The sequence below is a fragment of the Atractosteus spatula genome, chromosome 10, assembly GCF_055471065.1.
Source record: "Atractosteus spatula isolate fAtrSpa1 chromosome 10, fAtrSpa1.hap1, whole genome shotgun sequence".
Lineage (NCBI taxonomy): Eukaryota > Metazoa > Chordata > Actinopteri > Semionotiformes > Lepisosteidae > Atractosteus > Atractosteus spatula.
The window spans coordinates 30,373,611-30,479,697 of NC_142715.1; the positions used below are offsets into that span (position 1 = coordinate 30,373,611).

The 106,087-nt window shown below is 46.3% G+C and overlaps 6 protein-coding genes, 2 long non-coding RNA genes and 2 pseudogenes across 9 annotated transcripts; 8 read left to right on the top strand and 2 right to left on the bottom strand.

Moving 5' to 3' along the window:
• The first annotated feature begins 4,822 nt into the window (after positions 1–4,822).
• LOC148827884 (uncharacterized) lies at positions 4,823–17,429 on the top strand. The gene is made up of 5 exons (XM_088926397.1): positions 4,823–4,862; positions 6,076–7,038; positions 10,972–12,993; positions 13,367–14,137; positions 16,822–17,429. Exons 1-5 carry the CDS (start codon positions 4,832–4,834, stop codon positions 16,854–16,856), a joined length of 3,822 nt encoding a protein of 1,273 aa, XP_088782523.1. The 5' UTR covers positions 4,823–4,831; the 3' UTR covers positions 16,857–17,429.
• Positions 17,430–20,173: 2,744 nt separating this feature from the next.
• On the top strand, positions 20,174–22,751 carry LOC148827885 (uncharacterized). Its single transcript, XR_016091817.1, has 2 exons — positions 20,174–21,261; positions 21,556–22,751. It is a non-coding gene; the product is annotated as an uncharacterized LOC148827885 (long non-coding RNA).
• Positions 22,752–31,390: 8,639 nt separating this feature from the next.
• Positions 31,391–33,051, top strand: LOC148827886 (uncharacterized). The gene is made up of 6 exons (XM_088926392.1): positions 31,391–31,429; positions 31,560–31,628; positions 31,733–31,742; positions 32,197–32,463; positions 32,554–32,839; positions 33,039–33,051. The coding sequence occupies exons 1-6, from the start codon at positions 31,391–31,393 to the stop codon at positions 33,049–33,051; spliced, it is 684 nt and encodes a 227-aa protein (XP_088782518.1).
• Positions 33,052–34,228: 1,177 nt separating this feature from the next.
• LOC148827887 (interferon-induced very large GTPase 1-like) lies at positions 34,229–36,201 on the top strand (annotated as a pseudogene).
• An 804-nt stretch (positions 36,202–37,005) lies between these two features.
• Positions 37,006–38,928, top strand: LOC148827888 (interferon-induced very large GTPase 1-like). Its single transcript, XM_088926393.1, has 2 exons — positions 37,006–38,449; positions 38,897–38,928. Exons 1-2 carry the CDS (start codon positions 37,021–37,023, stop codon positions 38,926–38,928), a joined length of 1,461 nt encoding a protein of 486 aa, XP_088782519.1. The 5' UTR covers positions 37,006–37,020.
• Positions 38,929–41,396: 2,468 nt separating this feature from the next.
• On the bottom strand, positions 41,397–49,283 carry LOC148827889 (uncharacterized). The gene is made up of 4 exons (XM_088926398.1): positions 49,246–49,283; positions 47,106–47,828; positions 44,996–46,144; positions 41,397–43,839 (listed from the first exon to the last, which is right to left on the bottom strand). Exons 1-4 carry the CDS (start codon positions 49,274–49,276, stop codon positions 42,605–42,607), a joined length of 3,138 nt encoding a protein of 1,045 aa, XP_088782524.1. The 5' UTR covers positions 49,277–49,283; the 3' UTR covers positions 41,397–42,604.
• Positions 49,284–49,466: 183 nt separating this feature from the next.
• LOC148827890 (GTPase IMAP family member 9-like) lies at positions 49,467–57,144 on the top strand (annotated as a pseudogene). The gene is made up of 3 exons (XR_016091814.1): positions 49,467–49,503; positions 55,160–56,053; positions 56,627–57,144. The product of XR_016091814.1 is annotated as a GTPase IMAP family member 9-like (transcript).
• A 6,475-nt stretch (positions 57,145–63,619) lies between these two features.
• On the bottom strand, positions 63,620–65,888 carry LOC148827891 (uncharacterized; the record flags this gene model as incomplete). Its single annotated transcript, XR_016091815.1, has 3 exons — positions 63,620–63,693; positions 65,219–65,340; positions 65,786–65,888. It is a non-coding gene; the product is annotated as an uncharacterized LOC148827891 (long non-coding RNA).
• A 10,834-nt stretch (positions 65,889–76,722) lies between these two features.
• On the top strand, positions 76,723–87,048 carry LOC148827892 (major histocompatibility complex class I-related protein 1-like). Its single transcript, XM_088926400.1, has 8 exons — positions 76,723–76,875; positions 78,585–78,692; positions 81,353–81,419; positions 82,247–82,516; positions 84,268–84,546; positions 85,136–85,542; positions 85,983–86,038; positions 86,784–87,048. The coding sequence occupies exons 3-6, from the start codon at positions 81,365–81,367 to the stop codon at positions 85,276–85,278; spliced, it is 747 nt and encodes a 248-aa protein (XP_088782526.1). The 5' UTR covers positions 76,723–76,875; positions 78,585–78,692; positions 81,353–81,364; the 3' UTR covers positions 85,279–85,542; positions 85,983–86,038; positions 86,784–87,048.
• Positions 87,049–97,230: 10,182 nt separating this feature from the next.
• On the top strand, positions 97,231–100,796 carry LOC148827893 (uncharacterized). The gene is made up of 5 exons (XM_088926401.1): positions 97,231–97,273; positions 98,063–98,410; positions 99,154–99,315; positions 99,867–99,922; positions 100,725–100,796. The coding sequence occupies exons 1-5, from the start codon at positions 97,231–97,233 to the stop codon at positions 100,794–100,796; spliced, it is 681 nt and encodes a 226-aa protein (XP_088782527.1).
• Positions 100,797–106,087: the final 5,291 nt, after the last annotated feature.

The following is a 106,087-nucleotide window of genomic DNA, read 5'->3' on the forward strand; positions in this document are numbered from 1 at the left end:
TAGGCCTCGAAGAAGCAGTCAGGAGATGTGATGTAACGGTGCCCCCTCTTGACCACAGGGTGTCACAACAAGTGATGGTCAGAAAGCAGAAGCAGCTTTTTTTATTGCAACAAGAAACAAAACTAGAAAATAACATACGATACAAACAAGGACACATATAACATCACCAGGGCTCCATAATACAGGAGAATCACACAAAAAAAGATTATGTTCACTCAGCATTCAAGTTCCTACATGTAGAAAAAATCTGGAGAAACAGCCTTATGCCTGTTTAAAATCCTGTGTCAGCAGGCTGCACAGGAGCAAGTAAAGGTTTATTCCAGCTGAAAGGACAAGACTAGAGACACAACGTTTCAGCTGTGAATCTTCAGTACAAATACAGTACAGTAGAGATACAGGTTCAGAACAGAGAAATTTGGTTCAGTTTCTTGTCATCTGAACAAGTGCAATGAGATGCTTATTTGCATGTGTGCTCCTATACAAGACATCAAGGAAAAACCAAAAACACAGAATAGCAGCACCAACAAGAACAGATTAAATAACATACATCTTAGAGAAAACACATCAGTATGAACCAGTGGTGGGGGCAGAGTTCAGTAATCTGAAACCTTTAGGGAAGAAGCTGTCTCTGAGTCTAGACGTTCGTGCCTTTATGCTCCTATAACTCTCACCAGAGGGAAGAGAGGAGAACAGCGAAAACCAGGATGACTGTTGTCCTTAGCGATACTTCTTTAGCGAGTGGTAAAAATGTCTGAAATAGAGGGGAGCTGTACTCCAGTGATGGACTGGGCTGACCTGATCACCCCCTGTAACGCGCTGCTGCCAAACCACACTGTAATCCCACACCTGTGCCACTCTCAATAGTCCACCTGTAACATGTGGTAAGGACAGCTGAAGACAGTCCAAATGTTTTTAACTGTCTGAGGAAGTAAAGGCGCTGTTGTGCATGTAGCTCCAGTTACATGCTGGGACCATGTTAAATCATTAGCGATGAAGGTACCCAGGAACTTGAAGCTGCTACCCATCTCAACAGCCACCCCATTGATGTGAACAGGGGTGTGATCCCCACCATGCTTTCTAAAATCAATGACCAGCTCTTTGGTTTTGCTGACATTGAGAGAGGTTATTGTCAGTGCACCACTCCACCAGGTTCCTGACCTCATCCCTGCAGGCTGTCTCATCATTAGCGGTAATAATAATAATAATAATTGCTTACACTTATATTGCACTTTTCTGGACACTCCACTCAAAGCGCTTTACAGGTAATGGGGACTCCCCTCCACCACCACCAATGTGCAGCCCCACCTGGATGATGTAACGGCAGCCATAGTGCGCCAGAGCGCTCACCACACATCAGCTATCAGTGGGGAGGAGAGCAGAATGATGAAGCCAGTTCAGAGACGGGGATTATTAGGAGGCCATGATTGGTAAGGGCCAATGGGAAATTTGGTCAGGACACCGGGGTTACACCCCTGGTCTTTTTCAAGAAACGGCTTGGGATTTTTAATGACCACAGAGAGTCAGGACCTCAGTTTTACGTCTCATCCGAAGGATGGCGCCTGTTTACAGTATAGTGTCCCCGTCACTGTACTGGGGCATTAGGACCCACATGAACAGCAGGGTGAGCGCCCCCTACTCTTCCACTCTAACACCTCTTCCAGCAGCAACCTTAGTTTTTCCCAAGAGGTCTCCCATCCAGGTACTGACCAGGCTCACACCTGCTTAGCTTCAGTGGGTTGAAGCCAATGATGGGGGTGTCATCAGCATATTTGTAGATGGAATTCAGCTGTCTCGTCACACAAATGTGGGTAAAAAAGAAGAACAGCAAGGGGCCAAGCACACAGCCCTGAGGGGCACCTGTATTAATGGTCAGCATGGAAGAAAGTTTTCCATCTACCCTCACAGTCTGTGGTCTGCCACTCAGGAAATCCACAATCCACAGAGCACAGAGAAGCTTCCTGACCTGTCTGGATGGAACTATTGTGTTAAATGTGGAGCTGTAATCAATGAATAGCTTTCTGACGTGTCTTTATCAGCCAAGTGAGCCAGGGCAGTGTGAATTTCCAGGGAAATAGCATTGTCAGTTGACCTGTTACACCGGTATGCAAACTGCAGGGGGTCTAAGCACTCAGGTACAAGTGTGTTAATGTGCCTCATGAGCAGCCTTTCAAAGCATTTCATCATGGTGGATGTGAGCGCTACCGGCCTGTAATCATTAAAACAGGTCACAGAATTTTTCTTTGGCACTGGAATAATGGTAGCTTTCTTAAAACACTATAACATATAATACACTGAGTCTGTCCTGCTTCACATGTATCTGTACTGTATCTAAGAGCTGGGAGACCCCAGCAGTGTGTCTGTCCTGCAGGACAGTCCCAGCTCTGTCTTACTGTGTGCATTGAGCTCTATACAGCCTGAATCTGCACTGACTGTCTCCTGTATCACATGTATCTGTACTGTATATAAGAGGTGGGAGACCTCAACACTGTGTCTGTACTGCAGGACAGTCCCACCTCTGTGTCACTGTGTGTATTGAGCTCGATATGAAACTGCCCAAGACCATCTCCTGCTCAGTGTACACAGGACACCAGGTGCACATCTGTAAGCAACACTAAACATTTTAAGAAAAGAAAAGTTGTCACACACCTCTCCTCTTTCACTTTCATTCTCAGAGTAAGTGAAGCACATTGTGCAGCACAACGCTCTGTGGTTTCTGCGGGCTATTTCTTCTGTACTGTGACCTGCAGACCTGTGTTCCTGCACGTCTCCACACCTCTCACAGCATTGTCATTTCTCAGAATCATGAGTGTGTTTGTTCTTCAAAAGAACCTCTGTAGCTGCCATTTTGTTTGTCATTTTGTGCTATTTTATAACAGCTGGTGGCTTTCTCAGTTACAAACACACACAACTGGACAGGAGACACAGTGAGAGAGAGAGGAGATCACAGAGAATCCCTCAGTAAAAAACACACACAACAGGACGGGAGACACAGTGAGAGAGAGAGGAGATCACAGAGAATCCCTCAGTAAAAACACACACAAGAGGACAGGAGACACATTGAGAGAGAGACAAGATCAGAGAATCCCTCAGTAATAAACACACACAACAGGACAGGAGACAGTGAGAAAGGAGATCACAGATATCACAGTGAATCCCTCAGAAATTAGCACTCTAACTAACAGGACAGGAGACAGAGAATCCCTCAGCAATACTGTGCCTATAGAAAGTCTGCACCCCCTTGGACTTTTTCACATTTCATTAAGTTGCAGCATGGAACCATGATGGATTTAACTGAGAATTGTTGCCACTCATCAACACAAAGTCCTCTATAATATCAAAGCAAAAAAAAATCCAGACTTTTTACTAAATTAATTAAAAATAAAAACAGAAAATAACTGAATGTATAAGTATTCACCCCCGTGCATTGACACACGGTGTAACACAGCTCGCACCATGAACACGAAGATCATCGCAGTTATCGAAGCATTTCACGAAAAGGATTCGGAAAAACTCGAGCGGTTGTTAAAGTAAAAACTCTCACGAAAAGATCGCTTCTGAAATCCCTACTCACCAGAATAATCACGGACACGTCATCGGCAGACAATTTCCCTGCAAAGACAGAGCAGCGTGAAGCAGCGACATTAAGCGACTCTAACTTGGCGGCACCTTTCAAACTAGAAGTCCCCCAAAACCTGCCGCATGAAATAAAATCCTGGACCAGGTAAAATCTCATTTATAGCACAGCAACACTTGGTACATCCTCAGAACTGGGTGGAATGTGATAAAGAGACCCACAGCTAATAGAAAATTCACTCATTTTTTGCTTTCTTGTAATCTTTATGGTGTTTTAATATCACTTCCTAAAAATTGACGCGGAACTCTCATTCCTGGCCAAATAAAAAATTGTGCCTCTCCCAAAGTGGCTCCAGGTTTTTTCTACGTGTAGGAACTTGAATGCAGAGTGTACATAATCTTTTTTCAGGAAATGCTCCTGTATTATGGAGCCCTGGTGATGTTATACTTATATATGTAGCCAACTCTATGAATTGGCTACATTACTCTGCTGTCCTCCCCACTGATAGCTGATGTGTGGTGAGTGTTCTGTCGCACTATGGCTGCCGTCGCATCATCCAGGTGGGGCTGCACATTGGTGGTGGTGGAGGGGAGTCCCCATTACCTGTAAAGCGCTTTGAGTGGAGTGTCCAGAAAAGCTCTATATAAGTGTAAGCAATATTATTATTATTATTATTATTATTATTATTATTATTATTATTATTATTATTATTATTATTATATAGCGCTCTTCTGGACACTCCACTCAAAGCTCTTTACAGGTAATGGTTATTTGGATGAAGAGCTGATTTTGGGGATTAATAGTGTCTTTCTACAGCCCACCTCTCAGCCAAAATAAATAACCTTAAAGAGACTCCACCATCCATGGGGTGTGGACCCTAGTGTCCTGACTGCTGGTCAGTAAAGATCCTGGGACACTGTGTGTGAGAGTAGGGGTGTGGACCCCAGTGTCCCGCTTGCTGGTCAGTACAGATCCCAGGACACTGTGTGTGAGAGTAGGGGTGTGACCCCAGTGTCTTGACTGCTGGTCAATACAGATCCCAGGACACTGTGTGTAGGAGTAGGGGTGTGGACCCCAGTGTCCAAGGATGCTGGGAAGAGTTGACCTGGGTATTCTGGTGATTTCTTTTGGTCTTACTGATGAACCTGTTCAGTTGGTAATTAACTTTATAAATCCACCAGGTGATGCAAGAGCGGTGTCACAGCGAGGACAGGAAACTACCACCCCACATCAACAGGAAGAGAAGGAGAGAGAGAGATGGCGTCTGAGAGCTCAGCGCTCAGCCCTGGTGAGTTTTCTCTTGTTCTAACTGTCAGAGTGTCGGTAAGGGAGTCACTGAGGGTCTCTTCTCTGTCACACAGCACAGCAGCAGCTGGAGAAGGTTCTTCCTGTCTGCTGAGAGTTTGTTCTGTCTGTCAAACAGACAGGGTCTGAACTAGGAGAGAGACAGGAGCTGATTTACTGTCACTTTCTCTTGTCGGGGATCAGAGATCGGTGTTGTAAAATCCAAGCTGTTCAGAAATCACTAAATATTTTAATAAGGTGTTTATTTAAGGTAAAATTATTGATGTAAAACCTGACTGTTTGCTGATGGTATTGGATTCACACCATTCGTATTCATGATGCTCAGACATGTTCAGATAAGATCATTTCCTGTCTGTTGCTCAGAGGCCGTTTTTATTGTACAGTTGATAATACCAGAGAGGAATAAGTACAGATAAAAAACAGAGGAATTTATTTGGTCCATAATTAGTAGCAATTCCAGGTTCTCATGCAGCTGTTTCTCCTGTACTGACTGGAGGAGCTCATCCAGCTGTGTCTGGAGAAGCCAGGGTATCGGCTTCAACACCATGGCTGGGCAGTTTGTTCCCCCCCCCACCACCCCTCTCTATGTACAGTAGAGCCTCCTGTCCTAACCACTGAGGATTTTAAACATGTTGTATGTATCTGGCTCAGTATCTTCAGCTTTCCTCCAGCCTGTCAGTGTGGGACACTCCCTTCAGACTAAAGAGACTCAGTTCCTCCATCCTGACAGTGTGGGAAGCTCCCTTTAGACTAAAAAGACTCATTTCCTTTAGTCTGTTAGTGTGGGACACTTCCTTGAGACTAAGGAGACTCAGTTCCTCCAGCCTGTCAGTGTGGGACCCTCCTTTCATACTGGGAGGTGTAGAAGTTCAATAAATACAGGAGTCACAGATGGACTCTCAGTGTTAGTAGGACTGTTCTGTATGACAAACAGGTCTTTTCATATTCAACAATTTAGTTTTGTACCAAAATGAAATGAAATCCCATGAAACAACAGTGAAGTTAAGAAAATTCTAGTATCTAATGACAAAAGAAATATGTACTATAGAGAGAACTGATAAATGTAAAACACTACCTGTAATAGAAATGAGAATAAAAATGAAAAATTGTGATTAAATTTCTGATATTTACAAGAGATGTATGAAAAGAATTTGTGATACATAATCTAAATAATCTTTGAACTTTTTCTCTGACAGGGGAGGGACAGGCTGATTCCTATGAGTTACCACAGCGTCTCTCAGAGATCAGGATCATCCTGCTGGGGGAGAGTGGGTCTGGGAAGAGCTCAGCAGGAAACACCATCCTGGGCAGAGATGAGTTTGACACTAAGAGAGTAACTGAGGAGTGTGAGAAGAGACAGGGTGAAGTAGCTGGGAGGCAGGTCACTGTGGTCGACACTCCAGACTGGGATGAGTGGCTGATAGGGAATGATCCACAGCAGATCAGACAGGAAATTGTGCCTCTGTGTCCCCCAGGACCCCACACTCTCCTTCTGGTGATTGATCTGGACTCAAACACAGACTGGAGATCAGTGAAGGAACATCTGGATCTTCTCAGTAAAAGAGTCTGGAGACACACAATAGTGCTGTTCACCTGGGGGGACACACTGAGAGACACAGACATTGAGCAGCACATTGAGAGAAGAGGGAAGAATCTCCAGGGGCTGGTGGAGAAATGTGGGAACAGGTATCATGTTCTCAACAACAAGAACAGGGGTGACCGCACTCAGGTCACAGAGCTGCTGGAGAAGATAGAGGACATGGTGGCAGGAAACTATGGGCAGTACTTCACTACTGACATTGAACATCTACACACTGAACTGGACAAATATATCAGACAAAGGGAGGAGGAGAGACAGAGAGAGATAGAGGAGCTGAGACAGAGGTTGGAGGAGAGACAGAGAGAGACAGAGGACCTGAGACAGAGGGAGGAGGAGAGACAGAGAGAGACAGAGGAGCTGAGACAGAAGTATGAAAGAAGGGAGAGAGAGAGAGAAGAGGAGCTCAGACAGAGGTTTGAGGAGGAGTGGAGCAGAAGAGAAGAGGAGCTGAAGGAGAAGATGAGAAAGACACTGAAGGAAGAGGAGCTGGAGAAAGAGACAGAGGAGCACAGACTGCCTGTCAAGAGGAGGAATAGTAAAGATCTTGAACCTCCCGAGAGTGAGTATAATTGATGCTGTATTACTGAATCACTGATCTTACTGGTCTGCAAACTGAAAGATTTAATCATCTTGTGTCCTATTAGGAATTAAAATCATACTGTGCTCCTCTCTGTACTATATTACTAACACAGTGGCACACTGATATGTACCAGCTTAAATTAGTTCAGTTTCTCTAAATGATAAGGTTTATATCAGTAGAATGAGATCTAAACACACAACAACCTCTGTAATCTGTTCCTCAAGACCTTCTGACCAGTAGAGTCAAAGGCAGCTCTGAAGTCCAGCAGGACAGGAATGGATGAAAGAGCCCATCAGCAGATCATTAAAAACCCAGACAAGAGCTGTTTCTGTACATCAGTCCGAAAGACTCGTCACAGCTTGTCTGCAGATCAGTGAGTCTGTGACTGAACAGCAGCAGCCTGTTGTAGGATCTGTGTCAAAAGGGTGAGATGGAGAATTACTGAACAGCCTGGAGTCTGAATTCTGTTTTTTTAACAAAACGTAACAAAAAGTAAAATTACAATCTGACCCGTTTCAGAGTGAAATACCCAAAAGAATGATTGCACTTGGCACTAGACTCTTCTAAAGTGTTTGTTATGACCCCAGGGGTAAAGGGGTATAACATTTAGAATGGGTTTTAGATGCAGGCGGGTTTCTGGTGAGGAACTTAGGAAGCGTGACAACAAACGTTTGGTGCAAAAGTGATTTATTTTTAAAAAGTGAATAAGTGACTGGTACGTTTACAGAACACAATAACACACAGGGAAAAGGAACTTGAGCGGTGCCAAAGGAAAGAAAATAACAAAGAAAATAACAAAACCAAACGGATCTAGTACAGTGAGGACTAACCTAACTAACCCAAACAAACAAAAATTAAAGGGTTTTCGGCGTCTTCACACGTCCTAACTTCCCTACACTGAACTAACCAGAACCAAAATACAGGAGTGGCCCCTAACCTAGTGTGACAGAAAACAAACCTATAACCAGACTACCTTACCTTTTCCCCTGGTGTTCAAGTTCACAATTATCAATAACACGACACAAGTGAACCGATTGCACGATTAAGGGAAAAGGGGTACCAAAGAAAATACAAAGAAGAGGGTAACAAATAAAGTAACAAGTGTGTAATAACAAAACAGGTAATCAAAACAAAACAAACGAAGCCGAAGCTAACAAACACGAACACTAGCGAACTTGAGCTGAAGCTGAGCCGAAAGCTAATAGAGTTGAACTTCTACAGGTATTTAAACTTTGAGGTCTGGTTTCTGATTGGCCGGGAGTAGAATAATGACATCACAACTGCAATGATGGTGTAGTGATGCACCAATGGCGGGGGGGGTACCAGGTTAAATACAGGAAAACAACAAAACAAAAACACGGCACGCACTTTCAATTTGACATAATTGCTCTAAATTGGATTTAAGAGATTATTTTTCCATACACAAATTCACATCCAAAAACACTGTAACAGTACAGAATCATATCTGTTGCTTGAAATCCAACAACTGAACACACCGAGTTCAGGGAGTGAAGCTGGCTGCTGTTTTCTGTTGAGTGTCAATGATTCCTCTCTATGTTTTGATCTGGAGCTTAAGAGTCTAAAATAATACGAGTGTATCTGACTGAGGTCACTGACAGAAGAGTTCAGAACAGGAGCAGCAGTCTGAATGAACAGACCTGATGTTATTGGAGCTCCTCAGTGTATCTGACTGAGGATCACTGACAGAAGAGCTCAGAACAGGAGCAGCAGTCTGAATGAACAGACCTGATGTTATTGGAGCTCCTCAGTGTATCTGACTGAGGATCACTGACAGAAGAGCTCAGAACAGGAGCAGCAGTCTGAATGAACAGACCTGATGTTATTGAAGATCCTCAGTATATCTGACTGAGGATCACTGACAGAAGAGCTCAGAACAGGAGCAGCAGTCTGAATGAACAGACCTGATGTTGTTGGAGCTCCTCGGTATATCTGACTGAGGGTCACTGACAGAAGAGTTCAGAACAGGAGCAGCAGTCTGAATGAACAGACCTGATGTTATTGGAGCTCCTCAGTGTATCTGACTGAGGATCACTGACAGAAGAGCTCAGAACAGGAGCAGCAGTCTGAATGAACAGACCTGATGTTGTTGGAGCTCCTCAGTGTATCTGACTGAGGGTCACTGACAGAAGAGTTCAGAACAGGAGCAGCAGTCTGAATGAACAGACCTGATGTTATTGGAGCTCCTCAGTGTATCTGACTGAGGATCACTGACAGAAGAGCTCAGAACAGGAGCAGGAGTCTGAATGAACAGACCTGATGTTGGAGCTCCTCAGTGTATCTGACTGAGGTCACTGACAGAAGAGCTCAGAACGGGAGCAGCAGTCTGAATGAACAGACCTGATGTTGTTGGAGCTCCTCAGTGTATCTGACTGAGGTCACTGACAGAAGAGCTCAGAACGGGAGCAGCAGTCTGAATGAACAGACCTGATGTTGTTGGAGCTCCTCAGTGTATCTGACTGAGGGTCACTGACAGAAGAGCTCAGAACAGGAGCAGGAGTCTGAATGAACAGACCTGATGTTATTGAAGATCCTCAGTATATCTGACTGAGGATCACTGACAGAAGAGCTCAGAACAGGAGCAGCAGTCTGAATGAACAGACCTGATGTTATTGGAGCTCCTCAGTGTATCTGACTGAGGGTCACTGACAGAAGAGCTCAGAACAGGAGCAGGAGTCTGAATGAACAGACCTGATGTTATTGAAGATCCTCAGTATATCTGACTGAGGATCACTGACAGAAGAGCTCAGAACAGGAGCAGCAGTCTGAATGAACAGACCTGATGTTGTTGGAGCTCCTCAGTGTATCTGACTGAGGATCACTGACAGAAGAGTTCAGAACAGGAGCAGCAGTCTGAATGAACAGACCTGATGTTGTTGGAGCTCCTCAGTGTATCTGACTGAGGGTCACTGACAGAAGAGCTCAGAACAGGAGCAGCAGTCTGAATGAACAGACCTGATGTTGTTGGAGCTCCTCAGTGTATCTGACTGAGGGTCACTGACAGAAGAGCTCAGAACAGGAGCAGCAGTCTGAATGAACAGACTTGTTGTTGTGAAACTCAAGAGCTCATGTAGGTTTGTCAGTAGTTACAGAAACACCACATCAAAACAAATACCAAAATCATCCAAAATGCCCAGTTCCAGGATAGACAGGGAGACCACAGGTGACAACAAGGTCCAATATTTATGCTTTTGAAGATGAAATTGAAAACCAAGTTGACAAAACCTTTTGTGTTATTCACAGAAAATCACTGACAAATATTTGCTTGAACATCTCTGATACTTAGAAAGTCACTGATGGATATTTGCTTGGTATAAAATTCTGGCTTGATAATATAGGTTTGACTTGGATTTTGATCTCTTTTTCTGTTCATATTGTTGTTGTTTTTTGGCCATTTCTTAGATTAAAAACTTCACTGGCACTTTAACAAATAAAGGAACAAGTAATAGGTTTATTCCATGCTGAAAAAAAGAAGAAAGAGAACACAACGTTTCGGCCGTGGAGCCTTCTTCAGGTGTGGGCTCCACGGCCGAAACGTTGTGTTCTCTTTCTTCTTTTTTTCAGCATGGAATAAACCTATTACTTGTTCCTTTGCAGCCTACGCATGCTGACGCAGCTACCCACCTGAACTTTAACAAATAAAACCTAGTTTTTCCCTCAAGAAATAGATGTGCTGCTGGAAAATGATCAGCGAGTTCCTCTCTTCTCAGTTTCTCTCATCTCCGTTCTTCCTGATGTTTTTTGGGCTATAAACTTATATGGAACTTTAATGTAGAAACAGGTGTGATTTGAAAACAATTTAGAACTTGTATAGTGGGATCCTGAGACAACTAACTTTGCTCATCTAATTCATGTGTAACCTCCCTGATGCTCCTGTCTCTTCTCCTGTTGCAGTGAGTGAAGGAGACCCTGTAGTTGAACCCAGACTCCAGCCCCGCCCCTCTGAGCTGAGACTGGTGCTGCTGGGCAGGACTGGTGCTGGGAAGAGCGCAGCAGGAAACACCCTCCTGGGCAGCACACAGTTCCCCTCCCGGCCCAGCCTGTCGGCGGTCACCCAGACCTGCGAGAGACGCAGGGGGGAGGCTGCTGGGAGGCAGCTCTCCGTCATCGACACGCCAGGCCTCCTGGACAGCAGGGGGCGCCAGAGGGACGTGTGTCTGGAGGTCCGGAGGTGCCTGCTGCTGTCCTCTCCAGGACCCCACGCTTTCCTGCTGGTGCTGCGGGCCAGACGCTTCACGGACGAGGAGAAGGGAGCCCTGCTGACCGTGACCGAGGTGTTTGGGGAGGCTGTCCTGAATTGCACTGTCGTCCTCTTCACCCACGGGGACAGTCTGGGACAGGAGACAGTGGAGCAGTACATTGACACACAGGGGAGAGACCTGCAGCAGCTCTTAGAGAGCTGTGGGAACAGGTATCATGTTCTCAACAATATGGACACGGGCGACCGCACTCAGGTCACACAGCTGCTGGAGAAGATCGAGGACATGGTGGCCAGAAACAATAGGGGCTTCTTTGTGGACCAGGATGCAGAGGAGAGGCTGAGAGAAAGAGAGAACAGATACAGAGAGGTGGAGGAGGAGGACAGGAAGGAGAGGGAGGAGTTTCTGAAGAAAGCGCAGGAGCTGAGAGAGGAGTACGAGGCAGAACTGCGTCAGAAGACGGAGGAGGTGAGACGCAGGAGTGAGGAAGAGCAGAGGAGGAGAGCGGAGCAGCTGAAGGAGGAGCACGAGGAGCAGCAGAGGCACCAGCTGGAGGAGCTGAGACGCAGGCAGGGAGAGGAGCAGCGCAGGCAGCTGGAGGCTCTCAGGAGAGAGCAGGAGGAGACACTGCGCAGGAAGGAGCAGGAGCTGCAGCTGCACTACCAGGAGCAGAGGCAGATGCTGGAGCAGGAGCAGCGCGAGAAGATGGAGGAGATTAAGCTCCGCTACAGGACGCAGCACCAGGAGCTCCTGCGCAGGTACGAGGAGGAGCAGCGCAGCAGAGCTGAGCAGATGGAGCTCAGATACCAGGAGCAGCACAGGAGGGTGCAGGAGACCATCCTGAAACTCACTGAGGAGCAGCTGAGGAAGGTGGAGGAGACCAGGACCCAGTGTGCAGAGAGACTGAGGGAGAGGATGGAGGCCGTGAAGAGGGAGCTTGAAGAAGAGCAGGAGAGGAAGATAGAGGAGCTGAGGCAGCAGCACAGAGGCCAAGACCGCGGGGAGGCCCAGCAGAGGTCTGAAGCAGAGCTGTGGAGGAAGGTGGACGAGATCAAGCAGCTGTATGAAGAGAGACTGCAGGGGAGAGTTCAGGAGCTGGAGCAGCAGCAGCAGAGGGAGATGGAGGAGAAGAGGAAGGAGCAGGAGGAGGAGCAGAGGAAGAGAGAGGAGGGGCTGAGGAGGCAGCTGGAGGAGGATCACAGGCAGAGGGAGCAGGAGCTGGAGCTGAGGAAGGCTGAGGAGCTCAGGAGAGTGGAGGAGCTGGAGCAGAGATACGCACTGGAGGAGCAGAGCAGACAGGCAGAGCTCAGACTCCACTACGAGGAGAGGATGAGAGAGCAGGGCAGGCAGGAGCTGCAGAGGCAGACGGAGGAGCTGAAACTGAGGCAGCAGCAGAGGGAGGCAGAGCTGAGGCAGGAACTGGAAGATGAGCAGAGGAAGAGGGCGGAGGAGCTGAGGCAGCAGTTGGAGAGGGAGCACCGTCAGAGAGAGCAGGAGCTGGAGGAGAGATACAGGGAGCAGCACCGAGAGGCGCAGGAGGAGAGGAGCAGGACGGAGGAGCTGAGGAGGCAGTGGGAGGAAGGGCTGAGAGAGGAGTACGACAGGAGGCTGCAGAGAAAGGAGGCGGAGATCCAGGAGAGGTGGGAAGGGGAGCTGCAGAGGAGAGTGAAGGAGCTGCAGGAGTCCTCCCAGCCTCAGAGCCTGGAGCCAGGTCAGAGTAAGTACCCCAGCAGTGGTAGATGCCCAGTTGGAGTGGGGTAAATTTTGCGGGGCAAATTCCAGAGAGACAGATCTGCTCACAAGACTTCCCAATATTTATGCTTTTCACTTTAATTAGATCATTACAATTCGTCTTATTTCAACTGAAGATTTAGATTCTCAGAGTCATCCAATCTTATCCCATCACAGCTGACTTGAACCACAAGCTTTTGAACTTGTGATGTCTGATCTCTGATCAGGGTCCTCACCAGAGTACGTTTCATTCCTTTCACAAGCCAGAGTGGCAGATATCAGCTGCAGAATGATGTACTTGTTGCAAAACATGAGAAGCTCTAACAGTGTAATGTTGTCTTGTTTGGTTGTTGATCCAGGGAGAAGCCCAGGAGAAACTCCCAGTCCAGAGATCCCAGCAGCTCCTCGTCTGTTAAAGCTGAGCATTGTGCTTCTGGGGTGTGAAAAGGCTGGGAAGAGCTCAGCAGGAAACACCATCCTGGGCAGAGAGGAGTTTGACACTGAGGGAGTAACTGAGGAATGTGAGAGGAGACAGGGTGAAGTAGCTGGGAGGCAGATCACTGTGGTCGACACTCCAGGCTGGCACTTGAATAATATAAAGTCCACCTCAGAGTGGGTCAAACAAGAGACTGTGTACAGTGTGTCTCTGTGCCCCCCAGGACCCCACGCTCTCCTCCTGGTGATTCCTCTCATCACACTCACAGAGAAACAGAGGAGAGTAGAGAAGGAACATCTGCAGCTCCTCAGTAAGACAGTGTGGAGACACACAATAGTGCTGTTCTCCTGTGGGGACACACTGACACACACAACCATTGAGCAGCACATTGAGAGAGGAGGGAAGAAGCTCCAGTGTCTGATGGAGAAATGTGGGAACAGGTATCATGTTCTCAACAACAAGAACAGGGGCGACCGCACTCAGGTCACAGAGCTGCTGGAGAAGATAGAGGACATGGTGACAGGAATGAGTGTCTTTCCATACATGAAGAACAGAAAACTTCTGCAGAAGATACAGAAGAGAAAGATGGCCAAGAAAGAAAGGAGGAAAGAGGAGGATGTAGAAGATGAAGAGAGAGGAGCTGGAAGAGTGCCTGTCAGTAGGAGACACAGTAAAGAGTCAGAGCCCCCAAACTGTAAGTCCTGATCACACCGAAACTCTCTCTCCTACATCACTGACCCTCTGTCTGTACGGCACACTGACACACAGCTCTCTCCTACATCACTGATCCTCTCTCTGTACGACACACTGACACACAGCTCTCTCTCTCCTACATCACTGACCCTCTGTCTGTACGGCACACTGACACACAGCTCTCTCCTACATCACTGATCCTCTCTCTGTACGACACACTGACACACAGCTCTCTCTCTCCTACATCACTGACCCTCTGTCTGTACGGCACACTGACACACAGCTCTCTCTCTCCTACATCACCGACCCTGTCTGTACGACACACTGACACAAAGCTCTCTCTCCTACATCACTGACCCTCTGTCTGTACGACACACTGACACAGCTCTCTCCTACATCACTGATTCTCTCTCTGTACGACACACTGACACACGGCTCTCTTCTACATCACTGACCCTCTGTCTGTACGGCACACTGACACACAGCTCTCTCTCTCCTACATTACTGACCCTCTGTCTGTACGACACACTGACACACAGCTCTCTCTCCTACATCACTGACCCTCTGTCTGTACGACACACTGACACACAGCTCTCTCTCCTACATCACTGACCCTCTGTCTGTACGACACACTGACACACGGCTCTCTCTCTCCTACATCACTGACCCTCTGTCTGTATGACACACTGACACACAGCTCTCTCCTACATCACTGACCCTCTGTCTGTACGACACACTGACACACAGCTCTCTCTCCTACATCACTGACCCTCTGTCTGTACGGCACACTGACACACAGCTCTCTCTCCTACATCACTGACCCTCTGTCTGTACGACACACTGACACACAGCTCTCTCTCTCCTACATCACTGACCCTCTGTCTGTACGGTACACTGACACACAGCTCTCTCTCCTACATCACTGATCCTCTGTCTGTACGACACACTGACACACAGCTCTCTCTCCTACATCACTGATCCTCTGTCTGCACGACACACTGACACACAGCTCTCTCTCTCCTACATCACTGACCCTCTGTCTGTACGGCACACTGACACACAGCTCTCTCCTACATCACTGATCCTCTCTCTGTACGACACACTGACACACAGCTCTCTCTCTCCTACATCACTGATCCTCTCTCTGTACGACACACTGACACACAGCTCTCTCTCTCCTACATCACTGACCCTCTGTCTGTACGGCACACTGACACACAGCTCTCTCTCCTACATCACTGACCCTCTCTCTGTATGACACACTGACACACAGCTCTCTCTCCTACATCACTGACCCTCTGTCTGTACGGCACACTGACACACAGCTCTCTCTCTCCTACATCACTGACCCTCTGTCTGTACGACACACTGACACAGCTCTCTCCTACATCACTGATTCTCTCTCTGTACGACACACTGACACACGGCTCTCTTCTACATCACTGACCCTCTGTCTGTACGGCACACTGACACACAGCTCTCTCTCTCCTACATTACTGACCCTCTGTCTGTACGACACACTGACACACAGCTCTCTCTCCTACATCACTGACCCTCTGTCTGTACGACACACTGACACACAGCTCTCTCTCTCCTACATCACTGACCCTCTGTCTGTACGACACACTGACACACAGCTCTCTCTCCTACATCACTGACCCTCTGTCTGTACGGCACACTGACACACAGCTCTCTCTCCTACATCACTGATCCTCTGTCTGTACGACACACTGACACACAGCTCTCTCTCCTACATCACTGATCCTCTATCTGCACGACACACTGACACACAGCTCTCTCTCTCCTACATCACTGACCCTCTGTCTGTATGACACACTGACACACAGCTCTCACTCCTACATCACTGACCCTCTGTCTGTACGACACACTGACACACAGCTCTCTCCTACATCACTGACCCTCTGTCTGTACGACACACTGACACACAGCTCTCTCTCCTACATCACTGACCCTCTGTCTGTACGACACACTGACACACAGCTCTCTCTCCTACATCACTGACCCTCTGTCTGTACGACACACTGACACACGGCTCTCTCTCTCCTACATCACTGACCCTCTGTCTGTACGACACACTGACACACAGCTCTCTCTCCTACATCACTGACCCTCTGTATGGCACACTGACACACAGCTCTCTCTCCTACATCACTGATCCTCTGTCTGTACGACACACTGACACACGGCTCTCTCTCCTACATCACTGACCCTCTCTCTGTACGACACACTGACACACAGCTCTCTCCTACATCACTGATCCTCTGTCTGTACGGCACACTGACACACGGCTCTCTCTCCTACATCACTGACCCTCTGTCTGTACGACACACTAACACACAGCTCTCTCTCCTACATCACTGATCCTCTGTCTGTACGACACACTGACACACGGCTCTCTCTCCTACATCACTGACCCTCTCTCTGTACGACACACTGACACACAGCTCTCTCCTACATCACTGATCCTCTGTCTGTACGACACACTGACACAAAGCTCTCTCTCCTACATCACTGACCCTCTGTCTGTACGACACACTGACACAGCTCTCTCCTACATCACTGATTCTCTCTCTGTACGACACACTGACACACGGCTCTCTTCTACATCACTGACCCTCTGTCTGTACGGCACACTGACACACAGCTCTCTCTTTGTGTTCTCAGTGTCTGGAGGTGAAGGACGCTTGTCTGGACTCTGAACATCATGAGCTTGGAGCTGTACAACAGGACTAAATGATCTACACCCTGCCATTTCCTGTAACATCCACAGCTCTGATGTGCAGTAGATTTCCTGGAGATGATCTGGGAGGAAAGAGGAAGTGGGTCTTCTCCCACAATGCTTTTCGAATGCTTGTATCATCATGACGACCAGAGAGCTGGCCCAGCCCTGTGAAGGAGGAGTTTGATGAGATCAAGAGCTCACAATATTCTCTCTGTGTCCTCTTTTTCTCTCTAGTCTTTTATCTTCCATCCCTTCTCCCCTCTTTCTGCACAAGCAAAGCTGCTCTTATCTTCAACACAACAGTGGTGTTTTTCAGCCACAATCCCTGACTGGAGCAGATCCTGGGGCCCAGTACCAGTATCAGCAAGAAGAAACATCTCCTCTCCTCCCTGTGAGCTTCTTGAGGGCCATTCCTGTAGACTGGGAAAAGATCATGGTTTGGCTCCAACAGAGCAGGTCCTGATCACACCGAAACTCTCTCTCCTACATCACTGACCCTCTGTCTGTACGGCACACTGACACACAGCTCTCTCCTACATCACTGATCCTCTCTCTGTACGACACACTGACACACAGCTCTCTCTCTCCTACATCACTGACCCTCTGTCTGTACGGCACACTGACACACAGCTCTCTCCTACATCACTGATCCTCTCTCTGTACGACACACTGACACACAGCTCTCTCTCTCCTACATCACTGACCCTCTGTCTGTACGGCACACTGACACACAGCTCTCTCTCTCCTACATCACTGACCCTGTCTGTACGACACACTGACACAAAGCTCTCTCTCCTACATCACTGACCCTCTGTCTGTACGACACACTGACACAGCTCTCTCCTACATCACTGATTCTCTCTCTGTACGACACACTGACACACGGCTCTCTTCTACATCACTGACCCTCTGTCTGTACGGCACACTGACACACAGCTCTCTCTCTCCTACATTACTGACCCTCTGTCTGTACGACACACTGACACACAGCTCTCTCTCCTACATCACTGACCCTCTGTCTGTACGACACACTGACACACAGCTCTCTCTCCTACATCACTGACCCTCTGTCTGTACGACACACTGACACACGGCTCTCTCTCTCCTACATCACTGACCCTCTGTCTGTATGACACACTGACACACAGCTCTCTCCTACATCACTGACCCTCTGTCTGTACGACACACTGACACACAGCTCTCTCTCCTACATCACTGACCCTCTGTCTGTACGGCACACTGACACACAGCTCTCTCTCCTACATCACTGACCCTCTGTCTGTACGACACACTGACACACAGCTCTCTCTCTCCTACATCACTGACCCTCTGTCTGTACGGCACACTGACACACAGCTCTCTCTCCTACATCACTGATCCTCTGTCTGTACGACACACTGACACACAGCTCTCTCTCCTACATCACTGATCCTCTGTCTGCACGACACACTGACACACAGCTCTCTCTCTCCTACATCACTGACCCTCTGTCTGTACGGCACACTGACACACAGCTCTCTCCTACATCACTGATCCTCTCTCTGTACGACACACTGACACACAGCTCTCTCTCTCCTACATCACTGATCCTCTCTCTGTACGACACACTGACACACAGCTCTCTCTCTCCTACATCACTGACCCTCTGTCTGTACGGCACACTGACACACAGCTCTCTCTCCTACATCACTGACCCTCTCTCTGTATGACACACTGACACACAGCTCTCTCTCCTACATCACTGACCCTCTGTCTGTACGGCACACTGACACACAGCTCTCTCTCTCCTACATCACTGACCCTCTGTCTGTACGACACACTGACACAGCTCTCTCCTACATCACTGATTCTCTCTCTGTACGACACACTGACACACGGCTCTCTTCTACATCACTGACCCTCTGTCTGTACGGCACACTGACACACAGCTCTCTCTCTCCTACATTACTGACCCTCTGTCTGTACGACACACTGACACACAGCTCTCTCTCCTACATCACTGACCCTCTGTCTGTACGACACACTGACACACAGCTCTCTCTCTCCTACATCACTGACCCTCTGTCTGTACGACACACTGACACACAGCTCTCTCTCCTACATCACTGACCCTCTGTCTGTACGGCACACTGACACACAGCTCTCTCTCCTACATCACTGATCCTCTGTCTGTACGACACACTGACACACAGCTCTCTCTCCTACATCACTGATCCTCTGTCTGCACGACACACTGACACACAGCTCTCTCTCTCCTACATCACTGACCCTCTGTCTGTATGACACACTGACACACAGCTCTCTCTCCTACATCACTGACCCTCTGTCTGTACGACACACTGACACACAGCTCTCTCCTACATCACTGACCCTCTGTCTGTACGACACACTGACACACAGCTCTCTCTCCTACATCACTGACCCTCTGTCTGTACGACACACTGACACACAGCTCTCTCTCCTACATCACTGACCCTCTGTCTGTACGACACACTGACACACGGCTCTCTCTCTCCTACATCACTGACCCTCTGTCTGTATGACACACTGACACACAGCTCTCTCCTACATCACTGACCCTCTGTCTGTACGACACACTGACACACAGCTCTCTCTCCTACATCACTGACCCTCTGTCTGTACGGCACACTGACACACAGCTCTCTCTCCTACATCACTGACCCTCTGTCTGTACGACACACTGACACACAGCTCTCTCTCTCCTACATCACTGACCCTCTGTCTGTACGGCACACTGACACACAGCTCTCTCTCCTACATCACTGATCCTCTGTCTGTACGACACACTGACACACAGCTCTCTCTCCTACATCACTGATCCTCTGTCTGCACGACACACTGACACACAGCTCTCTCTCTCCTACATCACTGACCCTCTGTCTGTACGGCACACTGACACACAGCTCTTTCCTACATCACTGATCCTCTCTCTGTACGACACACTGACACACAGCTCTCTCTCTCCTACATCACTGATCCTCTCTCTGTACGACACACTGACACACAGCTCTCTCTCTCCTACATCACTGACCCTCTGTCTGTACGGCACACTGACACACAGCTCTCTCTCCTACATCACTGACCCTCTCTCTGTATGACACACTGACACACAGCTCTCTCTCCAACATCACTGACCCTCTGTCTGTACGGCACACTGACACACAGCTCTCTCTCTCCTACATTACTGACCCTCTGTCTGTACGACACACTGACACACAGCTCTCTCCTACATCACTGACCCTCTGTCTGTACGACACACTGACACACAGCTCTCTCTCCTACATCACTGACCCTCTGTATGGCACACTGACACACAGCTCTCTCTCCTACATCACTGATCCTCTGTCTGTACGACACACTGACACACGGCTCTCTCTCCTACATCACTGACCCTCTCTCTGTACGACACACTGACACACAGCTCTCTCCTACATCACTGATCCTCTGTCTGTACGGCACACTGACACACGGCTCTCTCTCCTACATCACTGACCCTCTGTCTGTACGACACACTAACACACAGCTCTCTCTCCTACATCACTGATCCTCTGTCTGTACGACACACTGACACACGGCTCTCTCTCCTACATCACTGACCCTCTCTCTGTACGACACACTGACACACAGCTCTCTCCTACATCACTGATCCTCTGTCTGTACGACACACTGACACAAAGCTCTCTCTCCTACATCACTGACCCTCTGTCTGTACGACACACTGACACAGCTCTCTCCTACATCACTGATTCTCTCTCTGTACGACACACTGACACACGGCTCTCTTCTACATCACTGACCCTCTGTCTGTACGGCACACTGACACACAGCTCTCTCTTTGTGTTCTCAGTGTCTGGAGGTGAAGGACGCTTGTCTGGACTCTGAACATCATGAGCTTGGAGCTGTACAACAGGACTAAATGATCTACACCCTGCCATTTCCTGTAACATCCACAGCTCTGATGTGCAGTAGATTTCCTGGAGATGATCTGGGAGGAAAGAGGAAGTGGGTCTTCTCCCACAATGCTTTTCGAATGCTTGTATCATCATGACGACCAGAGAGCTGGCCCAGCCCTGTGAAGGAGGAGTTTGATGAGATCAAGAGCTCACAATATTCTCTCTGTGTCCTCTTTTTCTCTCTAGTCTTTTATCTTCCATCCCTTCTCCCCTCTTTCTGCACAAGCAAAGCTGCTCTTATCTTCAACACAACAGTGGTGTTTTTCAGCCACAATCCCTGACTGGAGCAGATCCTGGGGCCCAGTACCAGTATCAGCAAGAAGAAACATCTCCTCTCCTCCCTGTGAGCTTCTTGAGGGCCATTCCTGTAGACTGGGAAAAGATCATGGTTTGGCTCCAACAGAGCAGGTCCTGATCACACCGAAACTCTCTCTCCTACATCACTGACCCTCTGTCTGTACGGCACACTGACACACAGCTCTCTCCTACATCACTGATCCTCTCTCTGTACGACACACTGACACACAGCTCTCTCTCTCCTACATCACTGACCCTCTGTCTGTACGACACACTGACACACAGCTCTCTCCTACATCACTGATTCTCTCTCTGTACGACACACTGACACACGGCTCTCTTCTACATCACTGACCCTCTGTCTGTACGGCACACTGACACACAGCTCTCTCTTTGTGTTCTCAGTGTCTGGAGGTGAAGGACGCTTGTCTGGACTCTGAACATCATGAGCTTGGAGCTGTACAACAGGACTAAATGATCTACACCCTGCCATTTCCTGTAACATCCACAGCTCTGATGTGCAGTAGATTTCCTGGAGATGATCTGGGAGGAAAGAGGAAGTGGGTCTTCTCCCACAATGCTTTTCGAATGCTTGTATCATCATGACGACCAGAGAGCTGGCCCAGCCCTGTGAAGGAGGAGTTTGATGAGATCAAGAGCTCACAATATTCTCTCTGTGTCCTCTTTTTCTCTCTAGTCTTTTATCTTCCATCCCTTCTCCCCTCTTTCTGCACAAGCAAAGCTGCTCTTATCTTCAACACAACAGTGGTGTTTTTCAGCCACAATCCCTGACTGGAGCAGATCCTGGGGCCCAGTACCAGTATCAGCAAGAAGAAACATCTCCTCTCCTCCCTGTGAGCTTCTTGAGGGCCATTCCTGTAGACTGGGAAAAGATCATGGTTTGGCTCCAACAGAGCAGGACGTTAAGAAACTCAGAGTGGCTGTGGGAGTTTGGGAGTGGGTGTAGGAGATGTAACGTATCTCTCACTTCTGTACGGAGACGCCGATGTGCCAGAGAGCTGGTCCCTTATACTGAATCTCCTTTCCACACTTGGAAACCAACTGGACTCTTTTACAAAGAAAGACATTGTGAGAGGCAGTTGTCCTACAGAACAGATTCTGGGTGTCCTGAGAGAGAGTTCAGTGTGTGAGCCCCACGACTCAGAAATCAGACAGAGAAGGGCATTCTGCTTCACGGACAGGGTTTCCAGGAAATAATAAAGGGCTCTGGGATTAGTGGCGATGTCAACTGTGAGCACAGAGACACACAGCTTAATGCCCCTCTGCCCAAACTATCAATACAGAGCTGCAGCAGAAATAAACTGTTGCAAAAATGTTTAAGCACTTTTTAACCCTTGTTAGTTATACTGTTGTATTACTGAACATGAATTATAAATGTGATTACAAATTACACAGTCTATCCTCAATCTGTGTGAGTTGCTCTATGATATATAAATATCCCACAATATTGTTGTATGTGAGGTTTGTAAAATGCCCTATGATATATCTGTACTGTAAATTTCTATATTTTTTTTATTTGGTTGTACATTGGCAACACTGTAGTTCATCAATGCCAATAAAGCTTTTTGTGTTTGAAATTATATGATAAACTAGCTCAGTTATAGATTTACAGTTGTAGATGCAGTTTGCATTGTGTGGAGAAGAGAAGAACTACAGTTCCCATGCTTCCCAGCAGAAGCAGGAAGAATTATCAGGTAAGACCTCTGTCTATTACCACCAGTGGGCACTGCTGCTTATGTGCTAGTGTGAGGTATCGCAGTGAAGTCACCATCTTGGCTCAAAACCAGGACAAGCAGTGGAGCCTGGAGCCAACATGGCCGAATAACCACCACGTGCTACAGAATGAGACACACCGAAAGGCCGAGGGAGAGTTTGGATCCCTGCTGTGGGTTCCCATTATGTATCTGGGGAGAGCAGTGGACTGGAGACAATGAGTCTGTAAAGCCTGATAGAGACTTATCAGAGAGGCTGGACTCCAGTGTCAGGGGCAGTGAGACTCTGCACTGGGCACTATCAGGTGATACAGACCAGCTCAGTGCTGTTAACCCCAGAGTCTGTAAAGCCTGATAGAGACTCATAAGAGAGGCTGGACTCCAGTGTCAGGGGCAGTGAGACTCTACACTGGGCACTATCAGGTGATACAGACCAGCTCAGTGCTCTTAACCCCCGCTCTTCTGTCCTTGTGCTCTTCTGACAAGTCCAGACTGGGCTCATAATCATTATACACACTACACACACATTATATATTATTTTGGATATATTTCTAATTAAATCATCGTGTATATCTACCCAATTGCGGACATTTTACTGGAGTTATTACAGTAAACTACCAGCCTCTTATAAAGTCTATATAATACTGTACCTCCCTAATTATAATTATAACAATTGCTTACACCTATATAGCGCTTAAAAGGTAATGGGGAATCCCACTACTGCCACCAATGTGCAGCATCCACCTGGATGATGCGACAGCAGCCATAGATATGCTCACCACACATCAGCTATCAGTGGGGAGGAGAGCAGAGTAATGAAGCCAATTCATAGATGGGGATTATCAGGAGGACATGATTGAAAAGGGCCAATGGGAAATTTGGCCAGGATGCTGGGGTTACACCCCTAGTCTTTTCAAGAAATGGTTTGGGATTTTTAATGACCACAGAGAGTCAGGACCTCGGTTTTACGTCTCATCCAAAGGACGGCGCCTGTTTTACAGTATAGTGTCCCCCTCACTATACTGGGGCATTAGGACCCACACAGACCGCAGGGTGAACGCCACCTGCTGGCCTCACTAACACCTCTTCCAGCAGCAACCTTCATTTTTCCCAGGAGGTCTCCCATCCAGGTACTGACCAGGCTCACACCGCGGAGCTTCAGTGGGTTGCCAGCTGTGAGTTGCAGAGTGATATGGCTGCTTGCCATAATGATACTTATATTTATAAAGTATATAAAGGGTTAATTGAAGAAGCTTTCAGAAGCACGGAGTGTTAACAGAAAAACAAACTCATGTGTAACAGTGTTGTGAGTTCAGTGGACTGTAGGTGCAGTGTGGGGAACTGTCCTGTTCAGTCGTGTGCGTGTTACAGAGTGTGAGACAGTTTTTAAACAGCACAGTGTAACATCACCTGTAATGAGTGTAAAGATGTACGAGGCTGAGAGGAAGATCCACGATACCAGCTGCAGTTCTCCTGCAAGAACCTCTGGAAACGCTCCCATATTTTTACTAACTTTTTACAAAATAAACCTTTAAAAAGGAATCCCACGTGAGTTTATTTTCTGCGCGCGTCTATGACTACAGCCCTAACCGGAAAGTACCTGCGTGACGTTACCAATGCCAGACTGTGTGGGTGCAGACACCCGCAGGAAGTCGCTCAGGGGGGTTATGGGAATTGTAGTTCGTAACTAGTAGCTACTGCCTGCTATGGAGAAGCGTTCAGACAGGTTAACATTTAGAGCGAACTACTTGCCTCTTTGAACTTATTTAAAACAGCCGTGGGTGAAAATACCAGGCTCATATAACTGGTGTGGTACCGAAATACAAAATGAGGTATAAATAAATATTTATATATAAACTACAGGCTCAAAGAAGCTTAAAAAAGGTGGAAGTGATATTAGAAAACATAGTTCACACTGACGAAGTTTACTCGTATTTAATAGTTTCGTTTTAATAAATTCCCCTGTTTCTCTGGTAAGTCCAGGTTTTACTGCTCATTTCAATGAGTTTTCATTCTTTAGATTTCATTAGTGTGAAAGACGCGACCCTGTACTGGATACAGCGCATAGAAACTGGACGGACCTCTGTTCACGACTGAAGACACTCAGTATAAAGAGTTAATTAACTGTAATTAATGTAATGAGTCCCGGTGTCGGAGTTACTGTAACTGATAACAACACAGACAGTATTATATTAGTGAGAGTAACAGTAATAGAGAGGAGATTAAACCGTTTTATAACAAAACTAGATATCGCCCTACTAATACATTTCTGTATTATTTAAAAATGTTTTATTGAGAGTGAAGTAATGGGACACTTTGATCAGAAAGTGTTGCTGTAAAAAGTTCCCGGTTTTTATACTCGTCCAGAGACTCTCCCCGCTCTGACCTCTCCTCCAGGTCGCTTCTAATGTGTCTGTTCTGGCGGGTTTCTGTCTAAAAACACGTTACAGGACTCCCGTCTCCTGTGGAGACACATGTGGGGTCGTGTCAGGGCAAAAGTCCCACATTGTAAACCAGTTTAAACTGGGACTGGGTACAACCCGGGTCAAGACAAGAACTGAGAGATTCATCAAGCAGTTTCAGGACTCTCTCCCACTGGTGTCCTTTTCTATCTCTCTGTCCTGTTTCCTAAAAAAGCCCACTAATCCCCAGTGTAGGAAAGAAGACTCGCTCGTCACTCCTATTCTGTCCTGGTGTCGCAGTAACTGGGACTGAAGCAGACGGAGAGGAGACGCGCACTTCCAGAACTTTCCTTCCCGCTCGGTTCTTCCAGCTGAGCCCCAGACGGACTTTTCCCCTCCTGAGGAAAGAACATCTTCCCACACAAACAGCCCGTTTCTCTCGGAAACACCAGCAGCCCACAACACCCACAGCACAGGGAGCGTTTTCACCAGCTGCGCCGCCACACGGACACCAGGACTCCCCTCGTCTGCAGAAACACCAGGGAAGAGCCTCCGCCATCCCTCCCAGCCCACAGGAGGTTCCCGCTGGAATGAGCTGGCGGGGGATTCCCAGTCATTCCTGTGATTTCCAGGAAAGAAGCGGCTCCTCACCTGGGAATAAAACAGCACAGAGAGGAGCTCAAGCACTCAAACTAGGAGCGTCGCTTAGCAACCGCCGCAGCAGCAGTATCCGGAGGACGAGCCGGAAGCGGGTTTTGGCGCCAGTTTTGCTCTTTTATTATCAGCTCATGAGAATAAAGTCAACATAAAACATAAAAGTCCGTTTCTCTCCCTTATCTGTGGAAGCCGTTACCGCTAGGGGGTAAAAAAAGACGTGCTGTGGTATCTCGCTGTTTCGACTTTAGATCTCAAAATTATGACTCAAAATTGCGAGATTTAAAGTCCTAATTATCAGAAATAAAGTCATAATTCTGAGATTTTATGTCACAGTTGTGATATATAAACTTGTAATTTTGAGATACAATGTCGCAAAGTCGAAACTGCGAGATATCGTGTTTTATTTTACTCCCTGGCGGAAACGGCTTCCATACTTATCTGTTTGATTATGAGAAAGGTTACAAACCAGAGACACAGACAGGACACTGTAAGAGTAGGTGTGTGACAACAACAAACACACAGTGTATATAAATGAGATATAAATGAGTCTGCACTGTTATAGACTGTACTGAGTCCTGTCTGTAGGATACCCAAATCCAGCAGGTCTGTCACTGTATCCTCAGTAAAGGGGAACATGTGGGTAAAAATTGCAATTTTGTATGAAACACATTTCAGAAAATCGAAAACCGATTTTCAAAACTCACAATAACACAAACTGGCATTTTAGACAACGAGTAAATAAGACAAAGGCAAAATGTGAATTCACTGGCACTTTCTGCATATTTACCACGACCTTGCTTTCTGATCATTAAAAGTCTCAAAATCTGGCTCTCAAAGTCCTGAAGTACAAGAAATTTTACTGTACCATTTTTTAAATATGACCCTCTGAACAAAGCATGTGAGAAGATATTGGCAAATGGCGATTGCCAATCAGGAGGGAACAGGGAGCATCAGCAAGTGGCTGTGTTTTCTCAACAGACTGAGCAGCGTGTGGTGAGACTAGCTGCCTGGAAATCTGGACTGTCCAGCTGAGCCCTGAGCCCTCAGTATGAGTAGGACGGCAACACAGGCGTTGATCATCAGAGTTAAACGACAGAGCATCATTTACAGGGTCAGACAGATGTAGACCGTCGGGGTCCGATCAGTTCAAACCAGTTAATTTCGTTTTGCACTGGAGCCCAATTTTGGAAACATTTCATGTTCTACACTGATGTTGCCCGGGAGTACAAATATTTAAGAGTTTACTAGATTTCATTAACTTTGAACAGTTTTAAAACTCTATTTTATGCAATAATAATAATTCATTAGACTATTTTAGATGCATTTGTATTTAGATGTATTTGTATGTGCTGACATAAAGCTTTAATTTTATTATATCGACTGATGAATACTTGCTTACCTGCTGTTGTGGGAAATTCTTCATCAGAAGAGCAGGACACAGTCTTGTGCAGATTCAGTTTTATTGAGCTCAATAAGTCCATCAACGCACACCGGGTCTGCCCCACAGAACAGACAAACTGCAAGGGTTTCCCAGTTCTTATATATACAGTCAGAAGAAAGTTTGTTTCACAATCTAAGTGCTTGTCCTGTTCACGGACACGTCACGTCACGCCCCTCTGCAGTATGGACGCAGTGCATTCTCAGCTTCACCTCAAATCTGCGTGAAAAAAAAAATGTTGCACAGATCCCCGATCCCAGTGTTTCTGCAGAGCTGAAGGACAAGGGGCAGATTCCTCCTTTACGCACCGCGAATTCACGAGCGGAGTGATGACATCATTATCGGTGAATTCGAGCGTTGTGTTGGTGCTCAAGGTGCACACTGGACACTGTGGGGGTCTCGTTTTTCTTTGATATCCAGCACGGAAATGACTGAACGACTCGCTTGATGAACTAACCAAAATAAAAAGGTCGCCTACTAAATGCCTACAGCTCATCTGTATTCAAAACAAGCCTCCATGTCGACCACTGTAATAAACAGCATACGGCCACACCGCGGCGGTTTGGAGCCAAGCCATATAAGGGTGAAACAGCACAGCTGCAGCGATGTCTGGGCAAAAAGGTAAGAGATGCCAGATCGCCTTTCACGTCTGTTGGGCTGCGTCCAGTTTTGTGCTGTGGAGAGTAATAGTTCCTATTGTAACAATAGATAGTGTGAGAGAAATCTAGCCCTGACACCAGCTTTATGCAAGCAAATAACTGACGCCCTAAAGCTGGGGGTTACTGTGCAGTGTGTGTCCCATTTATTCTCCAGCACAGCTCTGATGCAGTAAGCAGGCCCAGCTCTGAACTAGGTGAAGGACTATGAATTCACAATCGGGCATGAGCCCGGGCATGAGCTCTTCACCCCACTGCCCTCAGGCAAGAGACACAAGAGCATATGGACACTTACCACTAGATTCCTCAATAGCTTCTATCCACAAGCAGTGCGATTGATGAACACATTTAGCCATGCCCCTCGGACCACACCTATACCATCTACCTTATTTTGATTTCTTATTTATTGCCCATCTGCAGTCACTGTTTACACGTCTGCACTGTTTACATTCATGCTGTTAACTTGTACATTGTCTACTGTTTGTACAGTATATTGTCTTGGTGCACTGTCTGCACATTGTGTTTTTACACTTTTTTAACAATCGAGAGACTTTCTGTCAGTAAGAATTCCATTGTACCAGTACATGTATCAGTCACATATGGCAATAAAGTTCAAGTTCAAGTTCCAGTTGCTTGTTAGATATCCCATTATCTGGTTGCTGATTACTCAAGAGCAGGAAGAAGTTGGCATGTGTGCATTATGAGCTGTTAGCAGAAGGGGGCGCTTTTGGGTTATACATGTGAGTGGTGCGGTCCCACTGTGAAGAATTCCCATTTGGGACACAAAAGAGAACCGAGTCTGGGATACTGCTCGTCCCTTTGGAAACCAGGACTCCAGTGTCTGTCGCCAGCTTGTGTCGGCACAGGGGGTGATTTGATCTTTCCCTGCAGATAAACGCCCGCGTGCACGATGATGAAAAGGGTGGTGGTGGTGGTGACGACGACGATGGTGACCTGTAACTCTGCCTGTGCAGAACTCCGGCTCTCTGGGCTGCCGGTGAAGGAGGAGGAGGAAGGTGAGTGGACCCACCCAAACTGGGACCGAGCCAAGGGCTCGGCAGATACGATTACTGCTGCTGGTACTAATCACAATCATGCGTTTCTTTATTAACATAAGATACAGAGGAGGCCTCTCAGCCCTCGAGCTGGTTTGGTAATTAGTAGGTGACTGAACCTTCACCCAGGTGTGTCTGGAGAGAAGCCAGGGTATCGGCTTCAACAACAGGGCTGGGCAGCTTGTGTCCCACCCCCACTACCCTTTGTGTAAAGAAGCGCCTCCTGTCCTGACTGGAGGAGCTCATCCAGCTGTGTCAGGAGAGAAGCCAGAGTAGTGGCTAACTGTTGTTTCCGTTTCTGGGTGATATTGTGTGATGACAGTGTCCGGGGGTTTCAGTGGAAGTGATTGAAGAGCTGGGCAGGAGAAAAAAGAGCAGAAAGCTGCTGTCAAAGTGTTTTTTTATCCAGGTATTTTGTCATTTTTGTTATCAAATAATATTATTTTGTATTTCCAGATATTTTATTTCTGGAGCGCATATTTAGTTCAGCTCAGAGGCGGAGAAGTGTTATGAGACAATGGTACCACATAAATATTCCATCCACAGGCGACAGTAACTCCAAACTGAGGATCAGAGTATTCCAGATGATTCTCGAGCTACACCGACAGTCTTTGCCAGTACTGTACGTGTAAAACCTTGCTTTTCTTCATTACAGCAGAAACAGCAGCTAAATCTCCCTGCAGTTTCCAGCTGGCAGCCCCACTGGAGCTCAGCAGGTGTGAGCCTGGCCAGTACATGGATGGGAGATCCCTGGGAAAATTGAGGTTGCTGGTGGAAGAGGTGTTAGTGGGGCCAGCAGGGGGCGCTCACCCTGCAGTCTGTGTGGCTCCTAATGCCCCAGTATAGTGACAGGGACACTATACTGTAAACAGGTGCCGTCCTTCGGATGAGATTTAAAACTGAGGTCCTGAGTCACTGTACTCATTTAAAATCCCAGGGTGTTTCTGGAAAAGACTAGGGGTGTTACCCCAGTGTCCTGGCCAAACGTCCCCCTGGTCTTTAACAAACCATGCAATCAGGGCCTCCTAATAACTCCCATCTCTGAACTGGCTTCATCACTCTGCTCTGCACACTGGTGGGGCAGGAGGGGATCCGCATGACCCTTAAAGAGCTTTGAGTGGAGTTTCCAGAAAAGCGCTATTTAAGTTTAAGGAATTATTGTTATTGTTATTACAGGTCAACCACATGGATTCTGTTGCTGATTCTGTCATCAGGTGAGTCAGCTTTTGGGGACCCCTGGACTAACTGGCCCAGGGACACAGACCCCTGGACTGACTGGACCAGGGACACAGAGTACTTCTCTAACTGGATTGAGGTTCTTCAGGACCAGGGTTGAAGGCCCCTTATTTAGATGAGCCTCATCCTCTTTCCTGTTGGCTGATGGGACAGTGCAAGTGTCCGTGAGCACAACAGCTCCTTATTGGATGTACTATTGGATATATTTGGTGCAGTGGTTAGTGGTGTCCCGGTTTCCTCTGACAAGCCCAGATGCATGCTGGTGGGTGGAATTTGCTTCTGGCTGTGAGTGTGTGTCCCAGCAGTGTGTGTCTGCCCCAGTGTGTGCCTGGCATCCCGTGCGGTTTGTACCCTGTTGCATGCTGGGATGGGCAACTCTGAATTGGAAATAGTGATCAGAAAACGGAGGGATGGGATTGAATTTATTCCGAAATTCCCTCACACGTTATTGCTTTTTGTTCCCCCCATTGCCCAGTCTCCTCGGAACATGTCGCGGTGACTGAAAAATTCGGGAATTCGGTCACTCTGCCCTGCAACGGAGAACCCTACAGACTTGGGATCCCCAAACGCAAACTCCACGTTTTCTGGGAAACCCTTGATTACCGCATCTATGAGTACATGGGCGGGAAGGGCTATCCTGACAATGGGTTCGAGAACAGAGCCGAGATGTCCCGAGAGAAGATCAGCCGCAGGGATTTATCTCTGACCGTCCACCACATCACCTTCTCTGATGGCCAGATCTAAGCGTGTTACCTCCTAACAGGGAGCAGACGCTTGATTCAGAGTGTGGACCTTGTCATTCTAGGTCATTTTTTACAAGGACGGGGGTTACAAATATAGAAAGCACTGAGCGGGGATAATCAATAATTAAATTGATCATCAGAACTCCCAAATTGTGTTGCCAGGAATATAGCTGAATGGTCGGTATAGTTAGAGGCACCGGAGATCTTTATTCTTTGGCACAGTTTCGGCAAGGGAGCAATAAATCGGAGGCCAACTGGGTTGATCACACATTTTTGAAGAATGACAATGACACCAACAACTAAACAACACAACAGACGACATGCATGTGGCCCTAATTCAAAGACAAGGCATCTTGGAGGTCAGTGTCCTGACCAGCCAGTGAAACCTACACTACTGCCCAGTTTTGCTGCCCGATTCTCCCTTCGTATAATTCTGGATAAAGCGCATGAGAATCTGGCTCCGTATTTAACTCATCTGGTGCCCAGTAGCAAAGGGAGGTTTTTGACCTGCGGATTCCCGATAGAGGAAATCGAGAGTCTCCTAAAATAACAGAACGGGCAAGTTCCCTTGGACATCGGGTCAAATGCTGAGCTGGAATCTGGTCCGTAAGGCTGATCTAAGGTGGAACTAACGTACAGGTCTCATAACTCTGCATGCACAGGGTTCGGAATGTAAGTACGGCGCCCGGCTGTCATCTGTGAGTTAAACGTTTTCTGGAAACATTGGTTGGGTAAAAATTCCTCTCACCCTGTAGAAGAAGAGCCGAGCTCTTCGCTTTATTTCACAGACCTCCGGTGACGGGCTCAGTCCTCACAAAGTGAGCTGCTGTCCTGTCCAAGGAGACAAAGAGAAGCTCTCGACCTGAAATTCTTTGTATCCCAACATGTTCTATGTTTGATGAATCCATCACAAGCTACTCTGTACGGGATATTAGCAGAGGAGATTCTTCCTGTGTGTTTAAATATCGACTCTGTACAGAATAGCATATTAGTTTGTTAGTGTTACTTGGGTAGAGGAATCGTAGCTGAGGTATTTTCTCATACACCGACACCAACACCTAGTGGTGATATGAGGCACTGTGGGAGGATCAGTGAGGAAAGGGGAAACATTTTTCCAACTCAGAAGTCCACAGCCTGCAGCCTGGAGTCTCTCTGTCTCTCCCTCTCCACACTGCTGGTCCAGTGGAGGTGCTGTTTGATTCTGCAGGATCTGCCCAGTCTCGCAGAGTCTTACTGAGCAGCACAGGGCTCCCTGGCCCCGGGTACGAGCAGAGAGTGTCAGTGCAGAACAGCTCTCTGACACTGCGTTCCTTCACTCCAGCTGATCAGGGCAGCTACACAGTGAGGGACCTTCAGGGAATCACTATCAGCACTGTGACAGTCACTGTGGGAGGTGAGCAGGTCTACATTAGGGTCACTAAACAGCTCTATATTCTTGACAGAGTGTGTTCTTATATCATCCTCTGTCCTGATTGTCTTTCAGTTCACAGAGTCACTGTCACCCTGCATCCTGGAGCCTCTCTGTCTGTCCCTCTGTTCACTAGAGAGCCAGTGGAGGTGCTGTTTGACCCTGCAGGAACTGGAGACTCGACCTCAGTGTGTTCTGTCCAGAACAACACAGCCAGCTGTGTCCCCCAGTACAGAGACAGAATGTCAGTGGAGAATCAGGAGCTGAGAATGCAGGACCTGAGGAAATCCGATCAGGGGAACTACACAGTGTTGCTCTCACATTCAGAAGGCCGTCAGCGTTGTGTCTCTTACTGTGGGAGGTGAGTAAATGCACAGAATGAATTGGGTCGTATTGGAAAGTCTACTGGCACCAAAACAGACCCTTCTCCCTAGTGTCTCCTCTAACTGACACTGACCCTTTCATACAGCTCATACCTGTGTGATAGTCTTACATTCCCATTCAACTAAATACATTAGTGCAGCTCTATAAAAGAACGTATTGCTCACGGTGCCCTCTAGTGGCAGCCTCTAGTCACTGCTGTCCTCTCAGGGGGTCACCCTGCCTCACCTGTAATCTGGTGTTACTGTCTGGGAGATTCCAAGGGAGAGTCTCATCCCAAAGTTTACAACCCTAAAGTCAGAGTGCATTGTTACTCATCCTCGATCAGCCAATCAGGAACTGGTAGGGCAGGGTAACCCCACGTGGGTCTCGAATGCCCGCAAAACATTCAACCAATGAACGACCGTAGTTCCTCCAGATAAAACAGGCAGCACAGAGCTCCAGGACATTCTCAGACTCATCTCGGACAATCACGTAACGGCCAGTGTGTCCAAGTGCCAGGACTTTACTTTGTTTTAAGGATGATGCCGCGCGTAACCAAAGGATCCGCCGAGGTTAGCCCAGCAGCAAGCCTCGTGAACCCACCGCGAACACTCACCTGATCAACAAGTGAACTACGGTCAGAACTGTGGACAGCTGAATCTCAGGATTCAGGACTAGCACTACATCAGGAACGAACTGGTCTTCCAGTCGAAACAGTGTGACTTGCTTGGACCCGCAGTCACTTTTCATGTGCACAAACTCTGCTAGTAAGCCAGGACTAACTAGCCGGTCTTCAGAGAGCCCACTGCTTGAGCATTGCAGCAGGAATCTCTCCCACCACGTCGCAAGCCGCAACACCACTGCACCGGGGCAGAGAGCGCCGATTGGACACAGCAACAAGCCTGTCGCTGTTCCCTTGTGTCCGTCGGAGGTCTGAATCCACACAGATTGGATGAGTATTCAACATTCTGCATTACAGCTCGAGAATTCAATTGTTACCTCAACCACAGTGATATCAATTTAATTCCTATGAGTGATGTACATGCTTTTGAGTATCTAGTGTAGAAGTTGTAATCCAAGTTCATTTACGAAACGGTCTAAATGAATGGTTTACTGAATGTATGTCCCTCTTGGTTTGTAACTCTTCGTGATTGAATATATACCTTTTGTTTTCTGCTAACCCTCACTCTTAAGATCTGTTATGTTTATATGCACATTTTATGTATTAATAAATGTATTGTCGTGTATTAGTATCAGTGTGTGTGCGTTGCTGAGTATCCCACAAGGTTAGTTAATAGCCATCAAAGAATCATTTTGTGACTTACTGCTACAATTAATAATTGTCCCAGTAAATGCACAAAACCCCTACACCGTAAATCTGAGAACGATGATGTGCTCTGTCATGGAGCCTCACCTGTTCACTGTGAAGAACTTCCCTCGCAGAGCTGAGATCGTGCAGTGGGCCTACCACACCGAGGAGGAAAGGCACAGAGGTATTTCTGTTTCTGAGTTTTCTGAACTGGCAGAAATCCTGAAGAGAACTAAAGACAAACTACAAGATTCTACATTCGCACTCAGTGACTCTCTAAACTGGCATGAGGCCAAGATCAAAGCCACCTGTACCATATCCTTCTCCCTGAACTCCCTGCGACAGACTTTAACACAGAACAATGAGGAAGAAGCAGAGCTGCTGGTACTTTCTATCATCACTGCTCTAGGATACAACTCAAAGAGCAAAATTTTTAGTCATCTGAGCTGTAAAGACATTGACTTTTTAGAGAATAAGCTGCAGAAGGCTTATGACAAGTACTGCTCTCTGAAAGAACAAGACTCTATTAGAGCTCAGGCCTACTTAGTGCTGACAGCTCTATCTGTATCCAGAGACAAACAATCAGTCTCCTCACAGGACAAGGGAAAGCAACTGCAGTTCCTGAAATCACAGCTGAGGGACAAAATGGCACCTGATGTTTCCTCAGCAATGAGTTCTGCATATGAACACCAGGACTGGGAAAGACTTCAGCAAGAACGAATATCTATTTCTGAAAACAAGGAGAAAATTGGCAAAGAGCTGAAGAATCTAACACAGTGCCAGGAAATTGCTTTCTCAGAGCACAACCAAAGAGGTGATCTGACAGAGTCCTCTGTACAGGATGACCATCACTGAAACACAACGGAAGAACAATTCAGTGAGGCAGTGAAAAATGAAAGAGATGCTTTTCTGAACTTGCTACAAAAACTTGGCCTCAGGGATTCATATCCCAGTAGGCTGAAGAAAACCTATGTGCTCATTATCAACAGTTTGTCATGCAGTGTCACCCAACCTCAAACAGAGAAAGAGCTGTACTTTCACTATCTCTACAAACTCATGATGTTGGACTACAGTTACAGGACCTTGTTCCTTAAAGATCACAAGACTGACTCTGCTGGCAGCAGTCTGATGAAAGAGAAGTCAACGGATGACACAACAGGCAGTGATGACTTTTTCACTCTTGGACTCCAGAGTTCCACTTCCTGCGATGGCACTTCTGAAGACTCTTACGGAGAGGGCATCTATCAAGAGTCGCACATTCACCCCCTGGATGTCCACATGGCTGTGTTCCACTGCTCTGATGACTTCCTGAGAGCGTTCCTCTTCTCCAAGCTCTCCACCTGTCAGTTTGCCTTACCCCTCCTGGTGCCCAGCCCTGAGACTGGGGCAGTGGAGTTCCCTCTGTGGGCCCTGAGGCAGGTCAAGAGAGTAAGGAGCCCTCAGAGAGAGGCAGCTCTGTGAAACACAACTGCAGGGACATGTTCAACACTCCAGTGTCAACTGTGTCCTTCATCAGGCTGGGATCATCCTCTGTCTCCAAATTCCAGATCCTCAACAGCATCGTTAGCCCCAAGAGACACAGTGTGTTTTTCCACCGGCACTGCAGGGGCAGCTCCCCACACCGCCTGCTCATGGACGGGGTGGTGGAGATCGCCTGGTACTGTCCAGGAGGCTGGAAGGACGACGTGTTCGACAGCTGTGTGGCTTTCCTGAACCTTCACGGCGATGCTAGCAAACACCCAGAGCTGCTGCAGTTTCTCCAGGAGGTCAGCACTGTCAACGTGCTTCTGATCCCAGAGTCTCCACTGGAGGGAGAAGAGAAGAAGACAGCTGAGGCTCTTATCGACTCTCCTGCCCCCCTGATCTTGATCTATCTGTTTGCTGGACAGAGTAAAGTCCCTCCAGGAAACAATCCAACCAAGGTGAGACTGGCTGCCAAGAACAGGGGAGAAGCACAGCTGACTAAAGAAATAATATTGAACATCAAACACTGCGTCTCCACTGTGAACAAGACCTCCAGCCTGCAGACATACTTACAGGCAGTGAGATGACAGCAGTTCAAGGTGGATGAAGACAGTGACTCCTGTACAGAAGGGAAGGAAAAGGCCCAGGTTTTGTTGATGCTGCTGAGAGAAAGAGAGTTATTGAGCCTCAAGAAGGAGCTGTTGCCTCTGCAGGGTGAGCTGTGGCACCAGTGGTTCATGAAGGACAAAGAACAATATCGTCTGAACAGCAAAGCGAACAAAAGTATTGAACAGCAGCTGAGCGAGATCAGAACTGAGAAAAGAGCCTTCCTTCGTGAACAGCTGAAGAGAGCATTCCCTCTCAATGACTTCATGAGATCCTTCCTGGCGTGTTTAACTTCTGCAGATCCACAAGACACCAAGCTGTTCATGCTGCACTGGCTGAGAATGTATCTAGATGAACTGACTGCAGACACGCTGAGCGAACTTCAGGAGAAGTACCACTCCACATGGACAACACTGAGACTGAAAGACAAGAGTACGGACAAGGAGCAGGAAATGATACTGCAGGAGAAACAGAACACAATATCTGAACAGATTAGTGCTGCTACTCTTGGACTTCAACACCTCATGAGAGAAACCGCTCAGCTGTATGAGACTGTTCATTCAGAAGGAGAGGGTCTAAAAGATCAGAGACAATTTTTCAGTGTCCTTGCTGCTGCTGAAGCAGAGATGTTAATTTCAGGACATCCTCTGGAGCTGATGGACGGAGATGCTGCCCATGTGCGCCTGGTGTGGATTGAGGCCGTCGTGGACAAGCTCACTGAGAGACTTGGAGACAGAAAGGTGTTTGTCCTCTTTGTCCTTGGGGTCCAAAGCTCAGGAAAGTCCACTCTGCTGAACACAATGTGTGAGCTGCAGTTCACAGTGAGTGCAGGCAGGTGCACCATGGGAGCATTCATGCAGTTAGTGCGGATGAGTGAGGAGGTCAGAGCCCAGCTGCATTATGACTTTGTCCTGGTGGTGGACACAGAGGGGCTTCGGTCACCAGAGCTCAGTAATAAAACCTCACTGAGTCATGACAATGAATTAGCAACTTTTGTTATCGGGATTCCTGACATGACTGTGATCAACATCATGGGAGAGAATCCCTCTGAAATGCAGGACATTCTCCAGATCTGTGTCCAGGCATTCCTGAGAATAAAGTCTGTTCAGATCAAACCAAGTTGTGTTTTTGTGCACCAAAACATTGCAGAAGCTTCAGCGAAAGACAAGAATATGGAGGGAAGGAGGCGTCTCCTGGAGAAACTGGATGAAATGGCTCGCATTGCTGCTACAGAGGAAGGCTGTAAAGTTACTGGCTTCAGTGATATAATCCAGTTCAATGTGGAGTCACAGGTTTTCTACTTCAAGAACCTTCTGGAAGGAGACCCTCCGATGGCTCCTCCCAACCCCTCCTACAGCCAGAATGTCCAGGAGCTGAAGACGAAGCTCCTCAGTGTCGCTCAGTGGCAGCCGGGAGTGAAGTTTCCCTCACTGTCCGAGTTTAAATTACGGATCAAAGATCTCTGGAACGCCCTGCTGGCGGAGAACTTTGTCTTCAGCTTCAGAAACACCCTGGAAATGTTGGTTTACAGTAAACTGGAGGACAAGTACGGAGAGTGGTCGTGGAAGATGAGGAAACGAGCCCTGGAGATACAGAACAGACTGAGCAACCAAATCAACAATAAGAAAGTTCAGGCTGTGACATTGTCAGATCTGATGAGAGAATTTGATGACGTCTACAGCACTCTAACAGCTGAAATAGAGAAGTATTTTAAAGAGGAGAAATACCAGGAGATCTTGATTAATTGGAAGGTGAATGTTGATAAAAGATTTGAGAACCTGAGGAATGAGCTCATTGAAGAAACCCAAAAGCAGAGCAATGAACTGATCAGAATAAAGAAATGTCAATCAGAGCTGGACAGGAAGAAATCCGAATACGAAGAAGAACTGATTAACATGAGCAAAGACCTAGTGTCTCGACTGAAGGAGCAGAAGCTCAGTGATGAGAAAGCGAAGGAGGAGTTTGACACACTCTGGGAGAGCTGGGTGACCAGAGTGTCCTCAGAGCTGCCCCCTGTGGAACAGCTGGATATCAGAGCCACAGTGCAGAACATCCTGCTGGAGAAATTCAAGAACCAGGGAGATGTCCTCAACAAGATTGTGAACAGAGAGGAGGTGTTCCAGTTCAATGAGATGAAACACATCAAACAAAGCCGGACCAGATCTGCATGGATCAAAGTTTCTGACCCCAAGCTTCTCTTCCTGTTGGTCTTATGGAAAGCAAGCTGGGGTATGCAAAAAGACAAATTCCTAATGCAAGAAGTGGTATGTGGCCAATAAAGCAACATTATTATTACGCGATAACAGATTATCTTGTTAACGGACATCCTCATTATTACGAGATAACATAATATTTAACAGATTACCTCATTATTACAAGATAACAGATTATCTTGTTAACAGATGACCTCATTATTACAAGATTATAACAGATCATCTCAAAATTATGAGATAGCAACGATCATATGTGTGTATGAACAACCTGTTACACTGCGCATAGACAGCATCTACGAGCTGCCGATAGCTGTGCTGGAGCTGCAGGCTTAGTGATCCTGACGATGAGCTAAACTGCAAAATACACACAGATCTACTTCCCCTGGTGTTTATTCATAATGGACTGGTACAGTCTGGACCTCATGTGAACACATTTTTGTTCTCTCACGTTGAGTATCCTCAGACAAGAGCGAGTGCATCCTGGAATCAGACTGAAAGACAGATAATCATGATGGACGTACTGTACAGTGTGTATGGAACAGGTTGTTCATACACACATATGATCTTTGCTATCTCATAATTATGACATAACTCAGTAATTGTTGTTTTTTTTTATACCTTGGTGTGATGTGTCTCATTTCAGACTCAGTAACACCTCTGTAAGTACAGCCTTTTCATCCCAAAAGTACAACGCAACCTCAAACATGCAAACTTGCAAACTTAAAAGCTTCACTGATCAATTCCTGTCAGCTCCTCACAAGCAGAGGGCTCCGGTACATCAACACTCACGCCCAGCTGATCCTCCTGGCACAGAGACACGACCCGGTGCTTTAATGCCAACTCTTGTGCTTCTGTTCTCTGGCAGAGAGAACCCGCCTCAGCTCGAATCGCAAACCGACACGAAATGTACACGTCAAACCTGCTGTCGGGCGGAATGGACCAGATTGGAGCCGCCGGACCAAGTAAACAATTACTGAGTTATGTCACCGGGCCCGTTGTCATGGAAACCGGACAAACCGAACTTCCCGTTACTACCCTGACCTGCTCGTCTAATAATAAAAATGTCTGACCCGTGTCGGTGACCCATCTGTTTCCACACTCCTGTCGACAGAAGATGAGGCTGACGTTGGCTTCTTATTCGCATGCTGCTGCTGTGATGTCGCCTTTCGCCTGTAGATGGCTCTCTCCAGTCATTTTTAATTGTACTCATCCGGATGGATTACTGTACATATCCTCATTAAAGCGGAATATATAATTAAATAGTGACTGTCCAAATAGCATTTTTGTATGAAACACATTTCAGAAAATCGATTTTCAAACTCCCAATAACACAAACTGGCATGTTAGACAACAAGTAAATAAGACAAAGGCAAAACGTGAATTCACTGGCACTTTCTGCATATTTACCGTGACCTTGCCTTCTGATCATTAAAAGTCTCATATTATTGCATTTTCCAAGACATTTTAAACTAGCAGTATTAGAGGGGAAATTTAGAACATGGCATTTGAGAATATATTGTTAACCAAGGATGAGCAAAGGGTGATTGCACTTTCTGCTTATTGCTATGAACCTACCCCCGGTTCTAAAAACTTTTCACAATTCTGACACTGAGGTGTGAGACACAGTGGAACAGACTGTCAAAATAGTACTGTACTGTATGACGCTCTGAACACAGCATGTGAGAAGTCACTGGCAAACGGTGATTACCAATCAGGAGGGAGGGCCACAGCAATACAGCAACAGTCTGTCCTTCTGTGGATTATTTTACTTTACTGAACTGGTTCCATTCTTCACCCCTCTGCTCCTACTATACTTAGTACCACCATCCAGGGTCTCCTCTGTGTACTGTAATTGTGTTTTATCTTGTGTATTCTTTTTATTCATTGTTGTTGTCATTCTGCTTTGAGAAGCCACCTTTAATTTTTTATTTATTTATTTGTATTTATTTTATTTATTTATTATAAAATAAAGTTTATTATTAGTATTATTTATCAGGATGAAAAGGGTACTGCCCAGCCCGGGCGTGACGTCGCTCGTCTGTTACTCGGCTCGGGGTGTTATAAAAAGGGTCACGCATGACGTCACTCTCTAGTTACAGCTCACTGCTGTTACTGGAGAGTGGACAAAGTAAATAAGGTCAACTTTGCAATACCCCAGCTTAGTACTGTTAAATGTATGAAATACAATCTTTCCACGGACACAGTTCCAGCTTCTCTCCACTTGGACAGGCTGGAACATGAAACGTCACCGATCTGCAGGGAAGTGGGGTGATTCCCTTCAGCGGAGTCAGCGCCAGTGTGGACTTCAGAGACGGGCATCAGAGGTGCTCCTGAATCCCCTTGTGAAACACAGGTCAGAAATGGGACCTTTCCAGCCCTTGCAGACACATTGAGACATTTTTTATAACCTCGAATGCTTGTGCTCTGGGCAGCAGGCAGGACCCCTGTCAGAGTCCAGCCTGACAGCCTGGTGTCTGAACTCTCCTGTCACAATGTCTTCTCCTCTTCAACCTGAAGCTGCCCACACTCAATCAATAAATCAGATATAGGAGGCATTTTCTGAAGTTGGAGAAAATTAGATGAACACCCAGCAGCTCCTCCATCATGTTTCTAAAGCTTGGCAACCATTTCTGAACTATTGTGAGACTCGGAGCCTCCCTTCTGAGTGATCACTGTGTGGTCACTTTATTAGGTACACCCTAAACCTTAATCTGCTACTAACTGGATACTCAGAGGATACCTGACGGGACTGATCTTACTCTTGTTTTGTGCTTCTCGGAGCCTGTTTAATGTGATCAGTATTTTTCTCTTCCTCGTGTCTCTCCTGTCTCTTTCTCCTTCAGTTTTTCTCCTTTTTTGTGAGGGAAGATTTTGGAGGAACATGGGAGGAGATAGGAAGTTCTATATTTTTTCCTTTTCATGAAAGATTCACACATAAAACACTCTACCAACAGGCAACATGCTCTGTAACAGTACTTTAATGTGTAACAGATGCATCCATTATTTTTGTGGGTTTAGAAAGCAATAAAAATACTTGTCAAAAAAGGATTTACATTGTGCAGAACAACATTTACAAATCCAATATGTATGTATTGTAACCAGTTTCCAGTAACCACTTTTCAAACATTAATATAAAGTTCTATCTTATTAAATGAGCAAAACAAAAAATTTTACTTCAAAAATAAAAAAGGAAGAATAAGCTACATGCTTGGGGAAGTTCACTTGTATAAGAAGTCTGTCTCTGTATTGCCAGTATTAGCAAGTACTCATAAATATAAGAAGTGTACACTGTCCTGGACCCATACTGGAGCAGCCACAGGAACAGGAAGTGTACACTGTCCTGGACCCATACTGGAGCAGCCACTGGAACAGGAAGTGTACACTGTCCTGAACTCCATACTGGAGCTGCCGCAGAAACCCTAAACTTAACCCTAAACTGTCCTGAACTCACCCCTTACTTGTTCAAACCTCAGAGTAAAGGGAGATACACCAGCAGCCCAATTACAGTACATTTTTTTTTAAATGGGTTCAGCTGGTTCACTAATCTCCAACCAAGAAAAAAAAACATTCAGTTCATTTACATGGTGGGGCTCAAGCAAGCTATTAATGTGGGGACCAATCGTGGATTAAATCCCATACCACACCTCCTGTTCATTCTTTCCATTCATCAATTCCTCCATCTTGGAATTATAGTTTTCTTTTAGCCAGTTTCAATTCTTCCTGTTTCTTCCTTTGAATCACTTTCCACTTTATTCTACCATTCACTTTGAATGAGTAAAGGTTTATTCCATGCTGAACATGATTGGATAAGATTCTACATTCATTTTGTTCAGTATTATATTCATATTAATGACAAACTACATGACAGTATGATATCAGCAGTTGTGTAGGGTCTTCTCCAGTCTGTACTTCTAATGGCCAGTTTGACCTGTGCAGACAAGTGATCATACAGGAACAGGAAGTGGGTGAGGCTTCAGATGCTAACCAGCTGGGAAGGTAGACATTGGGCAGCTTTTACCCAGAATTCTAGTCTTCACCTCAGTTTTGATTTACTTTAAATGTATTGTTCATATATTATTTCAGAAAAACTAGAGAATATTTTAGGTAAGTAGCATATTCTCTCAGTCATCTTCTGTGACCTTCTTCTCGATGTGCTGCTTGTGGTCCTCAATCACTCTCCTGTATCTCCTGTGTGTCTCTGATGCCACACAGTAAATCTGTCTACCACTGTGTTTTGTCTCTCTATTGTCTCTCTGTATCTCTCTACTGTCTCTCTCAGCTCCTCAATCTCCCTCCTGCAGCTCCTGTGCTCCTGTCCAGCTGGAGTGAACTGTCTTATTGACACACTGACCTTCTGGAGAGTCTCTCTGTGTCTCTCTGCCTCCTCTCTGGCCTTTTCCTCATAGTGCTGCCTGAGCTCCTCCATCTCCCTTCTGTGTGTCTCCTCTCTCTGTCTCCTCTCCCTCTCCTGCTCCTCTCTCAGTTCCTCCATCTCACTCTGCAGCCAGTCTCTCTCCTCTCTCTCTCTCCTCAGCTCCTCCTCCAGCTCTCTCCTCCTCCCCTCATCCCTCTCCTCCCTCAGCCTCTCCTCCAGCTCTGCTATCCACTTCTCCAGCGCTCTGATCTTGTCCTCTCGTGTCTGGATCTCCTCCTCCATCCTGCGGAGGTGGTTCTGCAGCTCCTTCTGGTGCTTCTCCCTCAGTCTCTCCTCCTCCCTCTGTTTGCTCTCCTCTCTCTCCCTCAGGATCTGCAGTTGCCTCTGTCTGATCTGGGACTCGGCCTCCTGGTACGTCTCAGTGCTGTAGTAGCTGCCCTTGTTTCCTCCTACCAGCTCCTCTATCTTCTCCAGCAGCTCTGTGACCTGAGTGCCGCCCCTGTCCTTGTTGTTGAGGGCGTGATACCTGTTCCCACACTTCTCCAGCAGCCACTGGAGCTCCCTGCTGCCTGTGTGCACAAACTCCTCCAGCGTCCTGCTGGTAAGCTCATCAGCGTGGGTGAGCAGGACCATGGTGTGTCCCAGGGCCCTCTCCCCGAATATCTCCAGGACTGTCTCCAGTGTCCTCCTCTCCTCCCCTGTGGATCGGCCCAGCGGGGTCACCAGGAGGAAGGCGTGGGGTCCCGGGGCAGACAGATTAACACAGAGCCCCACATCCCGTCTCCTGTCGCCCTCAGACAGTCTGGTGTGGAGCCAGTCTGGAGTGTCCACCACAGTCACCTGTCTCCCGGACACTTGTCCTGTCCTCTTCCGGCTCTCCTGAGTGACCGCGGAGCTGCTGGCTTCAGAGGGAAACTCCTCTGAGCCCAGGATGGTGTTTCCTGCTGCGCTCTTCCCAGCACCAGTCCTGCCCAGCAGCACCAGTCTCAGCTCAGAGGGGCAGGGCTGGAGTCTGGGTTTGACTTCACTCACTGCAACAGGAGGAGAGACAGGAGCATCAGGCAGGTTAGACATGAGAGGAGACCAACCTTTCCACAGATAAGAAGGGTTCAGTTTGCTCAAAAGATATTTCTTGATAAACGTAACTTAAAAGTCATTACGAAAGAAACTTATAGAATCAACATCTGGAAATTAGTCTTCGGCATAATGATAACTACAAAGTTTTACCTGATGTTCATGATTTTCATGTCAGAACTTTCTTTCTGAAGTGACTCAAATGTCATCTTAAAAATCTGTGTTCATGTACTGGCCTCAAGCAACAACAGTCATGCTGCAGTACTGTACTGTTACAGGGGCAGAGTGTAGAAGGACGTTAATTGAAGAAGGAGAGATAATCTCTTCACTCCAGTGAAGAACAGCACTCTGGGAGAGTGTGCAGTCCAGTGCAATTATCCTTCAGGTATTTCACTCTGAAACTGATCACACCCAGAGTCAGAGTCCACTGTGTCTTTACTTCAGGGGATGAGAAGAGAGAAACAAGCTTAATGCTTCTCAGCACCTGTCAGTGGAATAAACTCCACCTCATGTTCCTGGTACCACATCCCCACTGCTGGGCTGAGCTGCAGTGATTCAGTGTCTGTCGGTCAGGAACTGTCCCTTCAACCCTGAGACCTGCAGTCTTGACCACTTTGTTAAAAAAGCAGAATTCAGACTCCAGGCTGTTCAGTAATTCTCCATCTCACCCTGTTTGACACAGATTCTACAACAGGCTGCTGCTGTTCAGTCAGACTCACTGATCTGCAGACAAGCTGTGACGAGTCCTTCAGACTGATGTACAGAAACAGCTCTTGTTAAGGTTTCTAATGATCTGCTGATGGGCTCTTTCATCCATTACTGTCCTGCTGGACTTCAGAGCTGCCTTTGACACTGCTGGTCAGACAGTCTTGAGGAACAGATTACAGAGGTTATTGTGTGTTTAGATCTCATTCTACTGATATAAACCTTTTCATTTACAGAGACTGAACTAATTTAAGCTGGTACACATTAGTGTGCCACTGTGTTAGTAATACAGTACAGAGTGGAGCACAGTATTATTTTAATTCCTAACAGGACACAAGATGGTTGAATCTCTCAGTCTGATGACCAGTAAGATCAGTGACTCAGTAATACAGCATCAATCTCACTCACTGGCAGGAGGGATGATGTCTTTACTGTTCATCCTCTTGACAGGCAGTTTGGGCTCCCCTGTCTCTTTCTCTAGCACCTCTTCCTTCAGTGTCTTTCTCATCTTCTCCTTCATATCCTCTTTTCTCCTGCTCCACTCCTCCTCCAACCTCTGTTTGAGCTCCCGTTCTCTCTCTTTCTCCCTTCTTTCATACTTCTGTCTCAGCTCTTCTGTCTCTCTCTGTCTCTCCTCCTCCCTCTGTCTCAGCTCCTCTATCTCTCTCTGTCTCTCCTCCAACCTCTGTCTCAGCTCTTCTGTCTCTCTCTGTCTGTCCTCCTCTCTCTGTCTCAGCTCCTCTATCTCTCTCTGTCTCTCCTCCTCCCTCTGTCTCAGCTCCTCTGTCTCTCTCTGTCTCTTCTCCTCCCTCTGTCTCAGCTCCTCCCTCTGTCTCAGCTCCTCTGCCTCTCTCTGTCTCAGCTCCTCTGTCTCTCTATTGTATGTCTCCAGTTCAGTGTGAAGTTGTTCAATGTCAGTCGTGAAGTACAGCCCACAGTTTCTTGCCACCATGTCCTCTATCTTCTCCAGCAGCTCTGTGACCTGAGTGCTGCCCCTGTCCTTGTTGTTGAGAACATGATACCTGTTCCCACATTTCTCCACCAGACACTGGAGCTCCTTCCCTCTTCTCTCCATGCACTGTTCAATGGTTGTGTCTCTCTGTCTGTCCCTTGGGGATGACAGTTTTTTGCGTCTCTCTCTGTCCCCCCAGGTGAACAGCACTATTGTGTGTCTCCAGACTCTCTCACTGAGAAGATCCAGATGTTTCACCACTGATCTCCATTCTGTGTGTGAGTTCAGATTAATCACCAGGAGGAGAGTGTGGGGTCCTGGGGGACACAGAGACACAGTCTTCACAATATCCTGTCTGATCTGCTGTGGATCACTCCTCATCAGGCACACATCCCAGTCTGGAGTGTCGACCACAGTGATCTGCCTCCCAGCTACTTCACCCTGTCTCTTCACACACTCCTCAGTTTCTCCCTCAGTGTCAAACTTCTCTCTGCCCAGGATGGTGTTTCCTGCTGAGCTCTTCCCAGACCATTGTCCCCCCAGCAGCACGATCCTGATCTCTGAGAGACGTTGTGGTGCCTCATGGGAATCAGCCTGTCCCTCCCCTGTCAGAGAAAAAGATCACAGATTACTTTATCTCTCTTACCAGCTTCTTATCACTGATGGTAGGTTTGAATCTCTTCTCTCTAGTACAAATCACAGTTTCCTTTTAAATTTTATTAATTTGCACAATTAAAAACAATGATTCAGTTTTAAAATAGCTGTCATGAACAGTAATTTGAAAAGGCCTCTTCTTCCATTCACAGCACTCCCAATAACACACTGTACAGTAGCAGTAAGAGTCTGCGGAGTCGGGCTGTTCAGACACAGAGCAAATCTGAACCCTGTAGTCACGACTTTCATACCAGCAGGTAGTGAGAAAACTAGAGAGCAGCTCCTTCAGCCCAGGCTGCTTGTTGGAAGATCAAGAGCTCCATACCTGAGTGAATATAAAATCTCACCCAGCCATGTCTGAAAGGTGCCCAGGGTTTAGGAAAAATCACAAAATCATCTGACCATCCTGCTCGTTTGGTAGCTGTGAATCTAAAATGTCTGAAAGGTTCAGTCTTAAGCACTTGGCAGGGACGTCTTGTTTAGACACCCACCACTCTTTCAGTAAAGAAGTGTTGTCTATTCTGTCCTAAATGTTTCCAACTGTGAGCCCTAATTTCACTGCTGAGTGTGAAACACTCCTCTAGAGCCCAGTCTGAACCCCTGGATCTTCAACTCTCTGTTCAGATCTCCTCTGACCTCCGCTGAAGAGAATTAGACAGGCATTAGTTTATACAGTTCTCAGGCATCTTTAAAACTGTACAACACTGACCTTTAATTATAAAATTCAAATCACCACTTTATCCAAAAGATATCACTGTTCTGAAATGAGTCTGGAGGAGAGAAACATTCTGGGCTGAAGGAAATAATCTACACTGAAAGGCTGAAGGAACTGAGTCTCTTCAGTCTGAAGGGAGTGTCCCACACTGACAATATTGAGGTTTAAGCTGAATAAGAGAGAGAACATGAACTCACTTTTGGGAAGCAGCTGTGGTCCCAGTGTCTTCTGCAGTAGCTCCTCTATCCTCTGTCTCTGCTTTATTCCTAAAGTCCTGAACTTCTCTTCCATCTCCTGTAAATTCTTTTCCTCAATCTCATAGTAACAGTCAGTCTTTCCTGCCACCATGTACTCGATCTTCTCCAGCAGCTCCGTGACCTGAGTGCGGTCACCCCTGTTCTTGTTGTTGAGAACATGATACCTGTTCCCACACTTCTCCACCAGCCACTGGAGCTCCTTCCCTCCTCTCTTGATGTGCTGCTCAATAGTTGTGTCTCTCAGTCTGTCCCCCCAGGTGAACAGCACTATTGTATGTCTCCACACTATCTCACTGAGAAGCTCCAGATGTTCCTCCGCTGATTTCCAGTCTGTGTTTGAGTCCAGATTAATCACTAGGAGGAGAGTGTGGGGTCCTGGGGGACACAGAGACACAATTTTCACAATTTCCTGTCTGATCTGCTGTAGATCATTCCTCATCAGCCACACATCCCAGTCTGGAGTGACGACCACAGTGATCTGCCTCCCAGCTACTTCACCATGTCTCTTCACACACTCCTCAGTTACTCTCTTAGTGTCAAACTCCTCTCTGCCCAGGATGGTGTTTCCTGCTGAGCTCTTCCCAGCCCATTGTCCCCCCAGCAGCATGATCCTGATCTGTGAGAGATGCTGTGGTGCCTCATGGGAATCAGCCTGTCCCTCCCCTGTCAGAGAGAAAGATCACAGATTATTTATCTCACTTACCACAAAATCATTTCCCATCCTGCTTGTTCGGTAGCTGTGAATCTAAAATGTCTGAAAGGCTTAGTCTTAAGCACTTGGCAGGGACATCTTGTTCAGACACCCACCACTCTTTCAGTAAAGAAGTGTTTTCTATACTGTCCTAAATGTTTCCCACTGTGAGCCCTACTTTCACTGCTAAGTGTGAAACACTCCTCTAGAGCCCAGTCTGAGCCCCTGGGATCTTCAAATCTCTGCTCAGATCTCCTCTGACCTCCCCTGAAGAGAATTAGACAGGAGTTAGTTTATACAATCAGGCATCTTTACACTGTACAACTGCACAACACTGAAAATTAAATATTCTTTTTGGTTTATGTTTATACAGTTCATACAGTTACAGTGCCATCCAGAACTATTGGCACACTTGTAAAGATGAGCAAAAATGTCTTTGTTGTTTATCAGTTTGATTTTACACTAAAAATGTAAGAGAAATCCAACCTTTCAGTGAGGTAAAATTATTCAAAAAAAAAAAGCCTTATAAAAAATTTACATTTTTCTCACAATTAACATTGAAACACTTAAAATCAAAAGCTGGAGGCTCTACTGTACATAGAGAGGAGTGGGAGAGGGCAACAAGCTGCCCAGCCATGTTGTTGAAGCCGATACCCTGGCTTCTCTCCAGTCACAGCTGGATGAGCTCCTCCAGTCAGGACAGGAGGCTCTTCTGTACACAGAGAGGGATGGGAGAGGGGGACAAGCTGATACCCTGGCCTCTCTCCAGACACGGCTGGATGAGCTCCTCCAGTCAGGACAGGAGGCGCTACTGTACACAAAGAGGGGTGGGAGAGGGGAACAAGCTGATACCCTGGCTTCTCTCCAGACACAGCTGGGTGAGCTCCTCCAGTCAGGACAGGAGAAACAGCTTCATGAGAACTACTAATTATGGGCCAAATAAATTCCTCTGTTGTTCATCTATACTTATTCCTCTCTGGTATTATCAACTGTACAATAAACACGGCCTCTGAGCAACAAACAGGAAACTTTCATATCTGAGCATGTCTGAGCATCATGAATTCTAATAGTGTGAATCCAATACCATCAGCAAACAGTTAGGATTTACATCAATCATTTTACCTTAAATAAACACCTTATTAAAATATTTAGTGATTTCCAAACAGCTTGAGTTTTACAGTATTGATCTCTGATCGCTATCAGTAGAAAGTGAAAGTAAATCAGCTCCTGTCTCTCTCCTAGTTCAGACCCTGAGTGTTTGACAGACAGAACAAACTCTCAGCAGACAGGAAGACACTTCTCCAGCTGCTGCTGTGCTCTGTGACAGAGAAGAGACCCTCAGTGACTCCCTTACCGACACTCTGACAGGTAGAACAAGAGAAAACTCACCAGGGCTGAGCGCTGAGCTATCAGATGCCATCTCTCTCTCTTCTTCTCTTCCTGTTGATGCTGGGGTGGTGGGTTTCCTGTCCTCGCTGTGACACTGCTCTGATGTCACCTGGTGGATTTATTAAGTTAATTACCAACTGAACAGGTTCATCAGTAAGACCAACAAAAAAGATTACAACAGAGAGAATGCGGATTATCTGAAATACATCTATCCCAAGCTCATGGACGCCTACCTGAAGGCCAGGGGGCATCACTCAGGTGAGTGTGTGTGAAAGGGTAAATGTGACAAAATGAGGACATTGGTGTGCTTAAGATGTGCCAGCAGCCATGTCACCCTGCAACTCACAACTCACAACTGACAACACACTGGAGCTCAGGAGGTGTGAGCCTGGTCAGTACCTGGATGGGAGTCTCCTGGGAAAAACTAAGGCTGCTGCTGGAAGAGGTGTTAGTGGGGCCAGCAGGGGGCTCTCACCCTGTGTTCCATGTGGGTCCTAATGCCCCAGTATAGTTTACGGGGACACTGTACTGTAAACAGGCGCCGTCCTTCGGATGAGGTGTAAAACTGAGGTTCTGACTCTCTGTGCTCATTAACATTCCCAGGGTGTCTCTCGAGAAGAGTTGGGGTGTTACCCCAGTGTCTCTGGCCAAATTGCCCATTGGCTCTAACCAATCATGGCCTCCTAATAATCCCCATCTATTAATTGGCTTCATTACTCTGCTCTCCTCCCCACTGAGAGCTGCTGTGTGGTGAGCGTTCTGGTGCACTATGGCTGCCATTGCATCATCCAGGTGGGGCTGCACACTGGTGGTGGTGGAGAGGAGTCCCCATGACCTGTAAAGCGCTTTGAGTGGAGTGTCCAGAGAAGTGTTATATGAGTGTAAGACATTATTATTATGATTATTATTATTATTCAAATTAAAGGTTATGCTCACAGATAGATCATGGGTTAGATCAGCTGAATAGGAAAATTCATGATTGATATAATATAATATCAATTATGTTGAAATAAACATCAAATTATATAATTTACAAATAGTGTCCTGTGATCTGTACTGTACTGATCTGTACTATTTCTCAAAAAGAGTAAATGTCAGAGAAGCACCAACAGATGATCCGACTGTCTGAAGAGTGGGTGGGGGATGGAGCAGTAGGCATCCTTGATAGAGGTGTATCAGTGATCGAGAGCATCTGCACCCCTTGCTGGGCAGGAGACATGCTGGTAAGATTTCAGAAGAACCTTCCACAGGTTGACCTGATTAAAGTCTCCCGCAACAACAGATACAGCATCAGGGTAACTGTTTCACAGCTGTTAATGTTGGCATATAATACACTGAGCCTGTCCTACAGGACAGTCCCAGCTCTGTGTTAATGTGTGTTTTGAGCTCAATACACCCTGAATCTGCACTGACTGTCTCCTGCATCACATGTATCTGTACTGTATATAAGAGCTGGGAGACCCCAGCAGTGTGTCTGTCCTGCAGGACAGTCCTAGCTCTGTGTCACTGTGTGTACTGAGCTCAATATGAAACTGCCCAAGACCATCTCCTGCTCCCTGTACACAGGACACCAGTTAAACATCTGTAAGCAACACTTAACATTTTAAGAAAAGAAAGTTGTCACACACCACTCCTGTTTCAATTTCATTCTCCGAGTAAGGGAAGCACATTGTGCAGCACGTCTCTATGTGGTTTCTGTGGGCTATTTCTGCTGTACTGTGACCTGCAGACCTGTGTTTCTGTGTTACTGCACGTCTCCACACCTCTCACAGCGTTGTCGTTTCTGAGAAAGGTTGTCGTTTCTCAGAACCATGAGTGTGTTTACTTTTTATAAGAACCTCTGTAGCTGCCATTTTGTTTGTCATTTTGTGCTCTTTTTCTAACAGCTGGTGGCTTTCTCAGTTATGAGCACACACAACCGAACAGGAGACAATGTGAGAGAGAGGAGATCACAGAGAATCTCTCAGTAAACACACACACAAGAAGACAGGAGACAATGTGAGAGAGAGGAGATCACAGAGAATCCCTCAGTAATATACATAAACAACAGGACAGGAGACACAGGGAGAGAAAGGAGATCACAGAGAGTCCCTCAGAAATATACATAAACAGGACAGGAGACACAGTGAGAGAGAGGAGATCACAGAGAATATCCCTCCATCATAAACACACACAACAGGACAGGAGACAGAGTGAGAGAGAGGAGATCACAGAGGACCCCTCAGTAAAAAAACACACAAGAGGACAGGAGACACATTGAGAGAGATGAGATCACAGAGAATCCCTCAGTCATAAAACACACACAAGAGGACAGGAGACAGTGAAAGAGGAGATCACAGAGAATCCCTCAGTAATAAACACACACAAGAGTACAGGAGACACAGTGAGAGAGAGGAGATCACAGAGAATATCCATCCCTCATAAACACACACAACAGGACAGGAGACACAGTAAGAGAGAGGAGATCACACAGATTCCCTCAGTAATAAACACACCCAGCTGTACAGGAGAGACAGTGAGAGACTGGGTGACACAGGCAGACCTGGCTGCCCAGAGAGGACAGGCTGTGCTCCCACTGCCAGCGGGGAGAAATAGAGACAGAGGTGCACTTCCTACTGCACTGTGACAGATACTCTGGGATTAGAGAAACATTCTTCCCGAAATTCAGAAATCTAATCCCAGAGTTCCCACACCTGCCAGAGTCACAACGGGTCCCAATCCTACTGGGAGAGGGAGGAGGGAACTCAGTTGATCTGGCAGCCCAGTATGTGATCTCCTGTCACAGGCTGAGGAACAATGAGTCTGTCTCCCAATAATGCTCCAGCCGCCTACAGAATATGTCAATATTTTATAATATGTCTTTGTTGTAAATGTCTGTAATATGTCTGTAGGTTTTATTTTACTTCTATTTTTTGTTTTGTTCCATGTTAATTTTATTATTTTTATTTGCTTTGGCAACACTGATTGTACCCATCGATCATGCTAATAAAGCACCTTGAATTGAATTGAATTGAGAGAGAGGAGATCACAGAGAATCACTCGGCAATATACATAAACAACAGGACAAGAGACAGTGAGAGAGAGGAGATCACAGAGGACCCCTCAGTCATAAACACACACAAGAGGACAGGAGACACAGTGAGAAAGGAAATCACAGTGAATCACTCAGAAATTAGCACTCTAACTAACAGGACAGGAGACACAGAGAATCCCTCAGTAATACAGTGCCTATAGAAAGTCTACACCCCCCTTGGACTTTTTCACATTTCACAAAGGTACAGCATGTTACCATAATAGATTTAACTGGGAATGTTTGCCACCCATCAACACAAAGTCCTCTATGATGTCAAAGTGAAAATAATCCAGACTTTTTACTAAATTAATTAAAAACAAAACAGAAAATAACTGAATGCATAAGTATTCACCCCCGTGCATTGACACGCGGTGTGATCACAGTGTAACTCGAGCAGTTGTTTAAAGTAAAAACTCTCACAAAAAGATCACTTCTGAAATCCCTGCTCACCAGAATAATCACGGACACGTCGTCGGCAGACAATTTCCCCGCAAACACAGAGGAGCGTGAAGCAGCGACATTAACCGGCTCTAACTTGGCGGCATTTTTCAAAATAAAAGTCCCCACAAAACCTGCCTCAGGAAATAAAATCCTGGAAGTCACATTTATAGCACAACAACACTCCAGTTCCATTCCAGTTACCTCAAATGCTGATGATGCGGCCCTTCCTGCTCATTAGTCTCCATAATTACTGATGTACGAGTGAATAATTACAGGTTTTTCAGCAGACATTTCCCTGCAGAAATGTTTCAACTCTGCATGCAGAGTAAGTAGAGTTTGTCAGTAAAACCATCGGGAAGACGAGAGCACTATTTCCATCGGATCAAAAGAGATATTTTTACAAGCCAGCTTGTTTACAGTGTCACAGGGCTGCTTCACCTCACTGGAAGGTTTGTTGCCTCGTTCTGAATCACAGAACATGGCGCTGTGCAGACCTGGAAATTTCACTGTGTTGTGATGAACACTGAGGTTTTCATGTTACTGTGTCCATTTTACTTTTATTGTGTTTGAAATGCACCCATCAATGCTGAATCTTTCTAACCCTGGAATATAAGAATAGCGTTAAAGTTCCCCTTTATTGACATGTCTGTCCTCAGAATAAAGTACAAGATGATAATAATAATTCTTTATGGCACCTTTTTACAGTCTAGTGTCCCTGTCCCTAAACTGGGGCATTAGAACCCACACAGACCGCAGGGTGAGTGTCCTTTGCTGGCCCCACTAACACCTCTTCCAGGAGCACTCTCACTATAAGAAATATCACCCCTGTGTGTGAGAGTAGGGGTGTGGACCCCAGTGTCCCGACTGCTGGTCAGTACAGATCCCAGGACACTCTGTGTGAGAGTAGGGGTGTGGACCCCAGTGTCCTGACTGCTGGTAAGAGTTGACCTGGATATTCTGGTGATTTATTTTGGTCTTAATGATGAACCTGTTCAGTTGGTAATTAACTTTATAAATCCACTAGGTGACACCAGAGCTGTGTCACAGCGAGGACAGGAAACCCCCACCCCACATCAGCAGGAAGAGAAGGAGAGAGAGAGAGATGGCTTCTGAGAGCTCAGCGTTCAGCCCTGGTGAATTTTCTTTTGTTCTAACTGTGAGTGTCAGTAAGGGAGTCACTGAGGGTCTCTTCTCTGCACAGTAGCAGCTGGAGAAGTTTCTTCCTGTCTGCTGAGAGTTTGTTCTGTCTGTTAAACACACAGGGTCTGAACTAGGAGAGAGACAGGAGCTGATTTAGTTTCACTTTCTCTTGTCAGGGATCAGAGATCGGTACTGTAAAACCCAAGCTGTTTGGAATTTACTAAATATTTCAATAAAGTGTTTATTTAAGGCAAAAATGATTGATGTAAAACCTGTCTGTTGGCTGATGGTATTGGATTCACACCATTAGTATTCATGATGCTCAGACATGCTCAGATATGATCGTTTCCTGTTTGTTGCTCAGAGGCTGTGTTTATTGTACGGTTGATAATACCAGAGAGGAATAAGTACAGATGAACAACAGAGGAATTTATTTGGTCCATAATTAGTAGTGATTCCAGGTTCTCATGCAGCTGTTTTTCCTTTCCTGACTGGAGGAGCTCATTCAGCTGTGTCTGGAGAGAAGCCAGGGTATCGGCTTCAACAACATGGCTGGGCAGCTTGTTCCCCACACCCACCCCTCTCTGTGTACAGTAGAGCTTCATGTCTTGACTGGGGGAGCTCATCCAGCTGTGTCTGGAGAAAAGCCAGGGTATCTGCTTCAACAACACAAAACCTCTTTTTGATTTTAAGTCTTAGTGGTCCTTTGTGTTTCAATGTTAATTCTGAGGATGTCTGAAATATCAATATCTAAATGTTCACTAATCGTCACTGAGGATTTTGAATATTTTGTATGTATGTGGCTCAGTACCTCCAGCCTGTCATTGTGGGACACTCCCTTCAGACTAAAGAGACTCAGTTTCTTCAGCCTGTCAGTGTGGTGCACTCCCTTCAGACTGGCAGGTGTAGAGGTTCTATAAATTCAGGAATCACAGGTGGACTCTTAGTAGGACCACCTAGTAGGACTGTTCTGTATGACAAAGAGGTCTTTTTATATTCAACAATTTAGTTTTTCTACAAAATTTAATGAAACCCCATGAAACAACAGTGAAATTAATAAAATGCCAGTATCTAATGACAAAAGAAATATGTTCTGTAGAGAGAACTGATAAAAGTAAAACAATACCTGTAATACAAATAATAATACTAATTTAAACTTATCAGAAATTGAATGTATACAAGAGATCTATGAAAAGAATTTGTGAAATATCAATGGTCTGTTTCTGAAGAAGAATAATCTGTGATCTTTCTCTCTGACAGGGGAGGCACCACAGTATCTTTCAGAGATCAGGATCGTGCTGCTGGGGGAACGATGGTCTGGGAAGAGCTCAGCAGGAAACACCATCCTGGGCAGAAAGGAGTTTCAGACTAGGAACCATTGTGTGAGAAGTCAAGGTGAAATAGCTAAGAGGCAGGTTACTGTGGTCGACACTCCAGGCTGGGATCCACAGCAGGTCAGACAGGAAGTTATCAAAAAGGAGGTTGTGCGCAGTGTCTCTCTGTGCCTCCCAGGACCCCACGCTCTCGTCCTGGCCATACCTGTAGACTCCTCATTCACAGAGGAAGAAAGGAACACATTGGAGGAACACCTGCAGCTCCTCACTGACAGAGTCTGGAGACACACAATAGTGCTGTTTACCCGGAGACACACAACCATTGAGCAGCACATTGAGAGAGGAGGGAAGGAGCTCCAGTGGCTGGTGGAGAAATGTGGGAACAGGTATCATGTTCTCAACAACAAGAACAGGGGCGACTGCACTCAGGTCACAGAACTGCTGGAGAAGATAGAGGACATGGTGTAAGGAAACTATGGGTGGCACTTTACTACTGAGACATATCAGGAGATGGTAGAGAGAGTCAGACTTGATTAATTGAAACAGATCAAGGAGGAGAGACAGAGAGAGACAGAGGAGCTGAGACAGAGGGAGGAGGAGAGACAGAGAGAGACAGAGGAGCTGAGACAGAAGTATGAAAGAAGGGAGAGAGAGAGAGAAGAGGAGCTCAGACAGAGGTTGGAGGAGGAGTGGAGCAGGAGAGAAGAGGAGCTGAAGGAGATGAGAAAAACACTGAAGGAAGAGGAACTGGAGAAAGAGACAGAGGAGCCCAGACTGCCTGTCAAGAGGAGGAACAGTGTGGAGTGGATTCCTCCTGCCAGTGAGTGTGATTGATGCTGTATTACCGAGTCACTTATCTTACTTGTCATCAAACCGAGGGATTCAACCATCTGGTGTCCTATAAGGAATTAAAATCATACTGTGCTCCGCTCTGTACTGTATTACTAACACACTGATATCTACCAACTTAAACTGGTCTTCTGTGCTGTACTTGAACTGTTTTCTATCATTGAGATCAGATTTAATCTGATCAGATCTGATCTGTTCCTCAAGACTGTATGACCAACAGTGTCAAAGGCAGCTCTGAAGTCCAGCACGACAAGAATGGATGAAAGAGCCCATCAGCAGATCATTAGAAACTCTAACAAGAGGTGACTTAGTCCATTTTACTGTAATTGAACAAATTATTATCTGTTGAGTGAATGATACTTTTCTACGTTTGATCTGAGCTCAAGAGTCTAAAATGCCAATAGAGCTGAAACTCCTCAGTGTATCACTGACAGAAAAGCTCAGAACAGGAGCAGAAGTCTGAATGAACAAAGGGCCATCAATTAATATTAATCTCCTCTCATGTGTAACCTCCCTGATGCTCCTGTCTCTCCTCCTGTTGCAGTGAGTGAAGGAGACCCTGCATTCAAACCAGGAGGTCGAGTCCCAGATCAGACAGAGGCAACTGCAGATCATGAGGAAGAGAGAGAAGAGGAAACAGAGGGACGAGGAGAGACTGAGGGAGAAGCACCAGAAGGAGCTGCAGAACTACCTCCACAGGATGGAGGAGGAGATCCAGACACGAGAGGAGAAGATCAGAGTGCTGGAGGAGAAGATAGCAGAGCTGGAGGAGAGGCTGAGGGAGGAGAGGGATGAGGGGAGGAGGAGAGAGCTGGAGGAGGAGCTGAGGAGAGAGAGAGGGGAGAGAGAGAGGCTGCAGAGAGACATAGAAGAACTGAGAGAGGAGCAGGAGAGGGAGAGGAGAGAGAGAGAGAGGAGACACACAGGAGGGAGATGGAGGGGCTCAGGCAGTGTTATGAGGAAAAGGCCAGAGAGGAGGCAGAGAGACACAGAGAGACTCTCCAGCAGGTCAGTGTGTCGACAACACAGTTCACTCCAGCAGGACAGGAGCACAGGAGCTGCAGGAGGTCTGAGGAGCTGGGAGAGACAGTAGAGAGACTCAATTGTAGACAGATACAGTACAGTAGTTATTTCAGTCCCCTGAAGCAGAAGAGACATACAAGAGATAGAGGAGTTTGAATGAGAAGCAGAAGCAGCACACTGAGAGAAAGGCCACAGAAGATGGTTGAGAGAAGGTGTTGCTTTAAACATTCTCTAATCTCTAATCATCTGAATTTATGTTACTGATGTATTTAACCTAAATTAAACGAATTCTGTTTAAAGAGAACAATAACAGCAGCTTTGCTCCCTCCCAGCTTGTATCCAATCACAGCAGCCTCCCATCTGAAGCCCCTCCCTCTTCCCTCATCCTACTTCCTGTTCCTGTGGCGACTCCAACATGGCAGAGACGGTATCTTAGCTCAATACTTCTCTTGAAGAAGGCTCCTTTTGCCAGTATTATTGTGTAATGACGTGATTGTTGTGTTGTCAAGTGCCTTGAAAACATTTACAGATTAAGGTTTTTCTATTAACTTTAGTCAAGTGAATCCCAGCTTTATCAACGAACATTTTAAGACGAACATTAACAACAGAAGGGACAGTACAATAGTATTACTTTATGTGCTGCATTGAAATGTTGAGATTTTGTATATATATACAGTAATTGGAAGAAATTATTAAGATTATTGAGTTTCACTGTTTATTAAAAAGTATTTGTGTATAAGGATCTTTCTCCTGTTTTTATACCTCATCAGTTTAATGGACCGATATTCTTAAGAGACTCATCAGAGAGGCTGGACTCCAGTGTCAGGGGCAGTGAGACTCTACACTGGGCACTATCAGGTGACACAGACCAGCTCAGTGCTGTTAACCCCCAGTCTTCTGTCCTTGTGCTCCTCTGACCAGTCCAGACTGGGCTCATAATCATTATACACACTACACACAGGTTATACATTATTTTGAATGTAATTCTATTCAAATAATCTTGTATTTCTACCAAATTGTGGACATTTTACTGGAGTTATTACAGTAAACTACCAGCTTTCTATAAAGTCTAAATAATACTGTACCTCCCTGTATTCAGCACTAATCATACTTGTATTTATAAAGTATGTAAAGGGTTAATTGAAGAAGCTTTCAGAAGCACGGAGTGAAAAGAGAAAAACACACTCGTGTGTAACATTGTTGTGAGTTCAGTGAAGTGTAGTTGCAGTGTGGGGAATTGTCCTGTTCAGTCGTGTGTGTGTTACAGAGTGTGAGACTGTTTTTAAACAGGACAGTGTAACATCACCTGTAATGAGTGTAGGATGTACGAGAATGAGAGGAAGGTCCGCGATACCAGCTGCAGTTCTCCTGTTCTATTAGAACATCTGGAAACGCTCCCATATAGTTACTAACTTCTTAGAAAAACTTTTAAAAAAGGGATCCAGTGTGAGTTTATTCTCGGCACGCGTCTCTGACTGCAGCCAGCACAGGAAGGGACCTGCGTGACGTCACCACGTTCATAACTAGTAGCTATTGCCTGCTGTGGTGAAGCGTTCAGACAGGGTTACACTTAGAACGAACTACCTGCCTCCATGAACTTATTTAAACAGCCATGGGTGAAAATACCAGGTTCATATAACTGCTGTGGTACCGAAATACAATATGAGGTATTAATAAATATTTACATATAAACTTCACTCGTATTTAATACAGTCTCGTTTGAATAAATTCCGCTGTTTATCTAGTAAATTCAGGTTTTACTGCTCATTTCAATGAGTTTTCATTCTTTACATTGCATTAGTGTGAAAGACGCGACCCTGTACTGGATAAAGCGCATAGAAACAGGACGGACCTCTGTTCACGACTGAAGACACTCAGTATAAAGAGTTAATTAATTGTAATTAATGTCATGAGCTGTAATGAGTCCCGATGTCGGAGTAAGTGTAACTGATAACAACACAGACAGTATTATATTAGTGAGAGTAACAGTCAGAAGATCAAATCCTATTCTAATAAAATGGGACTACTGCATTTTTTGTTATTTTAAATCGTTTTTTTTGAGAGTGAAATAACGGGACACTTTAATCAGAAAGTGTTGCTGTAAAAAGCGAAGTTCCCGGTTTTTATACTCGTCCAGAAACTCTCCCTGCTCTGACCTCTCCTCCTCCTTCTAATGTGTCTGTTTTGGTGGGTTTCTGTCTAAAAACACATTACAGGACTCCCATCTCCTGTGGAGACACATGTAGGGTCATGTCAGAGCAGAAGTCCCACATTGTAAACCAGTTTAAACTGGGACTGGGTACAACCCGGATCAAGACAAGAACTGAGAGATACATCAATCAGTCTCAGGACTCTCTCCCACTGGTGTCTATCTCTCTGTCCTGTTTCCTAAAAAACCCACTAGTACCCCATGTAGGAAAGAAGGAAAGAAGACTCGCTCGTCACTCCTGTTCTGTCCCGGTGTCGCAGTAACTGGGACTGAAGCAGACGGAAAGGAGACGCGCACTTCCAGAACTTTCCAGACACCGGCAGCCCACAACACACACAGCACAGGGAGTGTTTTCACCAGCTGCGCCGCCACATGAACACCAGGACTCCCCTCATCTGCAGAAACACCAGGGAAGAGCCTCCCAGCCCACAGGAGATTCCCGCTGGAAGGAGCTGGCGGGGGATTCCCAGGAAAGAAGCGGCTCCTCACCTGGGAATAAAACAGCTCAAACTCGGAGAGTTGCTTAGCAACCAGTGCAGCAGCAGTATCCGGAGGACGAGCCGGAAGCAGGTTTTGGCGCCAGTTTTCCTCACTTTTTAATCACGTTATGAGACTAAAAGTTGATGTATTTCTCTTAATTGTCTGAACATAAGGAAGGTTAAAAACCAGAGACACACTTAATCATTTATGATCCCGTGGGTGTTGACTTCAGTATTCTGTTAACATAAAAATCAAATTCATTTCTGTCTTTAGGTTTCCCCATTACCTATAAAGCCCTTTGAGTGAAGTGTCAAGAACAGCGCTATGCAAGAGTCAGGAATTATTTATCGATCAGTCTATTAAGTAGTGTTCCTTTTCGACCAGGTGGTGCCAGGTGGCTGCGATGCCAAAGCTGTCACGGATGTCTGAAAAACGAGACGAACCGTGGAGAGGCAGGAGAGCGGAAAAAGACCCTATGCGTAGCAGCAGAACGGGAAAAAGGCCCCGGGCTCGAAAGTGCAAAGAGTTCAGGAGTGCCGTATAGAAACCTATGCCCTCAGGTAGCGGATGTGGGGCGACCTGGTCCTAGGCAGGTCTCAGGACATCCGAACATCAATGCTGAGCAAGGGCAGAGTCTAAGATCTGGAAATATATAGTCCCAGAGGGAGAGAAACACCGGAAGGACAGCAAATAACAGGAAATGAGAGACAGGACAGAGAAGGAGCGCCCTCTGGCTGCAGAGGGCGTGACAAAAGCAGCATCACAGAGCAGACGGGAAACTGTGGAAGCCCGTTTTCACCAAGGAATAAAAACAAACGTGCTATGATATCTCAGAATTGCGACTTAAAAACTCAGAATTTCGAATTTATATCTCGTAATTGCGACTTTATATCTCACATTTGCGACTTCGAAATAACCCCTATTTCATTGTCTGTCCTTTTGTTATTGTAACGGATTCGGGTTCTAGGGCTTGTACCCTCGCCGCTCCCACCCTAGTTTGTGCCTCACTGCATTGGTTCGAACCCAGGCCTTACCAGCTGAGCTTAAGAACACTTTCTTTAGCCCTAGCGGCCAGCATCCTAGGGGAGGGCGGTGCTGTCTAGACCAGATCGTACAACCTGTCTGTCGGCCGTTCCGTTACACTGTATTCATGAATCGTACAGGATCATAGGATCTATAGGCCTGAAGACTTGTCTTGTACAGTGCCCTGATAAAAATCAAATTAATTACACTAATTTTTATGGAATCCCATTTCCGCTAGTGAGGCTTCCATAGTACCTGGATGGAATAGTGGACGGTGGGCTTTTAATTTTTTTTTTATTTAAACACCAGAAATACAAAAACGGAGACAGAATATGAAATAAGATACAGAAATAGACACTTCACATCCAGAGGAATTCACAATTATAAAAGCTGAAACTTATACTTTTTACATATTTCCACTGTGCGTCCTTTTTTACTTAAAAAAAGTCTTCTTTAGCTCAGCTGGCAAGACCTGGGTGGGAGCGGTGATACAATAACAAAATGACAATGAAATATGGGCTATTTCGAAGTCGCAAATGTGAGTTACTAAGTCGCAATTCTGAGATACATAGCGCGTTTTTTTACTCCCTGGCGGAAACGGGCTTCCATACATCAAGGCTGCGTACCTTAAGATTGACTTTAAATACACTTGTTTTCAAAATACAATTCATATCTCGAGCACTGAACCTGTCTTTTTACTGTTTCTTTAGGGATAAGTCGTGAGATATCGCTATTAAATCACGTATTTCCCCACCAATTGCAAGAACAAGGTCACACGTCTTGTCTGAAATGAGCTCCGCTTCATCTAGCAGAGCTGTGTGTTTGAACAGAAACAGCGCGGTAACACACGACTGGAGGAGACGGACCTCAGTCAACGCCTTTGGGGATTTTACATTATATAATAAGGAGAATTTCACGTTATGTCCTTTTTAAATGTATGAAGGAGAGGTCATACGGATACCGCCCAGCGAAACGCGAATTGGAGCCCGTCGTGGTAAAAAACAAACGAGTTATTATAGGCTGTAGTATTCCCAAAGAGACCACGACTGGTCGTGCAGCTTGTTCCCGGCAGAATGTGAGGTGTGTCGCTCTGTGCGACATCGTCCCCCAGTTCCTGCAGCAGAGCTCCTGCTTCTGCTCTGCGCCCCAGTATGAGGACCTACCGCATCTTAAAAACCTACCTGTTGGATTCTGATTGACGGTCATAAACCATGAAACTCCGTGCGGGCCAACCAGTACCAGCCATTCCAGGGGAAAGCGCAAAGCGGGTCCGTGTCCGATTGGCGAGCACGTTTCTGCCCACGGCCCTGGAATAGGAAGTGTGGAAGTGGGTTACATTTGCTACGTAATGTGAAGATGTCTCCAATCCACCTTCCCCCACGGCAATAAAGAGAGACTTAAAGGTAGAATCGCCTTGCGGTTCTTTAATCATTTTCAGTCCCGTTGATCATAAATTCTATTGAACCGGGCTGGGCTCTTGATAAAACTGCAGCAGACGGTTGCGGTGCGCTGACATACTCTTCTAGGATGGATGTTGAAGGGCAGGAGCTGAAGACTATCGGCAGATCTGCTACTGTATTACAGCTGCCCTGCCTCCAAGTCCGATTTGTTGTTTATCTCTTAGATCCAGAGAACTTTGTTGGGTATTAATTTTTATTAATAACAGGAAGTGGTGTCCGAATCATCAACATTTGCTCACCGATAGCCTCCAAGGTCAATGTTACTGAGTTTAAAATGGGTTCAGAAGAGCTTGATGATGTTAAACAGGTAAATGTACACATAATAGACGTAGTGTACTACAATCCTCAAATTCTGTGCACACAATATTACACAAGACATGTTCTGTTTGAAATCCTTTACACTTGTTGGAAGAACTGTAGTTTTTCAGTGTAGCTCACTGATCACAGCTGTGTCTCGAGAGAAGCCAGGGTATCGGCTTCAACAACAGGGCTGGGCAGCATGTTCCCCACCCCCACCCCCCTCTGTGTAAAGAAGAGCCTCCTGTCCTGACTGGAGGAGCTCATTCAGCTTTATCTTGAGAGGAGCCAGGTTTTCGGCTTCAACAACAGGGCGGGTCAGCTTGTTTTCCAGTGTTGCATGTGTAGGCACTGACAGAATTGGTAAACCCAAACAACAGTGGCAATAATGAAAATACTGTGCTTTAATCAAGGTTGACGACCAACCCAGCTTGTCCCCTCGCTGTGAGACTGGACTGTCCTCCCTTGTCGTCCTGCTGGTGACTCTCCCTCTCTGCCCTGCTGTCCTCCGGTTGCATCTCCTGTCTCTTCCACAGAGCAGATCAGTGTGTGGCTGTGGTCCCCAGGACACGGTAATCAGGGAATAGGTCCGTCAGTGCAATGTGTAAGAGTGTAACAGGTTAGACCCACAGCTGATGCCGGTCAGGTGACATTTACAGAAGCAGGGCCTGTGCTGTAAACAGTTCAAACAAAGGACGATTAGAAGAATTCCTGTTTTAAAATCTCATTGCCACAATTGTATTATGAAGATGATAATCTTGTAGGTGTATAAACCTCCTATTTAAAATGAGATGGCACCCTGCATTCCAGAAATATATTTCGTAATACAGTTACATAAGAGGAGAATGCATCAGGTGGCACAGTTTTTATATTTATTTATATTGGGGTTTTATGCACATTGTATACATGGACAAATATTCTATACACAGTACAGTATGTTTCAAACTGAGAGGTGATCAGTGCTGCTGCTTTCGTTGAGTTCGAGTTCGTGGGTCCATTTGAGGGTGCAGAGCACAGAGATCACAGCCCACTGAGTACAGGTCTGACCTCAGAGCTCAGCCAGAGAACTAGTTATCTTCGAGCAGTGACGAAGCCTGCATTCGCATACTGGTCTTCTTCCTGGAAACAGGTAAAGAAATACAAATCAGAACATAAGTTACAAACGGGAGGTCTTCATTCAGCCCAGGTAGCGCTGGTGGTTAGCAGGTCATTGATCTGAGGATCTCACCCAGCTGTGTCCTGAGAGAAGCTTCAACAACATGGCTGGGCAGCTTGTTCCACACCCCCACCACCCTCTGTGTAAAGAAGCACCTCCTGTCCTGACTGGAGGAGCTCATCCAGCTGTGTCTTGAGAGAAGCTTCAACAACATGGCTGGGCAGCTTGTTCCCCACCCCCACCAACCTTTGTGTAAAGAAGCAGCTCCTGTCCTCAGTTATACATGTACGTCCATGCTTTTTGTCAGTAACCACTGGCTGACATCTTGAGTCTTGGAGGAGACTGCGATGTTTACACTTGTTTACATTTGTCCACACTTTTTTTTACCTACTTATCAATCATGTTTGGGAAGAAATGCGACAGGAAACATTTTCTCTTCCTGCTAGCCACCATCAACCCAACTGCAAAACTAAAACACTCCATAGTCCTTCAAAGAGGTATTTTTTTTTAAAAAAGGTTGTTTCCAATACTTATACAATACAGGGTCACAGGGGGGAGCTGGGGTCTATCCCAGCATGCAACACGCACAAGACAGGAGTCTTGACAGCATTACTTCTCAAAACCTGCAGTGGGGAGATGCTTCACAGTTACAATAGTTTCTAGATTCGAGGAGACCTACAACTGCCTTGTTAAAGGAGCTATTATATCTGCAAACAACTCTGCTTTTTCGCTGGGGTCGGACTAGACTGGCCATTTTCTGCACCTGTTCAGAAAAAAAACACCTGTTTTGGTGAATTGATCATCGCAGGACACAAAGGCATTGAGACTTACGTAAAGTTCTGCTATACCGCTTGAACCTGACCTCTGTTGGTTTAAATGGTATTTCACTGTAAGGCAGACTTGCTGAAAGGCATCTTAAGCCACTTCTTGTCAACATCTGAACTGAAGGTTCATAGTTTTATAACCAGATTGCTTTGTAAGACTTTTTACAGCAGCATTAATGTTTAAATGACACTTACTCGTGATTGTCTTTGGTCAATAATAGTTTGATTTTAGTCATTGTGTATGACTATTATACAGCTCTTTGATTTTAAAAAAATAAACCTTATAATAGTAATAATTGTGTTCCGATAAAGTTGAGATTCTGTCTGATCGCTGTTCTTGCGGTTACAGAGCAGGCTGAGAGTATGAAGACTCGATGACCTGTTCTTTGCTGGAAGAGACAGAAGACGCAGCCGGAGGACAGCAGGGCAGAGAGAGGGACTGTCACCACCAGGACGATGAGGCAGGACAGTCCAGTCTAGGGTGGTGTAATGACAGTGAACAGGTGAAAGGGAAGAGTCAGGGGTGGGAAAGAGTTTGTCACAAAGGCAGAACTGCCAGCCTGCGGTGAGAGAGTCTCCGAGAGGGGAGACAAGTATTCATGCAGAACATCCTCTTCGCCATTAGAGCTCAATCTAACCCAATTCAAGAGCCTCCGTCTCTCACCTGTTTTCGCTTGTTCAGTCCGTATCCTATCATGGACAGCAGGCACGCAGCCAGGACAGCGATCCCAGAGGCCAGTGCTATCTTGTGCCACTGGGACGTCCCATCTCCAGCACTGCAGAGTCCTGCAATAACAGCACCGACGCACTGCGTAAGGAACGGAACACTGCAGACATGCCCTGACCCCTGCAGAAGAGTACAGTACAATATTCTGGAGCTTCTTAGTGTCTCACAATGTGTGTGATATAGTATAATACACACTGATCTGCTCCTCTATCACCCCAGAGTGTGATATAGTATAATACACACTGATCTGCTCCTCTATCACCTCAGTGTGTGATACAGTATAATACACATTGATCTGCTCCAGACTCACCCCAGTATGTGATACAGTGTAATAATCACTGATCTGCTCCAGTCTCACCCCAGTGTGTGATATAGTATAATACACATTGATCTGCTCCAGACTCACCCCAGAGTGTGATATAGTATAATACACACTGATCTGCTCCTCTATCACCTCAGTGTGTGATACAGTATAATACACAGTGATCTGCTCCAGACTCTTACCCCAGGTCAGTGTGACGCTGTAGTTGGAGCTGTGATGAGTGACAGTACACTTGTATTCCTCGATCTCACTCTCTCTGATCTCCACACTCTTCCTCAGCTGATAGTGTGACGGAGGTGGCGTCTCCGTTGGGTCTGAGCCCACTGGACCACATGTCCTGTCCCTCGGTCTCTCCAGCCCTGGACAGACTGACCTCTATGACTCCAGGACTGAAGCCAGTGACCAGACAGGACAGAGAACAGTTCTGTGTGTCTCCCTGACGCTTGGAAGAGACAAACACCTGAGGAGAGACTGAGAGGGAGACCAGAAGCAATGTTAACGCACTGAGAATTAGTGTGGACACTGTGCAAGGCGAGGTGACATCAATGCACAGACAACTTCTTGTGTGGCTCCTTTCTGTAAACCTTTACAACCACAACATGTCATTATTAGACAATTATACAAATCAAATCATTATTTGACAATTATTACAAATCATTATCTCTTTGTCTGTTGGAGATCACACATTGTATTATTATTACTGAGAGACAGGCTCACTGTTCTTCAAGCTGGGACAGGAGATCACACACTGTATTATTATTATTGAGAGACAGGCTCACTGTCTGTCCCTCAGGCTGGGAAAGGAGATCACACACTGTATTATTATTGAGAGACAGGCTCACTGTCTGTTCCTCAGGCTGGGACAGGAGATCACACACTGTATTATTATTATTGAGAGACAGGCTCACTGTCTGTCCCTCAGGCTGGGAAAGGAGATCACACACTGTATTATTATTGAGAGACAGGCTCACTGTCTGTTCCTCAGGCTGGGACAGGAGATCACACACTGTATTATTATTATTGAGAGACAGGCTCACTGTCTGTTCCTCAGGCTGGGACAGGAGGTCACACACTGTATTATTATTGAGAGACAGGCTCACTGTCTGTTCCTCAGGCTGGGAAAGGAGATCACACACTGTATTATTATTATTGAGAAACAGGCTCACTATTCCTCAGGCTGGGACAGGAGATCACACACTGGATTATTATTATTGAGAGACAGGCTCACTGTCTGTTCCTCAGGCTGGGACAGGAGATCACACACTGTATTATTATTATTGACAGACACGCTCACCGTCTGTTCCTCAAGGTGGGACAGGAGGTCACACACGGTATTATTATTATTGACAGACAGGCTCACTGTCTGTTTCTCAGGCTGGGAGAGGAGATCACACTAGGACTGTAGTACTGCAGACACGTCCTGTTCACACAGGATCACACAGCATTCACATTCACACAGACACAGATGCATACTCATACACGAGCCAGTTTCCCATAAGCCAATTTACCCACCAGGGAGGAAACCCACACAAACATGAGGTGAACATGCAAACTCCACACAGACAGCACCCCAGAAACTGCACTGTGCCACCCACTCCTCTGCACATGGGGGATGTTTTTACAAAACTCCTTGTACAGAGCTTCTAGGGGCATTTGTCTCCTATTGTATCTGATATCTCTCTGTCTCACCTGTGTGGTTCTTGTCTATTTCTCTGAACTCCAGGAATCTCTTCAGTGTTTCCATACAGTCAATCTCCAGGAAGAATCTTGTATACTGGTTTTTAACCCTGTTCTGGTTCCAGTCCCTCTGAGTGTCCTTTGCCTGTAGGGAACTTGCTCTCCAGATCATATTGTCCACCTCAAAGGACAGGAAGTCTTTTCCATTGAAGCCGTAGTGATCAAACAGAGCCACACTCCCATCATCCCCCAGTCTACAGCCTCGACACCTCTGGAGCACATCTGGAGAGAGAGACCAAGACACTGTCACACACACAGAGAGAGCGGGAACAGTGACACACACAAACAGAGACAGAGGACACTGTCACACACACAGAGAGAGCGGGGACACTGACACACACACACACACACAGAGGACAGAGGACAGAGGACAGAGGACAGAGGACAGAGGACAGTGCGGAAGGCTGACTGACCTTTCCCCATGTTGCTCCTCTTCCTCAGGATTCCCTGCAGCCTCTCCCTGTTCTCCGTCTCCTCGAGCTTGTAGTCGATGTCTTCGAGGCCAGCAGCTCCGCTGGGCCAGTGGCGGGTGCGAGTCTCTCTCTGGGAGGTGCTGACCCAGTGAGAGACCGTCTGCTGGTCCAGTGCCCTGGAGATCAAGAGCTGGGAGAGGAGCCCTGCCTCCGACACTGCTATGGTGGTGTAGACCAGCGAGTGGGAGACCGAGGCGCTCTCTGTGTGCGGGGGAGTGAAAGGAGAAAGCTGTGATGCAGAAAGAGACCACCAGCGCCCAGATTCCTCCTGTTGCTGAAAATCAGACCCAGCCAGGTTCGAGCGCAGCTCCGGGGTGGGAGCTGGGAGAATTCCAGGTGGCTACTGGGACGTTCAGGATTCATCCCTCCACTCCCAGTTACTGAAGCTGCTGCTCAAGAAGATCTTCAATCCCTGCTGTGGGTGGTGGAGACTCTCCGCTAATGACATCCAGCCATCGAACAGCTCTCTCCAGTACAGGGTCATAGTGGAGCTGGAGCCTATCCCAGCATACAACAGGCACAAGACCAGATACACCCTGAACTGGACACCAGTCCATCACAGGACACACACACACACACACACACACACACCCTAGACAGGACACCAGTCCATCAAGGACACACACACACACCCTGGACAGGACACCAGTGCATCACAGGACACACACACACACCCTGGACAGGAGACTAGTTCATCACAGGACACACACACTCACACACCCTGGACAGGACACCAGTCTATCAAGGACACACACACACACCCTGGACAGGACACCAGTCCATCACAGCACACACACACACACACACACACACACACACACACACACACACACACACACACACACACCCTGGACAGGGCACCAGTCCATCACAGGACACACACACACCCTGGACAGGACACCAGTCCATCACAGAACACACACACAACAGGGCCAGTTTTCCCAGAAGCCAATTAACCGACCAGCATGTGCTTGGACTGTGCCAGGGAAAACCATGGAAACACATGGGGAGAACATGCAAACTCCCCACAGACAGCAGCCCCAGGTCTGGAATTGAACCTGGGGTGCCAGAACTGTGAGGCAGCAGTGCTGACCTACTGCGCCCCACTGTGCTGCCCTCCTCTGTGAAGTCCAAGATGACAGCAATGGAGACGAGCTCCTCTTTTTTTTGGAGGGGACGCGAGTGTGACCCCACCCTCTCTGATCAAGGCTCCAGAGAGCAGACCCAGAAGGTTCCCCATCAGAGCTGCTCCAGCGTCGACACTCACCTTCTCCGACAGACGGTATCAGGAAGACTCCCAACACAATGAAGAAACTCCACATTGGAGAAATGGGCTGAAAAAAACAAACAAACAAAAAACAATATTGAGCTGGATTAGAATGTAATATGACCCTGATTATCATATAATCTGAATTGGATCTGGATGTAAACTGAATGGGATTAGAATGTAATCTAAACTGTCTTGGGTTTCATCCAAAGTGAATGAAGATACACCGTGAACTGGGTGAGGATGATGTACCGTACGGACTACAAACTGACATCAGGATGTAATTTGATCTGGAACTGGTTTAATATGCGAGGAGAGCAGAGTAATGAAGCCAGAGATGGGGATAATAAGGAGGCCATGATTGGTAAGGGCCAATGGGTAATTTGGCCAGGACACAGGGGTTACACCCCTACTCTTTTCGAGAAACGCCCTGGGATTTTTAATGACCACAGAGAGTCAGGACCTCAGTTTTATGTCTCATCCAAAGGACGGCGCCTCTTTACAGTCTAGTGTCCCCATCACTATAGTGGGGTATCAGGATCCACACAGACCACAAGGTGAGAGCACCCCCTGCTGGCCCCACTAACACCTCTTCCAGCAGCAACCTCAGCTTTTCCCAGGAGTCTTCCCTCCAGGTACTGACCAGGCTCACAGCTGCTTAGCTTCAGTGGACTGCTAGTTGTGAGATGCAGGGTAATATGGCTGCTGGCCGTATAGAAAATGCCGTTTAGAGAAAAGCGACGCAAGACGAGCTCACGAGCAAGGGGAGCCCCCTTCCGGCTAGGGCGTCTCAGTAGGTGACGGACCCCTGCACCCCCCTTTCAACCCACCCCACTGGAGCCCGGGTGATTTCCCAGACTCAGATCACTGCAAACTGCACTGTGCCCAGCTCTCCGATACCCACGATGCACTACAGGAGTAGAAACACGCTTTGCTGCAGGACCGTCAGCTGTTCTACAATAAAATTGTATCGCCTTCCTGAGCTTTGAGATAAATCGACATTTTCCCGGTGAAGGTCTGCATTTTGTACTGTCAGAAACCGCACTGCGCCTTCACACTGACTCGTATTTTACAGTGAACGTGTCTTTTATAGCTGTGAGACTCGTGTCCGCCTGACCGCAGCCATGTGCTCCTCCTGTCCCTGTGCTTTTCACGCACAAACCTCGAGACCTTTCCACGTCGAATAAACAAATAAATCCACGCGGAATCTTTTTCTTTGTTGGTCTCGGCGGCTTCTAAAAGACAGCGATACGCTGGCCGCCAGCGCTTGTCCTTGCTGCTCCCCACGCGTGGGGGAAAAAAAAACGGCAGTCCTCCTCCCGCGATCGTCTCTCGCAGACAGAGCGAAAATCGCAGATGCTGACGAGACTTAACGACGCTTTTCGATCATCCGTTAAGAACACCCTAGTGTGTTTTTTGCGTATCCGGTTATGGAATTACTCAAATTCAAATTTCAGCCCGACCGCTGAATTTTGCTGCTGGCAGGCAAGTTTCATCCGCAGTACAAACATAGTAGAAATTGCATCATCTTGCATGAGCGTGTGCCGATGGTGAGATGCGTGTCGTGAAATCACCTTTTAATTTGATCGAAAAAACAGAGGGATCGGTCTTTTCGGGGGCTTCGGTCTTCTCCGTGATGTGGCGTTTCGTATGCAAAACCATCTTCTCCTCTGGCTCTTTTCGGAATCGCTTTAGAGCGTTTCGTGTCTGTTTTCACACAAATGTTGCGTCTGTGCTTTTTGTAGCCGTTGTCTGAGCGACCCAAGCCAAATTCCCACCTCCCCCGGCTGGTTCCTGCGATCAAGTTCACGGAAAAAAAAACTCCAAAACCCAAACAACTTTATCCGAGAGGCTCAGCTGCCCAGAGCTCCGTGTCTCTCCGTGTCTGTGAGGAATGATCCGACGTACAGAGAGACACAACTGGCAGCCCCACTAGAGTTCAGCAGGTGTGAGCCTGGTCAGTACCTGGATGGGAGACCGCCTGGGAAGGTTGCTGCTGGAAGAGGTGTTAGTGGGGCCAGCAGGAGGCACTCACCCCACGGTCCATGTGGGTCCTAATGCCCCAGTGTAGTGACGGGGACACTGGACTGTAAACAGGCGCTGTCCTTCGGATGAGATGTAAAACTCCGGTATCCTGCTCTAATTTCCCCCCTGGTCTTTACCCATCATGGCCTCCTAATAACTCCCCTCTCTGAACTGGCTTTATCACTCTGCTCTCCTCTGCACTGAGAGCTGCTGTGTGCTGAGCGGACTGGAGCATCATCCAGGTGGGGCTGCACACTGGTGGGGCTGGAGGGGATCTCCATTAACCTGTAAAGCACTTTGAGTGGAGTGTCCAGAACAGTGCTACAGAAGTGTAAGCAATTATTGTAATTATGACCTGCGGGGGCTGCTGCTGTCTCTTATAAAACAAGGACTGCGAGACGCGAGGAACACTCTCATCCGGCACAACATAAAGTGGGGAGCGAGGGGGCTGGAGGAGAGGATCCTGGCGGACTTCACAAGGAGGATGAAGCGCGACGTCACGAAATGGGGTTTCCCCACGGCGAGGGAGCGCTGGACAGGACTTTGGGCCCCGTACAGGGGACTAATGGACACAAGCGAGTGAGAGGGCTTGGAGGGACTCAGTGTGCAAATCCGGCCCCGTCGTCCACTTGCACAGTTTGACAATGGACAATCACCGCCGTTCGGAAAGTTTTTTTTATTGCATGCTAGTTTACCAATTTGTGAGAAGGTTTCTTTTTTTTTAGATGTCGTTATGGAAATAACTGATATTTTGTAGAAAAACACGTCCCATCGCGTGAGTTTTACCCACCCGTGCCTGGATTCCGCCGGATGTCCTTTATCGCAGCCTCGCCTCTGTCCAGAGCTCATTCTCGAGCGGGCCGTTGGAAGAGACGCAAAAAAAACACGCAATAAGTTCAATTAAAAGGACTCCCCTCAGCACAAACAGTTAACAATCAGACTCGTGGGAGAGTTCCAGTCATTCTTTGCTGATGAATCAGACTGCAGCCCGCGCAGTGATGACAAATATTCGTGATTAGGATAAGGACACGTACTATATTCAAGAGAGAAATCTCAAGCCATCCGTCTCGTGCGCTACGAGACCGCGGACTGTAAGGACCCGAGCTCTGTAAAAACTCTTTTGCACCGGCAAATTGATTTCGGCGGTAATGAGATACTTGTGTGAAGTGCGATTCGAGCTGCAGAGCCGTAGGAGAGAATTAAAAGAGTACAAGAGTAAAAGTGCACATTCACATTTCCCTGACACGCTTTTTCTTATCTTGATTCAAGAAATTGTTCAAAGAATTTATCACCACTCATTTCTGCATTAGTCTGTGCAGCGTGTTACAATGTCTCAAAAGAGCGTAGCGATAAAGTCCTGACAGTTCCCGTAATATCGAGCACACTGCATTACCCTGTCATGCGTGTGATGAATAAACAGGGCTCTGCCCGTTAATACTCATGTTAACTAAATAAGGTCATGATGCATCAAACCCGCAGAAACCTTGAAACTGATGCACAGACATCACTTAGAAACCCCCCGTCAGGATAGTGTCTGGGCGACTCACGCTCACCAGCACACCAGGCAAGGAAAGCGCTCTAGTTTACTTATTTGTTTTCAAATTTCTGTTTTTTTCCCCAGCTTTCAGCTTCCAGGAAGCAAATCCACACTCTCACTGAGCATTACTAACAGTAACAATAAATACTGTATGATCCATTAATTATGAACATAAATCACTAACAGTAATAAATGCTGCATGATCCATTATTAACATAAATGACTAACAGTACTGTAGGATCCCCTCAGACTCTGTCTGAGTCACTGCCCTTATAGCAGCCTGTTCCAGAGCACAACCTCACAATTAATGACCTTCCATTCAACGAGTTTATCCTGAGCCTCATTTTTACTGACTTTTTATTCTGCTTTGTTGTTTCCTACTCTGAGTACAGGGTTCAGGGGAGATGGTGTTTGGCTTTCCATGGTTCAGAATGGAGATGTTTCTGCCAATCAGAAGGTTAACACGGAGATGGGGGGTGAGAGATTTGTAGTCGGTAGGTAAAATCGTAAATTGGGTTCAATCCAGTCCTGCCTCGATCAAACAGACATTTGGCTTCGTTCTGCATGTATATGAAGGGTGAAATGAGAAAGATGGGTTTTCTCTCGTGTAGGAATGCAATAGTTTCTCAAGGCTGGGATGTTGTACGGACAGCGGGCTCTTTGTCTCAGGGGTCTGATCTCACATTGCTGGAATTCTGGAGAATGGGGATTCCCTGCCCTGCCACATGGGGGCGCTGTGGTGGCATGGTGCGGGACTTTCTCTTTGGCATTGAAAGAGGTGTGTTGGTGTGTCAGGAGGTAAAGTGTGTTGTTGTCTGAGGAGGTGAAGTGTGTTGGACTGTGAGGATGAGAGGTGTGTTGGTGTCAGAGGAGGCGAGGTGTGTTGGTTTGTAAGGAGGTGAAGTGTGTTGGTGTGTGAGGATGAGAGGTGTGTTGGTGTGTGAGGAGTTGAAGTGTGTTGGTGTGTGAGGATGAGAGGTGTGTTGGTGTGTGAGGAGGTGAAGTGTGTTGGTGTGTGAGGAGGTGAAGTGTGTTGGTGTGTGAGGATGAGAGGTGTGTTGGTGTGTGACGATGAGGGGCGTGTTGGTGTCAGAGGAGGCGAGGTGTGTTGGTGTGTAAGGAGGTGAAGTGTGTTGGTGTGTGAGGATGAGAGGTGTGTTGGTGTGCGAGGAGGTGAAGTGTGTTCAACAGGAAGACCGGAGAGCCGTCTACGCCAGAGGAGCCAGCGATCTGGGACCCTGGAGGAAGAGAAGGATAGACATTGAAGCTCTCTGAAGTGTTGCAAAGCCATCACAACAGGAAACGGCCACTTAAATGAAAAAACATCCGAGAGCCAACTGTCTCAATGCTTAATGCTCAACCTGAAACGGGGGTGACGTAGCCCCTCAAAAATGCGATTATTCTAAAACGGTGCACCATTTAAGCACAGATCATTCTATATATTAGCCTCACATTCCTCTTTTTCAGCTCAAATCTGAATCACTAGGATACACAGCAAAAGAAAAAACATTAGTTAATAAAATGAATTATTGAATACAATTTTCAAGGGTGGTTATTGAGCTATAAACATATTTGAGTACAGTGGAGAAAAAATTCACTTATGCGTGAAACTCAGAAAAGCATTTTTTTTATTTCTTTCTCCTGTAGGAAAACCCTGAACGAGACTAGGATGAGTGTTGCCCCTAATCCTGCCTTTTACTGTCATTTTCGCCCGAAGTTTACCCGATTCCGAGACACTATTTCTTACCGACATAATTGCTGTATGCATCTCTAACGATTTTCAACTTATGAAGAGAGCCGAGTCTGTTTTGAGCTCAAAGGGGTGGGTTTGAATTCATGTTTCCCTTCTCTTTTCTAATGTAGTAAAAAGAACTACATTACCCAGAAGGCGTCAGAGGAGAAGGAACTACAGGACCGATTTAAATTCAATTCAATTAAACTTTATTGTCATTAAACTTACACAGGTGCATAGTATAATGAAAAGTATTTCTCATAAGTCACTCAGGTGCAGTATATAAATAGGACAGAAGATAAGACAATAGTCAGTAACAGATTAGCAATAACAGTAACATGTAATAACATAATATAAATAACATGTAATTAAGTAATCAAAAAATCAAAAAGCTGTGCAAAATTCCGCAGAGAAAATATAACAGGACGAAAACAGTGCAAGGTAATTCTTGGAACAGTGCAAAAAATCACTGTAATGTGATTAAAAAAATCAAGCATTGTAATGTGCACCAGAGTGATTTCACTCTGGTGCACATTACAATGCTTGGCGCCTTTTCTGTTGAATCGGTTCGACACTTTTCATCTTGAAATGTTGTGTTCTGTAAAGGAGTGTATATAATAAAGCACTGGACACCTCTGTGATATTTTCGACGGCGATTATCAATGGATAATCGAGAGATCAGCGCCACGTTAAAATAACGTTACAGAACAGCAGAGCTGTCCAATCTGTTATAATGCCTGTCAACAAGAGGTACCGCAGTGAATAGTTTTTAAAACAACAAAAGAGAAATAATTGTTTTTAGTGAAAAAAGTGCTATTGCGACGATCCCTATAACAGTAATCTCTTAAAATACCACCATCTGAAGGTGTTAAACATGTCCAGTTATGACAATACCGGTCTCAATTAGTTTGAGATTGAAAGATACTGTTTTTCTAAGAATGCTTACTTTGTCAGATATAATAAGAATAGTAAATAATTATTTTAAACGCCAAATCTTTGTATAGTAGCGCACTAGTTACAGACATAACAGAAACAGAGTAAAACAGACGGTAAACTTCTCCCGTGTCTGCGAATTGTTATTCTTACCGCTAGAGGGTAAGAGGGTTCCTCGAGTCCAGTTTTCCTCTCGTCCGATACAACACCTTGATTTCTCAGACCTTTATCTTGCATTGAAGAAAATGATGTTTTACACGCACAGAAACTCACAAAACATACAAACAATACAAGTAAACGTACATTAAAAATAAACACTAAAATTACATTACAATCATGTCCCCATATATATTAATTTTACATCACTCCTATAGGATTCTACACGACTACGTCTGAAGCCTGTAAATGTACTCCCCACCAACGGTGCCCCTATGATCACACATCACACATTTTACACACAATCCGCTAATAGCACCTACCCCAGTACTTGGGGTAAAACGTCTGCAATGCTGATTAAAGGTTTGAAGAGCAGTGTCCATGTACTGGATTGTTAAGATCTGGTTGGTATTTGTCAATGCTATAGACAGTGTGCTGTACGTTTCTACAGTACGTCTGGAGTGTAATTTGTGGATCATGTGGCAAACATGAGAGACAAGGCAGTAGGCAAAGGTAATGTAGCGGGAGAACAAAAGCAGGGAGGGAGGAGGAGTGGGAGGCGGGAGAAGGAGACAGAAAGAGAGGCCAATCAAGAGGTGTGAAGTCAGAATAGGTGAAGAGAGATGTGAAATGAAACTTCCAATGACTGGAGAAAATTTAGTAGAATAGTAGTCTGTTGTTAAGAGAAGGGGGAAGGTGTTATCCTAGCTGCAGGATAAGTTTGGTTTCGGTAGTCTTTCTGATGTATGAGTTCGGAAAACCATCTTTAAGTACACAGACTGTGTCTTGTCTCTCTCACACCTGAAGAAGGCTCCACGGCCGAAACGTTGTGTTTTCTCTCTTCTTTTTTTCAGCATGGAATAAAACCTATTACTTGTTCCAGTACATTTTTTTTTCACACGCGAACACATTTAAGGATAGTAAGTCACCCCCTGTAACTTCAATACAAGATAACTGTTCTTGATCTGTGGGCATTCATGACTCTTTTTTATTACTAGATATTTTTGTACCTATTATGTTTGTATATAACACCTTGCGTTTTCAACTGATATGTACAGCTCAAACTCTCACACTAACATCTTATTTTTCGTATGATACCCCAAAACATGAAACAATACAATAATGTAGCCGATTATGTCCTGGTAAGAACGATTTAAGACTGAATTCCAGTTTTTGAAAATGAACTCGCCCTGGATTGAATTAGCCACTTTCAACAGTGTCACTCGCTGCAGTTTCACAGCTGGATCCTAGGGGGCGCCAGCAGCTGGATGGAGGATGGTTTCCGGTTACAGACGAGCATCGGTGACAGCCTTCGGTTTTCAATTAAAGTTGAAAGCTTTCAGGACAGCCTTCAAGTTTTCTTTCTAGGCGGTAGCTGTCGGCTTACGGGGATGAAGTTGCAATGAAGTGAGGTTTGTGAGCTGTTTTTCTCTATAAATAGGTATTTCCTGACTAAATATGTGTCGCCAACAAAGGGAAACTACAGGGCAGCGCGTTTAGTACTGATATCGGGAGGCGCTGCTTTACACAAAGGGTGGTAGGGGCGTGCAAAAAAGCTGCAAATTCCAGTTGTTGTAGCCGATATCCTGGCTTCTGGATACAACTGGGTGATATATTAGGATCAAATAGCTACTAACTGCCAAACAGGATGGCCCGAATGACGACTCTCTCATCTAGTCTTTTCTTCTAAACGAACATGGAAAAAGTGAATATTTTCACATGTACAGCGTTTGCTTTACATTTGGGGGGGTGGGTAGAAGTATGACAGACTGGCGTTAAATATACGCTGTTGTTTTTTCCTTCGGAGTAGTTCTGTGTTAAACAGCGGAAGCTAGCCAAACTTTTACTTTCAGTTTGGAAAAACAATTGCGTATGTAGAATTAAAGTACAAAATAGCCGTACTTTAACCACAACTTAATTAGCACCACCCTAATAACGGAAATAAGGTGTTGCGATTTAAAAATCAGTGTCACATCGGGATATTTGGCATCGTGTACTTTGTGAAATGTTGTGAAAAGTTTTTTTTTAACGAGTCGCTCCTTACAGAGTAAGAAGAAATGCAAAGCGCATGCGCAGCCCATAGACTTCAGCAGGGCACCGGACGGACAGTGGAAAAGTTTCAGGAAACGATGAAAAATAACAGTTTATATTAACCCGCGCCGTGCCAGAATTTAAAACCTTAAAACCAGCGGGCAAAGGCGAGGCTGAACCTGTAAAGACCATTTTAAATTCTCTTGTTGGATGCAAAATTACAATTACAACAGGAACCCAGAAACGATGAAAACGGTCACCGAACCGGATTTTTAATTATCTCCTTTTAATGTATTCCCAGAAGACAGGGGATCGGGTTAGAAATATAATACAGATCCACAATTGTCCGACCGCTCCTAAAATATTCCGCAGCCCTTCTGTAAGTTTCCAGCTAGAGGAAAGCCGATGTTGGTGAATTCCTGTCTTACAATTCCTGTAACCTGCACGTTGCCTTTTGTTCATTATATGCAAATACTCGTCCAACTGGACCCGATGTGTGAATTTTAACTCGCTGTAATATGTAGAACATGTCAGTTGTACTGTGGGTTTTGCCATTCCTGTTTATTTCTGCTAATATAAATACTGCATTGGGCCTTTGTAACTAATAGATCAGACTTAAATTAATTGCCCTACTACTGCGCAAAACGTCAGTCTTTTTGCTAAACAGAAATGAGAAATGTTCCCCCACTCAAATCCCCAAAACGAAAGATGCTTTCCAGTTGAAATTGATTTTATTGAATGAAGCACCGAAGTAAGAGTCTGATTGTAATATACTGTTAATGTATTGAGAGAAGCCACCAGGAAGTCCTCAGACGTACCTTGAAGTAGTTGTCGGTTTCACACGTGTGTGCACTTAACAAAGAACACCCGGCATAATCTCTTATATATTTACAAAATAATAACTAACACGAGTGCACAAGTCCAAATGGTGTTAACGAATTTCACGAAAAGCACTTCGGTAGAGCATAGTGTTTACAATAAGCGCGTTACTGGGGAAATAATATATTTACACCCTCCACACCAGAAGAAGGCTGCATTTTCTTTCTTCTTTTTTCAGCAGGGAATAAACCTGTTACTTTTTCCTTTGCAGGTTTTCTTGGGCGGACTGCTGGTGTGGTAGAGGAGATGACTCTCAGGACAACAGGAACGGGGAACACGTTTGGACTGACGCTGATCTATGGACTGATCTCTGGCGCTGGTAGGCTTCTCTGTGAGTCTGGGTGACCCCAGACGTGGCTTGACGTGGGCACAGAGCGAAGGAGCCAGTCGAGTCATGAGCGTGGATCCCAGTCTTGCACACACAGACACACTGGTGTCCATGGGGCTCTCCCAGGCTGTTCACACTTGGCTGTGGCAGTGGACGCAGAGTGGAAGGCGATTGTTGAGTTGTGCTCATGCACAGCCCTGCTGGAAGTCTTCCCAGTTTTCTTTGCTGGCTCCTTCATCCCTGTTTCTGGTCTGTAGGTTGCAGTCCATCACAGGACACACACTGACACCCCCTGGACAGGACAACAGTCCATCACAGGACACACACTCACACCCCCTGGACAGGACACCAGTCCATCACAGGACACACAGATACACTCACACACCCTGGACACACCCTGGACAGGACAGCAGTCCATCACAGGACACACACACTGGACAGGACACCAGTCCATCACAGGACACACAGATAAACTCACACACCCTGGACATGACACCAGTCCATCACAGGACACACACACACACACACACACACACACACACTGGACAGGACACCAGTCCATCAGAGGACACATACACACTGGTACACACTGGTGTACCAGTCTATCACAGGACACACGCACACGCACACGCACACACTGGACAGGACACCAGTCCATCACAGGACACACACACACTGGACAGGACAGGACACCAGTCCATCACAGGCTCCTACATCCCTGTTTCAGGTCTGTAGGTGGCAGGCTTGCTTTATCAGGATCATGGCCAGCGGTGTGTGCCTGACCTAGCCCATGTTATTCCTGTGGTAGTTCATAAAAAACGCCCCAATTTCACAGATCGCTGGACTTCGATCCCTGTAACAGCCGACCCTCACTATTGAGTCAGTGCTGACATTGGGCCTGATATCTGAAATAAGAGCCGGCAAAAATCACTGCAGTCATATGACTTATTTTGTGAAGCTGAAAGTCCGTTTGGTACTAGTTACGATTCCCTGCTGCTCTCGGTGGCCTGTTACACTACCCCAGCTGCGAGTTTCACGTACAACCGCACGAGTTACGCCCCATCTACTAAAGCGAGACGCGTCGACAGCTATCGTGCGGATAAACTTCAGTCTGCTCTAATGATTTATAACGATGTGATGTTACGCAGTTACATGATGTCCTCCACCCTGTAACACAGGAAAAGCCTGAACTGCTGTTTGCAGTACTGCGTCAATAAAACTGTATCGCCTTCCTGAGCGTTGAGATAAAATGGACATTTTCCCCGGGAAGGTCTGCATTTTGGACTTTCGGAAACCTTCACACTGAATCGTGTTTGACAGTGAACGTGTCTTTTATAGCTGCAAGACTAGAGTCCTTATAACTGCAGCCACATGCTCCTCCTGTCTGTGTAGAGTTGGGAGATAAGAGACACACTGCTGGGTTAACTGGCTTGTGGGGAAAATTGGACCTGGTCTGATTGAGAGTATTCGTGTCCGTCTCTGTCCTGTGATGCTCTGGTGTCCTGTACAGGGTGTGTGTGTGTGTCCTGTGATGGACTGGTGTCCTGTCCACGGTGTGTGAGTGTGTGTGTGTCCTGTGATGGACTAGTGTCCTGTCCAGGGTGTGTGTGTGTGTGTGCGCGTGTCCTGTGATGGACTAGTGTCCTGTCCAGGGTGTGTGAGTGTGCGTGTGTCCTGTGATGGACTAGTGTCCTGTCCAGGGTGTGTGAGTGTGTGTGTGTCCTGTGATGGACTGGTGTCCTGTCCACGGTGTGTGAGTGTGAGTGTGTCCTGTGATGGTCTGGTGTCCTGTCCAGGGTGTGTGAGTGTGTGTGTGTCCTGTGATGGACTGGTGTCCTGTCCAGGGTGTGTGAGTGTTTGTGTGTCCTGTGATGGACTGGTGTCCTGTCCACGGTGTGTGAGTGTGAGTGTGTCCTGTGATGGTCTGGTGTCCTGTCCAGGGTGTGTGAGTGTGTGTGTGTCCTGTGATGGACTGGTGTCCTGTCCAGGGTGTGTGAGTGTGTCCTGTGATGGTCTGGTGTCCTGTCCAGAGTGTGTGAGTGTGTGTGTGTCCTGTGATGGACTGGTGTCCTGTCCACGGTGTGTGAGTGTGAGTGTGTCCTGTGATGGTCTGGTGTCCTGTCCAGGGTGTATGAGTGTGTGTGTGTCCTGTGATGGACTGGTGTCCTGTCCAGGGTGTGTGAGTGTTTGTGTGTCCTGTGATGGTCTGGTGTCCTGTCCAGGGTGTGTGAGTGTGTGTGTGTGTCCTGTAATGGACTGGTGTCCTGTCCAGGGTGTGTGAGTCTGTGTGTGTGTGTCCTGTGATGGAGTAGTGTCCTGTCCAGGGTGTGTGTGTGTGTCTTGTGATGGACTAGTGTCTATGGGATTTTATGGGATGCTCCCCTTTAAACATAACATGCAAAGAGTCAGGCATCGGATATTAAACCTGTTCCAGATAAAATTACATCCTGATGTCAGTTTGTAGTCCGTACGGTACATCATCCTCACCCAGTTCACGGTGTATCTTCATTCACTTTGGATGAAACCCAAGACAGTTTAGATTACATTCTAATCCCATTCAGTTTACATCCAGATCCAATTCAGATTATATGATAATCAGGGTCATATTACATTCTAATCCAGCTCAATATTGTTTTTTGTTTGTTTCTCAGCCCATTTCTCCAATGTGGAGTTTCTTCATCGTGTTGGGAGTCTTCCTGATACCGTCTGTCGAAGAAGGTGAGTGTCGACGCTGGAGCAGCTCTGATGGGGAACCTTCTGGGTCTGCTCTCTGGAGCCTTGATCAGAGAGGGTGGGGTCACACTCGCGTCCCCTCCAAAAAAAAGAGGAGCTCGTCTCCATTGCTGTCATCTTGGACTTCACAGAGGAGGGCAGCACAGTGGGGCGCAGTAGGTCAGCACTGCTGACTCACAGTTCTGGCACCCCAGGTTCAATTCCAGACCTGGGGCTGCTGTCTGTGGGGAGTTTGCATGTTCTCCCCATGTGTTTCCATGGTTTTCCCTGGCACAGTCCAAGAACATGCTGGTGGGTTAATTGGCTTCTGGGAAAACTGGCCCTGTTGTGTGTGTGTTCTGTGATGTACTGGTGTCCTGTCCAGGGTGTGTGTGTGTGTCTTGTGATGGACTGGTGTCCTGTCCAGGGTGTGTGTGTGTCCTGTGATGGACTGGTGCATCCATCAGCAACATGGAGCAACATGGGGAAAGGTCAGTCAGCCTTCCGCACTGTCCTCTGTCCTCTGTCCTCTGTGTGTGTGTGTGTGTGTGTGTGCGCGCACGTGTGTGACAGTGTCCTCTGTCTCTCTGTGTGTGTGTGTCACTGTCCTCGGTCTCTCTCTCTCTTCAGATGTGCTGTGATCTGGGGGATAATGGGAGTGTGCGTCTGTAGTGTTAGTCTCTGTGTGTGTGTCAGTGTCCCCGCTCTCTCTGTGTGTGTGTGATAGTCCCCACTCTCTGTGTGTGTGTGACAGTGTCCTCTGTCTCTGTTTGTGTGTGTCACTGTCCCCGCTCTCTCTGTGTGTGTGACAGTGTCTTGGTCTCTCTCTCCAGATGTGCTTCAGAGGTGTCGAGGCTGTAGACTGGGGGATGATGGGAGTGTGGCTCTGTTTGATCACTACGGCTTCAATGGAAAAGACTTCCTGTCCTTTGAGGTGGACAATATGATCTGGAGAGCAAGTTCCCTACAGGCAAAGGACACTCAGAGGGACTGGAACCAGAACAGGGTTAAAAACCAGTATACAAGATTCTTCCTGGAGATTGACTGTATGGAAACACTGAAGAGATTCCTGGAGTTCAGAGAAATAGACAAGAACCACACAGGTGAGACAGAGAGATATCAGATACAATAGGAGACAAATGCCCCTAGAAGCTCTGTACAAGGAGTTTTGTAAAAACATACCCCCATGTGCAGAGGAGTGGGTGGCACAGTGCAGTTTCTGGGGTGCTGTCTGTGTGGAGTTTGCATGTTCACCTCATGTTTGTGTGGGTTTCCTCCCTGGTGGGTAAATTGGCTTATGGGAAACTGGCTCGTGTATGAGTATGCATCTGTGTCTGTGTGAATGTGAATGCTGTGTGATTCTGTGTGAACAGGACGTGTCTGCAGTACTACAGTCCTAGTGTGATCTCCTCTCCCAGCCTGAGAAACAGACAGTGAGCCTGTCTGTCAATAATAATAATACCGTGTGTGACCTCCTGTCCCACCTTGAGGAACAGACGGTGAGCGTGTCTGTCAATAATAATAATACAGTGTGTGATCTCCTTTTCCAGCCTAAGAAACAGACAGTGAGCCTGTCTCTCAATAATAATAACACAGTGTGTGATCTCCTGTCTCAGCCTGAGGAACAGACAGTGAGCCTGTCTCTCAGTAATAATAATACAGTGTGTGATCTCCTGTCCCAGCCTGAGGAACAGACAGTGAGCCTGTCTCTCAATAATAATAATACAGTGTGTGATCTCCTGTCCCAGCCTGAGGAACAGACAGTGAGCCTGTCTCTCAATACTAGTAATACAGTGTGTGACCTCCTGTCCCAGCCTGAGGAACAGACAGTAAGCCTGTCTCTCAATAATAATAATACAGTGTGTGAGCTCCTGTCCCAGCCTGAGGAACAGACAGTGAGCCTGTCTCTCAATAATAATAATAATACAGTGTGTGATCTCCTGTCCCAGCCTGAGGAACAGACAGTGAGCCTGTCTCTCAATAATAATAATCCAGTGTGTGATCTCCTGTCCCAGCCTGAGGAATAGTGAGTCTGTTTCTCAATAATAATAATCCAGTGTGTGATCTCCTGTCCCAGCCTGAGGAACAGACAGTGAGCCTGTCTCTCAATAATAATAATACAGTGTGTGATCTCCTGTCCCAGCCTGAGGAACAGACAGTGAGCCTGTCTCTCAATAATAATCCAGTGTGTGATCTCCTTTCCCAGCCTGAGGAACAGACAGTGAGCCTGCCTCTCAATAATAATAACACAGTATGTGATCTCCTGTCCCAGCCTGAGGAACAGACAGTGAGCCTGTCTCTCAATAATAATAATACAGTGTGTGATCTCCTGTCCCAGTCTGAGGAACAGACAGTGAGCCTGTCTCTCAATAATAATAATCCAGTGTGTGATCTCCTGTCCCAGCCTGAGGAACAGACAGTGAGCCTGTCTCTCACTAATAATACAGTGTGTGATCTCCTTTCCCAGCCTGAGGAACAGACAGTGAGCCTGTCTCTCAATAATAATAATACAGTGTGTGACCTCCTGTCCCAGCCTGAGGAACAGTGAGCCTGTCAATCAATAATAATAATACAGTGTGTGATCTCCTGTCCCAGCTTGAAGAACAGTGAGCCTGTCTCAATAATAATAATACAATGTGTGATCTCCAACAGACAAAGAGATAATGATTTGTAATAATTGTCAAATAATGATTTGATTTGTATAATTGTCTAATAATGACAATGATGTTGTGGTTGTAAAGGTTTACAGAAAGGAGCCACACAAGAAGTTGTCTGTGCATTGATGTCACCTCGCCTTGCACAGTGTCCACACTAATTCTCAGTGCGTTAACATTGCTTCTGGTCTCCCTCTCAGTCTCTCCTCAGGTGTTTGTCTCTTCCAAGCATCAGGGAGACACACAGAACTGTTCTCTGTCCTGTCTGGTCACTGGCTTCAGTCCTGGAGTCATAGAGGTCAGTCTGTCCAGGGCTGGAGAGACCGAGGGACAGGACATGTGGTCCAGTGGGCTCAGACCCAACGGAGACGCCACCTATCAGCTGAGGAAGAGTGTGGAGATCAGAGAGAGTGAGATCGAGGAATACAAGTGTACTGTCACTCATCACAGCTCCAACTACAGCGTCACACTGACCTGGGGTAAGAGTCTGGAGCAGATCAGTGTGTATTATACTGTATCACACACTGGGGTGAGTCTGGAGCAGATCAGTGTGTATTATACTGTATCACACACTGGGGTGAGTCTGGAGCAGATCATTGTGTATTATACTGTATCACACACTGGGGTGAGACTGGAGCAGATCAATGTGTATTATACTATATCACACACTGGGGTGAGACTGGAGCAGATCAGTGATTATTACACTGTATCACACACTGGGGTGAATCTGGAGCAGATCAGTGATTATTACACTGTATCACATACTGGGGTGAGTCTGGAGCAGATCAATGTGTATTATACTGTATCACACACTGGGGTGAGACTGGAGCAGATCAGTGTGTATTATACTGTATCACACACTGAGGTGATAGAGGAGGAGATCAGTGTGTATTATACTATATCACACTCTGGGGTGATAGAGGAGCAGATCAGTGTGTATTATACTATATCACACACACTGTGAGACACTAAGAAGCTCCAGCATATTGTACTGTACTCTTCTGCAGGGGTCAGGGCATGTCTGCAGTGTTCTGTTCCTTACGCAGTGCGTCGGTGCTGTTATTGCAGGACTCTGCAGTGCTGGAGATGGGACGTCCCAGTGGCACAAGATAGCACTGGCCTCTGGGATCACTGTCCTGGCTGCGTGCCTGCTGTCCATGCTAGGATACGGACTGAACAAGCAAAAACAGCTGAGAGACGGGGGCTCTTGAATTGGATTAGATTGAGCTCTAATGGCGAAGAGGATGTTCTGCTTGAATACTTGTCTCCCCTCTCGGAGACTCTATCACCGCAGGCTGGCAGTTCTGCCTTTGTGACAAACTCTTTCCCACCCCTGACTCTTCCCTTTCACCTGTTCACTGTCATTACACCGCCCTAGACTGGACTGTCCTGCCTCATCGTCCTGCTGGTGACACTCCCTCTCTCTGCCCTGCTGTCCTCCGGCTGCGTCTTCTGTCTCTTCCAGCAAAGAACAGGTCATCGAGTCTTTATACTCTCAGCCTGCTCTGTAACTGCAAGAACAGCGATCAGACAGAATCTCAACTTTTTCGGAACACAATTATTACTATTATAAGGTTTATTTTTTTTAAATCAAAGAGCTGTATAATAGTCATACACAATGACTAAAATCAAACTATTATTGACCAAAGACAATCACGAGTAAGTGTCATTTAAACATTAATGCTGCTGTAAAAAGTCTTACAAAGCAATCTGGTTATAAAACTATGAACCTTCAGTTCAGATGTTGACAAGAAGTGGCTTAAGATGCCTTTCAGCAAGTCTGCCTTACAGTGAAATACCATTTAAACCAACAGAGGTCAAGTTCAAGCGGTATAGCAGAACTTTACGTAAATCTCAATGCCTTTGTGTCCTGCGATGATCAATTCACCAAAACAGGTGTTTTTTTTCTGAACAGGTGCAGAAAATGGCCAGTCTAGTCCGACCCCAGCGAAAAAGCAGAGTCGTGTGCAGGTATAATAGCTCCTTTAATAAGGCAGTTGTAGGTCTCCTCGAATCTAGAAACTATTGTAACTGTGAAGCATCTCCCCACTGCAGGTTTTGAGAAGTAATGCTGTCAAGACTCCTGTCTTGTGCGTGTTGCATGCTGGGATAGACCCCAGCTCCCCCCTGTGACCCTGTATTGTATAAGTATTGGAAACAACCTTTTTTTAAAAAAAAATACCTCTTTGAAGGACTATGGAGTGTTTTAGTTTTGCAGTTGGGTTGATGGTGGCTAGCAGGAAGAGAAAATGTTTCCTGTCGCATTTCTTCCCAAACATGATTGATAAGTAGGTAAAAAAAAGTGTGGACAAATGTAAACAAGTGTAAACATCGCAGTCTCCTCCAAGACTCAAGATTTCAGCCTGTGGTTACTGACAAAAAGCATGGACGTACATGTATAACTGAGGACAGGAGCTGCTTCTTTACACAAAGGTTGGTGGGGGTGGGGAACAAGCTGCCCAGCCATGTTGTTGAAGCTTCTCTCAAGACACAGCTGGATGAGCTCCTCCAGTCAGGACAGGAGGTGCTTCTTTACACAGAGGGTGGTGGGAGTGTGGAACAAGCTGCCCAGCCATGTTGTTGAAGCTTCTCTCAGGACACAGCTGGGTGAGATCCTCAGATCAATGACCTGCTAACCACCAGCGCTACCTGGGCTGAATGAAGACCTCCCGTTTGTAACTTATGTTCTGATTTGTATTTCTTTACCTGTTTCCAGGAAGAAGACCAGTATGCGAATGCAGGCTTCGTCACTGCTCGAAGATAACTAGCTCTCTGGAAGAGCTCTGAGCTCAGACCTGTACTCAGTGGGCTGTGCTCTCTCTGCTCTGCACCCTCAAATGGACCCACGAACTCGAACTCAACGAAAGCAGCAGCACTGATCACCTCTCAGTTTGAAACATACTGTACTGTGTATAGAATATTTGTCCATGTATGCAATGTGCATAAAACCCCAATATAAATAAATATAAGAACTGTGCCACCTGATGGATTCTCCTCTTATGTAACTGTATTGTGAAATATATTTCTGGAATGCAGAGTGCCATCTCATTTTAAATAGGAGGCTTAAACACCCACAAGATTATCATCTTCATAATACAATTGTGGCAATGAGATTTTAAAACAGGAATTCTTCTAATCGTCCTTTGTTTGAACTGTTTACAGCGCAGGCCCTGCTTCTGTAAATGTCACCTGACCGGCATCAGCTGTGAGTCTAACCTGTTACACTCTTACACATTGCACTGACGGACCTATTCCCTGATTACCGTGTCCTGAGGACCACAGCCACGCACTGACCTGCTCTGTGGAAGAGACAGGAGACGCAGCCGGAGGACAGCAGGGTAGAGGGGGAGAGTCACCAGCAGGACGACAAGGGAGGACAGTCCAGTCTCGCAGCGAGGTCTGGACGAGCTGGGTTGGTCGTCAACCTTGATTAAAGCACAGTATTTTCATTTTCGTTGTTTGGGTTTACCGATTCTGTCAGTGCCTACACATGCAACACTGGAAAACAAGCTGACCCGCCCTGTTGTTGAAGCCGAAAACCTGGCTCCTCTCAAGATACAGCTGAGTGAGCTCCTCCAGTCAGGACAGGAGGCTCTTCTTTACACAGAGGGGGGTGGGGGTGGGGAACATGCTGCCCAGCCCTGTTGTTGAAGCCGATACCCTGGCTTCTCTCAAGACACAGCTGTGATCAGTGAGCTACACTGAAAAACTACAGTTCTTCCAACAAGTGTAAAGGATTTCAAACAGAACATGTCTTGTGTAATATTGTGTCCACAGAATTTGAGGATTGTCAGCGCCGTCCTCAAATCAAACCACAGCTTAAAGTGTTTAATGGTTCTAATGAATAGTCACCTGCAGAATCACTAACTGAAAGAGCAGTTTCTAATGGGTGACAGCAGACTGAGCTGTTCATCTGGTCCCTCTGAAGTAGGAGGAAGTGCTTGTGGCTGAGAGAGTACAGACCCCCAGACTCAGGGTCCTGCAGTAGCTCAGGGGTGTGAACTATGAGCACAGAGAGAGGAGCTGTGCAGTTTGGCTGCTCTCTGTGGTGTCTGTGCTCAGGCAGGGCTCACACTGACCGCAGGGAAACTAGGCGGTTGAGCTCAGAGCAGAGCGAAGCACAAACCAGGACAACAAACTCACTAGATTCTGTCTGACTGCACACAGGAAGACAGAGCCTCATCTGTGCCTCTCGCTGACACCGGCTTCAGTTACAAATTAACCAGTAAACTCCTTCTCAAAGGGCTAAATAAAGTGACGGAGGGATTTATTTACTTTTTAATGTTTATGGTAAATGTTTTATAAATTTGGCCTAAATGTAAAAGATACACTACAAGTTTGGTTAAAAAACAAAAACAAAAATAAGTAAGCTACACGCACTGTGTGAGACTGCTTTTAGCCTCATACTCATCCCTATTTAATATGATCTCCTCTGTTTCCATCTTAAAGTCAGTAACTTACACGTGGAGATTACCATGAGCAAAAGCTGACTATTCAGGGGTGAGTTTCCCGAAAGCATCGTAGCGCTAAGAACATCATAAACTTGCTCTTAAGATCGATCGTTAATTTACGAGTGTTTCCCAAATCCTATCGTAACTAAAGTAGAACGTAATCTACGTGCTACCCGACCCACTCGTTAATCACTAAGTGCTTCTTAAACTGTCTACCTCTTGCGCCAACCTTAGCGACAGAGATCGCCAGACAGAGCACATTCAATTCACGTCATGGGAATTCTCTGGAAATATAGAATACTAAGATTTTGTATTAAGGATTTTGATATTTTGTTGTACTATGTAAGAGGAAATTCGAAAAAAGAACATTTATTTATACAGTAATGAATTTATTAGTCATCTTGGGTAAATTTCATATTCATAAGTCAAATGTTTTAATAATACTCCCTCTTTTAGTACTTTTGGGGTGGGGTTTAAATTGTATTTAAATTCCATAAAGAACGTGAAACATGTAACATGTATTACAATGTAGCGCCACGCAGGGCGGGCTGAGAACAGCACCAGTTACAGCTACAGTCTCTTCCCTTCATGTGTGTGTATGTTAGTGTAGGTGCAGCGCTGTAACCCCTGTCCCTGTGTGTGTACCTTTCCTGATTCGAGTTATTAAATGTGTTGCTCAACCCCATTCCCTGAGTCCCACGCCTGCTCCATTCCGTACCGAAACCCGCGGTCGATACAATATTTTAAGTTCGAATGCAGTTTTATGTTCTGTCTTGATTGTTGACGGTAAAGCTTAGACCTACTTGTTTTTAAATTTGATTATAGGTCCTGTATTTGTTGAGTAACACATGCCAAGCTTAGTAGTTAATTTTTCCAGATGTCATGTTAATAAGACCAATTAAAATGGAGTTCCAACACACCCAACAACTTTAAATAACAACAGTATTTTCTCATGAAACACTGTGATTCTTAACGATGGCAGCATGACAAAAAATATTGCTTTAAATCAAAGACATCGTGCAGGATGCATACACTGTCAACACAGTTAAACTTGGTTTTCTTTTACGGCATGTCAGTCATTTATTTTATTTTCTCTTAGAAACAATAAGGGTCCCAAAAAAATAGGGGTGTTACTCTGGTTAAATTTCCCCCTGGTCTTTACCCATCATGGCCTCCTAATAACCCCCCTCTCTGAACTGGCTTCATCACTCTGGAAACAGCTCTGAGTGGGGTGTCCAGAAAAGAGCTATAGCTATTTAATATTATTATTAATGTCCAGCTGTCTGAGCAAATCACAGTGTCAGCTGAATAGCTAAACAGGTAATCTGCCTGAACTCTGCACACTTTACGACAAAGATGAAGTGTCTTGTATTATGTTTATTTAGAGATAACCTCTTCATCCTCTCTCGCCCAGTCTCTGGAGATACCCCAGTCTCAGGGAGATTTGGGGAGTGCGTTGTCTTGCCCTGCGATGGAACAGCAGCTGTTGGAAACTCCAGTGATCAGATCGATATTCTGTGGAGACACGAGTCAGGAAACGTGGTGGTTTTCAGTCATGAAACAGTCTACCCTGGCCCTGGCTTTGAGCTCAGGATTAACATCTCCAAAGAGGGAGTCTCACAGGGGAATTTCTCCATGAGACTCTGCAGCACAACCTTCTCTGATGAGCAACTGTATGGGTGTTATTACAGGAGGAAAGACAGTCGTGTGACAAGACTTGGAGTTGTTCCACTCACTATCACAGGTCACAGACATTGATAAACTTATAAAGTACTTGTCAGTGTTATGTGTTTAAATGAATTGTTTTTCACATCTAGATTACGAGTCCCAGTTAGAGCTCTGACGTTAGAGTTTCCTAGTGTGGCTGTTTCATTTGAAAGCCTCTCAGTACAGTTACTCTTGCTGTCAGCAGTCGGACTCTGGCCTGGACAGACAGGCTTGCAGTCACCCCAGCATCAGGACATGAAATTTAACAACTACTCAGGAGTGTTCAAGGTTGTAGAAGAATAATTTCAAACCAAGATGAAAACAAGATTAGTTGTACATCTCTTGCAAATCATCGATGCCCATGTGGTTAATTGTGAAGTAAAGGCAGTTTTACGGTAACCCATCCATCCATTTTTAAATTCTTTACCCAGTACAGGGCAAGTAACCAGTTCAACACTCACATCAGGGCCAGTTTTCCCAGGAACCAGTTAACCCGTCCAGCATGTGTTTGGACTGTGGGAGGAAACCAGAGCACCAGGAGGAAACACACATAAACAAGTGCAGAACATACAAACTCCACACAGACAGCACCCCAGGAATTGTGTGCAGACAATGTGTAGCGGCAATGCTTGTTAATAAGACAGAATTAAGCATTGCTGTGCTTTCCCAAATGAGGCCCCATCTCTCTTTTCATCTCTGTGGTGCAACCACAGAGAAGTTATTCATGCAGGCTGATTTAAGGTTTTCTTTTGATTAGGGACAGCTCCAAAATGGGGATGCACTTAGCTAAGCCTGGCTATCATGATCAATGGTCATCCATTGGCGCCTATCTGTCTAGGGAGTGCCAGATGGACATCTGGACTGCATTCCTAAGTGTCAGGAGTAAGTGACTCATATCTCATCTTGATCAACCAATCAGGGACTGGCAGGCGTGGTAATACCACGTAGGTCTCTGATGCCCATGAAACTTTGAACCAATGAACAACCTGCAGTTCCTCCAGGTAAAAACAGGCAACACAGAGAGCCTGTGGAACAATTCCAGGGCAGGACGGTTCCGAAGGGAACACAATTCCCAGCACGCCTCCTGGACATTCAGCCTCAGGGCTCCACCTGAGCATCCTCAGACTCAGCCCGGACCACCACGTAACGGCCAGTGTGTCCGAGTGCAGGACTTTCCTTTGTTCTAAGAGTCGAGAGCGGAGGTTGCCAGAGAGTAACCAAAGGATCCACCCAAGGTTAGCACCAGCAGCAAGCCTCGTGAACAGGTCGGAACTGTGGACAGCTGAATCAGTATTCAGAACCAGCGCTTCATCAGGAACGAACCGGTCCTCTTCCTGACCTGCTGGGACCCCCACAGTAACTTTTCTCCTGTGCACAAACTTCGCTAGTTAAAGCCAACACTAACTAGCCCGTCTTCAGAGAGCAGCGCAGAGCATCACAGGATCTCCACCACGTTACAAGCCGCAACAGCACGGCCACTGCTTGGCACCGAGCCAGAGAGCGCGGATTGGACAGCAACAAGCCTGCAGCTGTTTCTTTGTGCCCGCAAGAGATCTGAATCCCCAGAGATTGGATGAGTATTCAACTTCACTGCATTACAGCTCGAGAATTCAATTGTTATCCCAACCAGTTGATATCAATTTAATTCCTAAGAGTTATGTACTTGTTTTGAGTATCTAGTGTAGAAGTTGTAACCAAGTTAATTTACGAAACGGTCTTAATGAATGATATAGTGCGCGTATGTCCCTCTTGGTTTGTAACTCTTCGTGATTGAATATATACCTTTTGTATTCTGCTAACCCTCTCGATAAGATCTGTTATGTTTATATGCACATTTTATGTATTAATAAATGTATTCTTGTGTATTAGTACCCATGTGTGTGCGTTGTTTGAGTTATACCGCAAGGTTGGATTCTAATGCCATGAAAAGAATCATTTTGTGACTTACTGCTACAATTAAGAATTGTCCCAGTAAATGCACAACCCCTACATTACTGGTGCCTCATGAGAGGATACTACAAGTGCATGACAGTGACGCAAGCCACTGTGCCATCCAATTTCAGAGAACCCTTAATCCACCTATTTTAGATTGACAAAGACAGTCCAGGACTCTGCTGGGGATACCCCCAACCCCTCGCCCTCACTGTGGGCGGTGTGCAGGTCTACAGTAGGGTCACTAGAGGGCTCTATATTCTTGACTGAGTGTGTTCTTATATCATCCTCTGTCCTGATTGTCTTTCAGCTCACAGAGACACTGTCATCTGACAGCCTGGAATCTGTCTGTCTCTCCCTCTGTTCACTGGAGAGCGAGTGGAGGTGCTGTTTGATCCTGCAGGAGGTGAAAACTGGACCTCAGTGTGTTCTGTCCAGAGCAGCACAGCCAGCTGTGTCCCCCAGTACAGAGACAGAGTGTCGGTGTGGGACGGCTCTCTGATACTGCGCTCCCTCACTCCAGCTGAACAGCGCAACTACACAGTGAGGGACCTTTAGGGATACACTATCAGCACTGTGACCCTCACTGTGGGAGGTGAGAATCTCAAGTAATCGACCGTGGATGACAGAATCTATATGTTGTTGATCCATGATGCAGAAATGAAATGCATATAAGACTTAGGTTTTTCTTTGCTATAGGTGTTTCAGAACTTCAGTTCTATATAAGGTCTGATAAATCAGGCTTGTGTCTGACGAGAGATCCAACTTAGCCTTATTGATATGGGGTACTGCAGTAGGATTGTATATTAGGGTGCTAGGTGGGATTATGTTTTGGTGTGCCGAAGATGATTGTTTTGGGGTACTGGGGAAGTGTTATGTTTTGGGGTGCTGCACTGTTATCTGTAACCCAGGGTCAGGAGGGTGTCAGGATATTCTCCTTGCTGTGAGAGATCAGATCAGTCATCGCAAACTCATGAGTGTTTTTCTGCTCCTCATCCCTTGTGCTTTTACACTGTAGAAAACTGGAGTGTGAATGAGGAAGGAGTCTCTTCCAGTCCAGCTGGACAAGGTTTGACTTCTTACAGGTTCAAGACTAGTTTAACTGTCTCATACTGCCATGACACCTGTGTGAATCTCTCATTAACGGGTTGTTCACTCCCTCAGTACTGAGGATTAAATACTTCAATAGCTGTTGAGTAAATGTGACTCTGTCTTCATAGCTCTCAGATGAAGAACTTGGCAAGATGAAACAACAGGACCAGCGTATATCACGCAGAAGGAGAGCTGTCGGTGACAAGTGTTCCGCTGTAAACGGTGAGACTGGACTGAGATGCAGGAAAACTCCCCAAATTCTCCACAGGCTTGTGTTGTTTTGAACTTTGACATCTTGTTCTCAGTGTGAGGTTTTTAACCCCAGGACATTCTCGAGCGTAGAAGAGTTTTTACTGTTCTTTGTCCTGTGCAGAGAGATCACAGGTGTGTCTGCTGGTCAGTATCTCTATCGGAAGAGACTCCTCATGTCTTCTTGAAGGTATGATGAGCTGTGTTTTGTCTCCTCTGTGTTTCCTACATCAGACCCTCCTCATCACTGGTCTCCTGTCGGAGTGATCACTGGTGTCACTGGTGCTGCTGGAGGCATCCTGGTGATCCTGGGAGTGTGGGTCTGGTTGAGGAGATCAAGGACGACGATCAAGAATGACTATGAGCTGACAAGGAAAGATGATGCCCAGAATGACAGCAGCTCAGCAATCAGTCCTCTAGCAGATCAACATGTGGAACCTGGGAGTCAGAATGGAATCAGTCCTCAGGTCCCTGGTGTCCAGGTGACTGTGGAGACAGAATACGGACACAATGGACACAGACTGCAGGGGTGATGGGGAGAGTCAGTGCAGTATGTTGGGGGTCGCCGGGGAGCTGAGGGAAGGTACAGACAGATGGATTGGGGACTCTGTCCACTGCAGGGTCTGCACTGAGTTCAGAGGTCATGGTGAGAGGAGTCTCATTGCTGTGAGCTGTTAGTGACTCTCTCCTGTAGTGTTCTTACAGACTGACATCAGCCTACAAACGCCTTATTTTTTCAGCCAAATATATAAGCTGCTTTTTTTCTTACTTTTTTTGCACTGTCAAACTTTATCCTGTTGTGATGGAATCCAAAAAGAATTAAATTTTAGATTATGTATTATCCTGAAAGAGAAGGAGTGATTGTATTGTGGTATTCATGACTAGGAAGTTGTAGATTAAGTGAATCAGGCTCTCTAATCTGTGAAGTTTTGGAAGGACTGGATCTTCAGGACAGGATGAAGTCTTCTTGTGACAAGTGTTTTTTTTTATCACATTTTAATTTTACTGCTGGGTACACTGTAGATCTGGGTTGTGATAGTGGTCATATTAATGGGCATGTTGCGTTTTAGTACAAGTGTAGCCTTTTAACTTAATAGAACAATAAGGCTGTGTTGGGAACTGACAATAGCAGTCTTCCAAGACCTTGCCTAGAGGCCCTAGAAAGCTCAGGCTGGCCCTGCAAGTAATTACATTTTTCAAAAGGGAGAACAGTTTACAAAACTCTAAACGTGGTGAAACTGATCACTATCTCGGCAGCATTAAAAAAGACACCGGTATTCATCAGACTAGCAGGTCTGTCAACGATTTGTTACATTGTGATTACGGAGATATATTGCATTCTGTCATATGTGTCTCTTTTTTGTGTTTTTGGTGTTTAAATAAAAACTTATTAAAACAATTTCATATTAAATGGCTCTTCTATTAACGAGTGTCCGTATTGCATCTGGAAGTGGGGTTTTTTTAGCAATGAGAAATAACTGGGAAAACTAGTGCTACCGGTCTTCTCAATTTGTTCATCTGGCGCGCACTGCTGGGGCCTTGTTATAAACTGCACTTGGAGGAGGACTAATAAACGTTTTAGATCACTTGAACTCCTTGAAAGTGTAAAATAAAAAAAGCTTGATTTCGTTTAGAGAATTGAGTCCGATCCAGACGAGGGATTTCCGCGTGTCCTGCCGTTCGTAAGCCGTCCTTGCTCATGGGCGTTAGATCCGCGTAAAGGAGTGGAATTAGCGTGTGAAACTGAAGTCGCTCGGGGTGAGAAACATCAAGGTGGGTCTTCTCCTCTGGGATGGACAGGGCGGTAGGGCGGGTGGACCATGGGGGAAATATAGTGTGCTTAGCAGGTTAGGAGGGTAAATAAAATCAATTCGCCTGCTGGCATTGTACGCGCACAACTGTTTCCTCCTCAGAGGGTTAAATGTCTCCTTGCTGCGCCTGTAAACGGCAGCGATTCAACAGGGCGCCGCCTGGTGGGATTTCTTTGAAAATGCAGCCATTTTGACTTGAAAGTGTGAGCACGTGACGAAGCTCGTACGAATTAAACTTGACTCCTGAATCATGTTATTTTGGGCCTGTTGCTTCAGGGGTGAATGTGAAATTGCCACTGAGTAGGGAAATGATTTAAAAAAACGCCGTCATGTTGCATAATTTACTACAAGGGTGAGTTCATGGGAAGGTGGCGTGCCTTTTCAATTTGACTAGCCTTTTTGTTTCGCTGATTATTGCTAAAGACCCTACAAGAGACGCCAGGACAACACCAACCGTGGTCTGCAATCTGTAATGTCTCCAGTCGCGTCGGGAAAATATAATCAGCTCTTTCCGGGAGGAAGACGGAAAACCTCCAGGACCATCGCTTCTCCAACAGATCCGGGTTGTCCCGTTTACCTCGTTAGCTAGGATAGGACACTAGATCTCTCTACAGCAGGGATCTGTCCGCGCGGTGCGGTGGGGTTTAAAAATAGATGCTGTGCTTTTCAGAAGCATCTCATCCGAGTGGCCCCGTCATTATCGATAACCGAAAAAACAAAATCAGAATTAGTTCCCGGCAGTCTATGTTTGGGCTGCTATCCTTTATTTTTTCAGAGCGTGTGCTTCTGTTATTTTAATAATATGCACCCAAAAACTTACTGTAAATGAAGCTGCATTTTGAATTCACGATAATAATTCCTCACACTTCTATAGGTCTCTGCTGTAAGTGGTGCTGGAGCACAGAACCGATAGGTGGCGCTCTTCCCTATACAATGGGATTTCCAGAGAGGCAACGCTAACTTACCATTCTATTATGTTTCTGTAACCAATAGCGGCCTGCGTGACCAATTATATTCAGATTTGCACCAGGGCGTTTGTAAAGAAAAGTAAGCTGCCTGTTTTTTTAATAATGACGGTGATAGTAACCTGCCTCCTAGTTAATGCTACAATTAGCTAATTAAAAGTCATCAGTCAGCCCTGGAGATGACAAGCAGGTGTTGTGTGTGTGGGGGGGGGGGTTTGGGGACCCCTGTGTTAATACGGGGGCATCATTCTCAGTTCCTGGTGTGTCTTCCAGGTTTTGTCCCAGTTGAGCTCTCGGTCACATAGCTGGTCTAATTATTTAATTAACTGTATAATTATAATGTAAAATGGGCTTAAAGGTCCCTTTTTCAGTTGCTGTGCCCCTCAGGAAAGTGACTGTAGGGGTACCGAAATCTGTCTGATTAAATAAATAGTTGAATTGTGTAACTGATTCCAGCCGTCCAGGGAGTGAGTCTAAGACCCCCTCCCCCATGTTAAAGGAAATCTCACCATTAAAAATGGACCCAGGCTGGGATCTGTTCTGCCTCTTCATCTCAAGCTAGTTTTATATCAGTGCTACCCCATAGTGAAGTCATTCCCATCACAGGAAACGCATATACCAGGGCCAATTTGTCCTGAAGCCATTTACCCCCATCTGCATGTCTTTCGACTGTGGGAGGAAAGCAGAGCACCCAGAAGAAGCCGACACAAACTCAAAGAGAACATGCAAACTCCACACAGACAGCACGCCCAGTCCTGAATTGAATCCAGGAGGGCCCCAGCCCCCCCTCCGGGGTCTTATTAAAATGACGACAGAACTGAGTTTAGAAACGCCCACACCTCTCAGCGGGTCAGCTCCGGCATCAGAGAGCAGCGGTGAAGTCTCACGTCCAGTGACCGGACGTGAAGTCCCGCCGGAGTCCAGCGCCTCGTCAGTCTGGCTTAACAGCGGCTGAGATGAACGGGCTACACGATACAGTTCATCTGCTCTTCTTCATCTGTGAGTACGCCTTCGTGTGTCGAAGACACGCATTTCAGTCTCACCTTAGCGGAGGGGCGCCGCTAAACGTTCCTTGCCTGACTAAGTGTAACTTTACAAAGCGGAGTTGACGCCCGTTTCCGCCGTCAACTACAGTAGAGAGGCCGGTATCGGGACTCGAAAGCTTTAAAATCTCGACATTTCTTCTCGTGGCACTCATGTCCCGGCTACCGACCCAGGGAGCAGGTATTTCTCAACCAAAATACTGAAATAAGATCTTAAACTGACACTGAGGTGACTGCACAATAACCAGCTCTTTAAACGCGCAAAACCGATAAAAGTCAAAACAGTCTAGTCCCGGGTTTGCGGCGGTTACAAACATCAAAGACGGTTTGGGAGCAGTGATCGTCATGTATATTCGCTGTCCTCTGCCATTTTTTCGGATTCTTATAATCAAAGAGCGTTAACGGGCGAAACGACCACTTTTTAAAACAGTGCTCTTGATTTGTAATGATACCTCTGTCGCACTTTAGCGAAGAGGCCATATTAGGTGATAGAAGATCTTGGTCGATATCGATCTGTATGTAGTCGCGGTGAAAATGATTGGCAGTGACTCAGCTGAAACAATTATTGATTAATTGACTCACTTGTTTATTGAACTTGTATCAGCCAGCGATGGGGGCTACTAATTAGTCAAGGTAAATCACTTCATTTAGAGTTGTTCTGTACACGTAACGTGATAGCTTGTGCAATCCTACACAAGAGGCGATTTCTCTGCAGAGGGATAGATTTCTCTCCGCGTCTCTCCAGGTACCGCTGTGCGGGAGGCAGCCGGTACTGGCGCCGCGGTGAGACCCGTCGGACTCGGGGACACGGTGGTCCTGCCCTGCGACCTGCAGCTCGGCTACGAGGTGATGTGGTTCGTCCAGCGCGACGAGACGCTGTTTCTGGGGCTCCTGGCCAGTAAGAGACAGGCGGAGACGGTCAACTTCAACTACGCGTCCGACTCCCGCTTCTCTCCGGCGCTGAACCCGTCCACCGGCTCCATCGACCTGAGGATCCGGAACGTGTCGCGAACAGACCTGGGGCTCTTCTATTGCGCGGGGAAGGCGCAGGGCCGGGTTGCTGTCGGAACCGGCACCAGGCTCGTCTGTGCGGGTGAGTATGGAGCCTCTTTCTAGATGCTGTCGGGTGTCAGATAGCGAAATAACGAGTGAGAGTGGGGGTCAGCCGGCGGAGCTCTTTCTCTCCAGTTACAGGAAAGAACTTTTCTCAACACCTCCGGTTTCTGTCTTTAATGACACACGACGACCTGCGGAGTTTCAGGGAGTAGAAAGCGTCCAAAACACAACATCGTGTTTCTAATTAACTACCGATTAGTAATCCACATAATGAACAGGACCAAGAAGAGTGTCAATAACAATGACATTAAAATATGTCGTACAATATCCCAAAGCGCTGAACAATATGATGGACAATTAAAATAGAAAAGTACAAACTCGGGCTCATTTCTCAGACTGCTCTGTCTCAAGCTGGGCGGGTATTGATTTAATGAATTAAAACATTCTCCTTTCGAGCAGCTAAAACTGTGAAACTCCCCGTGCTTATTTGCGGAGATCAGGAGGCCCATTTCTCCCGTCTTTCCATCCAAACCCCAACACTAGTGGAAGCGAATCTGTGTTTTCTTCTCCTCCGTGTCCGTACTGTACTGCTCACTGTAACAGCATCTGGATAGATCTCTGGTGACAGAAGATCCAACGATCGATTGTTTCCTTTATTAAATACTGCAACTGAGATGTGGGGAAGCCTGTTTTGTTTCAAAGTTATCCCATTTCGGAGCAACCCGTTCTCCAAGTCTCCTTCTGCCCGTGTGGTGGTAACCGCACTTGTGTTTTCACCAGGTGGACAGTGTGATGATGACCATCGGCAGGCGCGGTCTCCCTTTATGCTGGAGAAGTCGTGCTTCATCACTCTGCTGCTGGTGCCTCCTCTCTCTGTCCTGATAACGTCCGGCTGCGTCTTCGGCCTCTTCCACCGGACAGGACAGTTCACGAGCCCGGGAGGTAGTGTCCCCTACTGTCAGAGCACTGCAGTGAGCTCTCTTCTGTACGGGTTAAAGACATGTCTCTCGGACTGCAGTGAGCTCTCTTCTGTACGGGGTTAAAGACATGTCTCTCGGACTGCAGTGAGCTCTCTTCTGTACGGGGTTAAAGACATGTCTCTCGGACTGCAGTGAGCTCTCTTCTGTACGGGGTTAAAGACGTGTCTCTCGGACTGTGGTGAGCTCTCTTCTGTACAGGGTTAGAGACGAACTTGCGTGGTTATTATCTGCACTTACCTGCTGTAGACCTCAGTTATAGATTGCATGTTACCCTGGACAAGTATTTGCTAAGCACATTGATTATATATACTGATATACCATTACAAAACATAGCAGTGGTATCAGTGATTTGTCTCCAGTGACACTTGATACTTGAATGTCTGTATGAAACCCACATCAGAGATCAGTACAGTGAAAGTCCTGCACAGTAATTACCTCCTCCCGTCTCTCATAGGAGTACCATCACAGTCAGAATACAGTCTGATCAGATCTGTTTCTGCTCCTTCTGAACAGGTGCAGGAACGTGCATCAGCCCTGAAAAGAGAGAGAGCTGCAGGAGGAATGTACAGGTATTTGGCATCATTCCCAGTGACTAACCACGCAGATAGTACTTGTTAACTGTCCTCTAATCAGGACAGGAGTCGCTTCTTTACACAAAGGGTGGTGGGGGTGTGGAACAAGCTGCCCAGCCATGTTGTTGAAGCCAATACCCTGACTACTTCTTTTTTAAAAAATTTTATTTGAAAATGAAAGAATTTTACAAATACAAAGTAAAACAATTTACAGCTTTCATCTTTCATTTTTTGATTATATTGTTTTTTATATAATGAACTATTTACATTATGCCAGCATAGGAGGAAGGTTACAACTAGAAATACAATCAGCAAAAACACAACAAATAACCCACGTTCTAGACAAAACAGTTTCATCCTCATTTACAGAACAGAATCAAGTCTCAGCTGGGCCACAAACCCAATCCAGTCTTGCCAGCATTTGCTAATCCTTTCTGTTTGTAACCTAAGAGAAAAGGTAATCTTTTCCATTATATACATCTTTCACAACATTGATCCACTGTTCCGGTGTTGGAGGTCTTTAATAGACCATATTCCCATGATCGTTTTCTTGCTAGGAACTAAAAGAATTAGGAGGCACTTGTTTATACAAAGAGTGGTGGGGTGTGGAACAAGCTGCCAAGCCATGTGGCTTCTCTCAACACACAGCTGGATGAGATCCATTAGGCATTGACTACCAAACAGACTGGAAGGGCTTTTGTAACTGTTCTTGTTTTCTTGTGCTTTAAGAAAAAAAAGTATCCAGACTGTTGCTCAGAAGTACAACTGGACCCTAAGTTAATCTTTACTCTGTTTTCAGGAAGTGGACCACTGTGAGACTTCAGACTTCATCGCTGTCCCGGGACGCATCAGGACAAGACAGTTACAGTAAAGTGTGACCGTGTGTGTCCGTGTCCTGAACTCAGCTCTGTAACTCCTGGACCAGTATGTGCTCTCCTGACTCAAGACGAGGGTCTGGTTGTTACTCCCATGATCCTCGTCCTGGCATCTGCACCATGTTTTCAAAACGCCTCCTGGAAAGACTCTGGAATTCTGCCTTCTGGGAAAGAGACCGGAGACCGGAGACACACTGGATCCCAGACAGGCCGGAGAGACAATGAGCATCAACATGGTCACATCGTGTGATCGGGAGCATACTGGACTGTGTCTGTGCCATGTGTTTAATCTAGACTCCTAGCTCTACAGCTCACGTCACACAGCTGGCAAGAGCTGCAGGACTTTACAACTGCAGATGACCTGCATTGGTGAAAGTATATTACTGCAAAAGGTAAAAATACCAAAGAAAAATGGAGTTAAACTCCATTTGAATCGGACCTTATTTGGAAGTATTTCTGCAGATAGCTTTTTTATATTTTGGTTAAATATTGCTGAGTGCACACATGGTACTGATAAAATATTCTTAACCAATCTAAGATTTTGCACAAGCAGCAGGTAAGGTGGACAAATTTAGGAACTGTGCCTACCGCTGTACACGCGCACAACACATGCAACTAAAAGGCAGAACTAGCACATAGTTACATTTTTTTTAGAATTATTAAATTAAAATAAGAATTTGCCAAGAGTTGCTTTTGTAGTATGTTTACACACATATAACTATTAAACAGAACATGTTTGCTTAAACTTTTAGACTTTGCAGTGTGTGGCCGTGTGAGAAAGACGCCATCTTGGCTCAAAGCACTGGCTCAGTAGTGTGGCCTTGAGCCAAGATGGCTCCCAGCTAAGTGGAGTTGGAGAGTCAGCTCGTGTGAATGAGTAATTAGCACTCGGGGAGAGGGAGTACAAGTCCATGTGAGGGAACACAGCTGTCTACACTACAGTTGTGTAGTGATGGATTGCAGGCTGTGTTTAGACTACAGCAGGTGCTGCTTTACACAAAGTGTGGTGGGAGTGTGGAACAAGCTGCCCAGCTTTGTTGCTGAAACTGATAACCTGACTTCTGTCAAGACACAGCTGGATGTCAACAGAACTGGAGGACTTTCATTCCTGTCATCAAACCAAACCCTGTTTATTCCTGTGCTGAAAAGAGAAGAAAAACACAACGTTTCGGAGGTGGAGCCTTTGCATCTGAAGAAGGCTTCACAGCTGAAACGTTGTTTTTCTTCTTTTTCTGAGCACAGGAATAAACCTTTACTTGTTCCTTTGCAGCCTACGCATGCTGACGCAGCTACCCCATCTGAACTTAATGATGTAAAGTCTTTAATGTTTCTAATGAATAGTCACCTGCAGACTCACAAACTGAAAGAGCAGTTTCTAATGGGTGACAGCAGACTGAGCCACTGGCCTCTGCCTGAGCTGTTATCTGGTCCCTCTGAAGTAGCTTGTGGCTGAGAGAGTACAGACCCCCAGACTCAGGGTCCTGCAGTAGCTCAGGGGTGTGAACTATGAGCACAGAGAGAGGAGCTGTGCAGTTTGGCTGCTCTCTGTGGTGTCTGTGCTCAGGCAGGGCTCACACTGACCGCAGGGAAACTAGGAGGTTGAGCTCAGAGCAGAGCGAAGCACAAACCAGGACAACAAGCTCACTAGACTCTGGCCGACTGCACACAGGAAGACAGAGCCTCATCTGTGTCTGTCAGTGACACCGGCTTCAGTTAAAAATAAACCAGTTAACTCCTTGTCAACGGGCTTAATGATCTGACGGAGGGATTTATTTGCTTTTTAAAATGTTTTTCCTAAAAGTGTATTTAGATATGACCCAAAGGGTGTTTTTGGTAAAAGGAACAACAAAAAAAAGTAAGCTATATCTATTATGTGTACATTTACCTGTTAAACATCGTCAAGCTCTTCTGAACCCATTTTAAACTCGGTAACTTTGACCTTGGAGGTTATGGGTGAGCAAATGTTGATGATTCGGAAACCACTTCCTGTTATTATTGAAAATTAATACCCAACAAAGTTTTCTGGATCTAAGAGATTAACAACAAACCGGACTCGGAGGTAATACAGCTGTAATACAGTAGCAGATCTGGCGATAGTCTTCAGCTCCTGCCCTTCAACATCCATCCTGGAAGAGTATGTCAACGCACCACGACCGTCTGCTGCAGTTTTATCAAGAGCCCAGCCTGAAGTGCATGTTTTATAGGACTAAAACTAAGGTTCAGTAGAAGTTACGATCAACAGGACTAAAAATCATTAAAAAAACCACAAGGCGATTCTACCTTTAAGTCTCTCTTTATTGCCTTGGGGGAAGGTGGATTGGAGATATATTCCCATTACGAAGCAAATGTAACCCACTTCCACACTTCCTATTCCAGGGCCGTGGGCAGAAACTTGCTCGCCAATCGGACACGGACTCGCTTTGCGCTTTCCCCTGGAATGGCTGGTACTGGTTGGCCCGCACGGAGTTTCATGGTTTATGACCATCAATCAAAATCCAACGGGTGGGTTTTTAGGATGCGGTAGGTCCTCTTACTGGGGCGCAGAGCACCTCTCTGCTGCAGGAACTGGGGGACGATGTCGCACAGAGCGACACACCTCACATTCTCCCGGGAACAAGCTGCACGACCAGTCGTGGTCTCTTTGGGAATACTACAGCCTATAATAACTCGTTTGTTTTTTACCTCGACAGGCTCCAATTCGCGTTTCGCTGGGCGGTATCCGTATGACCTCTCCTTCATACATTTAAAACGGACAGAACGCGAAGATCTCCATTATATAACAGAAAATCCCCAAATGCGTTGAGCGAGGTCCGTCTCCTCCAGTCGTGTGTTACCGCGCTGTTTCTGTTCAAACACACAGCTCTGCTAGATGAAGCGGAGCTCAGTTCAGACAGGACTTGTGACCTTGCTCTTGGTGTCAATAACAGTCCGGTCCTAAGGGAGCTCCGGTTCTGTAGGTTTATGTTTTTTTTAATCACAATTAAATCGCACGTTTTGGAAAACAATTGGTGGGGAAATACGTGATTTAATAGCGATATCCCTAAAGAAACAGTAAAATGACAAGTTCAATGCTCGAGATATGAATTGTACTTTGAAAACAAGGGTATTTAAAGTCAACCTTAAGGTACGCAGCCTTGATGTACAAAACCCGTATAATCACCGGGCGAGAGAATAATCCAAATCACACCAACAAAAGCCTATCGCTCCTTAGCGAGCTACTGATTAGATTTCTCCACGGAATTTCCCGTCTAGTTTTTAATCTGCATGTGCACTTAGGTGTTGTTTTTAGCTGGATCCCAGCAACGCTCGGGTGAGCGGAAAATGCAGGAAAGTCCGCGTGAGGTGCTCCACAGGTGTCAAAACCACGCGGCCCTGACCTCTGGTTTCAACACGGCTATGAGCTCGGAGGCAGCAGGGCGGCGCGCTTATTTATAGACGCAGGCGAGGGAGGAGAGGTGGCTGTGAACCTGCAGGCAGCCCAGTGGTCAAGATCTGCACCTGCTTCAGTTTGCTCACGGTGAATCCCTAAAGCAGCTCGAAGTGGTCCCTGCGGTTTAGATCCGGGCGAAATCACGTCCGGTCTGTCAGGCCGACAGATGACTTGATCAAAGTGATCAAACAGGTGAAGCCGAAACAGAAGACACAAGTGGAACAAGGAACATTTAATACTGCAAGAGCATTTAATATGGAGGACAGGAGGCTCTTCTTTACCCAGAGGGTGATGGGAGTTCAGTTCTGTTTCTGAAGACATCCTTATTTTATTCTGTTGGTTTTTTAAAAGAAAAAAAAACCTCATAGTCCTTATCGGGCATGATTGCTTTAATAAAAAACATATATTTTTACCGTGACCTGTAAGCCGGTCGAAATGACATACAAAAAAAGAAAAAAAAAACGAGACTGGCGGATATAAAAACAGGTTTCTCGGAGCATATTTTACAGAATGACATCCACGCATACACACACCTTGTCTCTACACAAAGTACCGTTTGAAAGTGAGAGAACCAGACACTGCCTTTTTGTGCCTTTTTTCTCGAATCTACAATTCCGCTACACCAGATTATTGCGGCTTGACTAACAAAACTATTGTTTTTTAAAACACACAACAATTCTCAGCTTTGTTACACACCCCCACCACCCTTTGTGTAAAGAAGAGCTTCTTGTTCTACCAACAGCAAACACAGAATCAGCAGGACAGGCAAAAACCTGCACACCGATTTTATTCCTTATATATCACTTTGTTTTCTGCCATCAAGGTTCCCAACACTGCTAAGAGGTCACTTTTGTGCAAAACTAAACGCAGTTATAATGGAAATTCGTGCCCTGTAGCAGCTGTGACAGTACTTGTTTGTCTAGTCTTAGCAGCATGTATCAGACAGAAAGCTGTCCTGACTGGAGGAGCTCACCTAGCTGTGTCTGGAGAGAAGCCAGGGTATCGGCTTCAACCACAGGGCTGGGCAGCTTGTTCCCCACCCCCACTGCTCTCTGTGTACAGAAGAGCCTCCTGTCCTGACTGTAGGAGCTCACCCAGCTGTGTCTGGAGAGAAGCCAGGGTATCGACTTCAACAACAGGGCTGAGCAGCTTGTTCCAGATTCAAGCTGTGACCTCCTGGTGCCTTGCAGAAACAAAAAAAATCAAAAAGGAAAGACCAGAGCTGGGAGAACCACAGCTGAACCTGTTTTACATGATCGCTTGGTATCAAATGAAACTGAAACACACCTTTTTTTGAATTCACTGCTCACTGGGCTTGCAGAAACTTCCCCATTTGCACTTCCCCAGTTGTTTCCAGTGTCAGGATGCAGTTTTGAAGTCATTTTTTCCACTGCCTGACATCTAAATAAAGCAGCTGCTGCTCAGAGTGAAAGAGACCTCAGAGTGCGCCTCTCCCCAGCTCTCCTGTGAACATCAGCAGTAGTTTTGGTAGTTTTTTTTCCGAAGCCACAGAGCCACTGCTCTGCCCTAAAAATTCTCAGGTTTCGCTAAGAAATCCAATCAACCTTTGCGGAGACCATGTTTATATCGCAGGAAAAAAAAAAACTGGCCCTGGGTGGGCTTGAACCACCAACCTTTCACTTAATAGCCAAATGCACTAACCAATTGCACCACAGAGACTGACTAATGAAGAAAGGGGAGCCCTTCCTATCTCTCACTAGAATTCTGTAAAACCAATCACCCTAAAGGCATTCTAACCTTCCAAAGTGTTGTCGTTCTGTACAGCGCTTTAAAGGTGCTATATAAGATCACGTTTATTGTTATAACTTGGAAGGCTGGAGCACCTGGAGAAAATGC

What these genes read in the sequence shown, in the direction of transcription:
- LOC148827884 (XM_088926397.1), top strand. Translation starts at nt 4,832, where the DNA reads ATGGCGTCTGAGAGCTCAGCGCTCAGCCCTG. An exon ending in GAGCTCAGCGCTCAGCCCTG is followed by an intron (nt 4,863 to 6,075) that starts GTGAGTTTTCTC and finishes TTTCTCTGACAG; the next exon opens with GGGAGGGACAGGCTGATTCC. An exon ending in AGATCTTGAACCTCCCGAGA is followed by an intron (nt 7,039 to 10,971) that starts GTGAGTATAATT and finishes CTCCTGTTGCAG; the next exon opens with TGAGTGAAGGAGACCCTGTA.
- LOC148827886 (XM_088926392.1), top strand. Translation starts at nt 31,391, where the DNA reads ATGCATGTGGCCCTAATTCAAAGACAAGGCATCTTGGAG. An exon ending in AAAGACAAGGCATCTTGGAG is followed by an intron (nt 31,430 to 31,559) that starts GTCAGTGTCCTG and finishes GGTGCCCAGTAG; the next exon opens with CAAAGGGAGGTTTTTGACCT. An exon ending in TGTGACAGTCACTGTGGGAG is followed by an intron (nt 32,464 to 32,553) that starts GTGAGCAGGTCT and finishes ATTGTCTTTCAG; the next exon opens with TTCACAGAGTCACTGTCACC.
- LOC148827888 (XM_088926393.1), top strand. Translation starts at nt 37,021, where the DNA reads ATGTGTGAGCTGCAGTTCACAGTGAGTGCAGGCAGGTGCACCATGGGA. An exon ending in CTTATGGAAAGCAAGCTGGG is followed by an intron (nt 38,450 to 38,896) that starts GTATGCAAAAAG and finishes GAGTATCCTCAG; the next exon opens with ACAAGAGCGAGTGCATCCTG.
- LOC148827889 (XM_088926398.1), bottom strand. Translation starts at nt 49,276, where the DNA reads ATGGCATCTGATAGCTCAGCGCTCAGCCCTG. An exon ending in TAGCTCAGCGCTCAGCCCTG is followed by an intron (nt 47,829 to 49,245) that starts GTGAGTTTTCTC and finishes TCTCTCTGACAG; the next exon opens with GGGAGGGACAGGCTGATTCC. An exon ending in ACCACAGCTGCTTCCCAAAA is followed by an intron (nt 46,145 to 47,105) that starts GTGAGTTCATGT and finishes TTTCTCTGACAG; the next exon opens with GGGAGGGACAGGCTGATTCC.
- LOC148827892 (XM_088926400.1), top strand. Translation starts at nt 81,365, where the DNA reads ATGTGGAGTTTCTTCATCGTGTTGGGAGTCTTCCTGATACCGTCTGTC. An exon ending in GATACCGTCTGTCGAAGAAG is followed by an intron (nt 81,420 to 82,246) that starts GTGAGTGTCGAC and finishes CTCTCTCTCCAG; the next exon opens with ATGTGCTTCAGAGGTGTCGA. An exon ending in AATAGACAAGAACCACACAG is followed by an intron (nt 82,517 to 84,267) that starts GTGAGACAGAGA and finishes TCTCCCTCTCAG; the next exon opens with TCTCTCCTCAGGTGTTTGTC.
- LOC148827893 (XM_088926401.1), top strand. Translation starts at nt 97,231, where the DNA reads ATGAACGGGCTACACGATACAGTTCATCTGCTCTTCTTCATCT. An exon ending in ACAGTTCACGAGCCCGGGAG is followed by an intron (nt 99,316 to 99,866) that starts GTAGTGTCCCCT and finishes CCTTCTGAACAG; the next exon opens with GTGCAGGAACGTGCATCAGC. An exon ending in GCTGCAGGAGGAATGTACAG is followed by an intron (nt 99,923 to 100,724) that starts GTATTTGGCATC and finishes CTCTGTTTTCAG; the next exon opens with GAAGTGGACCACTGTGAGAC.